The sequence below is a fragment of the Dendrobates tinctorius genome, unplaced genomic scaffold (genome assembly GCF_039654945.1).
Source record: "Dendrobates tinctorius isolate UK_male_01 unplaced genomic scaffold, ASM3965494v1 ptg000164l, whole genome shotgun sequence".
In the NCBI taxonomy this organism is placed as follows: domain Eukaryota; kingdom Metazoa; phylum Chordata; class Amphibia; order Anura; family Dendrobatidae; genus Dendrobates; species Dendrobates tinctorius.
Window position 1 is genome coordinate 2779479 of NW_027361831.1, and position 144179 is coordinate 2923657.

The 144179-nt window shown below is 45.6% G+C and overlaps 2 protein-coding genes across 2 annotated transcripts in view; one reads left to right on the top strand and one right to left on the bottom strand.

Moving 5' to 3' along the window:
* Positions 1-33182: 33182 nt before the first annotated feature.
* Positions 33183-111417, bottom strand: LOC141052988 (uncharacterized). Its single transcript, XM_073550313.1, has 7 exons — positions 110973-111417; positions 82891-82961; positions 72454-73208; positions 57709-57881; positions 57530-57627; positions 57239-57329; positions 33183-34361 (listed from the first exon to the last, which is right to left on the bottom strand). The coding sequence occupies exons 1-7, from the start codon at positions 111415-111417 to the stop codon at positions 33433-33435; spliced, it is 2562 nt and encodes an 853-aa protein (XP_073406414.1). The 3' UTR covers positions 33183-33432.
* Positions 111418-137510: 26093 nt separating this feature from the next.
* LOC141052896 (zinc finger protein 217-like) overlaps positions 137511-144179 on the top strand; it is a 6703-nt gene continuing 34 nt past the window's right edge. The window contains exons 1-5 of the mRNA XM_073550214.1: positions 137511-139080; positions 139731-139859; positions 141136-142572; positions 143207-143285; positions 143907-144179. The exon at positions 143907-144179 is cut by the window's right edge and continues 34 nt beyond it. Of these exons, the coding sequence (XP_073406315.1) occupies positions 137733-139080; positions 139731-139859; positions 141136-142572; positions 143207-143271 (2979 nt within the window). The 5' untranslated portion in view covers positions 137511-137732 and the 3' untranslated portion in view covers positions 143272-143285; positions 143907-144179. The remainder of the gene's footprint in view (positions 139081-139730; positions 139860-141135; positions 142573-143206; positions 143286-143906) is intronic.

The window sequence follows — 144179 nt, forward strand, 5'->3', positions numbered from 1 at the left end:
TTTTTCCAGAGTCACACACAGATAGCTTATATTTGTCCGTGATACTAGCCAGTACATGGTAGTGTGTGAGGAGCGTACACCGCTATGCGGTGTATGTATGGAAAACCACCATGGTTACTTACCGGTAGCTGTTTTTTCCAGAACCCATGACAGCACACCTGAGAGAGGGATCCGCCCTGCAAGGACAGGATCCTACTGAAACATAAGGGGCGGCACCTCTCCCCCGCTTCACTTGGGTTACAGAGCATTGAGAGGACTTCCCGGTTAGTCACATGTTTATCCGACACCACATCACACAAATACACCCTATTAATGTGCACACCCATACGGTGAACAAAGGGGGGGAATATAAGGGTGCTGTCATGGGTTCCGGAAAAACTGGCTACTAGTAAGTAACCATGGTGGTTTTCCCTTCACCCATGACAGCAAACCTGAGAGATTTTTGGAGGCTTCGGAACACCTTAGGGAGAGACCACCGCTTGCAGCACCCTTCTACCAAAGGTTAAGTCAGCAGAGGAGGATAGATTTAATCTATAGTGCTTAAAAAAGGTTGAGGGTGAGGCCCAGGTAGCGGCCTTACAGATTTGCTCAATCGATACCTCTGCCTTTTCAGCCCAGGAGGTCGCCACGGCTCTGGTGGAATGAGCCTTGATGCCGTCAGGAATCGGAACGCCACTAGCTGAGTAGGCTACACTAATGGCCTCCCTAATCCATCTGGCATTAGTCCCTTTTGATACTTCTTAGCCCTTCCTGGCACACTGGAAGGCTACAAATAGGGACTGGGACCTCCTCCACTGGCTAGTCACTGATATATACTCTTAGAGGGCTCTTTTAACATCTAGTTTGTGGAATTTCTCCTCTCCTTGGTTTTTTGGATTCTCACAGAAGGAGGGGAGACAATCTCCTGGCTACGGTGGAAATCTGATACAACTTTTGGTAAATAAGCAGGGTCTGTTTTTAGGGCAACTCTGTCCTGGTACACCTGAGTATAAGGTGGATTAACTGAGAGGGCCTGTAAGTCACTTACTCTACGGGCCGATGTAAGGGCCACTAAAATAATGGTCTTTAGGGTGAGATATTTTACTGGCAGTTGGTGAACCGGTTCAAATGGCTCTTTCTAACACGAGGTTTAAATCCCACGGAGATATTCTTGGTAATGGAATTGGTCTAGACCTCTGGCAGGATTTAATGAATCTGGCTACCCATCTGTTTTCTGCTATGTTGGAGTTATATAGAGCGCCTAGTGCTGAAACCTGTACTTTAAGGGTATTTACCGCTAGGCCCAGCTGTAGTCCTGCCTGTAAGAATTCTAAGATGGCCTTGATCGGGGGTTTTTGGTCTAACGGCTTCCCCAGGAACTGCAGAAACTTATTCCATGTTCTACCATATATGTTAGTTGTTACTGGCTTTCTACTTTTCATCAGCGTAGCCACCAACCCAGGGGAGAACCCTCTATTTCTTAAAAGTGACCTCTCAAATTCCACACCGTCAGATGGAACCCCTTGACTTGCGTGTGGAATACTGGACCCTGAGCTAGCAGGTCTGGAATCTCTGGTAGTACCCAAGGATCTGAGAGGGACATCATCTGCAGTAGCAAGAACCAGGGCCATTTTGGCCAGAACGGGGCTGTTAAGATCACTCTGGCCTGATCTTCTCTTATTTTCTTCACCACTGCTGGGATTAGAGCTACTGGAGGAAAGGCGTAACCCAGTTTGAATTTCCACGAAATTTGCAATGCGTCCACTGCCCATGGTTCTTCTTTTGGGTTCAATGAACAGAATCTCTTTACCTGCCTGTTGCTTTTGTTGGCAAAGAGGTCTAGTACCGGCTCTCCCCAGAGTTGTACTATCTTCTGGAACACTAAGTGATTTAGGGCCCATTCTCCTTGCCTCAATGTGTTGCGGCTTAGGAAATCGGCTTGTATGTTCTCTACCCCTCTTATGTGTAGGGCCGTTAGGGAGAGTAGATGTCGTTCTGCTCTGTGAAAAATTTTGTTGGCTTCGTTCATTAAGGAGTGTGACCTTGTCCCTCCCTGGTGGTTGATATACGCCACTGTCACTTTGTTGACCGACATGATCCGGACATTGCGGCCTTCTAGGCTGGGAATAAATATTTTTAAGGCTTTGTTTACTGCCCGTAGTTCTTTTAGGTTGGAGGATGCGTTTTGCTCTTGGTGTCCCCTCAGGTGTGCCCCCCACCCCAAGGAACTTGCGTCTGTCAGGATCACATCGGACACTGGTCTGTGCCATAATGTTCCTGCTACCAGGTTTGCCCTGTCTAACCACCATCTGAGAGAGTTTTTGACCTTTAAGGAAAGTTCCAGCCTTCCTTCCAAACGCCCTCTTAGCGATTTCTGTGCCGATAGGATCTCTGCTTGCAGTTGACGGGTATGAAATTGTGCCCATCTGACCGCTGGAATACAGGCTGTCAGGGTGCCCAGTAAGGACATCGCACGCCTCAGGGTCGTGTGAGGCTGGTCTATGGCTGCCAAGGTCATATTCCTCACCCTTTCCACCTTGGCCTCTGGCAACAGACAAGTTTGTTGTTCCGAGTCCAGGATGAACCCTAAAAATATTTGCCTCTTTAGGGGTTGTAGTCTTGACTTCTTGATATTCACCATCCAGCCAAGTCTCTGTAGGGTATCTGTTACCCTTTCCACCTGTTCTGTGCAGTGATGTTCCAAGTTGTCCACTATTAGAAAATCGTCCAAGTAGGGTATTATAATTGTGTTGTGGATTCGGAGGAAGGCTGTCATCTCCGCTACGACTTTTGTAAACACACTCGGGGCTATGGATATGCCAAATGGAAGGGCTCTGAATTGAAAATGCCAGAGGTTGCCCTGGATGTAGAGAGCTACCCTTAAGTATTTTTGGTACTCTGGATGGATCAGGATGTGGTAGTAGGCATCCTTTAGATCGACTACGGCCATAAAACAATTGTGGTGTAATAGCTTTATGGCCGAAGTTACTGACTCCATTTTGAAGGTCTGGTTTTCTATCCATTGATTGAGGCCTCTGAGGTTTATAATCATCCTGAATGATTGGTCCGATTTTTTTTATTAGGAAGAGGGGTGAGTAGAATCCCCTTCTCTCCTGTTCACTTGGGACTATGGTCAGAACGTGTTTGTCTAGCAGACTTGGGATTTCTGCCTCCAGGGCCAACTGCTCTTCTATCCCCTTCCTGACGGGGGTCACCACAAATGATGCTCTCGGCCTTTGAAAAAAAAGGGAATTCGAGGCTTTTTTTTATAATGTTTAAGATCCAGGTATTGGACGATATACTTTCTCAGGCCTGATAAAAGAGCATCAGTCTCCCCCCTACCAGGATACCGGCGTCATTGTGGGGATTTTTTTGCGGATGAAGCAGCTCCACCAAACATGAATCCAGACTCCTTCTTCCTTTTTTCCTCCCATCTTTTCCGATCTCCCGGAGGACGGCCCCTGTTGAATTTTCCTCTCCGAAAGGGCAGCCTTCTTTGATCTCCTGGAAATCTGGGGAAGCTCTTCTTTCTATCACTTGCTTTCTCTAGGATGTCGTCCAAATTTTTTCCAAATAGAAATTGTCCATCACACGGAAGAGAGCACAATTTGGCTTTTGATTGTAGATCTCCAGGACAGCCTTTAAGCCATAATGCACGCCTCGCGGAATTTGATAATCCTGCCGCCCTTGATGTCAGTCTCATGGAATCGGCAGAGGTGTCGGCCAAAAAAGCGGCTGCTCCATGTAGAAGATACATATCCACCAAAATTTTTTCCCTTGAAACTTTGAATGCGACTTTTTCTTCCAGCTGCTGATTAAGGATCATGCTGTGCAGGTGCCAGCTATTGCCGGTTTCAGTCCCCCTGCCGCTGCTTCCCATGTATGTCTTAGGTAGGAGTCTTCTTTCTAGCGGATCTCTCAGTACTCCTGAGTCTTCTAGGGGCAGGGCCGATTTTTTTGGATGATCTGGACACTGCTGCATCAACCTTTGGGACCTTGTCCCATATTTCAGTATCTTTAGGCTCAAAGGGATATCTCCTTTTTGAGGAGGAAGGAAAGTTTCCTGATCTTTCAGGCTTTTTCCATTCTCTTTCAATGAGTGCCTGTATTTTATGATTGGCTGGAAAGGTGCGCTTTTTCCATTCCTGTTACCCTCTGAACATGACGTCTTCTAGGGACTTAGTCGTTTTCTCCTCCTGTAGGCCCATGGTTGTCCTAATGGCTTTACGGAGAGCATCCGTATCCTCTACCGGAAAGCACGGCTTGCCCACCGTATCACTATCCGAGGAGGAGTAGGACATGTTTTCGGCCTGATACTCAGTCGAGGAGTCGTCTGATGAAGAACTAGGGGAGTCTCTCCTACTCTTTTTCTTTAATAACATTTTAAGTGAGCCTTCTACCTCAGACCTGATGATTGATCTGAGGTTAGTTGCCAGGCTCGGCACCTCCTCCGCCATAGTTGGCTGGATACAGCTGGCGCAAAGGTCCTTTTGCCAATCTCTCGCTAGGGGGCTTTGACATATGGCACACTCTCTATTATTTCTTTTGCTCCCTGCTTTTTTGCCTTTCCCTAAGGAAAAATAACACAAGAAGGACCCTATTAGCATTGGTCTAACATTCATGAAAATCACTCACCACTAGAGTTGAGCGAAGCGGGTCGAAAAATTTCAAAAGTCGCCGACTTTTGGCAAAGTTGGGTTTCATGAAACGAAACCCAACCCTAGGATGAGGTCGGCCACGAGGTCGGCGACTTAAGCACCAAAGTCGCGTTTCAAAAGTTTGTTTTGCCCTCTTTTTCAGCCAATCAGGATCCACGGACACTGTGGGCAACGTGATGACATAGGCAGGGGTCACCACCATCTTTCAGAAGGGCATGCAAGTGATTGGCTTGCTTTGGTGGGCATCATAGGGGGTATAAAAGGGCGTGCACGCCGACCGCCATGTTACTCATGCTGATCTCAGAATAGGGAGAGCTGCTGCTGCTGCTGATTTTGTAGGGTGAGACTTAGGCAGGGAAGAAGACACCAAAAACTGCTTCTGCTGCTAGCGATTTTGCCTGTACAACACACCAGTCACTGTGTGTGCAGTGCAAGTGGAGGCTATATTTTGCTGGATCAGCGGTGTTGGTTGTTAGGCTGCCTTCTAAGGCTTCCTGACGGCTGCATTGCTGTTTACCCACTGCTCTGCAAACTGCTTTTTTAAAAGCAATCCCAATTTTTTTTTTGTCCTGGTGAGGTACTGAGTGTGCATTTTTTCACACCATACAGCGGTGCACACTCCTCACACAGTACCGTGTAACGGCTGTTATCACAGCCACAGTGAAGCTATCTGTGTGTCACTCTGTAAGAATAAGTCGAGGACATGTTCCGTTCTTACAGACCTGCACCTTCTAGTTTTGTCTAGCTTTCAAACAGTTAAATATATTTGCTGTTTGATCACATTCAAAACTATAGAGAGACAGCGTGTGTCAGTCCGTATACTTAAAAAACACAGAGCTTGACAATTTTACGTACACCGGACAGCCATGTACGTGCACGCTCCTCTCTCAGTACCGTGTAACGGCTGTTATCACGGCCACAGTGAAGCTGTGTGTCGCTCTGTAAGGATAATCGAGGACTTGTTCCGTTCTTACAGACCTACACTCTAGGGAGATTCCTATTCTGCCCAATTCTATATACACCTTCTAGTTTGTCATACACTAGCCAATTTCTGCCTGTGACATAGTGCTGTGATATTCAGTGGGCTTTACACAATCCAAAAGTGTCCAGTGTGTGCAGAAATTCAAAATCTCTGTTATCCTCTAGTGACATTTTTCACACCTGCGACATCAAGCCTGTGACATAGCGCTGTGATATTCAGTGGGCCTCACACAATCCAAAAGTGTCCAGTGTCCACAAGTGTGTGCAGAAATTCAAAATCTCTGTTATCCTCTAGTGACATTTTTCACACCTGCGACATCGAGCCTGTAACATAGCGCTGTGATATTCAGTGGGCCTCACACAATCCAAAAGTGTCCAGTGTCCACAAGTGTGTGCAGAAATTCAAAATTTCCCCTGTCCTATAGACACCGTGTACCTTGTTTTACATTACTATATAGTTTGTTGGATTTTGTCTACATTTCTAACAAAAATAAGGAAGGCTGGTGGAAGAGGCCGTGGAATTGGGCGGGGGTTGGCAGCTGGTAATGATGGTGTTGGTGGTGGATCTGATGGTAGTGGCAAAAGCAAAATAGGACCGAATGCAGGAGGTGTTGAGCCTGCGTCATCGTCTGGCTCCACAAGGCCTCGAAGGCTTAGTTTTCTAGGAGTTGGCAAACCGCATTTAAAGCCAGAGCTTCAGGAAAAAGTTTTGTCTTACATTGCTGACTCAGCCTCCAGCTCTATCGCCTCCTCTTCTGAAGTTGTAAAAAATAAAAGCACTGAGTCGTCATTGGAGGCTCATGTTCATGAACCACACCTTTCCTTGTGTCCTTCACCCCAACCAAGATTGAAGGATAACGCAGGCCATACTACTGATTACTCCATGGAGCTGTTTTCACATACCCCTTCCCGCATACTATACCACCATACACGGTGACACAGAGGAAGGTGCACGTGACATTGAAGAGGAGGTGATGGATGACCCAGTTGTTGACCCAGATTGGCATCCATTGGGGGAAGAGGGTGCTGCTTCCAATAGCTCAGATGAGGAGGAGGAGCATCCACAGCAGACATCGACATCGCAACAGCTGTTATCTGGCAGGCCCGGAGCACTCCAAAGACAGGTTCCAAAAATCAAAAGAGTTGCTGGACAGCTTGTCCAGAGGGTCAAAATATCACAGCGTGCTAGGCCGCAAAATGTCTGCCAAAGTAGGAAGAGTGCAGTGTGGCACTTTTTTGAACAAAATCCTCATGATCAGGCCAAGGTTATCTGTAAGAAGTGCGCAAATACCTTTAGCCGAGGGAAAAATCTGAAAAATTTGAATACCAGTTGCATGCTTAGACATTTAACCAGCATGCACTGTTAAGGGAAGAATATATGGCACATGAATATATACAAGAATCAAAACTGTATCACTATATGGACGCTTTGCTGGATATTGGGATCATGTTGCTTTAAGATACTTCTGATTTTCTTATATTTTCTTATATTTTCTTAGAGTTGTTTCTGTATGGTATCACTCACCTAAGCTTCATCAAATATTGAATAAACTGGGTGGACCAGGGTGAGCCAAGCTAGAAGACAATACTTGTGTATATAAGTATTGTTTAGCAATGTGGGAGCAGTAAACGGTAGCCCAGAAGTGTACATAATGATTGTGTAGCGACCTGAGAAAAGCAAATAGTAACTGGAAATATGTCCATGATGTAACTGATGATGTAGCTCAAATTCTGTTATAAAAGCTGTACACGTTTGATTAAAGACAGAGAAGAATCATACTGACACGATACCCTCTTGTCTTGTGTATTCTTTTCTCGAGTATACGTATACCTTGTGCCAAAGCTACAATTCGGCCACAGACAATTAAGACGGGTCGCACCTTAGTGTGACAGAATCAACAGTTGGCGCCCAACGTGGGGCTCAGGACGATACCAGATGATCACAGCCGCAACAAAATCTCCCCCCAGGACGGACGTCTTTCCAGCGGGACGAGACTGCAGCTCGAGACCTGGTGAGAAAATATATCATCTTACCTAACCTTCTGTATTCACGTCCGGCTGGGAGGAGATAGTTGGCTGTCTTCTCTGAACCCTTAAACTGACCACGTTTGAAAGTCCTGAGCCTACGGACCCGGTCAGGTATATAATTCCTTAATTGTCTGTGTGTATTATCCGGTCTAACCAATTCGGAGGGTGTATCTAGAATCCATCTAGTATCTGATAAAAACTATTTCATACTGCACTAGGGCTACTAGAAGCATACAGAGCAGAGTGCAAAGGGGCTGTTTCCACTGAGTTATCACCCTGGTTCCGACCTTAGACGGTCGAAGAAGTTATATATATATATCAGATATATACATATAGGTGCTCACGTCCGGCCATACGCCCACGGTATAAACTGGGCCCGGTGACGTGAATGACACGGTATATACATTTTTAAGGAAAGAGGTGATTACTAATTTTTCCCCCTCTGCTGAAATATCAACCACCTATCTAGAAGTGATTACCACTATTTACTATACCTAAAGTGACAAAAAGCCCAGCCCTAGTTGCCTTGGTAACAAAAGAACAGTGAAAGGGATAAGGAATACATTCATAATAGTTTTTTTTTATGTTTGAAGTATTGATGCATTGTTGTGACACGCCTGTCCGCAGCTCTCATATTGAATATACTGCCATACTGGTTAGACTGCTATTTCAGCTGCATTTCCTGAATGCAAAGTGTTTAACAATCACGCTACATTATCTGTATTCGGTCCGGAGGATATAAAATATAGAGTGTAATAAGTTGTTTTATAGTATACACACAGTAACCCTTCAAGCATATTTATAATTACGGTAATCTAAAAGTTTAATTGTCTGCCTTATCTGCTTTGCCTCTCTGCTTTGCTGTTTTGGTTGTTTGCATACGTGATTGTAACCTCAGCCAGCCTGAAAAGGAAAAAAAAAAATATAGATAGGGAGACGTACTGAGCAAATTCACTGTCACTCTGGTTCCGGTCCTGCTCTCGGCTTGACCGATGATCGCAGAAGTCTGAACTGTGTCTCTCCCAGTGGGCAAGTGGGAGTAGGGGCTTGATTACTCTCAGTGATTTTCCAACCTCTAAGTGGTTGGTGACTTCTTGCGGGTTTCCCACCGGACATCATCTGGCTAAGATGATGGTGTTTTAGCTGCAGCATAGGTTCATAAGTTATATGGGTGGAAGGGTAATTTCAATTACCGTGTTGATGTGACTGAGTGATTGCTCTCTCCCTGAAAAGTATGGTTTGCCCAGGTGTAGATTTTTCACCTCTACAAATCAGGCTGGCATATGGATAGGTAAATTGCGAATTGTTTTGGTGTCAAGGATTCGCAGTATTTGATGTCAGTACCAGTTTTAAATTCATTGTCTTTTGTCTTTTGTAGTGTGTATAATTTGCAGGAGGCGTACTAGCATGTGGTTAAAATTTTTGAATGCATTCTATGTGTGTATACATATATATGTTGTGAAATTAGAGAATTGGATAAACTGGTTTTGTTCTGCATACTATAATTATAAGGTTAGTTTGTTCAGGTAGAAAGAGAATTACTTGAATGGTAATTGCTTGATTTGTACAGATATCTCTGTGACATCCGAGGTCTATTGTTACTTTTTAGTTATTGTTTTACTAATGTCACTACATTTCTCTATGAGATGGTTTTCTTTGAAATATTTTTGAGCGAAAGTTTTGAGGAAACAGAAATTTTAACAATTTATAAGGTATTTTTATACTACGCAGTTTCTGGATACACAAGATTTGTGAAATACTCTGGTGTTAGTTGTTGGTTAATTCCCTATATTACTGTGTTCAAGATAGCTAGACATCACTATGTTCACTGAAGACCCCTTTACTCGGACATAAGGAGTACATACAGCTTTTACAGTCACATATCCAACTGTTCATAACCCCGTGAGAATTTGTTTCAAGACGCCCACATACATATGTTTTTCAGATATACTCAGAATTCAGATGATAGAATGGGTGGGAGCAGTCAGTCAATATCTATAAGACAGATATGACCCATAGTGGAGTGAGAAAGAAAATGTACGTTAAGAAACCCTCTGATCACGAGGGGAGGAGCATTAGATAAGAAGGGATAGAAGAATGTGTTAATGAGTGGAGAGCAGCGTCTCAGCCTCAGGTATTATGAGGTGTTACAGGACCCTGAAGCATTTTATAAGATGGCAGAGGAAGTTAGGAAAAAAGGCATGAGGAGAGGAATATAACAAGATTGCTGAATTTTGTGCAAAACAAATATTTACACAGGAAGATGTCAGTTGCAATATCTGCATTACATTCATTTATACTTCTATATACATTCCCGATGACTGGACGTGTGCCAGCTGTCAAACGCAGAATGCAGAATATCGTGAGACTTGTTCTGACTGTCAGATGACCAACCCAAAGAGCCGTACCTTCTTTCCAACTATTTATATAGACGGCACGTCTTATGCTACATCCTGTCCAGCATCCATTATAGTTTTATTAATTAATGTCGTTTATGAAAAGAATAATGAAGAAAAAGATGAATATGACATGGAGGTATATAATTAAACAGAACCGGAGGAGACAGGAAATAAATAGCTCAGACTGATAATCTACAGTATTTATCGTTATATGGTGAGGGGACATAATTATCATCATCATCTTTTAAGCCTCAAAGCTCATACTTTTATACACAATCTACTACATGCAAGGACTCCTGGAAATGCCAGGAGACAGATACCCTAGTAAACAGCTCGCCCCCCCCCCCCGCAAAAATACAGTAGAGAAACAATATCTCTCACCCAGACAGAGGTTGAGGATACTCCTCTCAAATTCCTGGTGGGTCCCGATGCAATCAGAAGAGTAATCAGGGATATTGATCTACTTGCTGAAGAAGTATGTAGTCTTTTCTTTTTTACAAGACACATCTGTAGATCATGTGGGCGTTGAACTAATGGCACTGATCCCAGATTCAATATTGGCAGGCTGAAAATCTAGTTTGTAAAGGTGGGGCCGAAGCCAGTAGCCCTGCTGCCAAGGAAATTGCAATATTCATCCTATTTCACCCTCCATTTCATAATTTGCAATTATTTCTATGAAGTTATGGATAATACATGACTTATGTGCTGTCAATGAAGTTATAGTACTGAACACATCTATGGTATCAAACCCACACACTATGTTTTGTTTTTATCAATTCTATTTATTTTTCTATGGTTCACGGTGATTGACCTGGCCAATGCTTTCTTCAGTTTATTTCTACATGCTGCAAGCCAGCACCTGCTTGGTTTCACACGAGGGCCAGCAATATATTTGGACTATGATGCCTCAAGGGGCACAGTATAGCCTCTCTATGTTCACCCGAGCCATGACCACGGTCCTGGAGCCCTGGAAGAGGATACATCCCACAGCCACTTTTTTTTTTACAATACATATGGATGACCTCCGACCCTGACTGAAGACAGCCAAGACAATACTGCTCTTCTACACATGCAACCTTTTTTATAACTATTTTAAGGTTAACCAAAGAAGGTATCAGTGTGTTTTATATGCTAAATTTCAATCACATTTTCACAGCTCTAGGACTGCCACGCTATACTGAACTGTTTTGTCTGTTTGTCATGAAGAAGCCTGACCATGTAAATGGAGTCCTAACACAGCTTCACGGAGGAAGACAATGCCCTCCTGGCTTCTACTCTCCAAAACCTGACCAAGTGACTCGTGAAGTCCAAACCTGCATGAGAACCGTGTTTGCAACCCACCTGTGCTGGATAAAGCTTCTGATATTTCTGTCTGCAATGCCCTACTCTGCTCCCGGACAACGTCACCATCTCCAGATGTGCTGTCCATAATCCAGCTACTCTTCTACCTCTGCCAAAGGGGGGAGGAAGATGGAGGATGAAAACCACATCTCTGACACATTAGTGGAAGAGGTAGTCGACTCTGAAATGGCTGAACGCGATTGTCTTGCTGTCATGAGGCAAGAGAACACCTGGAAGATCCTGACCTGATGCTCTTTGTGGATAGACCAAGGTATGCAGACCAAGAAGGCCGTTCGCACACTGGTATAGCAGTAGCCACAGAAGTAACTTGCTGCCAGCAAAACCACTGCCTATATCCAAAGGCAGGACTGCGGGCCTTGACAGAAGCATACGAGAGGTCCACTCAACATGAAGCTGTCAAGATCAATCTGGAGGGAAAGAGACTTCATCACGGCTAACGGAACGCCAGTCTGACACCACAAAGCCATACAAGAATTAATGGAGTCCTTGTTGATGCCAGGAAGAGTTGCGGTGGTAAAAGTAAAAGCACACACACTGGAGACACTTCAAGGGAAGCAGTGGGCAACAGACTAGCTGAAGTAACAGCAAAAGAAGCAGCAGTAATACCGGTTGACACGGAAACAGAGGAAAAGGAATAACACTCCAGAAACAAGTATCCAAGGAAGAAAAGAAGAAATGGACCTAAGATGAAGTTATACAGGATGAAATACGCCTAAGGATGAACAAGGAAAATTTAAGGCCTCGAACAAAACTCTACATACTTGATGCTATACAGGAAACAGGGGTCATAGCATAAGAGTTTAGTCTTTCCCTTGGGTCACATACACGCACAAGTATAATTGCCTATATGTAGACTAAGTTTAAAAACATGTGACTAAAATGCATTTTCGAGTCTTTTCATCCATCCCAGATCCTGAGGACATAGGAGCCCACCAGATCCTGCCCGGTGACTGAGTCCTCATCACCAAGAGGTTCAACAGACGTACCCTTGAACCTAGAGATGACAGCCTGTTCCAAGTCCTGTCAACTATCACAGCAGTCCATGGGTCCTCCCTTCCCACTGCAAGGAGATGCCGGATCCAGAGTCCAGTAGCGGCTGCCACTCTTCATCCATCTGGCACTTATCCTTTTTCCTAGCTCAAGGGGTAGTCAGTCACCAAGGGGTAGTCACTCATGAGAAGGGCATACTGACTTTCTGGTATAATGTCTCCACCCCAAGAGTAACATATCAATTTGACTACTGTCTTACAATAAGAATGTCCAGGCCCCATGGCACAGTTTCATATCAGGTTTAATACACAATTCATCTGTGTCACTACTGCTGAAATAGGGGAAGGTTCAAACTGGGAGGATTAGTCTCTTGTTGGGTGGCACACTGGTGAAAGTGACTGGAGACATCAACCAGCCCAGGCCCTATAGCGAAGGGACAAATGGGGAATAAGCCTATTAAGTCGCATGACCCTGTCCAAAGCCCATTTTAAGGGTCAGAGTGGCCTTCCAGATTCAATACTCCCTGTCACTGCCACTCACTGCCCCAAGGAGGGATGCATAGTTCTGTACCTTACTATTGACAACCCTTCAGAGTATGAGCAAGGGTTATATGTACTAGGCTCAAGTACTAAACTTGGGAGGGAAAATGGTGACACAAAAAGGTAAATTTTGGCTAAGAAGCATAGATACCAGTGGGGGCACACAGGGAGCACCTGACAAATTCAAAGTCGAGAACGAGACAATAGTTGTGTTTAAACCCACCATCCCCGCAAATAAGAATGCAAAGCGGATAAACTATTTATACAATAATCAACAACGGTTTATAAAATACACTGGGGATGCCATAAAGGCAATTATTGACCCATTAAGTTTGCAAAAGTTATTTTATGTCCTTTGATCATATTTTCTTTAATTCTATGCTGCATAGTGCCATGCCTTAAGAAAATGATGATGAAAACTATGGAAACCACAGTGATGACCATGCATGCCGATTTTGAAGATCCCCTGTATGAAAGATGTCCCAATGAAAACATGCAAGCACCACCTCCGGAATATGCCTGCTTGAAGCAAGCCAATGAGGGAAAGTCCAGGATCTGACTTCCTCCTGTGCAAAGTCCGTTAGGAGGGGGTCCATCTACTAGAGATGGGTCGTCTCGTATATACGGTGAAGATTAGTTAGTTAGGTTCCAGCATTGTTGAGATAGGTAGGCCGGGAGGACAGATCGATAGGTTCGACGAGATTAGGATTTTGATTTTGCATATCTCCAAAGGAGGGACTGTTAAGGGAAGAATATATGGCACATGAATATATACAAGAATCAAAACTGTATCACTATATGGACGCTTTGCTGGATATTGGGATCATGTTGCTTTAAGATACTTCTGATTTTCTTATATTTTCTTAGAGTTGTTTCTGTATGGTATCACTCACCTAAGCTTCATCAAATATTGAATAAACTGGGTGGACCAGGGTGAGCCAAGCTAGAAGACAAGACTTGTGTATATAAGTATTGTTTAGCAATGTGGGAGCAGTAAACGGTAGCCCAGAAGTGTACATAATGATTGTGTAGCGACCTGAGAAAAGCAAATAGTAACTGGAAACATGTCCATGATGTAACTGATGATGTAGCTCAAATTCTGTTATAAAAGCTGTACACGTTTGATTAAAGACAGAGAAGAATCATACTGACACGATACCCTCTTGTCTTGTGTATTCTTTTCTCGAGTATACGTATACCTTGTGCCAAAGCTACAATTCGGCCACAGACAATTAAGACGGGTCGCACCTTAGTGTGACAGAATCAACAGCACTTGCAAGCGTGGACACAACACCAAACCTCAAGTACCACATGTGCAACTGATCACAAAGAAGGTAGTCAGCAACGCTACATTGTTTCCCCCACTGTAAGCTCACCGGTTAGCACAGCAGCAAATGTTGAGGTGTCGTTGCAAGGCCACAGCAGTCAGGGAATCCCACTGTTATATCAACGAAAGACTGAATCTAGGCCATCAGAAAGAACACCAACCCCATCACCATCATCAACCCTCTCTCAGTCCACCCTGTCCACCGCTACTTCCACCATCTGCAGCTCTCAAGTCCAGCTCACCCTCCCAGACACTACTAGTAGGTCAAGAAAGTACTCAGTCTCTCATCCGCGTACACTGAACGCCCACATTGCCAAACTAATCTCGCTAGAGATGATGCCCTATCGGTTGGTGGAAAGCGCAGCTTTCCGTGAACTCATGGCCTATGCAGTACCACGCTATGACCTACCCAGTCGCCACTTCTTCTCTCGCAAAGCCATCCCAGCCCTCCACCATCATGTGAAAGACCGCATTGTCCATGCACTCAAGCAGTCAGTGAGTGGAAAGGTGCACCTCACAACTGATGCATGGTCCAGTCGGCATGGCCAGGGCCGTTACGTGTCCATCACTGCGCATTGGGTTAATGTGGTGGATGCAGGGTCCACAGGGGACAGCGTTGGTGGGACAGTGCTGCCTAGCCCACGATATAGGAAACAGTTGGCTGTAGGCGTTCGACCCTCCTCCTCCTCCAGAAGCGAAAGCTTGTCCACAGAGCGCAGTCGTACGAGCACTCCATTTGCAGCTGCCACTGTTGCACACGAGGTGTCCCCCTATCGAGCAGCTAGTGGAAAGCGTCAGCAGGCTGTGTTGCAGATGATGTGTTTGGGCGACAGACACACCGCCGAGGTGCTGGCCGAGTACTTTCAGCGACAAACTGAGTCATGGCTGGGCAGTGTACATCTTGAGGCAGGCAAGGTAGTTAGTGATAACGGCCGGAATTTTGTGGCAGCCATAGCCCTTTCAAAACTCAGCCACATACCTTGCTTGGCTCACACCTTGAACCTGGTGGTGCAGTGCTTCCTCAATAATTATCCGGAGTTAACAGCCCTGCTCCAGAAGGTGCGAAGACTGTGCGCGCATATCCGCCGGTCGCCTGTACACTCCATTCGTATGCAGAAGCTGCAGCAATTGCTCCACCTTCCCAACCACCGCCTCATTATCGACATTGCAACAAGGTGGAACTCCACCCTGCACATGGTTGAGCGGCTGTGCGAGCAGAGGCAGGCCATAATGCATTTGTGGGAGGATACACGGCCAGGCACTTTGAGAGCAGACATGGAGTTGACAGGTGTGCAGTGGTCGAAGCTGAAAGACCTCTGTAAAGTCCTTCAGTGTTTTGAGGAATGCACACGGCTGGTAAGCGCAGATGACGCCATCCTAAGCATGAGCATCCCACTTATGCGTCTGCTCATGCAAACTTTGACGCACCTTAAGGAGCTGGCGTCTGCAGCCAATGTTGACGAGGAGGAAGAGGTGGAGGGAATCCTTGATGACATTCAGCCATTGTCTGCTCAGGGACCTCTCCTGGACGAGTTGGAGGAAGAAGAGGAGGAGGAGGATGATGATGGGGATGATTACTTAGGGGAGGAGGATGCATCTTGTGGGGCAAGTGAAAATGTTGGCGTGGCAAGGTCTGGTACAGGGTTTGTACGTGACTGGAGGGATGTAGATTTGCCAGAAAGTGCTCCTCCACCCAGCACTCGCAGTGCATCATTGACACCGGGAGCATTGGCCCACATGTCAGATTATGCCTTGCAGATCCTAAAAAGGGACCCACGCATTGCCAAAATGATGAACGATGACGACTACTGGTTGGCCAGCATCCTGGATCCACGCTATAAAGGCAAATTACAAAACATCATGCCACAGGAGAACCTTGACCCAGTATTGGCTACTAAACAAGCAACTCTGGTTAACCGGTTGGTTGAGGCATTCCCAGCACACAGCAGCGGTGATGGTTCTCACACGAGCCGTACGGGCCGAGGGCAGCTTGGCAGAGGTGTTCGTGGTGCACACAGTAGAAGTGGCGTTGGAGACAGGGGTTTCATGACAATGTTGTGGACTGATTTTTTACGGACTGCTCACACAACTGTTAATACAGCATCGATGGAAAGTGACAGGAGACAGCAGTTGTCAACTATGGTTAACAACTACTTTTCCTCCCATATCGATGTTCTCCCGCACAGGTCATTCCCCTTTGACTATTGGGCCGCTAAACTGGACACCTGGCCTGAATTGGCACAATATGCCTTACAGGAGCTCGCTTGCCCAGCTGCAAGTGTGCTATCGGAAAGAGTCTTCAGTAGAGTTGAGCATTCCGATACCGCAAGTATCGGGTATCGGCCGATACTTGCTGTATCGGAATTCCGATACCGACATCCGATATTTTTTCAATATCGGTATCGGGCATCGGAATCGGAAGTTCAAAGTTGATTGACAGCCGAAATGACGTCATCATGATGCGCGGTGTGTGCGCATCATGATGCGCCGTCATTTCGGGCCTTCCGGGGGTGTCTGCCGGCCTGCCGGGGGGGCTGTGTGGACTGCCCGGGGTCTGTACCGGCCTGCCGGGGGGCTGTGCCGGCCTGCCGGTGGGCTGTGCAGGCTCCGGTAGTCTGTGCAGGCATCGTCCGATGGGACTACAAGTCCCATCGGGCGATGCCTGCTACCATGACAGTGATTGACACATTAGCCAATGGTGGGACAGTAGTAGTCCCATCATCCGGCTAATGTGTCAAATGTTAAAAAAAAAAAAAAAAATACTGCATACATACTACATACATACTACATGCATGCTACATACATACCACATATATACTACATGCATGCTACATACATACTACATGCTAAATGCATGCTACATACATACTACATACATACTACATGCATGCTACATACATGCTACATACTACATACATGCTACATACATGCTACATACATGCTACATACAATACATTCATACAATACATTCATACAATACATACATAGACATACAGTACATATAACAGAGTAACATACTTACCAATACTTGTCACATTGTTCCCCGAAGCCATTGTCTTTTACGGAATAAATATTAACATAACAAACCACAAAAATACTCACCCATGATCCGAAGCAGTCCACGAGTGTGTCCCACGACGATCTTGGGTAGAGAACTGCAGCATCAGCTGATGCTGCCGCTCTCTACGGGCTGCAGCAATCCAATGACGGAAGGTAGGTATCCTTCCGCACTGTATTCCTCCGCCACTTAAAAAAAAAAAAGTCCCTAGTCTCACTTTATGGTAAAAGCTGTGTGGGAATTTTTTTTTTTTAAGTGGCGGAGGAATACAGTGCGGAAGGATACCTACCTTCCGTCATTGGATTGCTGCAGCCCATAGAGAGCGGCAGCATCAGCTGATGCTGCAGTTCTCTACCCAAGATCGTCGTGGGACACACTCGTGGACTGCTTCGGATCATGGGTGAGTATTTTTGTGGTTTGTTATGTTAATATTTATTCCGTAAAAGACAATGGCTTCGGGGAACAATGTGAAAAGTATTGGTAAGTATGTTACTCTATGTTATATGTACTGTATGTCTATGTATGTATTGTATGAATGTATTGTATGTAGCATGTATGTAGTATGTATGTAGCATGTAGTATGTATGTAGCATGTAGTATGTATGTAGCATGTAGTATGTATGTAGCATGTATGTAGTATGTACAGTATGTAGTATATATGTGGTATGTATGTAGCATGTAGTATGTATGTAGCATGCATGTAGTATGTATGTAGTATATATGTAGCATGTATGTAGTATGTATGTAGTATATATGTAGCATTTATGTAGTATGTATGTAGCATGTAGTATGTATGTAGCATGCATGTAGTATGTATGTAGCATGCATGTAGTATATATGTAGTATGTATGTAGTATGTATGTAGTATATATGTAGCATGTATGTATGTAGTATGTATGTAGCATGCTTGTAGTATGTATGTAGCATGTATGTAGCATGCATGTAGTATGTATGTAGTATGTATGTAGCATGCATGTAGTATATATGTAGTATGTATGTAGTATATATGTAGCATGTAGTATGTATGTAGCATGTAGTATGTATGTAGCATGCATGTAGTATGTATGTAGCATGCATGTAGTATGTATGTAGCATGCATGTAGTATATATGTAGTATGTATGTAGCATGTAGTATGTATGTAGCATGCATGTAGTATATATGTAGCATGTATGTATGTAGTATGTATGTAGCATGCATGTAGTATATATGTAGTATGTATGTAGTATGTATGTAGCATGTAGTATGTATGTAGCATGCATGCAGTATGTATGTAGCATGCATGTAGTATATATACATATATATGTAGACATATATATATAGTAGACATATATATGTAGTATGCATGATGCATATATGTAGTATGTATGTAGCATGTAGTATGTATGATGCATGTATGTAGCATGTATGTAGCATGCATGTAGTATATATGTAGTATGTATGTAGCATGTAGTATGTATGTATGTAGTATTTTTTTTTTTTTTTACATTTAACACATTAGCCGGATGATGGGACTACTACTGTCCCACCATTGGCTAATGTGTCAATCACTGTCATGGTAGCAGGCATCGCCCAATGGGACTTGTAGTCCCATCGGACGATGCCTGCACAGACCCCCGGACATAAGCGCAGCCCCCCGGCAGGCCGGTACAGACCCCCACAGGGTGCACAGCCCCTCGGCAGGCCGGCACAGCCCCCCGGCAGGCCGGTACAGACCCCGGGCAGTCCGCACAGCCCACCGGCAGGCCGGCACAGCTCCCCGGCAGGCCGGCAGAGACCCCCGGAAGGCCCGTACAGACCCCCGAGAGGATGTACAAGGGCAGGAAAGGGTTTTTCCAATTCCGATACCGGAAGTCTCATAGACTTGAATGGGACTTCCGGTATCGGCGATACCGATACTTTTTTTAAAGATCGGCCGATCCATTCCGATCCGATATTTTGAAGTATCGGACGGTATCGCTCAACTCTAGTCTTCAGTGCAGCTGGATCAATCCTGACAGAAAAAAGGACCCGTCTGTCAACCCAAAATGTGGATGATCTAACCTTCATTAAAATGGACCATGCATGGGTTTCCAAGGATTTTGTCCCACCTTCCCTTGATGACACATAGGTTGCCAGAAAAATGGCTTGCTTTGGTCCTCCTCCTATTCCGCGAACTTGACCTATTTCGCCTTTTGCAGCAGCTGAATGTCTCACATCAACATATGCCACTTTGTAAACCACCCTAACTGGGCTGCCCCCCCCCCATGGCCGGGGTCACCACCTAGCGCACGAAACCGTGCGAGTGCCATTGCCCTGGACAGGTGGGTAGGCCGACTCTTGGGCGCGGGCACTGGCACAGGGTACCTCATAGTGCAATCAAGTGTCTCTGACGGTGGTGGTGCACACCCGCCATCAGACACACCGCCGTACTATGAGGGGCCCAGTGCCAGTACCAACGCCCACGAGTGTGCCCCCCTTGCTTGGGCAGGGCCCCAGCATTTGCAATGTTTACCTCTCCCTGCTCCTCCGCTGTGTAGTCTGGCCTGTCAAATCCTTCACTGGGAGTGCCACTACAAATTGATTGAACTGAAAGATGATGGTTAAGATGTATCTATGCCCTGTCCTGCTGGCCGGGCTCTAGCTCCAGATGATCAATGGCTTCCATTTCTTATGGACGTCGACTCACAATGACATGCAGTGGTGGTTTATCATCAGCTTTCACAGTTTTCCTACTCACAAACGTGTGACATTCTGGTGCACAATTTAAAATGTGCCCTCTCATGCCAATCAAATAGAATCGCCTACGGCCTGTGGCTTCTGTCTTTTGCACTCCAAAGTTACGTGACAGATCATGATAGCCAGTGAGCACCATGTTTACATCGCTCCCAGTGACAAAAATTTGATTGAGATGAGTAACAGTGATGGAATCAGCGGAAGTGCGATACAGCAAGACTTTATTCACAAAAAAATGTTTTCACTGTCTCAACACACAAATTAATTGAGGGTCAGCATCGCCTATGAGAATTGTGACGGAAGTTTTTCTCGTGAATAATAATTCCTAGATTTCTGCAATCAATAGCCTTTATGTCACTAATTGTATGCATCTCATTTCCTATTGCGGACAGGCTGGACTGTATTACTGAGACAGAAATATATATGAAGATTTAAAAATAACACCAAAAGTATATAGTTGTGTACGCCTCAAATGCATTTCCTTTTTTCCACTTTTTAGATTGCTGTGTAATCCATACTGAGAACACGGAGATTTTACATGTTTAAACTATGCTATATATACCTGCTATCCAGTGATAAAGTACCCTTTCTCAACTTTGTACAAACTGGTCAAATCCATACTGGGCCTGAGAACATCTGAGTCTGCCTCCTGATCTATAGACACATTTTTAATGTGTAAACTAGGCTACATATATACGTGTTATCCGGTGAAACTGTATCCTTTATCAACTTTCTACAATGTTGTTGAATCCATACTGGGCCTGAGAACGGTTGCCGAGCTGTTAAGCAAGCTACAGCACCTGTGGTTTGGACACGTAATTTTTTCAGGAATGACGGTTAGGCCTAACTCCGGAATTGTGGTTCACCTGAACTTACTGGGAAATCATCGTTCACGGGGAATAATCTGAATCCCAGATCCCCATCACTAATGGAGTTCTGCAGGTTATCTGCACCTGTAAGCGACAAAAGCTGGTCCTTTCAGTGTAGCGTACATGCAGCCCCGGACATGTACTGGAATGCTAGACCTGTTATTGCTCGATCTCACGTGCCACAGCCTCGCATATCCCTCTAGGAAGCTTGACGCGTACCGCGGGGCCATGCCGGAGTCTCGGTCGTTAACGGAATAAAGCTGAGAAATCGCTAGCACAACTACAAACGGACATACCACACCACACACAGAATCAACAAAGCTTGCAATCTGTCCATCATTTCTGTAGCTTGTATGGTAGTGGTTTCCCGGGTGCAGTCCAATTAAGCCACAGGCTCCACTCCTGGTGGTGCCCTTTTGGACATTCCTTTAAGGTTCAGCTTTGCAATCATACTGCCCCCGGAAACCAAAAGCTTTGCCTTCAGGGACGCTGTTTGGAGGTTCGTGGGAATAACGCCGCCCGATCAGCAGTCGGCATATGGGTCGCCCTCCCAGGGCTGTGGGGTACTCTGTACCGGGCCGGTGTCAGTGGGATGTGTCACAGCAGCGGTGACCCAGATGGTGGCCCTGGGCGCCCATGTAAATGGCGTGGTATAATGGTAAAGAGTTTATATAGATAGTTTGACGCCACCTGTGGTGTTCGGCAACATAGATATTAGGCCGACGCTGCATGCAGATCCTCTGGGACTGATGGTGTTGTGCAGCAAAGATGGTGAAGCTCCCCACAGGTGGAGCTGGAGTCCCAGGGAAGTGTAGATGTAGTGATGGGGGAAAGGCACAGGCGGTGTAGGTGCTGGTACCCAGATGTAGCGGTGCTGGAATAACTGTAGGACACCAGAGCGTGCAGTTCCAAAGCTTTACTCACAGTCTGCAGGTTACACAGATGCCTGCCTCCGTACTGTGTCCTCCGGGTCAGGACCTCTGCCAACCTCCGGGACCAGAATGGAAAGCTCCCTTCCAACATTCCGCCAACATGTACCTTCCTGAACGTCTCCTTTCTAGCGCTTGTGGGGGAAGCACTCCCAGGACCGTGGTTCACTGAAACGCCTCCTGTCTATCAGATGTTCCTCAGACTTTACTTGTATGGCAGACAGCTGTAGCCTTTTCCTTCTGCCTCGCACACGTCGATGCTGGGGCCTCCGAGCCTTAGTTGGGTACAGAGCATTTATAGCTGCTACTTCCCCCAGTTTCTGCTGCAGGAACGTCACTGTCCCTACAAACTCGGAGACCGGAATCCGGACCATGCGCTCCAGCTAGGAGTGAGCCTTAACTCTGCTCATCCTCCAGCTCCCCTTCTCACGTCCACACACTTCCCCTTCCCTGCACAGAGTGCCCTAACTTACGTCCTCCCGACCACAGAGAGCAGCTCCTCAGCAGTCAGGTTCAGAGGTCTCCCTGTTGGCCTGGAGTGGGAAATGTGTTATGTGTTGGTTTCACTGCTAGAGAGATCCTTCGTTGCTCCCAAGCTTGACAACACACTCCCTAGGAGGAAGGCAATGCCACAGTGGCGACCGTACTCTTGGGGACGCCACAAGTGCACTGAGGCCCAGCCACTGCTGGATGATGCTGCTGGTACATTGACCCAGACCACTACATTCCCCTTGCACTCTACACAGCCAGAATCTGACCCAGAGGAAACTCAGGTTCCCCTTCCCGCATACTATACCACCTTACACGGTGACAAAGAGGAAGGCGTAGATGAAAGTGCAGGTTCCTTGAGCAGGTGGGGGGGCATACTCATGGGCGATGGCACTGGCACAGGGCACTGCATAGTACTCAAAAGTGTCTCTGCCGGTGGGAGGGCCTAAACAGCCAAGTGCAGTGAGATGGAAGATGGGGACGACAAGGAGTTCAGAGTAGTGCAGGGATTCCCTAGCAAGGAGACTTATGTAATTGTTTTCAATGTTGGGACAGCAATTTTTGGGGAGCACTATAATCTGGTGAATGATATATGGGGCCCACCATACACTGGAGCATTCCAAAGGTGGACATCAGACACTGGAGCAGCATTTACAGGGCCCATTATACACTAGAGCAGTAGAAATGGGGCCCATTATATATGGAGCATTATTTGGGCCCATAAGACAGTGGAGCTTCATCCATTGGGACCAACATATACTGTAGCATTATGTGGAGCTCATCATATACGGTTTGAAATATTATATGGGAATAATGATTCCGTATGGAGAAATATATGGGCCTCATTACTCTGTATAGCGCACTAAGCGCTGGCCATAATACTGTATGGAGTTATATAACAATGTAGAATTGATCTTCAGCTCACCTGGTTCAGCCTGCCCAGTCCTCCTTTCCATAATCTCGGTGCACGGAGTGGATCCATCCCCATCTGGGAGAAATGCTCAATGAAAAAAAGTTTTTTATGGTTCCAGCACACGATGTGAAAAAATTAAGAAAAGCCTTTATTTAATCCATAATTAAAAAATGCAATTCCAGTGATGATAAAAGCATGTGTAGGCTTACGCGTTTCGGATCATATTTGACCCTTAATCATAGCATAAAATACTGAATAAATGTTGCACTTATCAAGGAAAAGCAACCAGAGAAGGCTGCCTTGGGTAACACCCACCAAAATCAGCTGTGAAACTGACATCACTAATTCAAAGTTAACAATAGTACCTCACTGGTTTAACCCTATGATGCATTCATCTTATACAAACATATTACAATGTGAATTCTCACTTAATAATAATCTGATGATTAAACCAAAAACAAACAAACTTCAGCCTCCCTAGTAGCTGGGATTAAAGGCACATACCACCGCACCCGGCAAAAGAAAAAAAAAAAAAACAGACGCGATGGCAAGATGGCACCTGGTGCGACGCTGGTCGCAGTAAGAAGAATGGCGGCGACCGGCGTCGCACCAGGCGCCATCTTGCCGTCGCGTCTGTGACGTCAGCCGGCGCACTCCCAGGGTGCCCCGTGCCGCTGACGTCGGAAACCGCCCCGGCTCTCCCTGTCGTGTCCTGAGGGAGGATTGGGCGCGCAAGGGGAGGGAGGCATGAAGGAGCGCCCTGCTGCAGAGGCCGCCTAACCGCACCCGCACGAACCCTGGGCCTGCAAGAGGATCTCCGGGGACTGCGCTTCCAGGCCACCGACAGCTGGCACTGCAGGTAAGCTGACCTGCTCTTCCCACGCCGGGACGGCCCTGGGTCCATTTTCATCCATGACAGGCACCGCCGCTGTCAGACTGGGATCCCGTTCCAGGACAGGAACCCAACTGAAGCGGGGGAGAGGTGCCACCCCTTATGTTTCAGTAGGCTCCTGTCCTGCCGGGGCGGATCCCTCTCTCAGGTGTGCTGTCATGGGTGAAGGGAAAATTGTAAATCTCCGTCTATTTTCATACGGAGTGACACACGCTGTCTCTGTATAGTTTTGACCGTTATCAAACAGCAGATAACGAAACTGTTTGAAAAGTGGACAGCCCAATACAGTGTAGGTCTGGAAAAATGGAAAATCTCCTTGGCTTGTTTTTCCAGAGACACACACAGATAGCTTGTATTTGTCCGTGATACTGTGGCGCCCCTGAGGCTCAGTCGCCACAGAGGTACTGCACCTTCTCCTAAGATGTAGTGCCCCACCGCCTAGGTAGGTTGGGAGCTCCTTTCCACACTCCAACACTCGCATCCCACACAACAGGGTAGTTCTGCACAACCACATTGCGGCTCAGTGCTTAGAGAGTAGCAGAGCACCTCTGGTGGTTCCCTGCTTGGAACACTGGATGTGCTGGGAGGTGGGTGGAGTTGAGACCCATATAAAAGGTTGGGAAGGTTTAGAATTACAGGTTCAGTCTGGCGGGAGGTCAGGCGAGAGGAGAGAGGACAGTCAGTCAGGAGAGTCTGAGGACGGGTCCGAGAGGGAAAGAGATCCCTAGAAGAGGGAGAGAAGGAGTGCTGCAGCTGCCTCAGTGATCTGAGCCAGCTGGCACGGGAAAGGAACAGAAGGAGAAAGACATAGAACTGCAACCTAAGCTTCCATAAGAGAGAGAAAGATCAGTGCGGAACGAAGGAGTAGGAGAACAGAGAGGAGTTGTGGGTTGGAAGAGGAACCCTGCCTATAGGTTCTCAGCGCAAGGCCGGGGCCCGGTCCTCGAGGTTGTATGGGCACTAGGGTGACCGGATCTCATATGGGGGGGGAAAAAATGTCAGAATCTTGTTCGTCTGGACCCCACAAAACGATTCCCCTTTCCAGATATTGAGAGAGCCAAAATTTGAGCTCGATCAAACGACGTTAACCCGTGCCGCTCGTCGCTCAAAGTTTGAAAAAATCCAAATTGAGGTATTTTAAGATTTAGGTATTTTGCATAGTCTGTTAGACTATAAAGAATGTGACAACAACATTACAGAAATAGCCCTGACCAAATTTTCGAACCATTTGTGGTATTTGAATGCAGAGTTGGTGGGATTATCGTTTTTTGATCCCACCATTACAGACAATGAAAAGTTGTTAATGGCTAATAAATTGCTCAGTAGCACAGATGAACCATCAGAGCACGCTAACCTACATGAGTTGATAATTTTACATAGTTATCTAATCTATTCTAGAGCTTTTGTTAAAGTAGTTTTTGAAACATCAGAATATAATGCTCGGCATTTGCTTACAACTTGCAGGACATATTGCTTTTGTTCTTCATCTTTTGTCAGAAGGTCGTTAAAGTCGGTTACTTACTACCTCTTTTAATTTTTCTTTCCTAACTTTTGGATTTACAACCCTAGCGTGCTCTGATGGTTCATCTGTGCTACTGAGCAATTTATTAGCCATTAACAACTTTTCATTGTCTGTAATGGTGGGATCAAAAAACGATAATCCCACCAACTCTGCATTCAAATACCACAAATGGTTCGAAAATTTGGTCAGAGCTATTTCTGTAATGTTGTTGTCACATTCTTTATAGTCTAACAGACTATGCAAAATACCTAAATCTTAAAATACCTCAATTTGGATTTTTTCAAACTTTGAGCGACGAGCGGCACGGGTTAACGTCGTTTGATCGAGCTCAAATTTTGGCTCTCTCAATATCTGGAAAGGGGAATCGTTTTGTGGGGTCCAGACGGACAAAATTCCGACATCGATTTTTTGCGGTCACCCTAATGGACACTTATGGTTCTGCAGCAGACACCGGTGGAGTAGTTGGCTGTAAATGCACTACTCCCATCTAAGACTTGGGGCACAACAGCAACTGAATAGAGAGACAGGACTCCGGAGAAGGCAGTCCCAGATAGAGGCTACAGCTGTCTGCCATACGAGTAGAGTTGTTAGGAACATCTGACAGGAGGAACTCCAGAGTACCACGGTACTGGAGCTCTTCACACCTTAAGGCGCAATAGAGGAGTCATTCAGGAAAGGTACATGTTGGCGGAGTGTTGGAGAGGAGAGTTCTGACTTGCCCGGGAGGTTGACTGAGTCTCTACCCCGGAGGACATGGCCTGGAAGCGGGCACCAGTGGGTACCAAGAACTGTGAGTAAAACGTTGAAACTGCAAGCCCTGGTGTCCTCCATTCCTTCTTGCATCCGCCAGCACTGCTATATCTCCTGCACCGGACACTACACCATAAGTGTCCCCACAGCTACACTGCCCTGGGACAACAGCCCTGCCTGTGGAGGGCTATACCCCCATTGCTGCATCACACCATCTGGCCCAGAGGATCTGTCTGCAGCGTCGGCTTAACATCTCCATTGCCGAACACCACAGGTGGCATCACGAACTATTCCATTCCATTAACTACAAACCACCATTGATTTGGGCGCCCAGGGCCACGGACCGGGTCACCGCTCCTGTGACACATGTTCCCCGACACCGGCCCAGTACCGAGTACCCCACGGCCCTGGGACCGAGTCACCGCTCCTGTGACACATGTTCCCCGACACCGGCCCAGTACCGAGTACCCCACGGCCCTGGGAGGGGGCGACCCAATACCAGCCGGTACACGGTAGTGTGTGAGGAGCGTACACCGCTGTACGGTGTGTGAAAAAATGAATGCTCGGTAACTGAGCAGAACAAAATAAAAGTTGGAGTGCTTTGAAAAAAAGCAGTTTGAACAGCAGTGTGCACACAGCAATGCAGCTATCACGTAGCCTTAAAAGGCAGCCTAATCACCACCAGCGCTGCTGCACACAACAAAAATCCTCCCCTTTCACTGCACACTAACTACAGTGAAAAGCGCTATCAGCAGAAGCAATTTTTTTTTTCTTCTTCCTGCCTAACGCTCTCCCTATTCAGAATCAGCAGCAGCACCTCTCCCTATTCTAAGATCGGCAGAAGTAAGATGGCGGTCAGCGGTCACGGCCTTTTATAGCCACTGTGACGCAACACACAAAGCCAGCCAATCACTTCAATGCCCTTCTCTGAGATGGTGGTGGCCGCTGCCCATGTCATCACGTTGCAAACATTGTGCGTCCTCCATCATTGGCTGAGAAAAGGCGATGGAAGCATTATTTGAAACACGACTTTGGCGCGCAAGTCGGCGACCTCATGGCCGACCTCAAGTTATGGTCGGGTTTCGATCGGTGAAACCCGACTTTAGCTAAAGTCGGCGACTTTTGAATTTGACCGACCCATTTCGCTCAACTCTAGTACTGGCCAATAGATAGTGGATAATACTATATCCAATCATACATCAGTAGAAAACCAGATTTATGTCTGATAATTCCACCTCCATAAGTATTAGGCATCTCTTAAGCCATCAGATAATCACAGAGGAGGGACCATATTCTCATTGGATGCCGCACAAAGCAGCTGACAGTGTTGAGTTACCCAACCTACAATCTAATATATAAAGCTCAAAGTGTGTGTGTATGTATATATGTATGTATGTATGTATGTATGTCCGGGATAGGCATCCGCACTGTCGCAGCTACAGCCACAAAATTTGGCACAGTCACACGTCTGGACCCTGAGAGCGTCCTAAGCTATGTTGTGAGGCGAAATTTTAACGCACGTTCCAATTTACCAAACAATTTTGCCCCTATCTACATACTGGGGAAAAAGTGTTTGTGCGTCAAGCCCCGCCCCTCATTATGATGTCATAATGCCCCTATTTGCATACTGGGGAAACAGTGTGTGCGTATCAAGCCCCGCCCCTAATTGTGATGTCACAATGGTTGCCATGGCGACGCTGATGTCATCATAGGTTGCAAGCCCTGCCGCCGCTCATTATGATGTCATAATGGTTGACTATGGGATGGAGGATGTGTGATGGGTATATGGGCACTGGACTATGGGATGGAGGATATGTATGATGGGTATATGGGCACGGGCCTATGGGATGGCGGATATGTATGATGGGTATATGGGCTCGGGACTATGGGATGGAGGATGTGTATGATGGGTATATGGGCATGGGACTATGAGATGAAGGATGTGCAAGGGGTATATGGGCACTCGACTATAGGATGGCGAATATGTATGATGGGTATATGGGCATGAGACTATGGGATGGAGAATATGTATGATGGGTATATAAGCATGGGACTTTGGGATGAAGAATATGTATGATGGGTATATGGGCATGGGACTATGGGATGGTGCATATGTATGATGGGTATATGGGCACGGGACTATGGGATGGAGGATAATTATAATTTGATATAACTAGCCACAGTTAGTCACTATGCCCGGGCAGCGCTGGGCTCTGGGACTATGGGATGGAGAATGTGTATGATGGGTATATGGGCATGGCACTATGAGATGAAGGATGTGTGAGGTTTATATGGGCACGGGACTATGGGATGGAGGATGCGTGATGGGTATATGGGCACTCGACTATGGGATGGCGGATATGTATGATGGGTATATGGGCATGGGACTATGGGATGGTGGATATGTATGATGGGTATATGGGCATTGGACTATGAGAAGAAGGATGTGTGATGGGTATGTGGGCACTCGACTATGGGATGGCGAATATGTATGATGGGTATATGGGCATGGGACTATAGGATGGAGAATATGTATGATGGGTATATGGGCATGGGACAATGGGATGGAGGATGTGTGATGGGTATATGGGCACTCGACTATGGGATGGAGGATATGTATGATGGGTATATGGGCACGGGACTATAGGATGGAGGATGTGTGATGGTATATGGGCACTGGACTATGAGATGGAGGATATGTATGGTGGGTATATGGGCACGGGACTATGGGATGGAGGATGTGTGATGGGTATATGGGCACGGGACTATGGGATGGAGGATATGTATGATGGGTATATTGGCACGGGACTATGGGATGGTGGATGTGTGATGGGTATATGGGCACGGGACTATGGGATGGCGAATATGTATGATGGGTATATGGGCATGGGACTATGGGATGGAGGATGTGTGATGGGTATATGGGCACTTGACTATGGGATGAGGATATGTATGATGGGTATATGGGCACGGGCCTATCGGATCGTGGATATGTATGATGGGTATATGGGCACGGGACTATGGGATGGAGGATAATTATAATTTGTTATAACTAACCACAGTTAGTCACTATGCCCGGGCAGCGCCAGGCTCTTCAGCTAGTTGTAAATATACCTTAATCAGAAGGTTTGGTGGGAGACCCCAAGCTTTTTTGTTAGGGTATGTAAAGGAAATGACACTACACACATGGTAAAACTGCGGTAGGACATTTATTGTTTCTTACACATAAATTGATAACATTTAGATGGATTCAGATTAACCCTCTTAGAAAACGTGATTAATAAAGTCATTATTACAGGACTGTATGAGAAAGGGATTTATTCTACAAGAAATGATAGAGCCAAGAATGAGAGATTCCGGGTCCCGTTGCTGGATACTCCGGACCTGGCCTCCAGCATTTAAGACCGGGAAAGGGGTCATAGTCTCCGGAGCTACTCTGCTCGGTATAATAAGACTCAATGATCTTATTCATATAAAGAGCGATTGAGAAACTGCCTGAATATGAGGACCTTATCTGGGCCATATGTCCTTGTACAGAGAATTATGGAGATAGCGTTATACCTCTGTATGACATATGTTACTGTAACCCTAATATTTCTGTACAGGGGGTCTCTTTATAGATAACTAGCTGAATAGCCCAGCGCTGCCCGGGCATAGTAACTAACTGTGATTAGTTATAACTAATTATCCTCCATCCAATAGTCCCGTGCCCATATACCTGTCATACATATCCTCCATCCCATAGTCCCGTGCCCATATACCCATCACACATCCTCCATCCCATAGTCCCGTGCCCATATACCCATCATACATATCCTCCATCCCATAGTCCAGTGTCCATATACCCATCACACATCCTCCATCCCATAGTCCCGTACCCATATAACCATCATATATATCCTCCATCCCATAGTCCAGTGCACATACACCCATCACACATCCTCCATCCCATAGTCCCGTGCCCATATACCCATTACACATCCTCCATCCCATAGTCCCATGCCCATATACCCATCATACATATCCGCCATCCCATAGTCCCGTGCCTATATACCCATCATACATCCTTCATCTCATAGTCCCATGCCCATATACCCATCATACACATCCTCCATCCCATAGTCCCAGAGCCCGGCGCTGCCCGGGCATAGTAAATGTGGTTAGTTATAACAAATTATAATTATCCTCCATCCCATAGGCCCGTGCCCATATACCCATCATACATATCCTCCATCCCATAGTCGAGTACCCACATACCCATCACACATCCTCCATCCCATAGTCCCATGCCCATATACCCATCATACATATTTTCCATCCCATAGTCCCATGCCCATATACCCATCATACATATTCGCCATCCCATAATCGAGTGCCCACATACCTATCACACATCCTTCTTCTCATAGTCCAATGCCCATATACCCATCATACATATCCTCCATCCCATAGTCCCGTGCCCATATACCCATCATACATATCCTCCATCCCATAGTCCCGTGCCATATACCCATCATACATATCCTCCATCACATAGTCCCGTGCCCATATACCCATCACACATCCTCCATCCCAGAGTCCCGTGCCCATATACCCATCATACATATCCTCCATCCCATAGTCCAGTGCCCATATACCCATCACACATCCTCCATCCCATAGTCCCGTGCCCATATACCTATTACACATCCTCCATCCCATAGTCCCATGCCCATATACCCATCATACATATTCTCCATCCCATAGTCCCATGCCCATATACCCATCATACATATTCGCCATCCTATAGTCGAGTCCCCATATACCCATCACACATCCTTCATCTCATAGTCCCATGCCCATATACCCATCATACACATCCTCCATCCCATAGTCCCGTGCCCATATACCCATCACACATCCTCCATCCCATAGTCAGCCATTATGACATCATAATGAGCGGCGGGGCTTGCAACCTTTGATGACATCAGCGTCGCCATGGCAACCATTGTGACATCACAATGAGGGGCGGGGCTTGATACGCACACACTTTCCCCAGTATGCAAATAGGGGCATTATGACATCATAATGAGGGGCGGGGCTTGACGCGCACACACTTTTTCCCCAGTATGTAGATAGGGGCAAAATTGTTTGGTGAATTGGAACGCGCGGGGTTAAAATTTCGCCTCACAACATAGCCTATGACGCTCTTGGGGTCCAGACGTGTGACTGTGCCAAATTTTGTGGCTGTAGCTGCGACGGTGCGGATGCCTATCCCGGACATACACACATAGATACACACATACATACATACATACATACATATACACACACATACATACATACATATACACACACATACATACATACATACATACATACATACATACATACATACTTACACACTTTGAGCTTTATATATTAGATTGAATGCTAGCATTCCAGATCGGGAGAAATGGAGAAAGTTAAGTTATGGAGGGTGTTTTATTGTAATTTCTCTTTAAAATTTGAAATAAAAATATCCGATTAAAAGAAAAAAATATTCCCAGCATTTTGTTTTTTAAAATAGCCCAATAAGGATACCAAATAAGTATTTAAAATAAAAATCACAAAATGTATTCTAAAACTGTATTTGGAGAAGCATACATCGTACACTTAGGCTGCTTTATCTCTAGAAGGGGGGGGGGATTGCCAATTCCGAATTCCTTTGTGTTTTTCATAGCTATAATTGCAGTAGCGGGCTTTTTAGTTGTTGTTCCCTGGACAAAGTACATTTTAATCAAGAGAACTTGGAGTAAAAATAAAGTTCCACAATTGGATATGTTAAAAAAATATATATATTCCTGTGCTGAGATAATCGTATAAATGTGCCCCTGCTGTGTACTGTGTAATGTCTGTGTCTGACCATGGAGAAAAGGCTCTTAACAGATCACAGCTCCCGGGCAGGTGAGGAAGTAAAAGAGAGTATACAGGCAGGACAGTGTGGCATCACAGATTCTGTGAGGTAAAACATTTCAACTCCAGTTAAAATATTTTACCTCACAGGTAGAATCAGCTGTGATCCCGTCCTGTCCTGTCTATATCCTCTTGTTTTTTCCCCTGCCCAGGACATGTGGTATGTTCAGAACATGTCCCTGTACGGTCAGACACAGACATTACACAGTACACAGCACGGGGCACATTTCTAAGGTTATCTCCGCACAGGAGCAATATTTTAACACATCCAGTAGTGAAACTTCTTTTTATTCCAAGATTTATTGATTAGAATGTACTTTGTTAATGGGTAAAAACCCTTTATGGAAAGAGGGAGATTTAAAAAAAAAACCAAACATCCGATTTGTTAATGAATAATTGCAGTAGTAAGATAATATTATCCTGGATATCTAATGCCATAATGAGGGAACAGGAAAAGAAAAAGTAAATGGGAGAATGAAGTGGGATCAATTAAACAAAATCTTATACTATTTTTTGCTCAAATATAGAGTATAGAATTTTACAAATGTTCATCTAATGTTGGATGAAATTTGGCTAATAAAACAAGTCCCAAGTGTAGGATAAAGGATGGAATCTCCAGCGCTGGACTTCAGTTAAAAATACATCATTTATTGTAAATTCTTAAAATCGAACAGAAAAAATGTGGATAAGGACATACAGGCAGATGGGGTCTCTGGTGGTCTCCAACCAACGCGTTTCGACCTAGAGGGTCTTACTCATTGGAACCATGAGTAAGACCCTCTAGGTCGAAACGCGTTGGTTGGAGACCACCAGAGACCCCATCTGCCTGTATGTCCTTATCCACATTTTTTCTGTTCGATTTTAAGAATTTACAATAAATGATGTATTTTTAACTGAAGTCCAGCGCTGGAGATTCCATCCTTTATTTTGCTTCAGTCAACACCCCTGATCAAGGTGACTCCGTGCGCAGGAGGATTATGGATCGCAACCGAGACTGGTGAGCTGACCTCCCTTCATTTTCCCTATCCTTCTATAATTAAGTGTAGGATAAAGTATGCAACATCCATCATAAGTTATGATTATGCTGTATTCGGGTATACTCAGAATGGAACATTCTCACCTGTGTGAGTTCTCATATGTCTTAGAAGACTAAATTTAGAGTTAAAACATTTTGCACATTCTGAGCATGAATATGGCTTCTCCCCTGTGTGAATTCTCATGTGTCTAACAAGAATTGATTTCTGATTAAAATATTTCCCACAATCTGAGCATGAATATGGCATCTCCCCTGTGTGAATTCTCTGGTGTACAACAAGATGCGATTTCTGGCTAAAACATTTCCCACATGCTGAACATGAATATGGCTTCTCCCCTGTGTGAATTCTCTGGTGGTCAACAAGAATTGATTTCTGGCTAAAATATTGCCCACATTCTGAGCATGAATATGGCTTCTCCACTGTGTGAGTTCTCTCATGTCTAACAAGAATTGATTTCTGGCTAAAATATTTCCCACATTCTGAGCAGGAATATGGCTTCTCCCCTCTGTGAATTCTTTCATGTGCAACAAGACCTGATTTATACTTAAAATCTTTCCCACAGTCTGAGCATGAATATGGCTTCTTTTTTGTGTCAGTGGTCTCCTGTCTAACAAAAGTTGATTTCGGTTTAAAATATTTCCCGTGTTCCGAGCAGGAATATGACTCTTCCCCTGTGTGAATTTTCTTGTGTACGGTAAGATGTGACTCAGATGCAAAATGTTTCTCACATTCTGAACATGAATATGGTTTTTCCAGTGTGTGAGTTCTCATCTGTTTATCAAGATCTGTTTTGCTGTTAAAATATTTCTGTGATGAATCAGAAGAAAGGATCTGTTTTAAAGGATCAGATGATATATCTTCACTGCGAGAAGATGAAGGTCTATCTGAAAAATTATCTTTATCTTCTTTTGCATCTTGTGTGCTACAAAGGTCATCTGATTTAGATAAAGAAGATGTCAGATGTCCCTCTGATCTCCTGCTACCATCATCTGCTAAAAATTAAAAACAAAATATTTTTTGTTAATTATAATTTTACATTTGTATATGGAAAGGTTGATAGCAAACCTCAGTTCAAATTATTCAGTAAGACAATAGCAGATCACAATTAAACAGTAGACCTTAAGGGTCCTATTACACATAGCGACGCTCCAGCGATCCCAACAACGTTACAACCTGGTAAGGATTGCTGGTTCGTCGCTAAATGGTCGCTAGTAAGCTGTCAAACAAGCAGATCTATTCAACAACTCAGCAACGATACGGCGATCTGTATAACGACCTCGGCGGTCGTTGGGACCTTGTCACACAGCAACTATTCTGACGACTCACGCCTGCATCCCTGAGTTCTGTGTTGCTAATGAGGTCGCTTGGCGGCGTCAAACACAGCGATGCATGCTGGCCAACGGGACGCCAACGATCAAAAAATGGCCTAGGACATTCGAGCACGATCAGCGATATCCAGCGGGGGGGCCCGGTTGCCGCCAAGTGTCACACGTAGCAAGATCACTGGCGAGGCCGCTGTTGCGTCACTAAAACTGTAACCTTTCAGCGATCTCACTAACCATCTCATTATGTGAGATGAGGTCTTATGCCATGAAGCAGTAGACCATGATGTTCCACTGTCTTTGTACATACTGCCTCACAAATATTGGAATCAAAAGCCATAAAAAAAAAAAACACATGATGTAGCCAAAAATTATACCAATTAAATCCTCTACCCATCCAGCAAAAAGCAAGGCTCCTACTTAGGTCCATTATGGAAAAATAGGTTTCCACATTTCTAGTGACTCTTGAAAAGCAACATTTCTTCCATAAACCAATACAGCAATTCCCCCTTCTGAGCCTTGCAGTGTGCCCAAACCACAATTAGCATCCACATGTTCAGCATTGCTATAGCAGGATGAACCTCTGCAATATCCACTGTGTGCCAAATACCATAAAGTGCCTATGGGGTCAAAATAGTCACTACCATATAAATTCCAATTGATGGGATTTTCTATTGTTCTAGTCTCTGCATGTTAAGGTGTCTGAAAAACTATTCCAGCAAATCTGTGTTTCAATACCAATCCTTCTCTTCTGAGCACTGCCATGTGGCCAAATATTAGTGTACAACCGTAGATAGGGTATTGTCATATTAAGGAGAACATCCAGAAGAATATATCATTGGCCTCAGTGTTGTTCAACATTTTTATAAATGATATAGCTAAGGGAACTGAACGTAAAATAATCAAATTTGAAGACGATGCAAAGCTAGGAGGGACAGCTAACACTAGAGAAGACAGAAATAGGATTCAGAAGGATCTACAGGGTGGGCCATTTTTATGGATACACCTAAATAAAATGGGAATGGTTGGTGATATATACTTCCTGTTTATGGCACATTAGAATATGAGAGGTAGGAAACTTTTCAAGATGGGTTGTGAGCTTGAGCAATAGACAGTAACTCATATAAGGCCGGAGTCACACTAGCGATTAAATCAGACGAATGCAATGCGATAAAAAAATCGCATTGCATTCGTCCCAGTGTTATTCTATGGGGCTGCTCCCTTCATCCAATTTTTTTTCTGAACGTTTCCTCGGACCGAGACAATCGCAGCATGCTGTGATTGTCACCGATTTTCGGATCGGACTCGCCAATGCAAGTCTATGGGGGCGATAAAAAAATCGGATTACAAATGGACCAGATATGTGAGTTGTGATAAAATCGCACCCGGTGTTAGAGTTGAGCGAAACGGGTCGAAAAAATTCAAAAGTCGCCGACTTTTGGCAAAGTCGGGTTTCATGAAACGAAACCCGACCCTAGGATGAGGTCGGCCACGAGGTCGGCGACTTACGCGCCAAAGTCGCGTTTCAAAAGTTTGTTTTGCGCTCTTTTTCAGCCAATCAGGATCCACGGACACTGTGGGCAACGTGATGACATAGGCACGGGTCACCACCATCTTTCAGAAGGGCATGCAAGTGATTGGCTTGCTTTGGTGGGCGTCACAGGGGGTATAAAAGGGCGTGCACGCCGACCGCCATCTTACTTCTGCCGATCTTAGCATAGGGAGAGGTTGCTGCTGATTCTGTAGGGAGAGCGTTAGGCAGGGAAGAAGACAAAAAAACTGCTTCTGCTGCTAGCGATTTGGCCTGCACAACACACCAGTCACTGTGTGTGCAGTGCAAGGGGAGGCTATATAGTGGTGTATCAGTGGTGTTGGTTGTTGGGCTGCCTTCTAAGGCTTCCTGACAGACTGGCATTGCTGTTTACCCACTGCTCCGCAAACTGCTTTTTTAAAAGCAATCCAATCTCCCTTATCCTCTAGTCACTTTGGTCACAGCTGCGCCATCGAGCCTGTCACATAGCGCTCAGATATTCATTGGGCCTCAAACTGCTTTTTTAAAAGCAATCCCAATTTTTTTTTTTTTGTCCTGCTGAGAAGAAAAAAAAACTGCTTCTGCTGCTGATAGCAATTTGGCCTGCACAACACACCAGTCACTGTGTGTGCAGTGCAAGGGGAGGCTATATTGTGGTGTATCAGTAGTGTTGGTTGTTGGGCTGCCTTTTAAGGCTTCCTGACAGGCTGGCATTGCTGTTTACCCACTGCTCCGCAAACTGCTTTTTTAAAAGCAATCCAATCTCCCTTATCCTCTAGTCACTTTGGTCACAGCTGTGCCATCGAGCCTGTCACATAGCGCTCAGATATTCATTGGGCCTCACACAATCCAAAAGTGTCCAGTGTCCAAAAGTGTGTGCAGAGATTCAAAATCTCACTTATCCTCTAGTCACTTAGGTCACAGCTGTGCCATCGAGCCTGTCACATAGCGCTCAGATATTCATTGGGCCTCACACAATCCAAAAGTGTCCAGTGTCCAAAAGTGTGTGCAGAGATTCAAAATCTCACTTATCCTCTAGTCACTTAGGTCACAGCTGTGCCATCGAGCCTGTCACATAGCGCTCAGATATTCATTGGGCCTCACACAATCCAAAAGTGTCCAGTGTCCAAAAGTGTGTGCAGAGATTCAAAATCTCACTTATCCTCTAGTCACTTAGGTCACAGCTGTGCCATCGAGCCTGTCTCATAGTGCTCAGATATTCATTGGGCCTCACACAATCCAAAAGTGTCCAGTGTCCAAAAGTGTGTGCAGAGATTCAAAATCTCCCTTATCCTCTAGTCACTTAGGTCACAGCTGTGCCATCGAGCCTGTCACATAGCACTCAGATATTCATTGGGCCTCACACAATCCAAAAGTGTCCAGTGTCCAAAAGTGTGTGCAGAGATTCAAAATCTCCCTTATCCTCTAGTCACTTAGGTCACAGCTGTGCCATCGAGCCTGTCACATAGCGCTCAGATATTCATTGGGCCTCACACAATCCAAAAGTGTCCAGTGTCCAAAAGTGTGTGCAGAAATTCAAAATCTCCCCTGTCCTATAGACACCTTGTACCTTGTTTTACATACTATATAGTTTGTTGGATTTTGTCTACATTTCTACCAAAAATGAGGAAGGCTGGTGGAAGAGGCCGTGGAATTGGGCGGGGGTTGGCAGCTGGTAATGATGGTGTTGGTGGTGGATCTGATGGTAGTGGCAAGAGCAAAATAGGACCGAATGCAGGAGGTGTTGAGCCTGGCTACATAAGGCCTCGAACGCTTAGTTTTCTAGGAGTTGGCAAACCGCTTTTAAAGCCAGAGCATCAGGAAAAAGTTTTGTCTTACATTGCTGACTCAGCCTCCAGCTCTATCGCCTCCTCTTCTTCAGTTGTAAAAAGTAAAAGCAATGAGTCGTCATTGGAGGCTCATGTTCATGAACCACACCTTTCCTTGTGTCCTTCACCCCAACCAAGATTGAAGGATGACGCAGGCCATACTACTGATTACTCCATGGAGCTGTTTTCACATACCATGCCTGGATTATCAAGTGAAATGGTGAATTACCCAGGCCAAGATGAATCTGACATGGAGTGCACTGATGCACAGCCGCTGATGGATGATTCTGCTGGTACATTCACTCAGAGCACTACATTGTCCTCGCAGTGTACAGAGCCAGATTCTGACCCTGATGAGACTCAGGTGCCCCTTCCCGCACACTATACCACCATACACGGTGACACAGAGGAAGGTGCACATGACATAGAAGAGGAGGTGATGGATGACCCAGTTGTTGACCCAGATTGGCATCCATTGGGGGAAGAGGGTGCTGCTTCCAATAGCTCAGATGAGGAGCATCCACAGCAGACATCGACATCGCAACAGCTGTTATCTGGCAGGCCCGGAGCACTCCAAAGACAGGTTCCAAACATCAAAAGAGTTGCTGGACAGCTTGTCCAGAGGGTCAAAAGATCACAGCGTGCTAGGCAGCAAAATGTCTGCCAAACTAGGAAGAGTGCAGTGTGGCACTTTTTTGAACAAAATCCTCATGATCAGGCCAAGGTTATCTGTAAGAAGTGCGCAAAGACCTTTAGCCGAGGGAAAAATCTGAAAAATTTGAATACCAGTTGCATGCTTAGACATTTAACCAGCATGCACTTGCAAGCGTGGACACAACACCAAACCTCAAGTGCCACATGTGCAACTGATCACAACGAAGGTAGTCAGCAACGCTACATTGTTTCCCCCACTGTAAGCCCACCGGTTAGCACAGCAGCAAATGTTGAGGTGTCGTTGCAAGGCCACAGCAGTCAGGGAATCCCACTGTTATATCAACGAAAGACTGATTCTAGGCCATCAGAAAGAACACCAACTCCATCACCATCATCAACCCTCTCTCAGTCCGCCCTGTCCACCGCTACTTCCACCATATGCAGCTCTCAAGTCCAGCTCACCCTCCCAGACACTATGAGTAGGTCAAGAAAGTACTCAGTCTCTCATCCGCATACACTGGGTTTGTATGCCCACATTGCCAAACTAATCTCGTTTGAGATGATGCCCTTTCGGTTGGTGGAAAGCACAGTTTTCCGCGAACTCATGGCCTATGCAGTACCACGCTATGACCTACCCAGTCACCACTTCTTCTCTCGCAAAGCCATCCCAGCCCTCCACCATCATGTGAAAGACCGCATTGTCCATGCACTCAAGCAGTCAGTGAGCGGAAAGGTGCACCTCACAACTGATGCATGGTCCAGTCGGCATGGCCAGGGCCGTTACGTGTCCATCACTGCGCACTGGGTTAATGTGGTGGATGCAGGGTCCACAGGGGACAGCGGTGGTGGGACAGTGCTGCCTAGCCCACGGTATAGGAAACAGTTGGCTGTAGGCGTTCGACCCTCCTCCACCTCCTCCAGAAGCAAAAGCTCGTCCACAGAGCGCAGTCGTACGAGCACTCCATCTGCAGCTGCCACTGTTGCACACGATGTGTCCCCCTATCGAGCAGCTAGTGGAAAGCGTCAGCAGGCTGTGTTGCAGATGATGTGTTTGGGCGACAGACACACCGCCGAGGTGCTGGCCGAGTACTTGAAGCGACAAACTGAGTCATGGCTGGGCAGTGTACATCTTGAGGCAGGCAAGGTAGTTAGTGATAACGGCCGTAATTTTGTGGCAGCCATAGCCCTTTCAAAACTCAGCCACATACCTTGCTTGGCTCACACCTTGAACCTGGTGGTGCAGTGCTTCCTCAAAAATTATCCGGAGTTAACAGCCCTGCTCCAGAAGGTGCGAAGACTGTGCGCGCACATCCGCCGGTCGCCTGTACACTCCGTTCGTATGCAGAAGCTGCAGCGATTGCTCCACCTTCCCAAACACCGCCTCATTATCGACATTGCAACAAGGTGGAACTCCACCCTGCACATGGTGGAGCGGCTGTGCGAGCAGAGGCAGGCCATAATGCATTTGTGGGAGGATACACGGCCAGGCACTTTGAGAGCAGACATGGAGTTGACAGGTGTGCAGTGGTCGAAGCTGAAAGACCTCTGTAAAGTCCTTCAGTGTTTTGAGGAATGCACACGGCTGGTAAGCGCAGACGACACCATCCTAAGCATGAGCATCCCACTTATGCGTCTGCTCATGCAAACTTTGACGCACCTTAAGGAGCAGGCGTCTGCAGCCAATGTTGATGAGGAGGAAGAGGAGGAGGGAATCCTTGATGACATTCAGCCATTGTCTGCTCAGGGACCTCTCCTGGACGAGGTGGAGGAAGAAGAGGAGTAGGAGGATGATGATGGGGATGATTACTTAGGGGAGGAGGATGCATCTCGTGGGGCAAGTGAAAATGTTGGCGTGGCAAGGTCTGGTACAGGGTTTGTGCGTGACTGGAGGGATGTGGATTTGCCAGAAAGTGCTCCTCCAACCAGCACTCGCAGTGCATCATTGACACCGGGAACATTGGCCCACATGTCAGATTATGCCTTGCGGATCCTAAAAAGGGACCCCCGCATTGCCAAAATGATGAACGATGACGACTACTGGTTGGCCAGCATCCTGGATCCACGCTATAAAGGCAAATTACAAAACATCATGCCACAGGAGAACCTTGACCTAATATTGGCTAATAAACAAGCAACTCTGGTAAATCTGTTGCTTGAGGCATTCCCAGCACACAGCAGCGGTGATGGTTCTCACACGAGCCGTACGGGCCGGGGGCAGCTTGGCAGAGGTGTTCGTGGTGCACACAGCAGAAGTGGCGTTTGAGACAGGGGTTTCATGACAATGTTGTGGACTGATTTTTCAAATACCGCTCACACAACTGGTAATACTGCATCGATGGAAAGTGACAGGAGACAGCAGTTGTCAACCATGGTTACAAACTACTTTTCCCCCCATATCGATGTTCTCCCACACAGGTCATTCCCCTTTGACTATTGGGCTGCTAAACTGGACACCTGGCCTGAATTGGCCCAATATGCCTTACAGGAGCTCGCTTGCCCAGCTGCAAGTGTGCTATCGGAAAGAGTCTTCAGTGCAGCTGGATCAATCCTGACAGAAAAAAGGACCCGTCTGTCAACCCAAAATGTGGATGATCTAACCTTCATTAAAATGAACCATGCATGGGTTTCCAAGGATTTTGTCCCACCTTCCCCTGATGACACATAGGGTGACAGAAAAATGGCTTGCTTTGGTCCACCTCTTCCTGGGACTTGACCTATTTCGCCTTTTGCATCAGCTGAATGTCCAACATCAACATATGCCACTTTTTAAAACTCCCTAACTGTGCTGCCTCCCCCCCATGGCCGGGGTCACCACCTAGCGCACGACACCGTGCGAGTGCCGTTGCCCTGGACAGGTGGGTAGGCCGACTCTTGGGCGCGGGCACTGGCACAGGGTCCCTCATAGTGCAATCAAGTGTCTCTGACGGTGGTGGTGCACACCTGCCGTCAGACACACAGCTGTACTATGAGGGGCCCAGTGCCAGTACCGACGCCCACGAGTGGGCCCCCCTTGCTTGGGCAGGGCCCCAGCATTTGCAATCTTTACCTCTCCCTGCTCCTCCGCTGTGTAATCTGGGCCATCAAATCCATACTGTGCCTGACACCGTCTGAGCCTGCCTCCTGAGACATATATTTTGAATGTGTACGCTATCCATACATGTTATCCGGGGATACGGTACCCTTTCTAACCTTTGTGCAATCACGTGCAATCCATACTGGGCCTAACACCGTCTGAGCCTGCCTCCTGAGACATATATTTTGAATGTGTACGCTATCCATACATGTTATCCGGGGATACGGTACCCTTTCTAACCTTTGTGCAATCACGTGCAATCCATACTGGGCCTAACACCGTCTGAGCCTGCCTCCTGAGACATATATTTTGAATGTGTACGCTATCCATACATGTTATCCGGGGATACGGTACCCTTTCTAACCTTTGTGCAATCACGTGCAATCCATACTGGGCCTAACACCGTCTGAGCCTGCCTCCTGAGACATATATTTTGAATGTGTATGCTATCCATACATGTTATCCGGGGATACGGTACCCTTTCTAACCTTTGTGCAATCACGTGCAATCCATACTGGGCCTAACACCGTCTGAGCCTGCCTCCTGAGACATATATTTTGAATGTGTACGCTATCCATACATGTTATCCGGGGATACGGTACCCTTTCTAACCTTTGTGCAATCACGTGCAATCCATACTGGGCCTAACACCGTCTGAGCCTGCCTCCTGAGACATATATTTTGAATGTGTACGCTATCCATACATGTTATCCGGGGATACGGTACCCTTTCTAACCTTTGTGCAATCACGTGCAATCCATACTGGGCCTAACACCGTCTGAGCCTGCCTCCTGAGACATATATTTTGAATGTGTACGCTATCCATACATGTTATCCGGGGATACGGTACCCTTTCTAACCTTTGTGCAATCACGTGCAATCCATACTGGGCCTAACACCGTCTGAGCCTGCCTCCTGAGACATATATTTTGAATGTGTACGCTATCCATACATGTTATCCGGGGATACGGTACCCTTTCTAACCTTTGTGCAATCACGTGCAATCCATCCTGGGCCTAACACCGTCTGAGCCTGCCTCCTGAGACATATATTTTGAATGTGTACGCTATCCATACATGTTATCTGGGGATACGGTACCCTTTCTAACCTTTGTGCAATCTTTACCTCTCCCTGCTCCTCCGCTGTGTAATCTGGGCCGTCAAATCCATACTGTGCCTGACACCGTCTGAGCCTGCCTCCTGAGACATATATTTTGAATGTGTACGCTATCCATACATGTTATCTAACCTTTGTGCAATCACGTGTAATCCATACTGGGCGTGAGAACGGCTGGCGAGCTGTTAAGCAAGCTACAGCACCTGTGGTTTGCACACGTAAGTTTTTCATTTTTTCAGGAATGACGGTTAGGCCTAATTCCGGAACTGCAGTTGACCTGCACTTACTGGGAAATCATTGTTCGCGGGTAATAATTGTAATCAGTGATCCCCATCACTAACGTTGTTCAGCGGGTTATCTGCAGCTGTAAGCGACAAACGCTGGCCTTTTCAGTGTAGCGCACATGCAGCCACGGACATGTAAGGGCATGACACACCAGTTATTGGCCAATCTCATGTTCCAGAGCCTCACGTGTCCCTCTAGTAAGCCGGACTCGGACCGCGGGGCATGACGGAGTCTCGTTCGTTAACGGAATTAAGCTTGCAATGTGTGCATCTGTTCTGTAGCTGGCATGGTTGAGGTTTCCCAGGTGGAGTCGAATTTAACCGTAGGCTCCACTCCTGGTGGTGCCCTTCTGGACATTCCTTTAAGGTTCAGCTTTGCAACCATACTGCCCACGTAAAACAAACACTTTGCCTTCATGAACGCTGTTTGGAGGGTCATGACTCGTGGGAATAACGCCGCCCAATCAGTTAACCTGCTAGAGAGATCCTTCGTTGCTCCCAAGCATGACATCACACTCCCTAGGAGGAAGGTAATGCCACTGTGGCGACCGTACTCCTGGGGGCGACACAAGTGCACTGATGCCCAGCCACTGCTCGATGAATCTGCTGGTACATTGACCCAGACCACTACATTCCCCTCGCACGCTACACGGCCTGAATCTGACCCTGATGAAACTCAAGTTACCCTTCCCATATAAAGTTCCATCTTACACGGTGACAAAGAGGAAGCTGCAGATGAAAGTGCAGGTTCGGCCCACCCACCATCAGACACACCACCGTACTATCAGGGGCCCTGTGCCAGTGCCGTCGCCAACAAGTGGCCCCCCCTGCTTGCTCAGGATCACAGCACTTGCAAGGTTGAAATACTGTGCAGTGAGATGGAAGATGGGGATGACGAGGAGTCCAGACTAGTACAGGGATTCCCTAGCGAGGAGACTTATTTGATTGTTTTCAATGTTGGGACAGCAATTTTTGGGGAGCACGTTACTCTGGAGAATGATAGATGGGGCCCACCATACACTGGAACATTCCAAAGGTGGACATCAGACACTGGAGCAGCATTTACAGGGCCCATTATACACTAGAGCATTAGAAATGGGGCCCATTATGTTTGGAGCATTATTTGGGCCCATAAGACAGTGGAGCTTTATCCATGGGGACCAACATATACTGTAGCATTATGTGGAGCTCATCATATACTGTTTCAAACATTATATGGGACCAATGATTCTGTATGGAGAAATAGATGGGCCTCGTCATGAGATGTAAAAAGTGAAGTATTTTTCATTGTACTATACCGCTATTTCTCTGCCGTATCGGAGCATGATGAGTTTTGGTATGTGTTAAAGGGGCGCTCTTTCGCCCAGGGCACATGAAAACCTGGAGCCAGCCCCCCCCCCCCCACAACTTTAGCCAAATAACCCGCATTTTTCAGTGCGTAACTTGTATTATGAAGTTAATTAAGGTTGACAAGCTTAAGTAAGAAGAATTGATGCTTTTGGCATTCAAATGGGCACTGTAGGTGTGTTTCCTGTCCTCCTCTCACTGCCGACTTTTATTCCCCATTGACTTACATTGGGTTTCGTGTTTCGGGACGACCCCGACTTTTCCCTATAATCGGACGATCTTGCTCGACCCGACTTTTGGAAAAGTCGGGTTTCACGAAACGAAACGCGACCCTAAAAAACCAAAAGTCGCTCAACTCTACCCGGTGTCCTTTACAAAAAGCCGGCAATTCATTTAGCAATACAATAAAATCACACTGACAGGTTAAATAAAGAAACGAAAGAATAGATATTGACACATAGAATACAATATATAACCATTAACCATTTCATTTCATGTAATTTTTTATGTCTATCACTAGTAATTAGATGAGGGTTTTTGTGTAAAATTTTGGAGTTGTAGGTGTTAATTTAAGGGGTTAATTCGTTGTAAAAAATTGCAGGGAATTCCGCTGACGTCACCGAGGCTGCAGGGAGTCCCCGCAATTTTTTACAATGAATTAACCCCTTAAATTAACCTACAACTCCAAAATTTTACACAAAAACCCTCATCTAATTACTAGAGATAGACATAAAAAAAAACATGAAATGAAATGGTTAACTATATGTAAACCATGTGTCATTTCATGTCGGGTAGGGGAATGAATTTACAGAAGCCGGCAAATGTTACAGTGGCTATTCTGCTATGAAGAACTGCATGAAATATATATATATATATATATATATATATATATATATATATATATATATATATGTCTCTATATCTATCTATTCTTTCCTTTGTGTTTGAAAACCTGTCATAGGGCTCCACTAGATGTCCATTTTGCAAGTCTGCGAGAAAATCTCGCCAGATGGATGTCAAACGGATGCTTATATGCGAATAAAATCGGTTCTACGCTGGAAAATCAGATCACAGATGGAGCCATGGTGAAGAAACCTTTGTGCGATTTCGGACCGTTAAAATCGGACCGACTTTTTAATCGTTGTGTGTGACTCCAGCCTAATAGTATTTAACAGGGAGAAATGCAAAATTCTACATCTGGGTAAGAAAGGCAAAAATGATATGGACAGAATGGAAGGAATATAACTAAGCAACAGTACATGTGAAAAAGACTTGGGTATACTAATAGAACACAGACTGCACATGAGTCAACAGTGTGATGCTGTAGGGGGTGGACTGACCTATGGACCTGTCTGAGATGGAAAGAACATGTAAAGGGTGATGTGCACTATGCTTTATTGTATGCATATGGTTAACAGCTGGGAATTAGTGCAGGACAACGTAGTTTTGGCCACAAGATGGAGACAGAGAGCAGTGAGAAAAGGGCTTAACAGCAGCTTAAGGCTAGGAAACCGCATAGTCATGGTGGGCAGAGTTACGGGACTGGGAAGGGGATTTCCAGAAAGAGGAGATATGAGGAAGGAGAGTCCCAGGGGCAGGGCGGAGAGACACCCACGAGGAAGAGAGAAGTGAGAAGAGCACAGAAGAGGACGGAAAGAGGAGAGGCTCAGGAAGGACAGAGGAGAGCCAGAGACTGTTGCTCGGAGAGGGGGGTGACCCTGAGAAGGCAGCCACAGGAAAGGACGGCAGTGGCTGACGGAAGGTTTGGGTACAGGACGGCTGGGACACTGAAGAGTGAGTAGGTGTACAGCAGTGTGACTTAACCAGGGGGAAGCGCTAACGGCAGCCACGGTGAAAGAACCCAGAGGATCTTTGCCAATTGAAGCAGAAGGAAGGTGACAGGTACCCAGGCCAGGGAGCAGAAGCTGTTGTGTCTGCTGTGGATGTCAAGAGGACACCCAATAAAGTTTAGACCTCATAGTCTAGATCATGTGAAGTAATTATCCCTTTCTAATCCTCTTTGGTCAGACCTCATCTAGAATTCTGTGTCCAGTTTTGGGTACCACATTTTTAAGAGCTTCCAGGATGGTGAGTGGACTGCAAACTATGTCTTACAAGGAATGGTTAATAGATCTGTAAGTGTTTAGCTTGCAAAAAAGAAGGCTAAGAGAAGAATTAATAGCGGTCTATAAATAGCTTAAGTGATGTCACTTTCTAGAGAGATCATCATCATTCTCATATTCACTCCACAAAACAGTGCCACTGCTTTCTACAATGCCACTTTTGCATTAGCTATTGACTCAGTTGCCCCTCTCGTGCATGGCAGAGTGTAACGAATCAATACACAACCCTGGCACAATAACCTCATTAAAAAGCATTAGCAAGTGTCCAAGGTTGCGGAGTGGCATTGGAAGAAAACACAAGTTGACTTCACTGCTTTCAAACAAGCTACACTGTGTTTTCAAATCAGTCCTCACCTCTGCTAAACAAGCCTTCTTCATAACCCTCATATCTTCCTTATCCTACAATCCAGTTATTCAACACTTTTAACTCCCTCCTCCAACCTCCATCATCTCTGCTTAGGACTTTTCCACACACCTCAAAAATAAGATCTAACTAACAAGTCTAGTCTTTATTATTCAACCACCTTAACCCCATTGTACACCAGACCAATGCCCTTTCCCCATAACCTCCCTCTACAACATCACTGAAGAAGGGCCTACTCATCTCCTCTCCAAATCACACCTCACCACTTGTGCACTTGACCCCATCCCATCGCATTCCACTTCTTTCCCAACCTCACCTCCACACTGATCCCATCCCTACCCCATCTCTTCAACCTGTCACTAACTTCTGGCCATCCCTCGACCCGACCTCTATGTCCAGCTATCACACCATATCACTGCTCCAATTTGCTTCCAAACTCCTTAAGCAGTATGTCCACACTGAACTTTCCTTCCACCTCTCATCTAACTTGCCCTTTGACAATATACAATCTGGCTTCCTTCCCCATTATTCCACTGAAACTGGCCTGACTAAAATTAGTAATGGACTTACAGCCAAAGCTAGCAGAAAATTCTCTGTAGTCGTCCTTCTTGACCAGTCTGCTGCCTTTGCAATAGTTGACCACTGCCTCCTAATACAGGTCCTTTTTTCTTTTGGCATCAAAAACCTTGTCCTGTCTTTGATCTCCTCATACCTTTAAAACTGCATATTTAGCATCTCCCACTCCCATACTGCATCACCACCCTACCCTCTCTCTTGGAATTCCTCAAGGCTCTGTCCTAGGAACCCTACTCTTCACCATCTATACCATTGGCCAGAGACAACTCATGAAGTCCCATGGCTTCCAGTACCCTCCTATATGTTGATGACATTCAGACCCACCTTTCTGGCCCAGACGTCACTTCTCTGCTGTCCAGAATCCTGGAGTGTATCAGCCATATTCTCCTCCTTCTCCTCTCGCTTCCTCAAGCTCAATGTGGACAAAACTGAACATATCTTTCCTCCATCTCACACATTTTCCCTACCTGATCTATCACAATAAATAACACCACACTTTTCCCTGTACCGGAAATCTACTACTTTGGAGTAATCCTCGACTCTGCCATTTCTTTCATACCGCACATCCAAGCTCTCCACCTCCAACTCAAAAATATTTCCAGAATCTCTTCTTTCCTCAGCACTCACTCAAACCTCATAAAATGCTTGTGCTCATTTCTGCCTTGACTACTTCAAAATCCTTCCTTACACTCTTGCACCTCTCTAGTCCATCCTTAACTCTGCTGCCCAACTAATTCTCTCTCCTCAATATTCCTCTGCTTCTCCTCTCTGCAAATCCCTTCATAGGCTCCCATTTTCCCAGTGTATCCAGTTCAAACTTCTAACAATGAGCTTGAAAACCATCCATAACCTGTCTGCACCGTAAATTTCCAAACTAATTTCCCTGATATCTTCCCTCACATAACCTCCTTCTCTCCTCCACACTTATTTGTTCTTCACCTATTCGCCTCCAAGCCTTCTCCCAAATATCCCCCATCTTCTAGAATTGAACACGCAAACACATCCGATTATCCACCACATTCGGATCCTTCAGACGGAACTTGAAAACCCATCTCTTCAAGAAAACTTACAGCCTGCAAAAACCACTCTACAGCTTCAACATTACTGGAGTTACTGCAACCCCCAACCTACTGGCCCATTCCCCATCATCCTGTAGAAAGTAAGCCCACCAGGGCAGGGTCTTCTTGTCTATGTACCAGTATAGCATTGTTGGTAGGTTTACTGTAAGTTATATCTGTATTTTGTATGTTTCCCCTCATGTACAGCATAATGGAATCAAAGGTGTTATACAAATTAATAATAATAATTTGCACATGGAAACACGAGATGAAACTGAAAAGCAGAAGATACAGATTAGATATCAGAAAATAGTTTTGGACAGTGATGGCGGTTACTGAGTTGACCAGGCTGCCATGAGAGGTGGCGAGGTCTCCTTCAATGGAAGTCTTCAAACAAAAGCTGGACAGACATATGTCCGAGATCTTTAGTGAATTCTGCATTGAGTAGGGTTTGGACACAATGACACTGGAGGTCCTTTTCATCTAACATTCTATGATTCTATTAGCAGTCTATTTTCTACTTTACCTTTTTTACAAAAAAAAAAAAAGAAAACAAATTAACATTTTAATGAAAAAAAAGAGGAATTTTTCATTTTTACATTCCGCTTAGTTAAATTTTCTGTGAAGCAGTTAAAGGGTTAATAAACTTCCTGAATGTGGTTTTGGATAGTATGAGGAGTGCAGTTTTATAAGATATAGGCCCCTCAAACAAACTTAGAGATTTTTTTAGTTCAACCAAAAAAAGGTTTTGTAAATCTCTTTGAACACAGGAACACTTGCTGCTAAACAGTTTAAGCCTTGTAGCTTCCTAAAAATGACAATGATGTTTGAGAAGTGATGCTGATGTAATAGGGAAAACCACCATGATTACTTACCGGTAGCCGGTTTTTCCGGAACCCATGACAGCACACCTGAGAGAGGGATCCGCCCGGCCAGGACAGGAACCTACTGAGATATAAGGGGCGGCACCTCTCCCCCGCTTCAGTTGGTTACAGAGCATTGAGAGGACGTCTCGGTTAGTTACATGTTAATCCAACACCACATCACACAAATGCACCCTACTTAATCGTGCACACCAATACAGTGAAAAGGGGGAGGAATATACGGGTGCTGTCATGGTTCCGGAAAAAACGGCTACCGGTAAGTAACCATGGTGGTTTTCCCTTCACCCATGACAGCACACCTGAGAGATTTTTGAAGACTTCGAAACACCTTAGGGAGGGACCACCGCTTGCAGCACCCTTCTACCAAAGGTTAAGTCAGCAGAGGATAGATTTAATCTATAGTGCTTAAAGAAAGTTGATGGTGAGGCCCAGGTAGCAGCCTTACAAATCTATTCAATCGATACCTCTGCCTTCTCAGCCCAGGAGGTCGCCACAGCTCTGGTGGAATGAGCTTTGATGCCGTCAGGAATAGGAACACCACTAGCTGCATAGGCTACACTAATGGCCTCCCTAATCCATCTGGCAATAGTCCGTTTTGAAACCCCATAGCACTTCCTGGCACCCCGAAAGGCTACGAACAGGGACTGCGACCTATACCACTGGCTTGTGACAGATATGTTTTCTAGCAGGGCTCTCTTAACATCCAGACAATGGAATTTTTCCTCCCCTGAATTCTTTGGATTATCGCAGAAGGATAGAAGGATAATCTCCTGACCCCGATGGAAATCTGATTCTACCTTAGGCAGATAAGCGGGGTCTGTTCTTAATATCCCCCTATCCTGAAAAACTTGTGTATAGGGTGGGTTTACCGAGAGAGCCTGCAGGTCGCTTATTCTACGGGCCGAAGTGAGGACCACTAAAATTATCGTCTTTAGAGTCAGGTACTTTATGGGTAGCTAATGTAAAGGCTCGTATGGTTCTTTTGTAAGGGCCTCTAGTACCAGGTTTAAATCCCACGGGGCTATTCTGGGTATTGGGATAGGCCTAGACCTGTGGCAGAATTTGATAAACCGGGCTACCCATCTATTTGCTGCCAAGTTGCAATTATAGAGTGCTCCTAGTGCAGATACCTGTACTTTAAGAGTGTTTACCGCTAACCACAGCTGCAACCTTGATTGTAAAAACTCCAAGATGGCATCAATCGGGGGTTCTTGTCCTAATGGCTTACCTAGGAACTGCAGGAATTTATTCCATGTTCTGCTGTAGATATTGGTCGTCACCGGTTTCCTACTCTTTAGCAGTGTGGCCACCAACCCGGGAGAGAACCCTCTATCTCTTAAAAGCAACCTTTCAAATTCCACACCGTCAGATGGAATCCTTTGACCTGAGCATGGAATATTGGGACCTGAGCTAGTAGGTCCGGAATTTCTGGCAGAACCCATTGATCGGAGAGGGACATCCTTCGCAGCAGAGCAAACCAGGCCCTTTTTGGCCAAAATGGGGCTATTAGGATCACCCTGGCTTGATCGCTCCTGATCTTCTTGACTACCGTTGGGATCAGAGCCACTGGGGGGAATGCATAGGCTAGCCTGAAGTCCCACGGAATCTGCAATGAGTCCACTGCCCATGACTTTTCCCTTGGGTTTAGCGGACAAAACCTCTCTGTCTATTGTGCTTGTTGGCCAAGAGGTCTATCACCTGTTTCCCCCAAAGCTGTGTCATCCTTTGAAAAATGGACCGATTTAGAGCTCACTCCCCTTGTCTCAGAGTATTGCGGCTCAGGAAGTCGGCCTCTATGTTTTCTACCCCTTTTATATGCAAGGCTGTTAAGAAGTGTAGGTGCTGCTTTGCTCTACCCAAGATGCCGCTCGCTGCCTTCATTAGGGAGTGTGATCTTGTCCCTCCCTGGTGGTTGATGTACGCTACCGTTGCTTTGTTGTCCAACATGATGCGGACATTGCGACCCCTGAGTAGGGGAATGAAGCGGCTTAGGGCTTTGTTTACTGCCCACAGTTCTCTTAGATTGGAGGATGCCCCCATTTCTTGAGGCCTCCAGGAACTACATGACCCCTTAGATGTGCCCCCCACCCCGAGGAGCTTGCTTCAGTTAGTATTACATCTGTCGCCTGTCTGTCCCAAGGCATTCCCAAAGCCAAGTTTGTACTGTCCAGCCACCAGTTGAGAGAGTCCCTGGTTTCTAAGGAAAGCTCCAATCTTCCTTCTAAATGCCCTCTCAGCGATCTTTGTGCTGATATTATCTGCCCCTGGAGCTGACGGGCGTGAAATTGAGCCCACCTGGCCGCTGGAATACAGGCCGTCAGTGTACCTAGTAGACTCTCTCTAAGTCATAAAAGGTTTGTCTCGGGCAGCCAAAGCCATGTTCTGTACCTTCTCTATTTTGGTATCCGGAAGCAGACATGCTTGCTGTTCCGAATCCAGGATAAATCCCAGGAAGGCCTGTTTTCTTAGGGGCTGTAGTTTTGATCTTTTCAAATTTATTATCCACCCTAATTCCTGTAGGGTGTCGGTCATGCGGCTCAGCTGTGCTGTGCAGTGGTCTTCTGAGCTGCCCACTATAAAGAAATCGTCCAAGTAGGGTATTATGACTGTATCGTGAATCCGGAGGAAGGCTGTTACCTCCGCTTAGATCTCGGTAAAAACTCTCGGGGCTATAGATATGCCGAATGGAAGAGCTCTGAATTGGAAGTGCCTGAGTATGCCCTGGATATAGAGAGCTACTCAAGTATTTTTGGTAACCTGGATGAATAGAGATGTGGTAATACGCATCCATTAAATCGACTACAACCATAAAATAATCTTGATGTAGCAGCTTTATGGCTGTAGTCACTGATTCCATTTCGAAGGTTTGATTTCTTATCCACCGATTGAGACCTCTGAGATTTATGATCGTCCTGAATGATTGATCTGGTTTCTTTATCAGGAAAAGGGGGGAATAGAATCCCATTCCCTCCTGTGTGTCCGGGACCTTGCAAAGGACTTGCTTTTCTATCAGGCTCAGGATCTCTGCTTCCAAAGCCGACTGTTCTTCGATTGTGTTCCTGACAGGAGTGATGACAAACATGGCTTTTGGCTGGTGAATAAAGGGGATTCTCAGGCCTTCTCCTAAGATGCCTAGGATCCAGGTATTGGAAGAGACCTTTTCCCAGGCCTGGGAAGAGAGTGCCAACCTCCCCCCTACCGGAATGCTGGTGTCATTGTGGAGATTTCTTTGAAGTGGAGATGCCTCCACCAAACATACTGTAAATCCCGACTCCTTTTACCTTTTATCTTCCCATCTCCTTCTATCGGCTGGAGGACGACCCCTATTGAATCTTCCTCTCCGAAAGGGCTGTCTCCTCTGGTCTGTCGGGAACCTGGGGAAGCCTTTCTTTCTATCGCTTGCCTTTTCCAGGATATCATCTAGGTACTTCCCGAATAACAACCGACCATCACAGGGAAGAGAGCACAGTTTAGCTTTTGATTGCAGATCCCCTGGACAGCCTTTAAGTCATAACGCATGTCTGGCGGCATTTGACATCTCTGCCGCTCTAGCTGACAACCTCATAGAGTCCGCCGAGGTGTCTCCTAAAAAAGCTGCTGCCCCATGCAGGAGGTATATATCTGCCAATATCCTTTCCCGTGGGACTTTTGACGCTAGCCTCTCCTCTAACTGCTGCAGTCAAATCATCAGGAATCGGGCTGTACAGGTGCCTGCTATCGCCGGCTTTTGTCCTCCCGCTGTTGCTTCCCACGCATGCCTTAAATAAGAATCAGCTTTTTTGTCTAGCGGGTCCCTGAGAACCCCTGAGTCTTCCAGAGGCAGGGCCGATTTTTTTGGAGGATCTAGACACTGCTGCGTCAATTTTTGGGACTTTGTCCCATACTTCCACATCTTTCTTCTCAAAGGGGTATCGTCTCTTAGAGGCAGAGGGAAGAGCCCCTGATCTCTCGGGTTTCCTCCACTCTCTCTCAATAAGCGTTTGGATCTTTTCATTTACTGGAAAGGTCCGCTTTTTCCTCTCTTGAAGTCCCCCAAACATGATGTCCTCTAGGGATTTAGCCGCTTTCTCTTCCTTGTAGGCCCATTGTTGTCCTAATGGCCTTTAGGAGAGCATCCGTGTCTTCAACAGGAAAACATGGCTTAACCCCCGTGTCACTGTCTGAGGAGGCTGGCTGTTCGGACTGAGATGAGGCCAAAGAGGAGTTTGAGGGAGAACTAGGGGGATTCTTTTACCCTTCCTCCCTTTCTTCAGCAAAGTCTTAATTGAACCCTCCATTTCTGACCTAAGGGCCGATATAAGATTAGCCGCGAAACTAGGCGCTTCTTCTGCCTTGGTTCGCTGAATGCAACTGGCGCAGAGGTCTTTCTGCCAGTCTCTTGCTAGGGGAGTTTTACATATGGCACAGTCTCTATTATTCCTTTTACTTACTGCTTTTTTAGGCTTTTCCTACAGGGCAAACATACAACAGGGGAACCCTATTAATATAACACTAACAGTCACGAAGATCACTCACCACCCGTAATCAAGGGTACCGGACTCGGAGGCTGCATCGGAGCACATGACCTGTCCTCTTTGGACCTTGAGGAGTCCCCCAACTTGCAGCTGGGGCGACTGCTGCTTGAATGGCTTCCATGTTTTCTGCCAGAGGGCTGTGAGGGAGGCAGGGACACTAAACGCTCCTGTTCTGACTCCATCTTGCACCGCCCATTCTGCTGCTGCTTCCTCCTTTTAAATGACGTGCCTCCATCCTGGTGAGGATCTCCCCCTCCCTCCCCCCTGTGACCACCGGCCGACCACTTCAGAAAGCCGGCCGGCGTCGCACCCGGCGCCATGACACCGTCGTCCTTTGCTGACGTCAGCCGGGGCACCCATGCTCCTCTGTGCCGCTGACGTCAGTGGCTGGAAGGCACCCACGGCTCTCCCATGCTAACCGCTTCGGGGATCGAGGTCGCGGGCCTGTGCGAGGGGAGGGCGGTGCAGCGGGTTCTCCAGGAGCCACCGGGATCCCCGCCTGTGCCCACACGAACCCAGAGCCCGACTGGTCAAAGGGGACTGTGCCTCCAGCACCCGACGGCCGGTGCTACAGGTAAGACACCTGATCTTCCCGCGCCAGGGCTCTGTTTTTTTCCTTTTTTCTTTCTTCTTTTCTTTCTCTTCGCCATGACAGGCACCGCCAAAGTGGGATTCCCTCCAGGACAGGAACCCAACTGAAGCAGGGGAGAGGTGCTGCCCCTTATATCTCAGTAGGTTCCCGTCCTGGTGGGGAGGATCCCTCTCTCAGGTGTGCTGTCATGGGTGAAGGGAAAATGTTATTTATTAATTATTTGCTGTGGGATCTCTTTTAAGGTCATACAAACTGAGAGTTTCAAAACGTATCGATCTAGATCAGGGGTTTAAAAGACATAGTCCGCAGACCGTATGAGGACCCTGAGGCTGCTTCATGCGGCGAGTAGATCCTTTGATGATCATGGCCTGGTCCAGCAGACGCCAACTCTTTACTACAGTTGAATGTGCGCCATTGGACGCACAATCAATTGAAATGTATTGTTGTGCCGAGACCGGCTCCCTGCACAGCAAAGTCATTGCCTGCCCCTGGTCAATCAGAGGCCAGCAACTGACATCGGCATGCCGACATGGCAGCGTATGACATCACAGCGTATGACATCACAGCCATGTGCCAGCACACAGATGTCATCTGCTGGCCTAATTGGCCAGAGTCTGGCATTGGTATTGCCGTGCAGAGAGCCTCTGAGTGACAATACATTTCCATTCAGCTGAAATGAAGAGCTGCCGCCGGCGACTCCTCAACCAGGTTGCGATCTTCAAGGGATCTACAGTGCCTGCGGCCATATGTGCAGAAAAGACTCCAAGAGAACGGAGGTCACATGAGAAGAATCTTTTTGTTTGTCTTTTTAATATGTGTGTATGTGAAGAGTGGCACAATAGGGGATATAAAATATGGGGACATAACTACAATATGGGTTCGTAGATGGAAACATAAGGATAGATCTTAAACAAGAATAGACAGATTATATACATAAAACAGTCAAAGACAATGCTCTTTGTCTCTTAATATAGTACAATGCCTTGTAATTATATATCAACCATGAGACAAAAGTGCAGCTAATAGAAATAGCACAAGAAATGGGGTCACACAACAACAATTAAATCCCCCCACTAGGACAAAGAGACCTGACTGTAAACCAGGAAAATCAATTCAAATTGCAAGGTTCACATAATAAACATCAGGAACAGCTAGATTTGTGTATAATAGTTCCAAATACAGACATATATAGGATATATAACGGGGCACACAGCCCCTTCTTAGCGCCTGCCTCGACACGTTTCCCAGTCTTAGGTATGCCCACTCATCCGGACACCTCACATCATTGGCACTACTAGGTTCCTCATTAGGCCCTCCTGATGAACCGCAAAGAACCGCAAACTTGAAGATCTATCCTTCATCCCTTTACTATGCCCATTGTTTTCCAACCTATAGATCATTAGGGGCAAATAGGGTTAGCCTGGGATAGCCGCCGCGGAGTGGGGGCGCCAAATATCGTATCTTTTTACAGTGCCAACCTCCACTGTCAGGAAGGAACAGCAGGCTATTGTAGGGATTTTGGACAGGTTATTGTGTTTTTTTGCTTGTGTTATTTATTAAACTGGGTTGGTGAATTTTTAGCCAATATCTATTAAAATTGATGTTTTAATGGGAAGATATGTTTGCACTTAATGATTTTTCCCAGTCCTTGGGGACATTTTTTTGATTTTCATTGTATGATAAAAATCACCTGAATAATTCTCCAACAGCAAAACGGAGATAAGTTTTTATAATCTTTTACAGGAGGATACCGGAGCACGAGCGCACCAGGGAGCTTTATATTTAAATACAACTGTCAAAAACTGGAGGTCAGCTCTTGCTATTGTTATAAGGGGCAGAATCCGAAATGAGTTTCATGAAAACATATTACACATGTAAAGAGAACTTACTAACATAGTCCAATCCTAGCGTGTCTTTAATAACAGACACAATTGCCTCTGCCTTAAATCTGACATCTAAAGTTAAGACCACCAGGGAACTGCAGACTCCTAGAGAAGGCAGTGACACATCCCACAATCAGACATATTAGACATAGGAAATCTGTAGAAATAGAATTCATGGTAAAAGAAACAAATGGTCATAAAAGCGAAGAAAAACTGAAAGAAAGACTGGACTTGGTCTTGTAGGGAGCCTATGAGCAGATTCAGAAGCACAGAAGGGAGAGAAGGTAGATTTATTCAGTAAGATGCCAGGATTCTAGGAATGCAACAGTATCATTACCCTCCACTTTTTCTTAGGGGATCATCATGTAGATTATACTTTTCCTAACAAGATTTTCTAAATGGTCAGCACTTTCTACATACACCGTCCTTTGACTTTGTAGTTTAGAGATCTGAGCAGCTAAGGGACTATATTGTCTAATTCTTGAAGGTAGCGTGGATTCTGCAGCTTTTACATTCTGACTGAAATGGATTTCACTCCAAAAAAATCTCCATCAATGCCCAAAGCAACAGGGCCAGTTTAGGATGGAGCAGGAAGTAATGGATTAGTGGCAGCATGGTGACTACTTGATAGTGATATGGCCGGACTACAGCACTAATAAAGCAGCCACAACCAGTGACTGAGAAGACTGAGTTCTCTGCACTTACTGGCTACTACTCACCTGGGTGATCATATGTAGGAATCTCCTCTTTACACCGCTCATCACTCCTCACATATGTCTCTGTATTATTATTAAGGGTAAGATCTTTTTCCTGAAACAAATATTGTAAAAATATCATAGAAAGATGGAGAAGTCACATCTATGATCAGCTCTAATCCTGCCATCTCCGACGTTCTCATTACACAAGTATAAAGCATATAATACTGGTAGATAGAACAAGACTGAGCACAAGACCTTCACAACCGTTTACACATCATAGTTGAAATCTCATGACACCTTCTCTCCATCTACCTGATGATCCTGAGGAACATCGGGATTTTCTTGTTTACAGTCCTGTGGAAGAAGAGGACGGGGACATCTCTCTGGTGTTGTCCTATTATTGGAGAGCTCTGGAGGAAACACATACAGGGACTGAATTCATTCTTAACATACAGAATTATAGGCCGTGTGCATTTAGTCCTGTCTATTACCTGGAGATGTGGGGGGCTGGGGAACCTCCATCATGACGTCCTTGTACAAATCTTTGTGTCCTTCTAAATACTCCCACTCCTCCATGAAGTAATGTATGGTGACATCCTGACACGTTAAAGGAACTTGACACGTACAATGATACCGTCTTCTCCAAGATCCCCTGATAGGGCTACTGATTAACAATAAGGATTACAGGTTCGTCGGGACTCACCAGGAAATAAAAGACTGTCAGGGAACCTAACCAAATAAAACATATTTTAGGCAACAGAAACAAACAGTTTCTTCCTCGGAGTCAGCAGCTGAATACGTTTCTCATAGACTCATCTTCCATAACGCTAATTTTCGTCTCATTTACCGACACTGGAATCGGCATTAGTAATACTGCAGGAGATATTCATTACACGTGACATGAGAAATAACTACTTCATGGTGAGGACGACATCTTCATCTTTTACTATGGTTCTAGATAACATATCTGGCCAGAGTCCGTCACGGACTACAACACCACCGGTCGCCTGTATGAATGTTTCCTGTGCTTCCCGGGATATAATCTTGTTGTGTCAGATCAGACAGATGTCATCTGTGTTACATAGCCAACATCTCTTTAATTGCAGAAACTGGAGCTAGCTCCGATCACTGCAATTTAATTGTGTAAATATTGCCATTGACTGTGTGCTGGTGAATATCTTCTAACTGCCATGTTCGCCCTCCTGTGAAGCTCAGTCACGGGCTTTTCTTTATGGGAGAAGCGCAATTTTTATATCAATATATCCTGTAATTGGAGACGTAGAAGGTAAGGGAGAGGCGGGATTTTGGGAGCTGATCACACGTGTTCTGCAATACTATAGTAATGCAGTATGTATTATAAGACCATAGGATCCAGTCCCCTAGGGCAGCCACAAAATAAAGTACAAAGTTGAGGAAAAGAACAGACATTATAAACATAAAAAAAAAACACTCCCCTTTCTCCGCTTCCAAAATGAAGAAAATGAAAATAAACAGATAAACATATTTGGTATCGAAAAAGTGCGATTTATTAAAATACAAAATTAGTTAACCCATAAATGCCTGAATGAGAAAAAAAATTGAAATGCAAGTGTTACAGAACCCCCCAGCACCCCGAAAGGAGATGCATGTATGATAGGTGCAATGTGAGATGCAATGTGAGATACATACCCCTAATACAGCAACCGACCGGCTGTGACCCCTGGGCAGAGGTAAACGAGATATCCCACTTCTGACCTCCCCCCACCTTTGTAAATCCCACGGTAAATGATCGGGGGTCGCCGACCACCTGCGGCTATTGTAATGTGCGTCTGGCGTCTTAATTGGAGCCTGTTATCTACTGGCCCGATACATATTGATTGTCCTGTCCTCTGTATGTATATATATTCTGAGACCGGTGAGTAAAATGTTGTCACACTGGAAATACGTGGAGGAACAGTGACCTTTTATATGTACCCATGTTACAAAGCCTTTCGAGCCAGCGTCCTTCATCCAGAAGTGAGGAAAAGCAGAGTGGACCTCCTGAAAGACGGGGTGGTAATGTAAGAGGTATTACAGCACAGAAGACCCCGTTACAGCAAGTATTATCATTTTCGATCACTGCATTATTTAAAAAACTGGGAAAAACATTACATTCAAAATATCAAAGCCCTCACCCAATGTCCTGGATGGAAAAATACAAAAAAGTTTCTGGTCACAAGTTTTTATTCAAATATTTAGGTTATTCAAAACTCCTACAAGTTTTTCACAAAATAACATACAACGGCACAAGTGCAACATTCTAAACAAAGTAATAAGGACCGATTTTACATATTGAGGTGCTGGAATAGCTTTTTATATGGAACTACATTCAGAACTAAAACAAATATTTCCACAGAAAGCAAATTTCTGATACAGTTTTGTAGATTGAAGAATTATTTTTAAAAAAAGTTATGGTTTTTGAACAGGATAAGGAAAAAAAGGAAAACTCAAAAAATAGTGATGAGCAAGCATACTCGGTAATGCTCAGTACTCGCCCGAGCATCGCTGTACTTGCAGTACTCGGCGAGCGACGAGCATTTCGGGGATTGTTAGGCGGGAGTTCGAGTCCCCGCCCTGCAGGTTTGCCGCTCTTTAGAGCACCAATCAACATGCAAGGATTGTCTGCCACGCACTGTAATGCTGCAGCCATGTTGGTTGTGGCATTGTAGTGATTGGCTGGCCGTACAGCGTCATCAAGTCTATATCAGACCAGGCACTGCCCTGCTCATCACAGTCAGCTCTGGAATCACCTGTGTAGGGAGAGTTGCTGCAGCAATAGGGACAGAATAAGTTGGGTATCAGTTAGGGTGGGTATACCATTGCTGAATCTATAAATCCATGTAAACCAACAGTCCTTCTAAGGACTAATTTCGGGGTATATAGATTGCAGTGCTAGGTAGGCAGGGAGTGTATGTGGGTATATAGATATCACTGCTAGGCAGGCATTTATTATATTTGGCATACTTCATTGCATATGTCAAGAAGGCCCATTCCATTACTGTCTGCTGCTGCCTATTACATATATTGAAGGTATATACATAGCCCCAGGTATCAGTGGCCAGGAATATTTTTTTTTTGCATCTTAATCTTGATTATTTTATTCAAAAGCAATCCACAGCACACTTTTTTTTCTCCATTTTCTTGTTGACACTGCAGAATACGGCTAGATCCGCTTTATAGTACAGCGTGAAAATCCAGCTATTTTAAATGGGTTTGCCCATCGCAGCCATCACATCTAAGTGCGCAGAAAATTCTGCCATTTTTGTGGTACTGTAAAAAATTTTTGGAGTGTCTTATACAATTTCTTGACACCATTTTGCTGCCAAAAAATATTTAGCTACAGGGCAGATATTATCCACAGGGTTTTGTCCGCCACACAGATTGCATATCATTGCGGTCAAAATTGTGCCATTTCAGGCCTCCATAGAATTGTCATCAAAGAGGATGCATTGCAGGCAGAGATTGATGAGACGGAGCAAGGAACCATAAAGGGTGATTACACACAGCCCAGCCTCATCTCATCCCAAAGTGGATTGGGTGACAATGAGGAAGAGGAGGAGGTAGAACAGGAGCTACTTTCATGTGCTCTAGACAGTACTACAAGCACAACTGTCATACTGTCCGTTCAGTCTGGATGGCCTGAGGACAGGGAGGAGGAGGAGCACATGGTCAGTCATCCTCTTGAAGAGGACACAGAAGTCTTGCCTGTTAGCAATCTGGCACACATACAGTGCCTTGTGAAAGTATTCGGCCCTCTGGAACGTTTCAACCTTTTCCCAGTGTCAGTGTTGTTGTCCTCCTTCTGATCCAGCACCACTAGATCACCATGGTGACAGTGGTCCATGATGCAACACAAGGTTATTGTGTTAAAGGGTGTTTTTGATGTCAGTAAAAAAAAACGGATTACTTACCGGTAGTGTTGAGCGATATCGTCCGATACTTAAAAGTATCGGATCGGATGGTATCGGCCGATCTAAAAAAAATATCGGGTATCGCCGATTCCGATACCGGAAGTCCCATTCAAGTCTATGGGACTTCCGGTATCGGAATAAGAAAAACCCTATTTTTGCCTTGTACAGCCTCTCTGGGGTCTGTACGGGCCTTTCGGGGGGCTGTGCCGGCCTGCCGGGGGGTCTGTGCAGGCTCCGGTGGTCTGTGCCGGCCTGCCGGGGGGTCTGTGCAGGCTCCAGTGGTCTGTGCCGGCCTGCTGGGGGGCTGTGCCGGCCTGCCGGGGGGTCTGTGCAGGCTCTGGTGGTCTGTGCCGGCCTGCCGGGGGGCTGTGCAGGCTCCGGTGTTCTGTGCCAGCCTGCCGGGGGGCTGTGCCAGCCTGCCGGTGGTCTGTGCAGGCTTGCCGGGGGATCTATACAGGCTCCGGTAGCAGGACGATGCCTGCTACCATGACAGTGATTGACACATTAGCCAATGATGGGACAGTAGTAGTCCCATCATCCGGCTAATGTGTTGAATGTAAAAAAAATAAAAATAAATAAATAAATTTACATGCTACATACATGCTACATACATACAACATGCATACTACATATATACTACATGTAACATACATACTACATACATGCTACATACTACATGCATGCTACATACTACATGCATGCTACATACTACATACATACTACATGCATGCAACATACATACAACATATATACTACATGCATGCAACATGCATACTATATATATACACTATATATACTACATGTAACATACATACTACATATAAACTACATGCAACATGCATACTACATACATGCTACATATATGCTACATACATAATACATATATACTACATGCATGCAACATACATACAACATATATACTACGTGCATGCAACATGCATACTACATATATACTATATATACTACATGTAACATACATACTACATATATACCACATGCATGCAACATGCATACTACATATATACTGCATATATACTACATGCATGCAACATACATATATACTACATACAATACATACATATAGACATACAGTACATATAACAGAGTACATACTCACCGTCACTTGTCACTTTGATCCCCGAAGCCATTGTCGCCTGAGGAATAAATATCAAAATAAAAAAACACCAATATACTTACCCCAATCCGCAGAAGTCCACGAGGGTCCCACGTCCCACGTCCATCTTGCGTGGAGAACAGCAGCATCAGCTGATGCTACCGTTCTCTACCAGCTCCAGGAATACAATGACGGAAGGTAGGTATCCTTCCGCACTGTATTCCTCCACCACTTTGGAAATTCCCACGCAGCAATGGCATAAAGTGAGACTAGGGACTTTTTTTTTTACAGTGGTGGAGGAATACAGTGCGGAAGGATACCTACCTTCCGTCATTGTATTCCTGGAGCTGGTAGAGAATGGTAGCATCAGCTGATGCTGCTGTTCTCCACGCAAGATGGACGTGGGACCCTCGTGGACTTCTGCGGATCGGGGTAAGTATATTGGTGTTTTTTTATTTTGATATTTATTCCTCAGGCGACAATGGCTTCGGGGATCAAAGTGACAAGTGACGGTGAGTATGTACTCTATGTTATATGTACTGTATGTCTATATGTATGTATTGTATGTAGTATATATGTATGTTGCATGCATGTAGTATATATGCAGTATATATGTAGTATGCATGTTGCATGCATGTGGTATATACAGTATGTAGTATGTATGTTGCATGCATGTAGTGTATGTAGTATGCATGTAGCATGTATGTAGTATGTATGTAGCATGTATGTAGTATGTATGTAGTATGCATGTAGTATGTTGCATGTATGTAGCATGTAGTGTGTATGTTGCATGTATGTAGCATGTAGTATATATGTAGTATGTATGTTACATGTAGTATATATAGTATATATGTAGTATGCATGTTGCATGCATGTAGTATATATGTTGTATGTATGTTGCATGCATGTAGTATATATGTATTATGTATGTAGCATGTATGTAGTATGTATGTAGTATGCATGTAGTATGTATGTAGTATGCATGTAGTGTGTATGTTGCATGTATGTAGCATGTAGTATATATGTAGTATGTATGTTACATGTAGTATATATAGTATATATGTAGTATGCATGTTGCATGCATGTAGTATATATGTTGTATGTATGTTGCATGCATGTATATATGTATTATGTATGTAGTATGTATGTAGCATGTAGTATATATGTAGTATGCATGTTGTATGTATGTAGCATGTATGTAGCATGTAAATTTTTTTTTATTTTTTTTTACATTCAACACTACTACTACTACTGTCCCATCATTGGCTAATGTGTCAATCACTGTCATGGTAGCAGGCATCGCCCGATGGGACTTTTAGTCCCATCGGACGATGCCTGCACAGACCCCCGGAGCCTGCACAGACCACCGGCAGGCCGGCACAGACCACCGGCAGGCCAGCACAGCCCCCCGGCAGGCCGGCACAGACCACCGGAGCCTGCACAGACCACCGGCAGGCCGGCACAGACCACCGGCAGGCCGGCTCAGACCCCCGGCAGGCCGGCACAGACCACCGGCAGGCCGGCACAGACCACCGGCAGGCCGGCACAGACCACCGGAGCCTGCACAGACCACCGGCAGGCCGGCACAGCCCCCCGGCAGGCCGGCACAGACCACCGGAGCCTGCACAGACCACCGGCAGGCCGGTACAGACCCCCGGACAGTCGGCACAGCCCCCCCGAAGGCCCGAACTGACGGCGCATCATGATGCGCACAGACAGCGCATCATGATGACGTCTTTTCGGCAGCCAATCAGAGCCACAAAAGTGGCTCATTGCATTTTGGACTTCCGATTCCGGTATCCGATACGAAAAAAGTATCGGTACTCAGTATCGGAATTCCGATAAGGCAAATATCGGCCGATACCCGATACTTGCGGTATCGGAAAGCTCAACACTACTTACCGGTAATGCTCTTTTGTAGAGTCCACGACAGCACCCACTGATAGAGGGGATCTGCCCCAGGAACAGGAAACCTACAGAGAGATAAATGGGGCGGTGCCCCTCGCTCCCTCAGTTTGGATTACAGAGAACCAAGAGGAACCGCCATACATGTTTTAGTCAATTTGAAAGCCAAATAGTTGACACTTATAAACTATCTATTGCTCTACAACCTAAGAAATCCCTTATCTTTTCTCTTTTTCTTTTTTTCCACCACCAAGGAGAACCATTTGTGAGTTCTAAATTAAGGAAGGGAAGTGAAAGGGTGCTGTCGTGGACTCTACAAAAGAGCATTACCGGTAAGTAATCCGGTTTTTTCTCTTCGCCACGACAGCACCCACTGAGAGACTTTCAGAGATAGTCATTTGGGAGGGTACACCGTGCTAAGGACTGCTCTACCGAAGTTTAAGTCGTCAGATTATGATAAGTCTAGTCTATAATGGTTATAAAATGTAGATGGAGAAGACCAAGTTGCAGCCTTATATATTAGCTCAATTGGAACGCCTGCTCTCTCTGCCCAGGAGGATGATATGGCTCGGGTAGAATGCGCTTTTACTCCCTGTGGAAGGTCTTCTCCCCTTGCTGAATATGCCACCGCGATCGCATCTCTGATCCACCTGGACAGCGTGCTTTTCGTCACTCCAGACCCTTTCTTGTTACCCTGGAAGGAAACAAAAAGAGACCTACTCTGCCTCCAGGGGCTGGTTCTATCTAAGTAGGTTAGGACTGCTCTTCTGAAATCTAGTGTGTGAAATCTAGCTTCTTCTGGTGTCCCTGGGTTCTCATAGAACGAGGGAAGGCAGACCTCTTGGGCTCTATGAAATTTAGTAGCACACTTGGGGAGATAGGACAGGTCTGTTTTTAAGACCAGTTTGTCATGACTCACTGACAGGAATGGGGGATCTACCGATAGTGCCTGGAGATCCCCTACCCTTCTCGCCGAGACAAGGGCTACCAGTAGGGCCGTTTTAAATTAAAGGTATTTTAATGATGCCAGGTGCATAGGTTCAAAAGGGGCCTGAGTTACTGAATCTAAGATCAAGTTAAGGTTCCACGAAGGCACTTGAGGGATGTGGACTGGAGTTGCCCTCTGACAAGCTGAAATAAACCAGGCTACCCATCTATTGCCTGCCACATTATGATTATATAAGGCCCCTAGAGCAGATACGTGAACTTTCAGGGTGTTAACCGAGAGTATTAGCTCACAGCCCCTCTGCAGGAATTCTAGAATAGCCCTAATGGGCACCTCACTTGAGAGCTTTGCGGTGTGAAAGGTTAAGAATCTCTTCCATATTTTTACGTAAATTTTTGTTGTGGACTCCTTTCTACTCTCTAGTAGCGTATTAACCCTCCGTCAGGCGCAATAGATCTGACAGGCACACAGTAATTAGTTTCACTTCTCTCTCCTTGCCCACTTATCAGAAAACCCCACCCCTCCTAGTTATCTCCTGACTCTACAGGCTCTGTGAAACCTGATATCACAGTGACTCAGCAGACCTTCTAGTGAGCAGATATCAACACTTTGGCTTCTCAGGCACATTGCGCCTGATTTCAACACAAATTGAAAGGTTAGTATTTTCTTTTTTTATTCATCACGATTGTGTATTTAGCTTGTTTTATGAAGGATTAATGCTAAGTTAGTGTACATACAGTAAGTACTGTTTTCTTAGACAAAAGGAGGGTGGCTTCTAAGGCACATTGCGCCCTAACACATACTCTTTCTCTCTTGCTTCAGATTTTCTGCTGCAATGGCCAGAAAACAGTATGATTCATCTAAACCCCTTCATTTAGAAGAAATGAAGATTTTTTTGTTAGAAGATGATGAGGAAGAACCAGCAGTAACTGAGGATTTAGAGGAATCTAGTGACATTTCATCTGAAGATGAGGTAGCAGAATGTGACACTGATTCTGGAACAGAGCAGGATGGTGATGACACTGATACAGAGGAAACAGACACAGATCTAGCTTATTATTTGGGCAAAGATAAAAATACAAAGGACGTCCCAAGGACGTTCCAGAACAAACACCGACTCTACCACCTTCTAAAAGACGCAGTTGTACTACCTGCTCATTTGTATCTGGTTTCAGAAGGCTTTCTAAATATGACTGCAAAATATGTAAAGAATCAATCTGCCTTTCCCATGCAACTTTCGTCTGCCAGCCTTGCTTTTCTAAGTGTACCTGTGCTGCTTCTGCTGCAATTGAAACCACTGAAGATGAGTAGAAAATAATTAAGTAACATCTAAGTGCAATATCCTTTAAGTTTTTTTCCATAATTTTATATTTAAGTAATAGTTAAGTAAAGATAACTGGAGCCTATTTGGCGGTACTACCGAAAAGTGGTACTTTTAGTTTTAATAAGTTTATGGTTAATAAATGGTTTTTTTTGCATCTGATTTGGTGTAATCTCTTTTAATACATTCCTATGAAGGTCACTGACTACTTCTATAGTCCTGAAATTGAAATATGTAGCTACTATAGGTGGTTTTCTGACCTGTGCTTGTCAGGCACATTGCGCATGAACTGAGGAGAATCTATATTGCGCCTGACGGAGGGTTAACAAGATTATTTGAGAATCCTCTTAATTTTAATAGCCTCCTTTCAAATTCCATACCGCTAGGTGCAAGGATTTGACTTGGGGATGGTGGCAGGGTCCCTGAGAGAGAAGGTCCCGACGTAGTGGGAGGATCCAAGGGTCGGTTATCGACATCGCTCTCAACCATGAAAACCACGGCCTCTTGGGCCAAAAAGGGGCTATTAGGATTATCCTTGCCCCCTCTTCCCTTATCTTCCTGATCACTGTCGGTAGCAATATCATAAGGGGGGAAGGCGTAGGCCTGTTGAAATGTCCAGGGTATCTGTAGGGCATTGAGGACGTCTGGATTGTCCTCCCTGTACAGTGAAGCGAACTTTTCTACGCGTCTGTTGGCTCTTGTCGCGAACAGATCTATGTTTGGTTTCCCCATTTGGCAGTTATCATTTTGAAGATGTGTTGGTTGAGAACCAACTCTCCTTGGTGTAAAGTTTGGCGACTGAGATAGTCCGCTCTGGAATTGTCTATTCCTCTGATGTGGGTGGCGGATAAGGAGTGGAGATGTAATTCGGCCATCTCTAGAATATCCTCCGCGATAGACATGAGCGGTCCTGATCGCGTACCTCCTTGTCGGTTTATGTATGCCACCGATGTGATGTTGTCTGTACGGATTCTCGTGTGGGTACCTTTTAGCTGCGGAAGAAATCTAGATATAGCAAAATATATCGCTTTTAACTCTCTCATATTAGACGAGCTCTCTGTTTCGAGTTCAGACCACCGACCCTGCACCATGTTTTCTCCTAGATGGGCTCTCCATCCCGAGGGGCTAGCGTCCGTGGTAACCACTCTAGAGGGGGTAATCCACCATGGAACACCTCCTGTTAGATTATTAGGGTTTAACCACCACTTTAGAGAGCTGATTACCTCCATTGATAGAGATATTCTCCTATTCAACTGCCCGTGTAGCCTCTCTGTTTCCCGTAAAATGGCCCACTGCAATTTTCTGGAATGGAATTGGGCCCATTGTACCGCTGGAATGTATGATACTAGGGAGCCTAATAAGGACATGCCCTCTCGCAAGGTCATTGAGGTCTTATTGCACGCCCTCCGTACTTTGTTAACCCCTTCACCCCCAAGGGTGGTTTGCACGTTCATGACCGGTCCAATTTTTACAATTCTGTCCACTGTCCCTTTATGAGGTCATAACTCTGGAACGCTTCCATGAATCCCGGTGATTCTGACATTGTTTTCTCGTGACATATTGTACTTCATGTTAGTGGTAAAATCTCATTCAAATAACTTGCGTTTATTTGTGAAAAAAACGGAAATTTGGCGAAAATTTTGAAAATTTCGCAATTTTCCAACTTTGAATTTTTATGCCCTTAAATCACAGAGATACGGCACACAAAAAACTTGATAAGTAACATTTCCCACATGTTTACTTTACATCAGCACAATTTTGAAACCAAAATTTTTTTTTGTTAGGAAGTTATAAGGGTTAAAAATTGACCAGTGATTTCTCATTTTTGCAACACCATTTTATTTTTACGGACCACATCACATTTGAAGCCACTTTGAGGGGTCTATATGATAGAAAATACCCAAAAGTGACACCATTCTAAAAACTGCACCCCTTAATGTGCTCAAAACCACATTCAAGAAGTTTATTAACCCTTTAGGTGCGTCACAGGAATTTTTTGAATATTTAAAAAAAAAGATGAACATTTAACTTTTTTTTCACTAAAAAAATACTTCAGGTTCAATTTTTTTTATTTTACCAAGGGTAACAGGAGAAATTGGACTGCAAAAGTTATTGTGCAATTTGTCCTGAGTACGCTGATACCTGATATGTGGGGGGAAACCACTGTTTCGGAGCATGGCCGACCTCAGCAGGGAAGGAGCGCCGTTTGACTTTTTCAATGCAAAATTGGTTGAAATTCAGATCGGACGCCATGTCGCATTAGAAGAACTCCGGATGTACCTAAACAGTGGAAACCCCCCCAAGTGACCCCATTTTGGAAACTAGACCCCCCAAAGAACTTATCTAGATATGTGGTGAGAACTTAGAACCCCCAAGGGCTTCACAGAAGTTTATAACGTACAGCCGTACAATTAAAAAATCATATTTTTTCCACAAAAATGATCTTTTCACCCTCAATTCTTATTTTTCCAAGGGTAACAGGACCCTAAAAGATATTGTGCAATTTGTCCTGAGTGCGCTGATACCCCACATGCGGGGGTAAACCACTATTTGGGCGCATGGCAGAGCTCGGAAGGGAAGCAGCGCCATTTGACGTTTTTGGCTGGAATTGAGATCGGACACCATGTCGCGTTTGGAAAGCCCCTGATGTACCAAAACAGTAGAAACCCCCCACAAATGACCCCATTTTGGAAACTAGACTCCCTAAGGAACTTATCTAGATGTGTGGTGAGCACTTTGAACCCCCAAGGGCTTCACAGAAGTTTATAATGCCCAGGCATGAAAATAAAAAAATCGTATTTTTTCCACAAACATGATCAATTAGTCTCCAATTTTTTTATTTTCCCAAGGGTAACAGGAGAAATTGGACCACAAAAGTTGTTGTCCAATTTGTCCTGAGTACGCTGATACCTCATATGTGGGAGAAAACTACTGTATGGGCACACGTCGGGGCTCGGAAGGGAAGTAGTGACGTTTTGGAATGCAGACTTTGATGGATTGGTCTGCGGGTGTCATGTGCGTTTGGAGAACCCCTGATGTACCTAAACTATTGAAACTCCCCACAAGTGACCCCATTTTGGAAACTAGACCCCCCACGGAACTTATCTAGATGTGTGGTGAGCACTTTGAACCCCCAAGTGCTTCACAGAAGTTTATAACGCCTGGGCGTGAAAATAAAAAAATCATTTTTTTCCACAAAAATGATATTTTTGCCCCCAATTTTTTATTTTCCTAAGGGTAACAGGAGAAATTGGACCCCAAAAGTTGTTTTGCAATTTGTCCTGAGTATGCTGATACCCTATATGTGGGGGTAAAACACTGTTTGGGCGCATGGCAGAGCTTGGAAGGGAAGGAGCACCATTTGACTTTTTCAACGCAGAAATGGCTGGAATTGAGATCAGATGCCATGTTGCATTTGGAGAGCACCTGATGTGCCCAAACAGTGGAAACCCCCCAATTATAACTACAACCCTAACCCCAACACACCCCTAACCCTAGTCTGAGCCCTAACCCTAGCCCTAACCCTAATGGGAAAATGGAAATACTTTTTTTATTTTATTATTTTCCCCTAACTAAGGGGGTGATAACGGGGGGTTTGATTTACTATTTATGGCGGTTTTTATGTTTGGCGGCTGTCGCACGCTAAAAGACGCTTTTTATTGTAAAAATAGTTTATGCATCACCACATATTGAGAGCTATAATTTTTCCGTATTTTGACCCACCGAGTCATGTGAGGTCTTATTTTTTGCAGGACGAGTTGATGTTTTTATTGGTACCATTTTCGGGCACGTGACATTTTTTGATCGCTTTTTATTGCGATTTTTGGGACGCAGAATGAACAAAAAACAGCGCTTCATGAATTTCTTTTGGGGGGGTGCGTTTACACCGTTCCGCGTGCGGTAAAATTGATAAAGCGGTTTTATTCTTCGGGTCGGTACGGTTACAGCGATACCTCATTTAGGTCGTTTTTTATGTTTTGTCGGTTTTTTGCAATGAAAACAATTTTATATAAAAAATAATTATTTTTGCATCGCTTTATTCTGCGAGCTATAACTTTTTTATTTTTTTGCGGATGATGCTGTATGGTGGCTCGTTTTTTGCGGGACAAGATGACGTTTTAGCGGTACAATGGATATTTATATGCGTCTTTTTGATCGCGCGTTATTGCACTTTTTGTTCGGTGGTATGATTTTTTGCTTCGTTTTTTATTTTTATATTTTAAGGGGTTCGCTAAAGGGGTTAACTAATGGGACAGTTTTATAGGGCGGGTCTCTACGGAAGCGGCGATACCAAATATGTGTACTTGTATTTTTTTTTTTTTTTTTTCAAAAAATGAATTTATTGGGGAATATTTTTTTTTTTTTTTTTAACTAATTTATTTAGCGATTTTTTAAAAATTATTTTTACACTTTTTTTTTTTTTTTTACTTTATTACATAGTCCTAGGTGGGATATCACTGTCCTGTGACAGATCGCTGTGATGTGATCACAGGCAGTTCTCCAGACTTCCTCATGCCTGCGCTTTGCAGGCAGTGAGGAAGTCAGCTCCCTACAGGCCCCCAAAAGCCCCCGTCGCCATCTTGGATCCGGGGGCCTGTATGGAATGAGTCCCCGCAGCAGCGCTGCACATTGCGCTGCCGTGGGGGGCTCAGGGAAGCACGGAGGGAGCCCCCTCCCTGCCGATGATTCCCTTTAACCCCTGGTACACCGCGATCGTGTTTGATCGCGGTGTACAAGGGGTTAACGTGTCGGGGGCGGTCCGTGACCGCCCCTGACACATTGTGCTGGGTGTCAGCTGTGATAATCAGCTGACACCCGGCCGCGATCAGTGGCGCTCACCACGTGGGCGCTGCTGATCGCGCTAGACGTACTATCCCGTCCATGGGCATAGGGGCCCAGGTCCCATGGACGGGATAGTACGTCTGATGTCAGGAAGGGGTTAATCAAGGTTCGTATTTTTATTTCTGGTATGAAACATCTCTGACTTACAGAGTCTACTTGAAGGCCTAGGAACGTCTGACAGGTTACCGGTTGCAGTCTGGACTTTCCCCAATTGATCAGCCAGCCTAGTGTCTGCAGGGATGAGATTATGTTAGCTACTCTTGCTTCGCATTGGGATACCGAATCTCCCACTATAAGCAGGTCATCCAAGTACGGGACTATCAAGGTGTCACTTAGCCTTAAGTACGACATCACCTCTAGCATCAGCCTGGTAAAAACGCGGGGTGCCATGGATAATCCAAACGGCATCGCCGTGAACTGGAAGTGTCGTATCTGGCCCTTTATCAAGGCTGCCACCCGAAGGAACTTCTGGTGCTCTCTGTATATGGGGAGATGATAATAGGCATCTTTTAGGTCCAATACTGCCATATAGCACCTAGGAAACAGGTTCTTAATTGCTGAGCATATCGATTCCATTTTAAAGGCCCGCAGCCTTAGAAATGAATTAAGCTTATTTAAATTAATTATCGTTCTAAAGGAACCATCCGGCTTAGGTACTAAGGATAGGGGAGAATAGAATCCCGTTCCCCACTCTTCTTTTGGCACTTCTATCAGAACCTGTTTAGACAAGAGCCCAGTTATCTCTATTTCCAAGGCTTGCTGTTGCGCTGGGGACTTCAGGGAAGTCAATAGGAAGGAGTTCGGTGGGCACCAAACAAACTCTAGCCTTAGACCCGATGACACGATATTAATTGCCCAAGAGTTCGATGTTATTTTCTGCCACTGACGACCATATTTTAGTAGCCTGCCACCTACTGTCCCCTGGCCTAAAGGGACGCTTTCCGAATAAGTTGCCTCTCTGTTTGGCATCTTTATTACCCCAACGTTCCTGGGATCTGAAATCCTTTTACTTCCCAAATGGAGGCTTCCTGAAGGCTCTCCTGTTAAAGGGAATGTATGGGTTAGGGAATCCTTTCTTCCTCTCCCCCGCTTTTGTTAGGATGTCATCCAACTGTGTGCCAAACAGGTACTTACCCTGACACGGCATAGTACAGAGTTTGGTTTTAGTTTGTACGTCACCTCTCCAACCCTTCAACCATAGGGCCCTTCGGGTTGTGTTGGTTAAACCTGCCGTTCTGGCTCTTTATTTTATCCTCCAGCTCGTACAACCATACTATTATGGACCTTGCCGTGCAAGTGGCTGCTATAGCTGGTTTAAAGGTCCCTATGCATGCTTCCCACGACCGTCTGAGGAAGGTGTCTGCTTTGCGGTCTAGTGGATCATACAATGACCCTGTGTCCTCTACTGGTAGGGAAGATCGGCGGGAGGTGGAGGCCACTGCTGCATCCACCTTGGGAGGTTTAGACCAAGACGCCAGCTCATCATCGTCAAAGGGGTATTTTAGTTTAGAAGCTACGGGGATGAAAGCCCTTAGCCCCTGTCTTTCCCATTCCTTTTTTACCAGTTCTTTAATAGCTGGTACTACGGGGAAGGCTTTGATTTTCTTTTGGGCGATGCCCGCGAACATAATCTCCTGAGGGGTTTTGGGTTCTTTAACGTCACATAACCCCATGGTATTCCGTACGGATCTGACTAAATTGTTCATGCAATCAGTGGGGAAGCAAGCCTGCTCTTCCTCTTCCGAGGTCAGGCATTCCTGAGACCTATCCGAATCCAATTCCCCAGTCTCCGAGGGCGACCCCGATGCCGGTGACCTTACTCCTCTAATGGAGGTCTGACCACCATAACTACTAGGACAGCCTAAGGCCTGCAGTTCTTCTCTGATAATCATACAAATATCATCCTTTCTGCTGGACAACTCCTCCCGCAGTGTCTGATCAATACACAATTGACATAACCGTTTAGGGTGGCCATCTGGGAGGGGCTGGGAGCATAATGCACATTCCCTGTGCTTATTTTTCTCCATTCTTTTGGCCTAAGGGTATATAAACAGAATGCCATCAGCTAAGAGCGTGACCCAAAACACTCACCTGTGAATTTCGTCAGCTCAATACCGGCTGTGGGGCTCGATGTTCAGGCTGAGTTGAGGAGCGAGGTGCTTTCTTCCGCTTCTTTTCCGAAGCCTCGCTCTGTCTAGACCGTCCGCTGGTCTCTCTTCAGGAGCTGCTGCTCCTTCTGGTGTTGCTATCTCTCCGAGTACCGCTTTGAGAGGATTCTCCTAGCTGCTCTTCGAGGAGCGCCAGGTCGTTTGCTGACGACATGGCTGCGCACCGGTGTGCCTCTGGCCGGTGCTTTTATGCAGCCTCCCGGTTTCCCCTTTTGCTCCCCCTTTCCCTCCCCCCCCGAGACCATTTTTTTTCTCTCTTTTTTGCGCTACCGCGCATGCGCGGTCGCGCCCGCGATCTCGCGCTACCTCCTCCAACCCCGGAAGTGCCCCTCCACTTCTGTGTCACCTGGCCTCCTCGCAATGGCGCTGGCCATACTTCTGGCCGCGCGTTCACTCACGGTCATTTCCCGACCGCTGCCCCTGCACCGCCAGACCATCATACCGCTCCAGGAATTTCTCCTTTCTAGCGCCTCTGGCACCCTTTGCGTCCTGTAGAAGCTCAGGGGGTCATTTCCCACCCTGGCCTTGCTATCCCCGGTCTTCTTTTGGGGCGGGGGGGTGGGTCTTCGTCCAGGTTCCCCGGATCCCTGACGCTGTGCCGCGCTTTGTAATGCGCAATCCCCTCCTAGGGATTTTCCAGGTGCTCCACTGCACCTCTTGGTGAGCCAGGCACTCCTCGCCATGGCCTCACCCGCATTACCAGCAGAGGGGGGATTCCTATCTCGGATCCGCCCGTCGCTGCTTCCAGCCCAGGAATCCTCTTCTCTGTGGATTCCTTCCTAGGAACAGGAAACCAAACTGAGGGAGCGAGGGGGACCGCCCCATTTCTCTCTCTGTAGGTTTCCTGTTCCTGGGGCGGTTCCCCTCTCTCAGTGGGTGCTGTTGTGGCGAAGAGAAAAAATGTACACACATTATGTTGATGTGTACCCCCCAGGGGGAAATGCTTGTCAGCCCATACAATTAGTGTATGAGCATTACAAATATAGGAGACCTGTTTTTTTTGTAATGGGATTTTTTTTTACGAGGCCCTCCCCCACGTTTCTTCCAAGAGGGATTGGGGTACATACAAATTTGGGGCAGGCCTTGCATTCACTGCATAGCCAAACAGTATGGGAGATCCAGTTCATAATAATGGGAACTGTAGGGGTTGGTCAGCTGCTTCAACAATGCAAATTTCAACTTTTAGGTCTTCATCCTCAACACAGAGATTCTGCACTGCAGGTTCTTCAGCTTCAAGACTGAAATTCTCCACTGCAGGTTCTCCAGGCTCAACACTACAATTCTCCACTGCTAGCTCTTCATCCTCATCACTGCAATTCTCCATTGCCATGTGTTCTTTAGCCTCACCACTGCAATTCACCAATGGAGGTTCTTCAGTCTCAACACTGCAATTCACTGCATAGTCAAACAATATGGTAGTACCAACTTCCTAATAATGGGAAGTTTGGCTTCCTGTGGCCATCCACTACATCCGTTCAAAGGGTTATTGGGGTGCGTGTAGCTTTGGGGCAGGCCAGGTCTTGCAATAAATACATTGGCAAACAGTATGGAGCTATCAAATTTATAATAATGGGAACTTTGGTCTCATGTGGCCATCCAGTACGTCGGTTCAAAGAGTTAGTGGGGTGCGTGTAAGTTTGTGGTGGAAAACTGGGTAGTTAGCGTGCACTCTAGTCAAATATAGACGAGGTGCAGGTGCAACGGACCAGTAGGTCCTAATTACAAGTTAATTAAATTCACCGCACACTCAAACAGACTTTATGCAAATAGGTGTTCATTTTATTACATGTGGGAGCCAAACAGGAATATAGCACACAGTGGAAGCGATATAAATAAAAGACGTTTCGGCTCAGCCCGAGCCTTTATCATATTATCGCTTATTCCAATATTGGAGGTTTGTATAGGGTGCAGAAGGAGAGGAGAATCTCTCAAGAAGAAATACCAAGATAAATGGCTGATGTGTGCTGAGAGAAGGAAGCGCTCCGGCGCCTGTCAGGACGCCACTGTGTGCTATATTCCTGTTTGGCTCCCACATGTAATAAAATGAACACCTATTTGCATAAAGTCTGTTTGAGTGTGCGGGGAATTTAATTAACTTAAGTTTGTGGTGGGGCAGGCCTTGCATTCACTTCATGGGCAAACTGTATGGGAGACCAACTTTCTTATAATGTAAACATTTTTTCATTAAGTCGTCCTGTAAGTCTCGTCAAAGGGGTATTGGGGTGTGTCCTAATTTTTGGCAGCCCAGCCACTCACTGCATAGGCAATAACAGTATAGGATACCCACTGTTTAATAATGGGTACAACAAAGCATAGCCAGCTGATGGCCCGTTAAGAATATTAAATGCAGCCTGATGCCCCTATAAAAATAGGCTTTGTGACTTTCAGAGTTCCTCCTTCATAAATGAAACAGGATGTGTCTGATGATGTGTCACACACCACATGGCCAGATAAGGTTGTTAAATGTTACAATGACATTTACCTGTGAATGCATTTGTATTGGTCGAAAGCAATGCTAAAGTTGAAAAACGCATCAAAAACGCTTCGTGTGAACATACCCCAAGTGGTGGAGGAACATTTTTTTGGGTGGTTATTTATTTTGCCTTACATACAAATCATTACCCTGGAAAGTATGTTACTTAACATATTCCCCAGGAAATTCCATTTTGGTTTCAGCTTTTTTAGCAATATGATATTTCAGTTTTTCTTTTTTAGTAAATTTGCAAAAATTTCTACATTTGTTTTTTTTTCAGTCAAGATGGGGTGCAGAGTGTCCATTAATGAGAAAAAAATGAACTTTTTTGAATTTACCACAAAAGGGCTGAAATGAAAGAAAGAAAAATTATTGCACACACACCTCACTGTACCCTACATAAAGCAGCCAGTATGTGAGCTGAAAAGTTACCTGAAGTTGCATTGAGGGCAGGAGCTGGTGTTGTGCTTGGTCACCATGTCCTGTGAGAAGTCTGTCCCTTCACAAAGCTCCCAGTGCAGACTTTGAGGGCATGGTGCGTAAGGTAACACAACCATGGGGACTCATCACTACAGAGGAGAGCACGCCCTGTGCCGCCCCAGGGGAAGAGAAGAGGGAGCATTTATCTTCTGACGGTCAGGTATGTGATGAACACAGTCACAGTCACTTGCTTCAGAGCGGTAGATGGCCGATCACACTTTCAGGGCTGGAGCGGGTGGAGGAGGCAGAACCAACTGCAGTTTATATTAAAAGTGAAAGTAGTCAGGCAGCCTCCTCCCCTGTCCTCCCTCCTGAGTCCTGCAGCTCTTCTCTGTTATCTTCTCACACAGTGACTCATACTGACAAACAGGATTGTGGGATCCATGTTATCTGACTGCAGGGCGGCTGCGGCCCTCTGTCTCCCTGCCACCTGAGGCCAAATACTCAACTGGCCTCATTATAGGTGGGTCCCTGGTCCCCAAACCCTTTCCAATATTTACACTGTCCCCTCATACTGTCCCCACACACTATGCTCTACCGTACAGATCCCTCACACTGCTCCTCGATACACAGATTTACACAGAGAAAGATAGAACCTCCTTCATTTTCTTTTAGGCATACAGAAAGAGAGAGATAAAGTCTCCTCCGTTTTGTGTTGGAGACACTGACCACGGACTTTAGGCAGTGAAGAAACTTCGTTATGTAGCAAAGATCATTTTGGTTAAAATCATTTTTGTTAAAAAGCATTTTCATGCCGCCTGGGACAGATCAGCACTGGAGACCAATTAGACAGACGGATCCCTTGTGGCTTCTCACTGCCCTGGAGTGACAGGTCTCTTTCTGCATGCCTCTATAGGTAGAGTCCTGTCACTCAAGGGAAGCAGAATGAAGCAGCGTTTCATCACTCAAGTTTTTGCGGACTACTTTGAAAACCTTTACAATCTAAAAAATGACCCATCAACAATTAACCCTAGTCAAGAGGAGATTGACTCCTTTTTTTCCAAATTGGCCCTCTCTCAAATAGATAACTTGGACCTAAAATTATTAAATCAACCATTTACAGCGGAAGAAATTGCTAAATCCATTGATAAACTTAAATTAAACAAATCCCCTGGTCCAGATGGATTCACCAATGAGTATTTTAAATCCTTTTCTAACATCCTATCTCCTCACTTAATGTCTCTTTTCAATCATGCTTCCAGCCTTGGCTCGTTTCCCACAGAAATGACGGAAGCCTCTATCATTATGATTCCAAAGGATAATGGGAATTTAGAGGAAATTAAAAATTATCGTCCAATATCCTTAATTAATACTGATATTAAAATATATTCAAAAATCTTAGCAGATCGTTTAAAAAATCTTTTACCCCACCTCATTGGGAATGATCAAGTGGGTTTTATTAGTGGGAGACAAGTCACAGATGGTACAAGGAGGACTCTGAATCTGCTCAACATGGCTAGGACTAATAATTACCCTTCTTTGTTTATTTCACTAGATGCCCAAAAGGCTTTCGATAGGGTGAATTGGAACTACCTAAAAACCGCCTTACTAAAATTTGGCTTCAATAATAAATTTATAGCATCTGTATTTGCACTATATTCTAACACTAATGCCAAAATTTATACTAATAACCATTTCTCTAAACGCTTTAATATCACCAATGGAACAAGATAAGGGTGTCCCCTCTCTCCCCTCTTATTTGCCCTAGCGATTGAGCCCTTGGCAGAGATGATCAGGCAAAATTCTGCTATTTCCGGTTTTAAAACAAAGAAACACCATCACAAACTAACCTTATATGCAGATGATCTTCTGTTGTCAGTTACTGATCCCGCTAATTCTCTTACTGCCCTTATGACGGATTTGGAGGGCTTTTCTAGAGTTTCCTATTTTAAAATAAATGCTCAGAAATCTAAACTGCTACAATTTAACTTAAATTGCTCAGAAATCGAGAATCTTAAAAAGCAGACTAATTTCTATTGGGAGGAAAACGAGTTGGAATTTCTGGGGATTATTTTCCCTAAAGATTTAAAATCCATTTCGGCTAGGAATATGGATCATCTTATTGGAAAGCTTTCAAAAGATTTTTCTGGTTATAACAATTATGATTTGTCCCTAATGGGAAGAATTTTGGTAATAAAATCCTATATACTACCCAAAATACTCTTTATACTTAGAAATGTTCCACTAATTATCCATGCTTCATATATAAAAAGACTTCAAAAATCAATCAATTTATTTATTTGGAAAGGGAAAAAACCTAGAGTAGCCATCAAAATTTTATATAAGAAAAAAAATAATGGAGGCCTTGCACTACCTAACATTCAGGCCTACTATCAAGCCTCTCTTGTTCTCCAAAGCCAACAATGGTTTTGTGAGACGGCATCTTCCGCCTGGTTAGACTTGGAATCAGAACAATGTGGGGACAATTCCATCTCAGATCTATTCTTTAGACACTAACTGTCACCCTCTATTAAGGACCATCACCACCCTATTCTTAACTCTATATTTGCTGCATGGAGGTCTTTTACAAAACTAAAGAAGAAAGTCAACAGGCAGCAAATTATGAAAAAATTCCCTTTAAAATTATTGTCTAGGATATATAAATGCCCCATTCCAGAAGTATGGTATGAATTAAAAATTAGTAAAGTAGGGGATATATGGGATGGACAGCACCCTCTATCCTTTAGTGAGATTAAGAACAAATTCCATGTCCCCTTTGCACAATTCTCATTCTACCTTATTTTGAAAGATACTCTGCAGAAATTTTTAAGTAGTAGAGCTCTAAACTTTGATATTATTGCCTCTATGTTTACTAAGCCTAATAATAAATCGACTTGGTGCCTAAAGACTATCTATTCCCATTTTAATGAAGATATGGAGTTTACAAAAAACGCATATATCCAGAAATGGGAAAAAGATTTTAATACTACATTTGAAATAGAAGAATGGGAAAAGGCTATAAAATTTTCAAACTCTTCAACAATCTCTATGACTCTGCGGGAGTCCTTCTTTAAAACATTGACTAGGTGGCACTACACCCCGATTAAACTTTCCCATATAGATTCCAAATACTCTCCTTTATGCTGGAGAAATTGTGGCCTGCCGGGCAACTTATACCACATATTCTGGAGCTGTCCCAAACTAAAAAAAAAATTGTGGAAAGAGGTCTTGGACCATGTAGGAACCTCTTCGAACCAAAAGGTTAAGGTCACTCCGCAAATGGCCCTGCTTTCTCTGGGTACTGAGAATATCAACCCTTCTATTAGATTTGTTATGCTACATATTTTCCTGGTAACCAAAACACAATAGCGTTTTGGTGGCTAAAAACCGCTTTGCCTTCTTTTTCAGATATTTTAGATAAGGTTCGGATCTATAGTTCTATGGAGAAAAGGTTTGCTTTTATTAACAATGCCTTACCCGATTATCACTCTAAGTGGGACCTATGGAACCAAAAATTTTCCTAGTTTAAAGTTACTTACTCTTTGAGTTATGGTATTTACTGCTTCTCTGATTGTCTGTTTGCCTTAAAAGTATTGCAGAAAGGTAACAAAGTCTTCATCATTTGTCCTAACTCACTATTTGTCTTATCTAATTTTAATTTATTTTATGTGTGATGTAACACTGTAGAGTAGAGTTCTCTACTTTTTATTTTTTTCCTATGTTTACCCTTCCTTCCTTCCCTGTAACATTATTATGAAAATGTAATAAAAATTATATAAACAAGAATGAAGCAGCATTTCAGAGTTAAATATATAAGACTGATATACTCACTACAGTAGTGCCAAACATGTATGGTAACTGCAGTTTAGGTACACTGTGGGGCTCAGCAGGTAGCAGGGGCAATTGGAAACACAGATTTTGGTGGACTTGTTATTGGAATTGATGGGTGTAAAAGAAATGGTTAAAATCTTTTTTTTTTCAGAATATAGTTGTTTTTCTGTAGTTATCATCTGTGTCTCCCTAAGCATTCTTTTTTTTACTAAGACTGAGCAATGGTTGACTTTGACCAGATGAAAGTCTTTGGATGCACAAAGTCTCCTTTTTCTTAGAATTTTCTATTCCATTAGGGCAGCACAGTGGCTAAGTGGTTAGCACGGCAGCCTTGCAGCGCTGGAGTCCTTGGTTGAAATCCCACCAAGGACAACTGTGGCACCCCCAGGAGTATGGTCGCCACAGTGGCATTGCCTTCCTCCAGGGAGGGTGATGTCAGGCTTGGGAGCAATGAAGGGTCTCTCTAGCAGTTAACCATGTCATGCAACACAGTTATCACTCCGGGCCAGCAGAGGGAGCTCTGAACCAGAATTGGGGGAGGAGTGCTCTCTGAGGGCCAGGAAGGGGAGTGGGCAGATAGTGTGAGGAGGCCGAAGTGTGTAGACGTGTGGAGAGAAGCTGGAGGTTGAGCTGAGGATAGAGAGCTCCCTCCCATGATAGGCCAAGATCTGGAGCCTGGTCTCCACGGTTGCATGGATACTGAAGGTCCTGCACCAGAAACCAGAGGAGTAGGAAGCTGTAAATGCTCTATTTCCATCTAAGACTCGGAGGCACAACAGCGACGGGTGAGCCAAGAGAGATAGAGGGCTACAGCTGTCTGCCATACGATGTAGTTCTAAGAGAAGATAAGAAGGAGGAACTTCAGTGTTACACAGTACTGCATGGACCTCAACTACGCGCTAAGAAGGAGACTACACAACCTGTCTGCATAGAGAGATTCCTGAGTTGCTTCCAGGCTAGCCTGCTCTTGTGCCATCTGTAATCGGGACCCTGGACTGCATTTGCCAAGTAAAGGTAAAGAAACTGCACCCTGTTGTGTCCTTGCCTTCTTCCTACAAACTCTCCGGCACTGCTACATCCTCGTGCCAGACACTGCACCCTCGTCCCCAACACCAATCTACACTGCCCTGGAAAGACTAGTACGGAATGTAGGAGTAAAAGGGAACAGAGGACGTGGGTTAGAAGAGAACCCTGCCTAGAAGTTCTAAGCACAAGGCCGGGGCCCGGTCCCCGAGGTTGTATTGACACTAATGGTTCTGCAGCAGACACCAGTGGAGTAGTGGGCTGTAAATGCACTACTCCCATCTCAGACTTGGGGCACAACAGCAACTTGGATAGTGAGCCGGGACTTAGGAGTAAGGAGTCCCCGAAGCAGGCTACAGCTGTCTGCCGTACAAGTATAGTTCTTGGGTACATCTGTCAGGAGGAACTCCAGTGTAACTCAGTACTAGGAGATCTTCACATTTAAAGATGCTATAGAGGAGATGTTCAGAAAGGCACATGTTGGCGAAGTGTTGGAAGGGAGCGTCCTATCTTGCCTGGAGGTCGACTGAGTCCCTGACCCGGAGGACACAGCACGGAGGCAGGCACCTGTGTGTACTACAGACTATGAGTAAAGCTTTGGAACTACAAGCCCTGGTGTTCTCCAGTCATTCCTGCGCCAACACACCTGGTACCGCTACATCTGGGTACTAGCTTCTACACTGCCTGCGCCTCTCAGCTACCCCTACATCTACACTGCCCTGGGACTACAGCTCCACCTGTGGGGAGCTTCACCATCTTGGCTGCAACACACCACCAGCCCCAGAGGAACTGCATGCAGCGTCGGCTTAACATCCTCCTTGCCGAACACCACAGGTGGCGTCACAAACTATTCTATTTCATTGTTCTTTCACCCACTTTTGCCATGGAGCCCCAGGGCCACAGACCGGGTCGAGGCTTCTGTGACAACTCCCTTTGAGAGCAACGGGCCCTGTGCCAAGTACCCCGATAGCCCTGGCGGGCGCTCCATATACACATGTGTGTGTTTGTGTAAGGATGTAAAGAGGAAGAAGAGCCCAAAAGGGGTTACCTCTCATGCTCCGTGTCCGGAACCACCTAGCCAGACAGCAGGGTTGCCAGGGGAAACACTTTCTGGCTTGTACCGACTGAACCAAGTGACCGTGGGGGACAGTGACCAAAGGGAAAGAGTGGTGAACAGGAAGCTGTGCAGGGTGAGGGCGCGAAAGCAGAGCATGCGGCACAAAATTCAGGCAGCAGCACACGCTCCCAGAGAGAGAGAGAGAGAACTCCCTGTCAAAGGACAGAGACTGAAGGACAAAGAGTGCCGTATGTGAGTACGTGGACTCGGTAGCCTCTGTGACTAGAGGAGACTTCCCCTCTGACAGTGCAGAGACAGTTACATGAGCATGCAGTCCCAGGAACCGTAGTGACAAGCCGGAGTCCCAGAGTGTGTTAAAGAGACTTCATATTGTGCGCAGCATCGTTCCTGCAGAGAGACAGACAGGGCATCATACAGAGACTCAGAGCAGGGGAGCCTCAGGTTTGCATTGTCTCCCTGCTTTAACCCCTGGAGGTCCCAGCTTCATTCAGAGTAGAGACTTTAGAGACTGCATGTGCCGCTGTTTTCTGTGCCAATGTGGGAGAAGTAGACTCTTCAGTCAAGCTTTCCCAGGACTGCTAAGTTATAATTATCTTAGTTTAACCGTTTCAACGCTGCATCACTGTTTTATTGTCTTCTTCAGTTCCATTGTGCTGTTTTACACTGTCACATTTAAGCCCCTTACTGCTCCTCCCTGCACGGAGAGAAAAATCCCTGTAAATTAACCTTTAACTCTTGGTCTGTCTCGGATCCGTGGCGACACCTTCAGAATCTGCAGTTTATTACATTTGTGTTCATTCCACATTTGCCTAGTACCCCACTTTGTCTAAAACCAGCCCTGACCATACCTCCCAACTTTTATAGACCAGAAAGAGGGACAAACCATGTGGCTGCAACCTGTGGATTATTTTTTGTTCCTTCACAGGCACAGCAGTCAGAACTTTCCCATCTTCATGTATCGCCACTGTACGACGTCTAGCTTTTTGGTGTCTGTTTTAAGGCCATGTTCAAATGCTGTGTTTTTTGTTTTCCGTAGGATCCGCACCAAACTACACAATAACAATCTGCTCTGATTAATAATTTTTATGCCTTTCCTCCTATTTGATGCTTTTTTTGGTGCAAATTTAAAGCAGTGTTTTTAATGTGCTTTTTAATGTACAGAAAAGCTTTGGGTCTGCGTTTTCTTACATTTTTTTTTAAACTCCACATAGAAGTCTATAGAGCGGGGGCGGGGGGGGGCAATTAGTTTCCCCAAGGGGCCACATGAGAGACTGATTGTTGTGAAGGCCAAAGCAATAGGCTGAAATTAATTCTGTTATTTAGTAATATTAACATATTACTTATCTATGCTATTATTTCTAAACACTGTTTTTGGCTGATTACTTTGTATCTCTGTCCATACTGCACCCACACACAAATGATACACCATTTGAAAGGTAAACTTGCCCCCTTCAGCAAGAAAATAGTTAAAACAAACCACACATCCACGATTTGATCACAAAATACAGTTAAAACATTAATTTTCATAAACCTGCAGTAAGGAAAAATGACCTGCAGGTGGCACAGTACCCCAAAGCACACAACCAGACATCACAAACAAATCCAAACATTTGCCTTGGGGGCTTTCCAGCTTGCCAAACTGCTTGCCCAGCCTATTTTAGCCAAATTGGAGGATTGCACACTTCACTGCAGGTGAGGCACATAAGCAAACACATTTGTAAACAAGCACTGCCTATTGAATTGCGCACTTGCTCCGTTCAAACTCCACCCACACAAATGATACACCATTTGAAAGGTCAAATTACCTGCAGGTGGCAGTACACTACCCCAAAGCACACTGCCACAAAGCTGCTTACAGACATCACAAACAAATCCAAACATTTGCCGTGGGGTTTTTCCAGCTTGCTCAAGTGCTTGCGCAGCCTATTTCAGGCACGTTGGAGGATTGCACACTTTACTGCAGGTGAGTCACATATGCAAACACATTTGTATACATGCACTGCTTTTTCACTGATTACTTCGCCCCACACACAAATGATACACCATTTGAAAGGTAAACTTGCTCCCTTCAGCAAGAAAAGAGCGAAACAAACCACACATTCATGATTTTATCACTAAATACAGTTTAAACATTCATTTTCATAAACCTGCAGAAAAACACAATGACCTGCAGGTGGCACCTCAACTGGAAGACAATTTTTGGCCTCTACTTAAACCAATTTATTATATTACCAATCTACATATATAAATACATGTCTGTGTTCATCATCTCATGAAATACATTTACACTTGACCAGCTTCCTTTTTCTGAAATTGCCTGCACCCCCGACGACCAATGTGCGAAAATTTCGCACAGGCCAAGCTAGTAATTATATATTAATAGTATCACTTATTATTGAGCAGAATTCATATCCCCCATATACAGTATAAACCCACACACAGCTCGTTATGTTCAGTATGAGCCCCCGCACAGCCACAGCCCCCCCATATATACAGCATGAGCCCCCACAAAGCTTCAACCCACCTATAAACAGTATGAGACTGAAACAACCCCCTATATACAGTACACGGCCCCCTGTCTAGCATCTCTATACACAGTACACGGCCCCCTGTCTAGCATCTCTATACACAGTACACGGCCCCCTCTCTAGCATCTCTATACACAGTACACGGCCCCCTCTCTAGCATCTCTATACACAGTACACGGCCCCCTCTCTAGCATCTCTATACACAGTACACGGCCCCCTCTCTAGCATCTCTATACACAGTACACGGCCCCCTCTCTAGCATCTCTATACACAGTACACAGCCCCCTCTCTAGCATCTCTATACACAGTACACAGCCCCCTCTCTAGCATCTCTATACACAGTACACGGCCCCCTCTCTAGCATCTCTATACACAGTACACGGCCCCCTCTCTAGCATCTCTATACACAGTACAAGACCTCCTACAGCATCTTTACAAAAAGTACACAACCTCATATAGCATCACTATATACAGTACACGACCTCTTATAGCATCTCTATATACAGTACAAGACCTCATATAGTATCTATATACAGTACACAACCTCTTATAGCATCTCTATATACAGTACAAGACCTCATATAGCATCTCTATATACAGTACATGACCTCATATAGCATCTCTATATACAGTACATGACCTCATATAGCATCTCTATATACAGTACATGACCTCATATAGCATCTCTATATACAGTAAATGACCTCATATAGCATCTCTATATACAGTACATGACCTCATATAGCATCTCTATATACAGTACATGACCTCATATAGCATCTCTATATACAGTAAATGACCTCATATAGCATCTCTATATACAGTACATGACCTCATATAGCATCTCTATAAACAGGCACACATACTCACCTCTATCCTGTTCCCCCTATGCTCTGCTCTGGTCTCTGGTGCTCTGGGTCTCCACACAGCAGATGTGATGTAGTGACATCATCGCGTCATCTGTCTGAGTTGCACATGCTTATTGGTAGAAGTAGGAACTGGTGGCTCCATCCTCCACCAATGGATCCACTGCTGTCTGCATCCTGCAGATGTAGATATTGGTGATATTGGGACATGGGCTGCAGGGGGCGAGGACACGGGGAGACCTACATGTCAGCCCTTCAGCTGTCTCGGTTAGTGGGCTGCACTTTGCCCAGATCTGCTCTACAGAGACACAAAACACAAAAATTGCACATGACACACCCACCAGGGCCGTTGGGGTTCTTGGAACCAGGTCAGACAGTTCCTTGGGGAAGTCGACTCAGTGGCCCTGGCTGTGCAGTAAAATGGGACATATGTACGATATATGGGATTTAACGTGGCGCGACCTGTGGTGTTCGACAACAGATGGCCGACGCTGCTAAAGGAGACCGCTGGGATTGATGATGGTGATGCAGCTGGGATGGTTCAGCTCCCCACAGGTGGAGATGGGCCCCAGGGCTACCAGTTCTGTTTTTGAAAGGCTTCATGTACGTTGTGGTGCAGGACTCAGGGCGCAAGAGATCACTGGAGGACACAAGGGCTGTAGTTTTCCTTTACTTGTTGGTTGATAGTACAGACTGGGGCACTGGTAAAAGATCATAATGGAGAGCTGGGCAGTCTGGAAGCAATTTTGGATACACATGTCCAGGTAGGTACGGAGGCCTTCCTTCTGCGCTGTCCTCCCTTTTTCCTTGCTGCCTAACAGCTCACCCTCCTGCTGCTGTCTCTCTCTGTTTTTAAAAAACAAACCATTGCCTGCATGGCAGGCAGCTCGAGCCTATCACAGGTGATGCTCCTTTGTGTCGGCTCCAGGCTCTGATAAGCTGCTGTGCCGCCAGGTATTAGATAGGGCCAGGATAACTGCCGGGACACCAGTACTCGCCCAACCACGGACTCCGGTATCCGGTTCCTGGCGCTCAGTTCTGGCGCGAGTTTAATCACAGCGCCACTCGCCAGGTTCTGCTCGACTTCTCTCCTACTGACACCTGGTAAAGGAACCCCTCCTTGCTAAGGGAGTCAACGCCACTGTGGCAACTGGACTCCTGGGATGCCACACACAGTGGGAGAAGCTTTCATGAAATCACATCCACTTTCCAAGGACAGATAAATGCAGCAGAAAGTTTGTACAAAAAAGCAGCAGAAAAAAGCAACATTTACACTACATGTGAACAAGGCCTAATTGTCTAAGCAAAGTGGATGTGATTCCATGAAAGTTCCTGCATTGCTTCGTCTAGAGACGCTGCTGACCTGTGCAGTTCTGGGGCATTTTCTCTATAGATTCCTATGTGAAGACTGAAAAATAAAAACCACCGCTGTATTGTTAGTGCAGAAGCCAAGCTGTTCTGTGCTATTAAATACGCTGCTTCACATCTGCACCAACATTAGAGGAAAAGACACAAAAAGAGGAATTAACATTCCCCCAAAATTCAAGAATTAGGCTAGTTTCACACTTGCTTTTTTTTGCAGCGCGTTTTTCCCGCAAAAAAACGCATTGAAAAAACGCATACAAAAGCATACAACTGCTGCGTTTTTTTCAAGCATTTTTATGAGCATGCATGAAAAAAACGCAGCGCTTTTATGCGTTTGTATGCGTTTTTAGTGCGTGTTTACCGCGTTTGCGTTTTTTTCCAACATTAGGTGGCCCCTCACACTAACCCAAACCATGACTTTACTAACCCTAACCCTGACCCTAACCCTAACCCTAACCCTGACCCTAACCCTAACCCTGACCCTAACCCTGACCCTAACCCTTAACCAAACCATACTTAACCCTAACCCAAACCCTAAACCCTTAACCAAACCATACTTAACCCTAACCCAAACCCTAAACCCTAACTAACCCTAACCCTAACCCTAACCCTGACCCTAACCCTTAACCAAACCATACTTAACCCTAACCCAAACCCTAACCCTTAACCAAACCATACTTAACCCTAACCCAAACCCTAAACCCTACCTAACCCTAACCCTAACCCTGACCCTAACCCTTAACCAAACCATACTTAACCCTAACCCAAACCCTAACTAACCTTAACCCTAACCCTAACCCTAACCCTGACCCTAACCCTTAACCAAACCATACTTAACCCTAACCCTGACCCTAACCCTAACCCTGACCCTAACCCTTAACCAAACCATACTTAACCCTAACCCTGACCCTAACCCTAACCCTGACCCTAACCCTTAACCAAACCATACTTAACCCTAACCCAAACCCTAACTAACCTTAACCCTAACCCTAACCCTAACCCTGACCCTAACCCTTAACCAAACCATACTTAACCCTAACCCTGACCCTAACCCTAACCCTGACCCTAACCCTTAACCAAACCATACTTAACCCTAACCCTGACCCTAACCCCAACCCTAACCCTAACCCTAAACCCCCTTAACTAACCCTAACTCTAACCCAAACCCCTAAATTCCATGGTTAACAAAAAAAAACGCATGTGCAAAAAAACGCATACATGAGCATGCCAGTGCGCACGTATGCGCATCCATAGGCTATAATGGCCATTTTTAGTGCAAAACGTGCGCATACGTGCGCATGCGCTTTTTTGCAGGGCCAAAAAATGCAACATGCTGCGTCTGGAAAATACAAACGCACACCCCAAAAAAACGCAGCGCATGAAAATCGCATACGTGCGCTTACCAGCGCGCAGGTATGCGCACCCATGTTAAATATAGGGGAAAAAACGCATGCGCACGTATGCGTTTTTTTCCAGCGCAAAAAACGCAAATGTGAAACCAGCCTAAACGCAGCAACAAAGGGAAACAGCATTTACCTGCCGAGATCTCAGAACTAATGCACAAGATGCAGCAAAGCCATATAATAAAGATGGCGGCAACACAGGAGCAAAATACTGAGGAGACAACCACTCCCAGCCTGCCCATTCATGGAGGGGGATTGCTTAGGAATAACAACCTACCAGTACCTCACATATATTATATTTAGGTTTTTGCACGATAATTTTATTCCGGGTGCAGCCGAGCCCATCAATGTTGGCCTTGTAAACTCGGGTGTCTGTCCTCATGGGGTGCACTTATATAGCGCTGGGCAGTCGCCTAATCTAATAATATGGGTGTCACTAATAGGTTGTAAGCCAGACACACTGCGCTACCTATGTGTGACCAGCGCCCTATACAAGCCTTTCTGGTGTGTAAATTTTAACCCCTTCATGACATGACCTCTCTTTACTTCATATGCCAACTTTGATGTGGGATCCGGCGATGAGCCGACATTATTCCCTGCACAATAGCTGATTTTTACTCATATTAAACTGTGTGCATGGGGCAAGGCGGTACTGTAGGAATATTATACTGTGTGCGGGAGGGATGATGGTTCTGGGGGAACATTATATTGTGTGTAGGGGTGGCTGAACTGTGTGTGAGCATAAAACTGTGTGTGGGGGAGAGTGGTACTATGGAAACATTATACTGTGTGTGGGGGATGACAGTACTGAGGGAACATTATACTGTGTGTGGGGGGATGGCGGTACTGGGGGAACATTATACTGTGTGTGGGGGGGATGACAGTACTGAGGGAACATTATACTGTGTGTGGGGGGATGACAGTACTGAGGGAATATTATACTGTGTGTGGGGGGATGGCAGTACTATGGAAAGATTAGACTGTGTGCGGGAGGGATGGTGGTACTGTAGGAATATTATACTGTGTGCGGGAGGGATGGTGGTACTGTAGGAATATTATACTGTGTGCGGGAAGGAGGACGGTACTGGGGGAACATTATACTGTGTGTGGGGGATGGTGGTACTGGGGGAATAGCAGTACTGTGGCAAAATTATACTATGTGCGGGCATGGCTTTACTGTGGAAATATACTGTGTGTGGGGGCCAAGAAAGCGGCGCTGTACTATCTGAGTAATACATGTTTCCTTTTTCCTGTCATTCTTAATTGGCTCAAATGAATAGGAACAAAATAAAAGATATGATTCTTAAATAATGGCAACACAAAAATACGCTCCATTGTCTCAGTACAGAAGGGGTTGATGCCCCTGCGCCCAGTAATGGGGAATCTCCAGCACCTACCTCCACCTGCAGAGCCGCACTCCACATATATGGCTGCTCTGTGTGCACAGGACCTGGGATTGTATCATGTGATCGATACAAGAAAGCTCAGAGCCGGCTCCCCGTACTATGAGACCACATTCACATGTTGAATATTATGCAAGTTTTTTACCTCAGTATTTGTAGGCCACAACCAGGAGTGGGTAACATAGTTATTAAGGTTGAAGTAAGATTTTAAGTCCATCTAGCTCAACCCATATCCTATCCTAACTTGCCCTAATATGTTGATCCAGAGGAAGGCAAAAAAAACCCATGTGGCAACAGTAAGCTTCACATTGGGGAAAAAAATTCCTTCCCGACTCCACATACGGCAATCAGACTAGCTCCCTGGATCAACGCAATATTAAGGAAACTAGTGTATATACCCTGTAATATTATACTTTTCAAGAAAGGCATCCAGTCCCTTCTTAAATTTTAGTAGGGAATCACTGATTACAACATCATATGGCAGAGAGTTCCATAGTCTCACTGCTCTTACAGTAAAGAATCTGCATCTGTGAGTATGCTTAATCCTTCTTTCCTCCAGACGTAGAGGATGCCCCCTTGTCCCCGTCACAGGTCTAAGAGTAAAAAGATCATTAGAAAAGTCTTTGTACTGTCCCCGCATATATTTATACATTGTAATAAATACAGAAGTGGTGATGTGTTTCTATTACACTTTTCCTCTGACTGTCCCACTCCTGGTTTTGGCTTACAAATACTGAGGTAGAAAACTCCCCAAATACTCACTGTGTGCATGTGGCCTTATCTGTACAGGTACAAATACGCTGCGGCCAATATACAGCCATGTACACACGGTGCGTCAGCACACTGCGAATAATGAACACATGGCCGCCACTATTACTATACCCGTATAACACATGAGGGACTTGGGTAACATTTTTGGGGTGATAAAGTCGTCCGACCACCACAAGCTGTGCCCAATGTGGAAGGTGCCGGACCCCAGTGACTCACCTCTCTGTGCTTACCAAGACCTCATAGTGGCAGGAGAAGAGATAGGAGCCATGTCTGACTGTGATTAACACCAGTCTGGGATAAGCTGGGTGGGTAAAGGTGCACAGCCCCGGGGGGCCACACCCGCAGTGTATTAACACAAGAGCTCCAAACAAGGACCCACAAACCTCTAGAGGTAAAGTGATATGTAGGTGCCCATACACACTGTGCTCAGTAACAGATATAAACACAGAAAAATACTAAAAAAAAAAATGAAGAAAAGCCATGTGTGTGAGGTGAATGGAAAGGAGCAATTTGTTTGTGAAGTGGATGGGGCAGAACAGTGTGTGTGCAAGGAGACCATGGAGGAGCCATTCATGAACTGGGTGGAGCCGTGTGTGTACAAGATGGATGGGCGGAGCCATGCGTGGACAGGGTGGAGCATTGTTAGTGTGATGTGATGGAGCCATATGTGGACAGGGTGGAGCATTGTTAGTGTGATGTAGCTGGGGCTGAGCCATGTGTGGACAGGGTGGAGCATTGTAAGTGTAAGGCCGGTGTCTCACTGGCGAGGAATACGGCTGAGTGAGAGGCGCTAAAAGCACGCATTAGACACTGACAAATGATTCTCTATGGGGTCCCTCGCACCAGCCGTATATTTCTCATCCGTATTCTACGGTCCATGCCAATCGCAGCATGCTGCGATTGTCAGCGTACTATGGCCGTAGTACGCCAATGCAAGTCTATGGGTGCGCAAAAAATACGGGCTACACACGGACCACACGTGTGACCTGCGAGCAATACACAGGTCTTTTGGCTGGTGACAGGAAATGGGCCAATCCATCATCAGGAAGCCTAGACATGCAAATGAGCTCAAAAAGCACTCCAGACATCCAGGAAGTATGCCTCCACGGAGTACAGCAGCATCATGGCGTCCACTTACATTAATGTGGAAATGTTAATAGTCAATGTGCAGGAGCGTCCCGAACTATGGGACCAATGTGATGCCCATTATTCCAACCGGGCAAGAAAGGAGGCGTCATGGAGGCGCATCTGTCGCCAGATGTACCATGACTTTGGTGATCGGCCACGTGAGGAGCAGCAGAAAATTCGTAAGTATAAGCCAAACATGAGTAAACCTTAGCACACAACAAAAAAGGAATATAGAATCAGCACCCCCCTTCCTGTGCTTGTACTTTTTTCCTCATGAGGCCGTTAGATTTGGATGTGACACGTGGATTCACGCAGCCATAATTTGGGTTTAGGCCACAAGCTCCTCATCCTCCTAGGCAAACAAATTATTAAGTGTAGCTATTTGATACATCAACTAAAGAGACCCTGTGTATCTGCCCAATTAGATATGCCACCATGGGTAGAAAGCACACCCCATAAGGCCCCATGCCTAGACTACTGGTAGCAAATGTGACCTATCAAGTATGTGAATTTGACAATATTTCCTGTCACATTGCAGTGGAAGATGTGATGAGACGCTGGCGAAGCATCCGGGACCAATACCGCCGGGAACGCCAGCAGCGGTCCAGGAGTGGGGATGCTGGCTACGTTAAACGAAAATATATATATTACGACCGCCTCTTCTTCCTCGCCCCAATTCTGGGTCTGAGACCGTAAGTAGATACCTCACACCACATTACACAGATACTTTACAGGGCCAAAAATAGGTATTTATTTTTGGCTCTGTTCTATTTCTTCACAGAACTCAGTCCAACCTTACGGACAGAGGCACTGGCTCGGAAACCGACCCCATCATTGATCCTGGGTCTGCAGGGGAAGAGGTGGCTGGCCCATCTTCTCCCCCTACTAGGAGCAGGGGTGAGGAATCAAGTCAGGATGTTCCATTGTCTGCGCCCCAAAGCCCACCACCAGGACCATCTGGTGCTGCTGCTGCATCAGCACCAGCAGAGGATCATGGCAATATCAGCAGCAGCCCAACTGGCCACATCTGGGGCTCCCCTCAGCCTGCTGCAACATCCCGGTGAGGAAGAAGCCGAAGATGGCAAATACCTACCCCTGATACCCGCACTAATGTGGACACTGGGGTCCTGAATTATTTAGCCAGAGTTAACACTGATGATGGGGAGGAGGCATACTCTCGCAACCTGGCCAATTATCTCCGTGCCCTTTCCCGTGAGGTCAGGCTCCGTATTAGAAGATGCTTTCAGATCCTGCTTGATACCTGCACATACCCCAATACGCCCTACGAACTATTTGAATACATTGAGAGGTGGCAGCTTTCACCACGAAATCTCATGTGCCTTAGGCACCCCCCACAAATGCAAGCTCAAGCAGGATCTGAGGATCCTCAAATACGTGGGCCTACACCTCACCCCCTTCCTCCCACTACCCAACCTTCTATTCAGCAGCCACAAATGTCAGCCTCTAGCCAACCCCCCAATATGGCCACTTGTACCCAGCCAGTGTTGGAGGCTGGTCCCAACCTGGTTGGGGACGATATGGCTATCTTGGTGGGTATGAGCCACGTGCCTACCACAGCCAACAAGATGCCCCTCCCCATCATTACTCTGGCCAGTACCCACAACATTCCCAGGAGGCAGGACAATTCCCACATCATGGGCAGCAGTATGGCCCCACACAGGGCGATGTTGGCCACAGTGTCCAGCAGCACCCACAGGCTGCTCTTCCACGTTCCCCTTCCCCAACCTATGAGGATTTATAAGTCTGATGGCCGTAGATGTCCAGTGCGGTTTCACTGGTGCTCCAAATGCAAAGGAAAAAACATGTGGTCTCCATCACCAAACTTTGTTTAAAAATTTAACATTCAAATTTTTTAACAATGTTTTCCAATCATATTAAGAATCTATCATGACAGGCAAAGCTACCTCACGCCTTTCAGACAGATATTACATGTCTGTACAAAAGAGAATATTTCACCGCGCTATACTGTAAAGTCAAAGGATGAAAATACACTACTCACTTGCTAATGCCTAGGAAAGGCGTGCTGGCCTTAGAGAAGTAGTCACCTTTTTTGCTAGCAATCTATAGTAACAAATCAAGGCGACCAGCCTTCAGAATATCACGCTCTCTCTATGTCTTAACAAGTGAGTATTGTTTTTTCATCTTTTCACTTGACCAGTATAGCATGGTTAAATATTGTCTGTTCTACAGACATCTAATATCTGTCTGAAAGGCGTGAGGTAGCCTTGCCTGTCATGGTGGAATATTTCTATGATTGGAAAACATTCTGAAGAAATGTGAGTGTTATCTTTTAGCAATAATTTAGGTTATGGAGATCACCTCTTTTTTCCATTGTATTTAAATATTCTCAAGCAGCAATGTTGTTATTGCCTAATGTTTTTTTGGGTTATGTTATATAATGTTACTTTTCAAAAAAGTTTTATAATGCAAAAAGGGCAATTTGGACCATTGCCAAAGTTTTCATATGGCAATATTATGTTTGCCTTTAAGAAAAAAAGCAAAAAGGCAAAACTAAAAATTTGTCTGCTACAGTTAACGTGTGTGATTTCTCAAAAACCCTGTCAATATACTAACATATGCTAACCAATGCAATGAAACAGTCATAGAATCATAAGCGGTTGAGTAATATATATTTAGACACAATTAAAGAAACAAATTATAACATAGACACAGCATGGTCTTGCCAAGAAGTTGCCCCCTCAGGTGATATAAAGTAATTAGCGAAAATATCACGCACTTTGAGGCCAGAGAGCGGTCTACGTTGAGGGTTCATAGGTGGTCTCACCCTGCGCACATTGTCTGGCCTACGCACAACACCAGCAGAGGAGGAACAATCATGTATCCTGGTGAAGTTATGAAGAACCACACAGGCTTTCACAACTTCATTAACATTCTGTTCACTCAACTGAATGGCAGACTGGAGTACCCGCCATTTGGCACAAAGAATGCCCAAGGAACACTCCACCAGTCGCCTAGCACGTGATAGGCGCAAGTTAAAAATTCTGCGCCTGTGGTCAAGGTTGCGCCGGGGATATGGCCTCATGACATTGCGAGATAACTGAAACGCCTCATCTGCCACAAGGGCATAAGGGACTGATTCTTCAGTGGAGCCTGGTAGCTGGTGTGGTGGTGGTAGATCCAACTGGTTGGTGCGTAGCCGCCGAGCCATTATGGAAGTATTGAAGACTCTAGAGTCTCCCATCCTTCCATAGGCCCCAATGTCAACAATTACAAACTTGTATTGAGGGTCTACCAGAGCCAACAATACAACAGAAAAGTATTGTTTATAATTGAAGAATTGGGAGCCAGAGTTCGGCAGCTTACGCACCCGTATATGTTTGCCTTCCAGGGCCCCAATACAATTAGGAAACTGGCATTCCTCCTCAAAGTCCCTTGATATCCTCAATCAGTCTTCCATCCTGGGCTCGGGCATGACCACTTGATGGAGTCTTGTCCAGATTTCTGTACATGTTAACCTCACTATGCCAGAAATGGTAGATCTTCCAATGAGAAACTCATGGTGGAGGGCGGCATAAGACAGGCCAGTGGACAGGAAGCTGTAGAACAACAGAAATGGATAATTTTAGAATGCAGAAAGTCCAAAAACATCAGTTACATGCCGACCAAACTTGGTAGGAATTTAGATAGAATAACACACACATATTTGGTTGTACAATGACTAAGTGATATTCAGTACATATTAGACCTAACATTCTGGTGTGTAAGTTGAACCATATTTGGAGTAAGATGAGGGCATTAAACTTACTCAAAAAAGGCAACAATTCAAACTTTGCCCAATACATCATGAACATAGAGAATATGGTGGTGTAGTACATACCGTATTGTGAGTAGAAGTCGCTCCTCTGCAGATATAGCTTTGCGCATCCTTGAATCCTGAAAGGTTATCCCAGGGCGCACTGTCTCCAAGAGTCGATCAAATGTGGAAATGCTCATGCGACAGTATTGGTAAAATTTCACTGGATGCTCCCGCAGAGAAGAATAGAGGCGGTGAAAATGACCTATTGTGAGTCGTTGCCTCAAAAGTGGATGGACCCACATGCGTCTCCTCCTCCGCGGATCCACTATCACTGGGTGTGGTTGCCCAAAGCGCCGTGACAAAAGCCAGTTGAAGAGAACCTGCTCAGTTGTATTGAATCTCAGACCCTCTGCCATGTTGCACAAAGAACACCAACACACCTCGTGAATGCAAGGTCACAAATGGACAGAATGGAGGCAGCCACCTGTTTCTGAGTGTATAAATAGGGTGCAGGCTAATGATTTAAATTGTTAGCAGGCCTCAAAACCGTTAAATGTCCATTTTGCAAGGCTGCGAGAAAATCTCGCCATACGGATTGCATACGGATGCCATACGGATTACATACGGATGCAGACATGGGCAAAATACGCGACCGCACCTTGCTTACGGATGACCTACGGAGCACTATTTAGGGGTCATTCATCCGTATTACGCCTGTAATCTACGGACCGTATTTTGTGCAGGTTAGTGTGACCCCGACCTAATGTGGATGTGGTGGAGCCATGTGTAGACAGGGTGGAGCATTGTTAGTGTGATGTGGATGGGGCAGAGCCATGTGTGGACAGGGTGGAGCAATATTAGTGTGATGTGGATGTGATGGAGTCATGTGTGTGTGTGGTAGGGGCCGGGATTGGGGGGTGGTCCACTGCTTACCACGTCCGGACGACAAAGACACCAGGCGAAGCAAGGACCAGAGAAAGGCAGAGTTCAGTTGTAACAGTTCCAGATTTTATTCGTCGTCCTCCTGACCGCAACCACGCACCGCAGCCTCTTTACAGTTCTCCATCTCCAGGCCTGGGTACCTGCACCTTTCTTCCAGTCGAAGTAACGTCCCTCGCGGATCTTTCGCTGGGGCTGTCCTAGACCAATCTTCCGCCAGCGCTTCACCTGCCCGAGGTCGTCGTCCAATCGGTACCCCCGGGGCCTCGTCTGTCCTGCAGTCCGTCGGGTCAGGGCCACCCCCCTGACTGTCTCTTTGCTGTCAGTTCCCTGGTCAAGCTCTTCTCTGTTCATGTCTTCTACTGAGCTCCTCTCGGGGCTAGCCTGCCTGGAACCCCAACCAGTCCTATTTATCCCCTCTCTCACCGGGAATTCCCCTCCTGGGTTCCTATCTCCCTGTAGGGATCTAGCAGGTTCGCAGGATGCAGTGATGAGACACGAGACTGGGTGTGGTTTGTGAAAATAACTTTTATAAACTGTAGCCGCTGGAGCTATATTGAGCAAACAAAAAGTATGAACAAAACACCAGTCCACGCAGGGACTCAACAAACCTAACAACACTTCCTTGTGGTAAATGCGACTAACCCGGTTGGCCCGGGTGCTATAGGCCACGTATGACCAAACTGGGGGTCTTATCTCCTATAGTACACTTATCCTTCCAGGGGTCTGTCAGGATCACAGGTGTGGCCGCGTAGAGGTCGCTGATGCGGCTGCCTTGACGCCTCGATACTCCGGGATGAAACTAGGCACGACAGGCCCTTGAAAAAACGATGATGGTGGGGCGCAACAGGCCCTGAAGAAGCAATGCAGGTGGGGCGCAACAGGCCTTGAAGAAACTATGTCAGTGGGGCACAACAGGCCCTGAAGAAGCGATGCCGGTGGGGCGCAACAGGCCCTGAAGAAGCGATGCCGGTGGGGCACAACAGGCCCTGAAGAAACGGTGTCGGTGGGGCGCAACAGGCCCTGAAGAAGCGATGCCGGTGGGGCACAACAGGCCCTGAAGAAACGGTGCTGATGGGGCGCGGTGATGAAGCAGTCTCTAAATATAACCATTCACCAACCTCTGCTCAGTGTCCCTTAGCAAACCAGACGGGGGCCTCTACTACCGCCTGTAGCGAGGCGGCGCCCCCTGGGGCCAGTGATGACAGGGCCGCAGCTGTGGGAGAAGGCAGGGGGGCAGTGTCCTGACCGCTGTAATGGAATGGTCTGTATGCGCAGCGGTCGCCCAAGGTAGCCGCCTTGTCACAACAGGGTGGGAAACAGCGGGAGTCGCTGTATGGGACCGTATGCGGGGAGCGGCCGCCGGTGCAAGTCTCTCACGTGTCACTAGTCGGTGAGTCCACAGCTTTCCTTTCACAGGCCCCTGTCGGTCTCTCCACAACACACCGTCTGCTCCCTCGGTCCTCTCTGTCTCTCACGGCTTCCTGTCTGTTGTCCTGCCCTCTGTCAACTGCCACTTCAGCGCGCCCCCTGCTCCTTTTAAGCTTGCCCCGCCCCCTGTTTCCCTGACAACTTCCGTCAAGTCTCTCCCTTTATTGTCCTCCCAGTATCGTTCCCTCAGGAACCCTGATGGCGGTCCCCTGGGTACCTGTCCTTTCACTGTCTGGGAGTCCTCCCCAAACTCCCCCACCCTGTAAGTTCGCCAGTCCTCTGGCAAGGGCCTTAGTCTATTGAGGTCGGTCTGTAGAGGTTTCAATGTTCATTGCCATATGAATTGATCTTGCTCATATCGTTCAGGGGGTTTACCGGCTGTGCTTGGAGCGTCTAAGTTCGACTAAGGTAGAGTCGTCTGGGGTGGTGGACATCGGTGGGCTGGTTGGTGCGGGCGGGCTAATTGTGTCAGATGATTCATTACTGAGTGGAGGGCCTCCGGGTCCTGGGAGACAATCTTCGTCATCGTCCGGGTCCCAACATACGGAAGGTGGTTCAGATGTCGACGGGATAGGCTCCGGTTGCTTCAGGTTGGAGGAAGTACATGGGCGTAACATATTACGATGCACAGCACAAGTGGGCAGTGTTTCATCCTCGGGTCGTATTTCGCACACCAGTCCATCCGGATGGATACGGCGTAAGACCCGATAAGGACTTTCTTCCCAACGCGGCTCCAGTTTGCTCTGGGGGCGTTTATCTAGTACAAGCACCCGGTCCCCGCTTTGGAGGTGAGGAGGTGGGATTGCATTCTTCCCTGGGTGCTCCCAGTCTCAGTGCTTGGTGTGTACAATTCGGTGAAGAGTTTGCAGCCGATGGTGATGATTTCGGACCCAAGACGACACTCCAGTCCAGGGCTGAGGCTCTTCGGGGTCTAACTCCACCTCCGTGATTCCTTTTCCTTCTCGCCCAAACAACAGGGAATAGGGGGTACAGCCAGTCACTCGATGTACCCTATTGTTATAGACCCAAACTAATTTGAAAACATATTCGGGCCAACGGGCCTTCTTGTCACTCTCCAGAGTGTGCAACATCTGAATCAATGTCCGATTAAATTGTTCACAAGCCCCATTCCCTTGCGGGTGATACGGTGTGGTCCGGGATTTGTCAATTCCATAGAGGTGATGTAGTTCTTCCATGACTTTTCCCAAAAAACATGCTCCCTGATCAGAATGTATTCATTGAGGACAGCCGTATACTTGTATAAAGTTTCTACAAATGGCGGAGGCAGCTGACTCTGCGGTCTGATCCCGAGTGGGGGTGACCACAGCAAACTTGGTGAAATGATCTACCATAACGAGACAGTGTTCGTATCCCTGAAATGCGGGCCCAATGGTCAGATAATCCACCATCAGGAGCTCAAGGGGCGCTGAGGTCACAATAGTCTGTGTTGCGGCTCGCTTAGTGGGTGGTTTGGCTAGTTCACACAAGCGGCAGGTCTGGCAAATTTTGTCCACAACAGCCGGCAAGTGCAGGTGGTAAGCTTTCTGTTGCAGCCATTGCAAAGTTTTTTTTGTTCCGAAATGGGCCCCTTTTTCGTGAGCCTCCCTAGCCAGTACGTGAAGTTGGGCTCCTGGCGTAACCACCTGCCAAACCATCATTGAGGTTGTTTGTGATGTTATTTTACGATACAATAATCCCGTTCGGATAACCAACCTCTCCCATTGTCGCAGCATAAGCAACAGGTCTTGAGTCAAATTTTGCCGTTGAGAGTCAGTGGGTAATTGCCCAGCGGCGACCCATGTCCTGAGAAGGCCAACCTCTTCGTCTTATTGTTGCTGTTGTATCCACTTATCCTGGGATTGTTCTAATATGCCCCTTGGGGTCTCAGAGGAAGATTTTTTTTATTGTCAGTCGTGAGCACAGCAGCAGTGAGAGCGAACGGTATTTCCTCTCCTAATTCTTCGTCTCGATCCTGTCCTGGAGTTGTATGTCGTATCCTGGAGAGGGCGTCTGCATGAACATTCTCGGCCCCTCTTTTGTAGATAATCTTATAATTGTACTTCGCCATCCGGGACACCCATCGCTGTTCCAGAGCCCCCAATTTGGCGTTTTCCAAATGAGACAGCGGGTTGTTGTCAGTTCGCACTACCACCTTGGAGCCCGCTAGGTACTCTGCGAATCTCTCCGTCATAGCCCACACCACTGCGAGGAGCTCGAGCTTAAAAGAACTCTAATTGTCAGGGTTACGTTCGGAGTCATGGAGTGAGCAACTTCCATATGCGATCACTCTCTCCCGGCCATCCTGAACCTGTGACAACACAGCTCCCAGCCCGTGAAGACTCCCGTCAGTGTGCAGGATGAACAGTTGGGAGAAATCCGCATAAGCCAACACTGGGGCATCCGAGAGCGCAGCCTTGAGGTCTTGGAAGGCCTCTTCCTGAGGGTGTTGCCACTGGATTTTTTGCCCATTGGCCCCAGCGGGAGCCCCTTTCAGCAGGTCGTGCAGGGCTCGAGCTTGACATGCAAAATTCTTTACGAAGCGACGGTAATATCCGGCTAACCCCAGAAAAGCCCGCACATCTTTCACCGTCTCAGGGGTAGGCCATTCCTGGATAGCAGCAACCTTCTCTCGGGATGGCCTCACACTCTCTGCCGAAATGACATGACCCAGATACTCAATCTGAGAGCGAAATAGGTGGCATTTCTGAGGCTTCACCTTCAACCCGTACTTTTGCAACCGGCTGAGTACCTGTCCCAACCGCTTCAGGTGGTCCTCAAAGGTTGGCGGCATAGACAATGATGTCGTCCAGATGTTCAACGTAGCCTCAAAATTGAGATCTCCCAGACACCGCTCCATCAATTGCTGAAAGTCCCATGGGCAATATGAACGCCGTCTTGGCTCTATCTTCTTCTGACATGGGCACCTGCCAGTACCAACTGGCCAAGTCCAAGGTTGAAAAATATGTTGCTTTTCCCAAGGCGGACAGGGATTCTTCTATGCGGGGCAGTGGATATGAGTCTTTAATAGTGCAAGCATTCAGTTTACGATAATCCACACAGAATCGTAGTGTACCATCTTTCTTCCGGACCAATACGATTGGGGCTGCCCAGGGATTTTCCCGTATCACCCCTTTTTGCAGCATTTGGGCCAGCAAAGTTTTCTCCTCTTGATAGAGTTGTGGCGGAATCTGTGATATCGTTCCCGGATAGGGGCCGCTCCTGCTGTGGGGATTTCATGAGTGATGGCGGTGGTACACCCAAAATCGTCCTCATGACTAGCAAATACTTCATGGTACTGTCCCAGCAATGCTTTTATCTGTGAGAGTTGGGCTGCAGTTAATCCAGAAAGCTCAGCCCGCATCTGCTCCAAAATTTTTCAGCCCTTCTCTTGTGCCGAGACTTCGTGGGCCTGTAAGGTTCGTATTGTTACTTCCCAAGGATCCTCGGGGTGTACTTGTAATTGAACCGCAGGAGCTGGCAGCACTTCTTCTAAAGGCCTTACTAATTTGGCCAGCACAGTCCGTGCTTTCAGAATGGTGTCTTGGTCTTCAAGGCTAACGCAGCGCACCAGGATGGCTCCTTTTTGCATGGTAGCCAGGGAACGGGCCACCAGTATGCTAGGAGGTAAGTGCTCCGAGTGACACGGCTCCACCTGCACCTCCACGCCCTCCAAGGGTATCGGGGCTCGAATGGGCAGGGCCACCACAGTCTGTACAGGAGGTAATATGAGCAGGGGAGTCGCTGGCGTGATGACCTTACCCAGAGCCTCGCCTTCTTGGCGGTCCTGATTTACCCGTGCTCCCCGCACCAGCTGCTGGAATACCTGTCCCTGGGCTGTGCAAGAACCCCACTGCTTCAGAATCCTCTGTGTAGGGTCATTGAGCAGTAGGTTGCCGAACTCTCGTAGAACATTCATGCCTAGGGTGACGGGGTGTTGCTTGTCAGCTTCTCTTTGAGTCAGTACCACCCCTCTGCGACCAAGGGATTTACCGCACAGCGTCACTTGCACCCACACCACCCCGGCAACTGGGACCGGCAGTTGGTTGGCAGCTACTAGTCTGATCACGAGCCCCCACTGAGGCCTTGCTTCTTCCGGGAAGTTCTGTTGAAAATACGTGGCGGGCATAGTGGTTACTTGTGACCCCGTGTCCACCAGGCACCGGACGGCCCGGCCCTCCACTTCTGCCCAAACCACCAGGCATTTTGCTGCCAAATCTTCGGGACTTTCACCACCTCTAGTTGTGGTTTTCGGCTCCGAGCGGCGTCCCCCCAGCCCGGGGACCTTTAGTTTAATGGCGGCCGGGGTGGGTATCTCCCACGCCGTGGACACTCTCGGGCAAAGTGGCCTAGTTCTCCACACTCAAAACACCAGGCCTGTGTAGGTTGACCATCCCGCGGGGAGCGTGATCCCCAGAAGCCGGGGTTAAAGCCAGGTCGTCCAGTCCCGGTCTCGGTTCTTCTCTTTACTTCGGCCAAATCGCCCTTAATACTTTTCAGCTCTTGCTTCATCTCTTCCACCCACTGAGGCTCCTTGACCACATTCGCGGAGGCCTCCACATCTCGGACTTTCCCCACGGGGACCGCCATCCCCTGCTCCTGCTCTTGAGCACGGGCCTGACTTCCCACCTCTGAAAAATCTCTTCGGGGATTCATCCTGATCTGTCCCCACAGTGCCTGTTTGACTAATGGATCTCGCAAATCAGTCACCAGTAGGTCACGTAGGGTAATGTCAACAGGTCCTGCCCCTACCCTGTCCTTTCTTTCTATAGCCGTATGCAATTCTTGGAGGACATTCATATACTCTGTGATCGTCTCCCCCTCTGCTTGCATCCGACTAAACAAATGGGTTCTTAACTCTCCCACATCAGTAGGGTCCCCATGGGTCTGTTCTACTATCTGTAACACTTTTTCAAAAGTGTTGCGGTGACCCCGAGGTTTCAACAGCACTGACCTCCGCGCCTCCCCATCCAGTGCCATGAGTGCCACATCAGCCTCCAGATCAGGGGTCATTGGGTGCATCCGAAAGAGCCCCCGCATCCGCTCTGTCCAGCTCCATAACATAGTATTGGAGCCGGAAAATCTAGGCAGGTTGTTCAGCATGGCCCCCAATGATATGCTGGTACGAGGACCCTCATCATTTGTAGAGTTTACAGCTCTACCCTGATCTGGGGCACCACTGTCTGTGCTCGGAGACTGCATCCTGCTGACTACGCCAAGTGTAGGGTTCTAGCAGGTTCGCAGGATGCAGTGACGAGACACGAGACTGGGTGTGGTTTGTGAAAATAACTTTTATAAACTGTAGCCGCTGGGGCTATATTGAGCAAACAAAAAGTATGAACAAAACACCAGTCCACGCAGGGATTCAACAAACCTAACAACACTTCCTTGTGGTAAATGCGACTAACCCGGTTGGCCCGGGTGCTATAGGCCACGTATGACCAAACTGGGGGTCCTTATCTCCTATAGTACACTTATCCTTCCAGGGGTCTGTCAGGATCACAGGCGTGGCCACGTAGAGGTCGCTGATGTGGCTGCCTTGACGCCTCAATACTCTGGGATGAAATTGGGCTCGACAGGCCCTGAAGAAACGATGCCGGTGGGGCGCAACAGGCCCTGAAGAAACGATGACGGTGGGGCGCAACAGGCCCTGAAGAAACGATGACGGTGGGGCGCAACAGGCCCTGAAGAAACGGTGTCGGTGGGGCACAACAGGCCCTGAAGAAGCGATGCCGGTGGGGTGCAACAGGCCCTGAAGAAACGGTGTTGGTGGGGCGCAACAGGCCCTGAAGAAGCGATGCCGGTTGGGCACAACAGGCCCTGAAGAAACGGTGCTGATGGGGCGCGGTGATGACGCAGTCTCTAAATATAACCATTCACCAACCTCTGCTCAGGGTCCCTTAGCAAACCGGACGGGGGCCTCTACTACCGCCTGTAGCGAGGTGACGCCCCCTGGGGCCGATGATGACAGGGCCGCAGCTGTGGGAGAAGGCAGGGGGGCAGTGTCCTGACCGCTGTAATGGAATGGTCTGTCATCGCAGCGGTCGCCCGAGGTAGCCGCCTTGTCACAACAGGGTGGGAAACAGCGGGAGTCGCTGTATGGGACCGTATGCGGGGAGCGGCTGCCGGTGCAAGTCTCTCACGTGTCACTAGTCAGTGAGTCCGCAGCTTTCCTTTCACAGGCCCCTGTCGGTCTCTCCACAACACACCGTCTGCTCCCTCGGTCCTCTCTGTCTCACACGGCTTCCTGTCTGTTGTCCTGCTCTCTGTCAACTGCCACTTCAGCACGCCCCCTGCTCCTTCTAAGCTTGCCCCACCCCCTGTTTCCCTGACAACTTCAGTCAAGTCTCTCCCTTTATTGTCCTCCCAGTATCGTTCCCTCAGGAACCCTGATGGCGGTCCCGTGGGTACCTGTCATTTCACTGTCTGTGAGTCCTCCTCCCCACATCCCCACCCCCCATGACTAAGCGTTTCTCAAGCCCTAAGTTGCTGTTGAGTCCTGAACTGCTTCCCCCTGCCATCTTGTGGTCATTTCTAGGTACTGCACTCTCTTGTCTACCTTTCCCAGCTGTCACCCTTCTATCCTGTCAATCTCCATCTCTAGTGCACAAACCGTCCCCTCCTACTACCAGTCATGTCTGTCCGTCAAGTCACCTTCCCCACATGTGGACAGGGTGGAGCATTATTACTGTGATGTGGATAAGGCAGAGTCATGTGTGTATGCGGTGATAAGATAGAGCCATGTATGAATGATTTGGATGGGGCAAAGCCAATTGGGTATGAGCTTGCGGGGCAGTGTGTGCGGGGTGGCACCATGTGAATACTGGGCAAGGTTTTATGTTTTTTCTTCCTCTCTCTGACAAGAGACTTTCTTTGACTGGGACAAATTCCCTTTATTGATTTGAGTAAGTATAACCTGGAAAGGGAGGAGAAGAAGCAGCACTATCTATGTGTAGTAAATGTGATGACAATTTATCAAAGGGTCACATCCTGTAAGATTTGTATGTATATTGTATGTATATTGGAGAAATTACTGTTCTTAGTTGGATATTTTAATTTTTCTAGACAAACAGTAAAATGTTATGATGTTCATCAATTGAGTTATATATACATGTATTTTTGTACACTCTGAATGTTAATTACCCACCACATGAATACATAAGAGGATAGCAATGATCGGATCCTCTTCTTGGGGAACTCCACTTATGTGAAATAGGAGCAGGTATAAGTAGGTTATATGGGGCATTATTTTGTAGACGCCTGATGAAGGCTTATCTAGCCGAAACGCGCTGTTAAATCTTGTGTAGCTATTGTACTTTTTAAATAAAATACTTTCACACGGCCCAAGTTGGTATATAAGACCCCATGATGATTATATTTTGCTGTTCCTTTTATCTGGAGACCTCAAGCAACCACCGGAAGCCCCTCTCTGGATCACCACTTACTGTCTTTATTGATGTGACGCAGAGATTTCTGGTCTCATAATAAAACCTTTTCTCTGCTAGCTCCATAGATTGTAAGCTTGCGAGCAGGGCCCTCGCTCCTCTTGGTTACTATTGATTTATGTGATTATTGTTATTCTGTAATGTCTTTCATTATCTGTACAAGTCCCCACTAAAATGTAATTCTCTGTGAAATATGTTTCTTTAGGAATAAATTCTTGGACTTTAGGTGCGCTGCCAGACAAATTCCATAACCACACAAGGTTAAAAAGTTAACCTTTTAATCCCTACGCGTTTCGAAGCATAACACCTTCTTCAGGGGTTGACCCCTGAAGAAGAAGTGTTATGCTTCGAAACGCGTAGGGATTAAAGGGTTAACTTTTTAACCTTGTGTGGTTATGGAATTTGTCTGGCAGCGCACCTAAAGTCCAAGAATTTATTCCTAAAGAAACTTTGTTGCGGTCACCGCCGTGGACCGTTGAACGTGCAGCAGGCTGACATACTATACAGGCTTTACTTTTTCTTTGAAAAGGTGAGTATAAATATCTTTATATTTATACATTTTACCCGGATAAGACCCTATTGCGCTCTTGTCTCAACCTTTTAGTGCATACAATCTGTGAAATATGTTGGCGCTATAGAAATAAAATTATTATTATTATTAGTGTGGGACCTCAAACTCAATCTGGAGGCACCAAGTACTTATATGGAGAGCAACGTTTGTTTTCCAGCCCAACTGGCTGCATTCTGGGCCAAGATTATTTATTGTGGCAGCCTTCCATCAGGTGAAGAAGAGTCTGCCTTCTTATTTGGCATCATATCACAATAAGAGATCTAAGCATAATTGACCGTTGGGTGTGTAGCTGTAAGGAGGACATATTGCCTGCGTTTACGCCTTGAAGAACAAGTGGTATTGTAATGTGAACTGTGACTTGCGTAAGTAATGCATCAATGTGTGTTCTTTGACTATAGGGACAGCAAGAGTTATTGATTGCTATTAGCCCACAGTGGGAAGGAGCTAAGCTCAAGGAACAAATGACAGTTCCTGTCAGGAAGGCCGAAAGATCTAAGGTCAAATATGAGCAGTGCTGCATGACGTGGGTGTCCCTTATGAGAGAGGAGACATGGGATAGTGAGATCCTGAGCAGTGAAGCAAAACAGAGTGATCGATCAGACATGGGTCCTGGATAAGGACACCTATCAGTGTGGTCTAGGGTTTATAACTCAAAAAGGAAACGGGCCTAAATGGGACACAGCAGGTGAGATGAGAAGAGATAAGCACCGGCCATATTGACGAAGTAGCTTTCCTAATGGGAAAAGGATGCGGAACCATGGCTTGAGCATAGACTCTTACAATCTGATCTGTAATACTAAGGCCTGTTTCACACATCCGTTTTTTGTGTCCGCCAAACAGATCTGTTTCCGTTTTTTGCCGCAAACGGATCCGTTTTTTAAAAAAAACGGATCCGTTTTTTGACGGATCCGCGGTAACCGCTAATGGAAATCTATGGGACAAAAAAACGGATCCTCCAAAAAAATGGCGGATTCGTTTTTTGACGGAAACCGACGGATTTTGACGGATTTGAAAAAACGGAAGTGTGATCCAGGCCTAAGCTTTGCTGTGGTGAAGTGAAGGGGAATGGTAGAAATAGAGAATAAATGAGTAAAGATGAAGGAATTGAAACTGTGGAAAATGCTCTGTATTGTGAAGAAAACGTTAAACATGTTGCGAACCTGATGTCTATGCTATATATTGCCTACCAAGGTCCTGTTCAGTAAAATGTTTATTTTTGAATTATGGTCTCCTTCATTGAACTGTCAAACATCTGGTCCTGGCAAATCATCATCATTAGTTACATGTGGCCTGCACGGGCGTACACAGCACAAGTCCACACACCGAGCCAGGACCCCCCACCTTCATGTAATGATCTGGGATGCAAGAGACTAGTATCTTCCCAATGGCTACCGCCCTGCACCACATGCACGGTGAAAGATGCTTGTTGATGGGTTTAGGAAGCGACTGCAGTTATTTATACCAAAGGGTGTGACACGAAATATTAAGTAGAGGGTGCCAACAATTTTGTCCAGCTAATCTCCCAGGTTATGTCCAAATTGCCTTTTTTTGCTCTGATGATTTTGTTGTTTGTTCCAATACACACAATAGGAAATTAACACGTGTATAACAAAATATGTCATTGCAAAAATTTTTGGGGAGAAACAACATTTTCTAGAACAATTTTAAGGGCATCAATACTTTCGGCCATGGCTTCTTGTTGAAATGTCTGATTTTCTGTGTACTGAATCTTTTTTAGTAGAATTGTTACTAGGTCCTACTCAGTAGATTAAAGTTAGGTGATTTATTACATGTAGGCGATTTTGCCTTTGCGTTATGTTCTAACAACAGATGCTAAAGTAATCATGGAACTACAGATTAATGTCCTGATATGTCGTAAAATAATAACTTACAAGGAAACTGGATCATTGAAAATTTCCATATCCATACATAGTATTGGCCTTCTTTCTGGAACATTGTCAGATCACTCTTCTAATCGTAGTCCTCAGTTTCCGAGATATATGTCGTTATGATACCTAAACTTTGGCAACTAAACCTTTTTTTGGTTACCAGTGATTGATAGTGGGGAGCAATAGGGAGTCCACCTTCTGAATGCTTTTGGATGCATGAGGGGAAGGCTCGATGCATAGAGCATGTGACACAATGACTGAAGATTTTAGGGGATCCCTTAAAGAATAAAAATAAGACAAATGTGAGCCTTTAGATAATGGATTGCACCAGACACTGAGGGAGGCTTAAGACAGATTTGTACAAGACCCTTTAAGGGGGTTTTACACTAAGCAATATCGCTAGCAATATCGCTAAAACGTCACTGGTTTTGTGACGTTATAGCGATATTGCTAGCGATATCGCTATGTGTGATACTTACCAGCGACCGGCTCCCCCGCTGTCCATCGCTGATCGCGCGAGAATGTCCGGCTCCATCTCTCGTCGGGCGCTTCCTGCTGAGACTTCCTGCTGTGTGAGACGAGCGACGCTGGACGCGGGCGGGAGGACGTTAGGATCGCTGTGTGTGAAAGGTGAGTATCGTGTGCTGCGTTGCTGCTGCATCGCTGTGAGATCTTTCTGTATGAAAGCTCACTAGCGATCATTTAGCGATGCACCAGCGATCCTGGCTGGGTCGGATCGCTGGTCGGATCGCTGGTGCATCGCTAAATGTAAAAGGGCCTTTAGTGAGAACCTAGGACAGATTACACAGAGCACAGACTAAACAAACACTAGATGGTCATGGCCGATAAGTAGTAATTCTTCTTTAAACATTTTGAAGAATGGGAAAATGTAACTCATCTCCAACAAGGAGTTGTACATATTAGCTCAACTACTACATGATTCACCTTCCATACTGGAAATATACTTCTACAGTATCGCAAACAATGAACGAGATCACGTAATTTCTCCATCAGGTCAAACTGGCAACACCATCTACGGAATCAAGAGACTTTCCTAATGTGGCTCTAAGCTTGGAAACATTGAAACTATAGGATCTATGACCACTGAAAAGCCTCCTTGGGTGGATGGCCTTTCAAGGAAAATATACAAAAGAAATAAAGATATTTTGCACCCAAGCTAGTGGAACTGTTTAATAAATCTCTGGTTCGGGAATCTTTGCCACCATCAGTGCAGTACACCATTGTTGTTGTCTTGCCAAAGTCTGGGAAAGATGCCTTCTTACCAGGTTCATACTGGCCTGTCTCTCTTTAAACAGCTTATGTCTAGATATTGGGCAAAGTTCTGGCCAATAGATAGTGGATAATACTATATCCAATCATACATCAGTAGAAAACCATATTTATGTCTGATAATTCCACCTCCATAAATATTAGGCATCTCTTAAGCCTTAAGATCACATCAGATAATTACAGAGGAGGAACCATATTCTCATTGGATGCCGCACAAAGCAGCTGACAGTGTTGAGTGGCCCAACCTACAATTGTAAATATACCATAATCAGCAGGTTTGGTCGGAGACCCCAAGCTTTGTTTGTTAGGGTATGTAAAAGAAATGACACTACACACACACGGTAAAACTGCAGAAGGACGTTTATTGTTTCTTGCACATAAATTGATAACAGTTGGATTCAGATTAACCCTCTTACAAAAACGTGATTAACAAAGTCATTACTACAGGACTGTATGAGAAAGGGATTTATTCTACAAGAAATGCTAGAGCCAAAAACGAGAGAATCCGGGTCCCGTGGCTGGATACTCCGGGCCTGGCCTCCAGTGTATAAGACCGGGATGAGGTCATTGTCTCTGGAGCTTCTCTGCTCGGTATAATAAGACTCACCGATCTTATTCATATAAAGAGTGATTGAGAATAATAGAAACTGCCTGAATATGAGGACCTTGTCTGATCTATATGTCCTTGTATAAAGAACCATGGAGATAGCGCTATAGCTCTGTATAACATATGATGTTGCTGCAGCCCCAATACTTCTATGCAGGTGGTCTCTTTATAGACATTTGTATCCTAGCATTCCAGGTAGGGAGAAAGGAAAGGTATGGAAGGCGTCTTATTGTAATTTCTCATTAAAATTTCTAATAAAAATATCCAATTAAAAAAAAAAAACTTCCCAGCATTTTGTTCGTGCTTTCAGATAGCCCAATAGGGATACCAAATAAGTATTTAAAAAAAATAAAATTACAAAATTTATTCCAAAACCGTATTGGAGAAGCCTACAGCGTGCGAAGATGCAGATTTATTTGCAAAAGAGGGGAAATTGCCAATTCCGAATTCCTTTGTGTTTTTCATAGCTACAATTGCAGTTGCAGGCTTTTCTGTTGTTGTCCCCTGTACAAAGTATATTTTAATCAAGAGAATTTGGAGTAATAAAGTTCCACAGTTGAACATGTTAAAATATATATATATATATATAGCTGAGCTGAGATAATCGTATAAATGTGCCTCTGCTGTGCACTGTGTAATGTCTGTGTCTGACCGTGGGGGAGAATTATCTCAACAGATCACAGCTCCTGGGCAGGTGAGGAAGTAAAAGCGTACACAGACAGGACAGTATGGGATCACCGCTGATTTTGTTAGGTCAAACATTTCCATTCCTGTTAAATACATATTTTACCTCACAGAAAGAATCCGCTGTGATCCCACCCTGTCCTGTCTGTATCCTCTCGCCATTGCACAATACACAGCAGGGGCACATTTCTAAGATTATCTCAGCAGGGGGGTATTTTTTTAAACCTTCAATTGTGGACATTATTTTTATTCCAAGGTCTATTGATTCAAATGTACTTTGTTCACGAGACAGACAACCCCTTTATGGAAAAGGAATATATTAAAAAAAACTGTTACTGAGTAATTGTAGAAGATAATATTTTCCTGGCTATTTAATGTCATAAAGAGGGAACAGGAAAAGGTAAATGGTAGAATGTAGTTGGATCAATGAATGAATCACAATCATCTAGTATACTTTGGCAAAGTAAAGAATTTTGCAAATATTCATTATACATAAGATTTGACAGCAAAAATAATTGTCAAATTTGGCCAACAAAAGGGACCCTTGTTGTATTATTAGGTTAGCAACACCCATCATGATATGACTATGCGGTATTGCGGTATAGTCAGCATGGAACATTCTCATCTGTCATCTCATGTCTTACAAGACTTAATTTAGAGCTAAAATATTTCCCACATTCTGAGCATGAATAGGACTTCTCCCCTCTGTGAATTCTCAGGTGTCTAATAAGATTTGATTTATTGTTAAAATATTTCCCACATTCTGAGCATGAATAGGACTTCTCCCCTCTGTGAATTCTCAGGTGTCTAATAAGATTTGATTTATTGTTAAAATATTTCCCACATTCTGAGCATGAATATGGATTCTCTCCTCTGTGAATTCTCTGGTGTATAACAAGATAAGATTTCTGCTTAAAATCTTTCCCACAGTCTGAGCAGGAATATGGCTTCTCCCCTGTGTGAATTTTCTCGTGTACAGTAAGATGTGACTCAGATGCAAAACGTTTCCCACATTCGGAGCAGGAATGTAGCTTTTCCAGTGTGTGAATTCTCATCTATTTAACAAGGTTTTGTTGTTAAAATATTTCTGTGATGAATCAGAAGATAGGACCTGTTTAAAAGCATCAGATGATATATCTTCACTGCGAGAAGATGGTCTATCTGGAAAATTCTCTCTCTCTTCAATTGCATCTTGTGTGCGATCAAGGTCCTCTGATTTAAAAAATGAATGTGTCAGATGTCCCTCTGATCTCCTGCTACCGTCATCTGCAAAAAATAAAAACAAAATATTTTTGAATAAAATATTGTTATAATGTTACATTTGTACATAAAATGTTGATAGCAAATCTCAATTCAAATTATTCAGTAAGACAATAATAGTTTACAATTAAACAGTAAACCGTAAGCCATGAGCCAGTAGACCATGCTGTTCCACTGCCTTTGCTAATTCTGTCTCCCAAATATTGGAATAAAAAGACATAAAAACAAACACATGATGTGGCCAAAAAAATATGCCAATTAAAACTTCTACTCATCCAGCAAAAAGCAAGGCTCCTACTTAGGACCATGATGGAAAAATAGGTTTTCACATTACTAGTGACTCTCGAAAAGCAATATTATTATTATTTATTTATATAGCACCATTAATTCCATGGTGCTGTACATGGGAAGGGGGGTTACATACAAAGTTATAGATATCGTTATCAGTAAGCAAATTTACAATGATGGACTGGTACAGAGGGGAGAGGACCCTGTCCTTGCGGACTTACATTCTACGGGATAGTGGGGAAGAGACAGAAGGTCGGGGGTGCAGCAGCTCTGGTGGTGATGAGGTGGCAGCTAATGCGGTGGTGAGGCGGCAGAATGGTAATTGCAGGCTGTAAGCGTTCCTGAAAAGATGGGTTTTTCAGGTTCCGTTTGAAGGAACCGAGGGTGGTGGATAATCGGACATGTTGAGGCATGGTATTCCAGATGATAGGGGATATTTGTGAGGAATCTTGGAGGCGGTTGTGTGAGGAGCGAATAAGTGTGGAGGAGAGTAGGAGGTCTTGGGAGGATCGAAGATTACGTGAGGGAAGATATTGGGAGATTAGTTCAGAGATATAGGGAGGGGAAAGGTTGTGGATGGCTTTGTAGGTCAGTGTTAGTACTTTGAATTGGATTCGTTGGGGAATTGGGAACCAATGGAGGGATTTGCAGAGGGGAGAGACAGGGGAGGAGCGAGGAGAGAGGTGGATTAGTCTGGCAGCAGAATTGAAGACAGACTGGAGTGGTGCAAGAGAGTTAGCAGGGAGGCCACAGAGGAGAGTGTTGCAGTAGTCAAGGTGGGAGATGATGAGGGGATGTACAAGAGTTTTAGTAGATTGAGGACTGAGGAAGGAACGGATTCTGGAAATATTTTTGAGTTGGAGGCGACAGGAGGTGGCAAGAGTTTGGACGTGTGGTTTGAAGGACAGGGCAGAGTCGAGAGTTACTCCAAGGCAGCAGATTTCAGGTGCGGGAGAGAGCATGATGCCGTTTACCATAATAGATAGATCGGGTAGGGAAGATACGGGAGATGGAGGAAAGATAATGAGTTCAGCTTTGTCTACGTTGAGTTTTAGGAAGCGAGAGGTGAAAAAGGAGGATATGGCTGATAGACACTCCAGGATTCTGGACAACAGAGTGGTGACATCTGGGCCAGAGAGGTAGATCTGAGTGTCATCTGCATACAGGTGGTACTGGAAGCCATGGGACATTATGAGTTGTCCTAGGCCAAGAGTATAGATGGAAAAAAGTAGGGGCCCCAAGACAGAGCCTTGGGGGACTCCAACAGAGAGGGGGTGGGATGAGGAGGTAGTGTGGGAGTGGGAAACGCTGAATGTGCGGTCAGAAAGGTATGAGGAAATCCAGGACAGGGCAAGGTCTTTTATGCCAAGGGAAGAAAGAATCTGGCCTCCATAAAGAATATGACCTCCATAAACCAATACAGCAATTCCCCTTCTGAGCCTTGCAGTGTGCCCAAACCAAACTTAGCATCCACATGTTTAGCATTGCTGTAGCAGGATGAACTTTACTTTGCAACATTCACTGTATGCCAAATACCAAAAAGTGCCTATGGGGTCAAAATAGGCACTACCACATCTATATATTAACCCCTTTACTCACGATGGTGGTTTGCACATTTAGTGACCTGGCCAATTTTTACAATTCTGACCACTGTCCCTTTATGAAGTAACTCTGGAATGCTTCAGTGCATCCAGGTGATTCTGAAATTTTTTTTTATGACATACTGTACTTGTCGATTGTAGTAAAACTTTTTTGATATGACTTGTGTTTTTGAAAAAATGGAAATTTGGTGAAAATTTTGAATTTTTCAACTTTGAATTTTCATGCCCTTAAATCACAGGGATATGTCAAACAAAATAGTTAATAATTGGAACCTAACTTTTTTTTGTTAAGAAGTTATAAGGGTTAAAAGTTCATCAGCGATCTCATTTTTACTCCACCATTTTATTTAGTGACCTCATCACATGTAAAGTCACTTTGAGGAGTCTATATTATAGAAGATATTCCAAATTGACACCATTCTAAAAACTGCACCACTCAAGGTGCTCAAAACCACATTCAAAAGTTTATTAACGCTTCCGGTGCTTCACAGGAATTTTTGAAATGTGGGAAAAAAAAATCAATATGTAACTTTTTCACAAAAATTTGCTTCAGGTCTAATTTTTTTTTATTTTGACAAGGGAACAGGAAAAAAAAGGTAAGAGAAGGAGCGCCATTTGACTTTTTGAATGCAAGATTTGCTGGAACAATTGTTTTTTTTTATTTTGTATGCCGTTCCTCATGCGGTATAAGTGATGAGGCGACTTTACTCTTCGGGTCTGTGCGATTACAGCGATACCAGATTTATATCGGGTTTTTGTGTTTGGCAACTGTCACACACTGAAAGACGCTTTTTATTGCAAAAAATGTTTTTTGCATCACCACATTTTGAGAGCTATAAAGTCATGTTATGGCTTATTTTTTGCAGGACGAGTTGACATTTTTATTGAAAAACAAGCGTAGTCAGCTTACCGCAAATGTCTGATGTCAACTAGAACAAAAGCCATCTTCCCGCAAGGATCCAGGCAGAGCAACCAGAAAAAGTGCACAAAATAGAGATATGGAGCATTACCGCATGGAGCAGAACTGCATGCTATAGAAGCGATCAGCCTGCACAAGGTGAGTGTCCCATAGTGGGACAAAGTGTAAAACTTAGAAAGAAATAAAAATTGTAAAAATATTAAAAATTTAAAAAAAAAAAATCAATATTTATCTGATCACTAAATAAATATTTGAATGAAAAAAAAATCTAAACACTAAAAGTACACATATTTAGTATCGCCATGTCCGTAACGACCCGACCTAAAAAACTGTCCCACTAGTTAACCCCTTTAGTGAACCCCATTTAAAAAAAATCATCATACCACCGAACAAAAAGTGGAGTAACACGAGATCAAAAATACGGATATAAATAAACATGGTACCGCTGAAAACGTTATCTTGTCCCACAGAAAATGAGCCACCATACAGCATCAGTGAAAAACTAAAAAAGTTATGGTATGAATCCACACAGCGTATGTTTTCAGGATTTTCTACGTCAGCGGTAGTCAATGAGACTGCGCGGAGTCCCCTGGCTGACCGGAGGTGAACTGATGAGCGTGAGAAAAAGGTCAGGAACTTTCCCACACTCATTACTTCATCTCCGGTCAGCCAGGGAGGCTGTGCAGAGATGAACTAATTCATTCAGAAATGGTTTACTGCAGGGCCGGTCGCATTAGCACCATTCCCCATTGTAAACCAGTTTACCCCTTCTGATGGATTGCAGCAGGAGACCTGATTGAACAGCAGAGAGGTATGTATATTGTTGTTTTTTTTTTTTATTTTACAGATCCATGGTTTTTTTTGGATTAGCAGATGAATAAATTTGGTCAAAAGCTTGGTGTCTTTATTTAATTAAAAGAATTTTTAATTAATGTCTGTGGTTTTTTAACCCTTTACTATTCTAGGGTTAATAATGGAGAGGTGTCTTATTGACACCGCTCCATTATTAACCTGACTTAATGTAACCTTCCAATAGCAAGGTGACATTAACCCATTATTATTAACCCATTAGCCAGCGCTACAGGGCAATGGGAATAGAGAGGCTAAGTGCCAGAAAAGGTGCATCTTGTAGATGCACCTTTTCTGGGGTGTCTGGGGGCAGATTTTTGTAGCCAGGGGGGCCAAAAACAATGGTCCCTCTCTAGGCTATTAATAACTGCCCTCACTCACTGGCTTTCCCTCTCTGGTTTAGAAATTACCGCAGGAGCCCACGCAATTTTTTCCAACAAATTAACCCCTTAATTTCACACGTACATCTCCCAAATTTTTCACACATACCCTAATCTAATTATTAGTGAAAGTCGTATAAAAAAATAAATGAAATGAATTGGTTTACTGTATGTAAACCCTGTGTCATTTCAGGTCGGGTTTTGTAATGATTTTTCAGAAGTCTACAATTGATTTAGTGGCTATTCTGCTATGTGTGTATATATACTGTATATTGCTGCGGACGTTTTTCCTTCTCTTTCAAATGCAGTCATTACTTTGGAGACAGTACCTCTTGACACGCCAAGCATTCAGGCACTTTCTATTACACTAGCGCCTGCCATACGAGCACCAACAATTTGGCCTCTTTCAAAATCCAAGAGGTTTGCTATTGGTATCAGGTTCTCATCATTGTTCTTACAATTATGCAAAACAAACAGTTAATTTACATACACATATCACATAACACAAATAATCAACTACAAAACATTACCATATGCCACGGTTTGCATGTTTATAACATGATCGAAGATTATGATTCCAAAACGTTAGGTGTTTCCATTATTTTGTGTATATATATATACACTCACTGGCCACTTTATTAGGTACACCTGTCCAACTGTGTGTTAAGACTTAATTTCTAATCTGCCAATCACATGGCGGCAACTCAGTGCATTTAGGCATGTAGACATGGTCAAGACAATCTCCTGCAGTTCAAACCGAGCATCAGTATGGGGAAGAAAGGTGATTTGAGTGCCTTTGAACGTGGCATGATTGTTGGTGCCAGAAGGGCTGGTCTGAGTATTTCAGAAACTGCTGATCTACTGGGATTTTCACGCACAACCATCTCTAGGGTTTACAGAGAATGGTCCGAAAAAGAAAAAAAATCCAATGAGCGGCAGTTCTGTGGCCGGAAATGCCTTGTTGATGCCAGAGGTCAGAGGAGAATGGGCAGACTGGTTCGAGCTGATAGAAAGGCAACAGTGACTCAAATTGCCACCCGTTACAACCAAGGTAGGCAGAAGAGCATCTCTGAACGCACAGTGCGTCGAACTTTGAGGCAGATGGGCTACAGCAGCAGAAGACCACACCGGGTACCACTCCTCTCAGCTAAGAACAGGAAACTGAGGCTACAATTTGCACAAGCTCATCGAAATTGGACAGCAGAAGATTGGAAAAACGTTGGCTGGTCTGATGAGTCTCGATTTCTGCTGCGACATTCGGATGGTAGGGTCAGAATTTGGCGTAAACAACATGAAAGCATGGATCCATCCTGCCTTGTATCTACGGTTCAGGCTGGTGGTGGTGGTGTCATGGTGTGGGGAATTTTTTCTTGGCACTCTTTGGGCCCCTTGGTACCAATTGAGCATCGTTGCAACGCCACAGCCTACCTGAGTATTGTTGCTGACCATGTCCATCCCTTTATGACCACAATGTACCCAACATCTGATGGCTACTTTCAGCAGGATAATGCGCCATGTCATAAAGCTCGAATCATCTCAGATTGGTTTCTTGAACATGACAATGAGTTCACTGTACTCAAATGGCCTCCTCAGTCACCAGATCTCAATCCAATAGAGCATCTTTGGGATGTGGTGGAACGGGAGACTCGCATCAGGGATGTGCAGCCGACAAATCTGCGCCAACTGTGTGATGCCATCATGTCAATATGGTCCAAAATCTCTGAGGAATGCTTCCAGCACCTTGTTGAATCTCTGCCACGAAGAATTGAGGCAGTTCTGAAGGCAAAAGGGGGTCCAACCCGTTACTAGCATGGTGTACCTAATAAAGTGGCCAGTGAGTGTATATATATACACACATACATACACACACTGTGTGTGTGTATATTTATATGTCTATTCTTTATTAATCATGTCAGTGTGATTTAACTGTATCGCAAAATGAATAGCAGGCTTTTGTTAAAGGACACTGGTGTATATTTCTCTCAAGTCACACGTCTGGTCCGTGTGTAATACGTATTTTTCTCGCCCCCATAGACTTGCATTGGCGTATTTTTGGAGTAATACGCTGACAATAGCAGCATGCTGCGATTTTCTCAGCCTGTAAAATATGGCCGAGAAATAAATGGCTGATGGAAGCTGCACCATAGAGAGACATTGGTCCGAGTGCAATGCGTTGTTTTTGCACCTCTCACTTGTCCGTATTTCTCTATAGTGTAACGCCGGCCTTAAAGAGAACCTAGGACAGTTTACACAGAGCACAACTAAAACACCGGATGGTCATGGTCGATAGAAAGTAATTCTTCTTTAAACATTTTGAAGAAGAGGAAAATGTGCCTAGTCTCCAACAAGGAGTTGTACATACTGTATTAGCTCCACTAATACATGATTCACCTTCCATACTGAAAATACACTGCTTAAAAAAAGTAAAGGGAACACTAAAATACCACATCCTGGATATCTCTGAATGAAATATTACAGTTGCAAATTTTTATTCATTGCATAGTGGAATGTGTTCAGAACAATAAAACATAATTATCAATGTAAATCAAAATGAATATCCCATGGAGATCTGGCATTGTCCTGCATTAGGAGGAACCAAGGGCCATCCGCATCAGCATATGGTCTCAAGGGTTCTGAGGATCTCATCTCAGTACCTAATGGCAGTCAGGCTACTTCTGGTGAGCACATGGAGGGCTGTACGACCCTCGAAAGAAATGCCACCCCACACCATTACTGACCCACTGCCAAACCGGTCATGCTTAAGGATGTTGCAGGCAGCAGACCACTCTCCACGGCATCTCCAGACTCTGTCACGTCTGTCACATGTGCTCAGTGTGAATTTGCTTTCATCAGTGAAGAGCACAGTGTGCCAGTGGCGAATTTGCCAATCCTGGTGTTCTGTGGCAAATGCCAAGCGTCCTGCACGGTGTTGGGCTGTGAGAACAACCCCCATCTGAGGACATCTGCCTCGCAGACCATCCTCATGGAGTCAGTTTCTAACCATTTGTGCAGACACATGCACATTTGTGGCCTGCTGGAGGTCATTTTGCAGGGCTATGGCAGTGCTCCTTCTGTTCCTTCTTGCATAAAGGCTGAGGTAGCGGTCCTGCTGCTGGGTTGTTGCCCTCCTACGGCCTCCTCCACATCTCTTTGTGGACTGGCCTGTCTCCTGGTAGCACCTACAGCCTCTGGACACTATGCTGACAGACACAGCAAACCCTCTTGCCACAGCTCACATTGATGTGCCATCCTGGATGAGCTGCACTGCCTGAGCCACTTGTGTGGGTTGTAGAGTCCGTCTCATGTTACCACGAGTGTGAAAGTGTGGGGAGGAGGACCCCCACATAGTGATTGGGCCGGAACCAAGGGGACCGCCATCAGAGTTATTGAAGGAATCACATCAGGAGGATTACAAAGGGAGACATGCGACTGAAGTTGTCAGGGCGACAGGGGCGGGGCTAGGGTAAAAGGAGCAGGGGACGCGCTGAAGTGGCAGTTGAGGAAGAGAGGGAGTGAAGGCAGGACGCAGGGTGACTGGCAGGGGCACCGAGAGGAGCCTGCGAGGAGAAAGCTGTACATTTACCGACAAGAGAGACGTGAGAGACTGTTTCCAGAGACTGCTCCCCGCTCTCGTTCTGAGAGAATCATCCCCGCTACCCCCGCCTTGGTGAGAGAGGAACTTTACCTCAGGTTGTGGCCGTGAGTACCGGTAACCAGGCCACAGAGACCTGGGCCCTTCCCCCCAGCCTTCCCCCATCACGCCGACCCGGCCATCACCGGCCTGTAGATACGCCACCTTGTCACAGGCAAGATAAAAGACTCGCTACCCTGGCTTTGGGAGAGACTCCTTGATAAAGGACGGCTACAGGTCATCTGGGGAACTGCGTCATCACCGCGCGCCACCTCCATCATTTTCTTCAGGGCCTGTTGCGCCCCAACGGCATCGCTTTCTTCAGGGCCTGTTGCGCCCCAGCGGGAGCGCTACCTTCAGGGCCTGTTGCGCCCCAGCGGCAGCATATTCTTCAGGGCCTGATGCGCCCCAGCGGCAGCGCTATCTTCAGGGCCTGTTGCGCCCCAGCGGCAGCGTATTCTTCAGGGCCTGTTGCGCCCCAGCGGCAACTCTATCTTCAGGGCCGGTTGCACCCCAGCGGCAGCGTTTTCTTCAGGGCCTGTTGCGCCCCAACGGCCTCGCTTTCTTCAGGGCTTGTTGCGCCCCAACGGCATCGCTTTCTTCAGGGCCTGTTGCGCCCCAACGGTATTGCTTTCTTCAGGGCCTGTTGCGCCCCACCGTCATCACTTTCTTCAGGGCCTGTTGAGCCCCATTCCTTCCCGGGGAAGCGAGACTTACAGCCGCCTCAGCGACCTCAACGCGGCCACACTCACGAAAGCAGCAGTCCCTGAAAGGCTAAGTGGCATTAGAAGTTGAATAAGATTGTTGAGTCCCTGCGTGGACTGTTTGTTTTGGTTCTTACTTGTATGTCTGTTCAAACAAGCCCAGTGGCTAACGCTAGATAAAAGTTATTTTGCAAACCATCAGTCGTCTAGTGTCTCGTCACTGCATCCTGTGAACCTGCCCGACCCTACACTTGGCGTAGTCGGCAGGATGCAGTCTCCGAGCGTAGACGGTGGTGGCGCAGGTCAGGGGGAAGCTGTAGACTCTGTAAATAATGAGGGCCCCCGTACTAGCATTTCATTGGGGGCCATGCTGAACAACCTGCCTAGATTCTCCGGCTCCAATACTATGCTATGGAGCTGGACAGAGCGAATGCGGGGGCTCTTTCGGATGCACCCAATGATCCCTGACCTGGAAGCTAAAGTGGCACTTATGGCCCTAGACGGGGAGGTGCGGAGGTCAGTGATGTTGAAACCTCCGGGGCACCGCAACACTTTTGAAAAGGTGTTGCAGATAGTGGAACAGACCCACAGGGATCCCACTAATGTGGGAGAGTTAAGGACCCGTCTGTTTAGCCGGATGCAGGCCGAGGGGGAGACGATTACTCAGTATATGAATGTACTCCAAGAATTGCATACGGCTATTGAAAGAAAGGACGGGGTAGGGGTAGGACCTGTTGACATTACCCTACGTGACCTACTGGTGACTGGACTGCGAGATCCACTGATAAAGCAGGCATTACGGGAACAGATCAGAATGAATCCCCAAATAGACTTTTCAGAAGTGGGAAGTCAGGCACGGGTTCGGGAGCAAGAGCAGGGGATGGCAGTCCCCGTGGGGAAGGTCCGAGGTGTGGAGGCCTCCTCGAACACAGTTGAGGAACCTCAGTGGGTGGAGGAGATGAAGCGAGAATTGAAAAATATTAAGAGCGAGTTGACTGAAGTAAAGAGAAGAACCGAACCGGAGACTGGACGACCCAGTGTTAATCCCGGTCCCTGGGGGTCACGCTCTCCGCGGGGTGGTCAATCTATACAGGCCCGGTGTTATGAGTGTGGAGAACCAGGCCACTTCGCCCGAGAGTGTCCGCGGCGTGGGAGATACCCACCCCGGCGGCCATTAAACTAAAGGGCTCCGGGCTGGGGGGACGCCGCTCGGAGCCGAAAACCACAACTAGGGGTGGTGGAAGTCCTGAAGATTTGGTAGCAAAGTGTCCGGTAGTTTGGGCAGAAGTAGAGGGCTGGGCCGTCCGGTGACTGGTGGACACGGGGTCACAAGTAACCACTATGCCCGCAGCGTACTTTCAATGAAACTTTCCGGAGGCAGCAAGGCCTCAGTGGGGGCCCATGATTAGACTAGTAGTCGCCAACCAACTGCCGGTCCCGGTTGCCGGGGTGGTGTGGATGCAGGTGACGTTGTGCGGTAAACACCTCGGCCGCAGAGGGGTGGTGCTGACTCAAGGAGAAGCTGATCAACGACACCCCGTCACCCTAGGCAAGAATATTTTAAAAGAGTTTGGTAACCTGTTGCTTAATGATCCCACACAAAGGACACTGAAGCAGTGGGGTTCTCGCACAGCTCAGGGACAGGTGTTCCAGCAGCTGGTGCGAGGTGCGCGGGTGCATCGGGACTGCCAGGAGGGTGAGGCTCTGGGCAAGGTCATCGCGTCAGCGGCACCCCTGCTTGTGCTGCCTCCTGGACAGACAGTGGTGGCCCTGCCAATTCGGGCCCCAATACCTTTGGAGGGCGTAGAGGTGCAGGTGGAGCTGTGTCACTCAGAGCACTTACCTCCTGGCATACTGGTGGCCCGTTCCCTCGCTACGGTGCGAAAAGAAACCGTCCTGGTCCGCTGCGTTAACCTTGAAGACCGAGATACCATTCTGAAAGCACGGACTGTACTGGCCAAACTAGTAAAGCCTTTAGAAGAAGTGCTGCCCGCTCCTGCGGTTCAATTACGAGTACACCCCGAGGATCCTTGGGAGGTAACAATACGAACCTTACAGGCCCACGAAGTCTCGACACAAGAGAAGGGCCGAAATATTTTGGAACAGATGCGGGCCGAGCTTTCTGGACTAACTGCGGCCCAACTCTCACAAGTAAAGGCATTGCTGGGACAGTACCATGAAGTATTTGCTAGCCATGAGGACGACTTTGGGTGTACCACAGCCATCACTCATGAGATCCCCACAGCAGGAGCGGCCCCTATCCGAGAACGATATCGACAGATCCCGCCACAACTCTATCAAGAGGTGAAAACTTTGCTGCAAAAAGGGGTGATACGGGAAAGTCAAAGCCCTTGGGCGGCCCCCATCGTGTTGGTCCGGAAGAAAGATGGTACACTACGATTCTGTGTGGATTATCGTAAATTGAATGCTTGCACTATTAAAGACTAGTGTTGAGCATTCCGATACCGCAAGTATCGGGTATCGGCCGATACTTGCTGTATCGGAATTCCGATACCGACTTCCGATATTTTTTCAATATCGGAAGTCGGCATCGGAATCGGAAGTTCAAAGTTGATTGACAGCCTGACGTCATCATGATGCGCGGTGTGTGCGCATCATGATGCGCCGTCATTTCGGGCCTTCCGGGGGTCTCTGCCGGCCTGCCGGGGGGCTGTGCCGGCCTGCCGGGGGGCTGTGTGGACTGCCCGGGGTCTGTACCGGCCTGCCGGGGGGCTGTGCCGGCCTGCCGGTGGTCTGTGCACCCTGTGGGGGTCTGTACCGGCCTGCCGGGGGGCTGTGCCGGCCTGCCGGTGGTCTGTGCACCCTGTGGGGGTCTGTACCGGCCTGCCGGGGGGCTGTGCCGGCCTGCCGGGGGGCTGTGCTGATGTCCGGGGGTCTGTGCAAGCATCGTCCGATGGGACTACAAGTCCCATCTGGCGATGCCTGCTACCGTGACAGTGATTGACACATTAGCCAATGATGGGACAGTAGTAGTCCCATCATCCGGCTAATGTGTTAAATGTTAAAAAAAAAAAATACTACATACATACCACATACATACTACATGCATGCTACATACATACTACATGCTACATACATACTACATGCATGCTACATGCATGCTACATACATACTACATGCTACATACATACTACATACATACTACATACATACTACATACATACTACATACTACATACATACTACATGCTACATACATACTACATATATACTACATACATACTACATACATGCTACATACATACTGCATGCTACATACATACTACATATATACTACATACATACTACATACATGCTACATACATGCTACATACATACTGCATGCTACATACATACTACATACATACTACATACATACTACATGCATGCTACATACATACCACATACATACTACATACATACTACATGCATGCTACATACATAACACATATATACTACATGCATGCTACATACATACTACATGCTACATACATACTACATACATACTACATACATACTACATGCTACATACATACCACATACATACTACATACATACTACATGCTACATACATACTACATATATACTACATGCATGCTACATACATACTGCATGCTACATGCATGCTACATACATACTACATACATACTACATGCTACATACATACCACATATATACTACATACATACTACATACAATACATTCATACAATACATACATAGACATACAGTACATATAACATAGAGTAACATACTTACCAATACTTGTCACATTGTTCCCCGAAGCCATTGTCTTTTACGGAATAAATATTAACATAACAAACCACAAAAATACTCACCCACGATCCGAAGCAGTCCACGAGTGTGTCCCACGACGATCTTGGGTAGAGAACTGCAGCATCAGCTGTTGCTGCCGTTCTCTACGGGCTGCAGGAATCCAATGACGGAAGGTAGGTATCCTTCCGCACTGTATTCCTCCGCCACTTAAAAAAAAAAAAGTCCCTAGTCTCACTTTATGCCATTGCTGCGTGGGAATTTCCCACACAGCAATGGCATAAAGTGAGACTAGGGACTTTTTTTTTTTTAAGTGGCGGAGGAATACAGTGCGGAAGGATACCTACCTTCCGTCATTGGATTCCTGCAGCCCGTAGAGAACGGCAGCAACAGCTGATGCTGCAGTTCTCTACCCAAGATTGTCGTGGGACACACTCGTGGACTGCTTCGGATCGTGGGTGAGTATTTTTGTGGTTTGTTATGTTAATATTTATTCCGTAAAAGACAATGGCTTCGGGGAACAATGTGACAAGTATTGGTAAGTATGTTACTCTATGTTATATGTACTGTATGTCTATGTATGTATTGTATGAATGTATTGTATGTAGTATGTATGTAGTATATATGTGGTATGTATGTAGCATGTAGTATGTATGTAGTATGTATGTAGCATGCATGTAGCATGCAGTATGTATGTAGCATGCATGTAGTATATATGTAGTATGTATGTAGCATGTAGTATGTATGTAGTATGTATGTGGTATGTATGTAGCATGTAGCATGCATGTAGTATGTATGTAGTATATATGTGGTATGTATGTAGCATGTAGTATGTATGTAGCATGCAGTATGTATGTAGCATGCATGTAGTATATATGTAGTATGTATGTAGCATATATGTAGTATGTATGTAGCATGTAGTATGTATGTAGCATGCAGTATGTATGTAGCATGCATGTAGTATATATTTAGTATGTATGTAGCATATATGTAGTATGTATGTAGCATATAGTATATATGTAGTATGCATGTTGCATGCATGTAGTATATATGTAGTATGTATGTTGCATGTAGTATTTATGTAGTATGTATGTTGCATGTAGTATATATGTAGTATGAATGTAGCATGTATGTAGTATGTAGTATGAATGTAGCATGTATGTAGTATGCATGTTGTATGTATGTAGCATGTAATTTTTTTTTTTTTTTTTTTTTTTTTTTTACATTCAACACATTAGCCGGATGATGGGACTACTACTGTCCCATCATTGGCTAATGTGTCAATCACTGTCATGGTAGCAGGCATCGCCCGATGGGACTTGTAGTCCCATCGGACGATGCCTGCACAGACCCCCGAAGCCTGCACAGCCCCCCGGCAGGCCGGCACAGCCCCCCGGCAGGCCGGCACAGCCCCCCGGAGCCTGCACAGCCCCCCGGCAGGCCGGCACAGACCACTGGAGCCTGCACAGCCCCCCGGCAGGCCTGCACAGACCACCGGAGCCTGCACAGACCCCCTGGCAGGCCGGCACAGCCCCCCGAAAGGCCCGTACAGACCCCAGAGAGGCTGTACAAGGGAAAAACAGGATTTTTCTTATTCCGATACCGGAAGTCCCATAGACTTGAATGGGACTTCCGGTATCAGAATCGGCGATACCGATACTTTTTTTTAAGATCGGCCGATCCATTCCGATCCGATACTTTGAAGTATCGGACGGTATCGCTCAACTCTATTAAAGACTCATACCCACTGCCCCGCATAGAAGAATCTCTGTCTGCATTGGGCAAAGCAACATATTTTTCGACCCTGGACTTGGCCAGTGGGTACTGGCAGGTGCCCATGTCAGAAGAGGACAGAGCTAAGATGGCGTTCATAATGCCCATGGGACCATAATGCCCATGGGTTTGAGTTTAATCGAATGCCATTTGGGCTGGCCAACGCCCCCGGGACCTTTCAGCGATTGATGGAGCGATGTCTATGGGATCTCAATTTTGAGGCCACGTTGATCTACCTGGACGACATCATTGTCTATGCCGCCTCCTTCGAGGACCACCTGAAGCGGTTGGGACAGGTACTCAGCCGGCTGCAAAAGTACGGGTTGAAGGTAAAGCCTCAGAAATGCCACCTATTTTGCTCCCAGATTGAGAATCTGGGTCATGTCGTTTCGGCAGATGGTGTGAGGCCATCCCGGGAGAAGATTGCTGCTATCCAGGAATGGCCTATCCGAGACGGTGAAAGACGTGCGGGCTTTTCTGGGGTTAGCTGGATATTACCGTCGTTTCGTAAAGAATTTTGCATGTCGAGCTCGAGCCCTGCACGACCTGCTGAAGGGGGCTCCCGCTGGGGCCAATGGGCGAAAAATCCAGTGGCAACACCCTCAGGAAGAGGCCTTCCGAGATCTCATGGCTGCACTCTCGGATGCCCCAGTGTTGGCTTATGCGGATTTCTCTCAACCGTTCATCCTGCACACTGACGGGAGTCTTCACGGGCTAGGGGCTGTGTTGTCACAGGTTCAGGATGGCCGGGAGAGGGTGATCGCATATGGAAGCCATTCACTCCATGACTCCGAGCGTAACCCTGACAATTACAGCTCTTTTAAGCTCGAGCTCCTCGCAGTGGTGTGGGCTATGACGGAGAGATTCGCAGAGTACCTAGCGGGCTCCGAGGTGGTAGTGCGAACTGACACAACCCACTGGCTCATTTGGAAAATGCCAAGTTGGGGGCTTTGGAGCAGCGGGTGGCCCGAATGGCGAAGTACAATTACAAGATTATTTACAAAAGAGGGGCCGAGAATGTTCATGCAGATGCTCTCTCCAGGATTCGACATACAACTCCCGGACAGTATCGAGACGAAGAATTAGAAGGAGAGGAAATACCGTTCGCTCTTACCGCTGCCGTGCTCACCAATGTTGATGCAAAAGTATCTTCCCCAGAGGCCCACAGGGGCATCCTGGAACAATCTCGGGATAAGTGGGTACAACAGCAACAAGAAGATGAAGAAGTTGGACTTCTCCGGACATGGGTCGCCGCTGATCAATTACCCACTGATACTCAACGACAAACGTTGACCCAAGACCTGTCGCTGATGCTGCGACAATGGGAGAGACTGATTATCCGAAAGGGACTACTTTACCGTAAAATCACTTCGCAAACAACCTCAACGACTGTTTGGCAGGTGGTTACGCCCGGAGCTCAACTACACGAACTGGCTCGAGAGGCTCAAGAAAAAGGGGCCCACTTTGGGGTCAAAAAGACTTTGCAATGGTTACAACAGAAAGTTTATCATCCACGCTTGTCGGCTGTTGTGGACGAAGTTTGCCGTACCTGCCGCTTATGTGAATTGGCCAAACCGCCAGCTCAGAGGGCCGCAACACAGACGATTGTGACTTCAGCACCCTTTGAGCTCCTGACGGTGGATTATCTGCACATTGGTCCCGCATTCCAGGGATACGAACACTGCCTCGTCATGGTGGATCATTTCACCAAGTTCGCTGTGGTCACCCCTACTCGAGATCAGACCGCGGAGTCAGCCGCCTCCACAATTTGCAGAAACTTTATACAAGTGTACGGCTGTCCACAACGTATACATTTCGACCAGGGAGCATGTTTTTTGGGGAAAGTTATGGAGGAACTACATCATCTTTATGGGATTGATAAATCCCGGACCACACCATATCACCCGCAAGGGAATGGGGCTTGTGAGCGATTTAATCGGACATTGATTCAAATGCTACGCACTCTGGAGAGTGACAAGAAAGCTCATTGGCCTGAATATGTTTCTGAATTAGTATGGGTTTATAATAATCGGGTACATCGAGTTACGGGCTATACTCCTTATTTCCTGCTGTTCGGACGAGAGGGTAAAGGTATCACGGAGGTAGAGTTGGACCCCGAAGAGCCTCGGCCCTGGACCGGAGTGTCGTCTTGGGTCCGAAATCATCGCCACAGGCTGCAAACTCTCCACCGAATTGTACATACCAAACTTCAAGACTGGGAACACCCAGGGAAGAATACAACCTCCCCTCCCCATCTCCAAAGCGGGGACCGTGTGCATGTACTAGATCAACGCCCCCAGAATAAACTGGAGTCACGTTGGGAAAGAGTCCTTATCGGGTACTACGCCGTATCCATCCAGAAGGACCTGTGTACGAAATAAGGCCCGAGCAGGATGAAACACTGCCCACCCGCATTATGCATCGTAATATGTTACGCCCATGTATTTCCACTGACCCGAAGCAACTGGAACCCGTCCCGAAGACATCCGAACCGGAGTCCATATGCTGGGACTCGGACGACGAGGATTTCCCTCCAGTTCCCAAGGGCCCTCCACCCAATAATGATCCAGTTGACACAATTAACCCACCGACATCATGCAGCCCACCGACGTCCACCACCCCAGAAGATTCCACCCCAGTCGAACTTAGACGCTCCAAGCGGTCAACAGCCGGCAAATCCCCCCGAACGGTATGAACAAGACCAGTTCGTATGGCAACGAATATTGACACCTTTACAGGCCAATCTCAATAGACTAACTCCCTCGCCCGAGGACTGGCGAGCTTACAGGGTGGGGGAATGTGGGGAGGAGGACCCCCACATAGTGATTGGGCCGGAACCAAGGGGACCGCCATCAGAGTTATTGAAGGAATCACATCAGGAGGATTACAACGGGAGACATGCGACTGAAGTTGTCAGGGCGACAGGGGCGGGGCTAGGGTAAAAGGAGCAGGGGACGCGCTGAAGTGGCAGTTGGGGAAGAGAGGGAGTGAAGGCAGGACGCAGGGTGACTGGCAGGGGCACCGAGAGGAGCCTGCGAGGAGAAAGCTGGACATTTACCGACAAGAGAGACGTGAGAGACTGTTCCCAGAGACTGCTCCACGCTCCCGTTCTGAGAGAATCATCCCCGCTACCCCCCGCCTTGGTGAGAGAGGAACTTTACCTCAGGTTGTGGCCGTGAGTACCGGTAACCAGGCCACAGAGGCCTGGACCCTTCCCCCCAGCCTTCCCCCATCACGCCGACCCGGCCGTCACCGGCCTGTAGATACGCCACCTTGTCACAGGCAAGATAAAAGACTCGCTACCCTGGCTTTGGGAGAGACTCCTTGATAAAGGACGGCTACAGGTCATCTGGGGAACTGCGTCATCACCGCGCGCCACCTCCATCATTTTCTTCAGGGCCTGTTGCGCCCCAATGGCAGCGCTACCTTCAGGGCCTGTTGCGCCCCAGCAGCAGCGTATTCTTCAGGGCCTGTTGCGCCCCAGCGGCGGCGCTATCTTCAGGGCCTGATGCGCCCCAGCGGCAGCGTATTCTTCAGGGCCTGTTGCGCCCCAGCGGCAGCGCTATCTTCAGGGCCGGTTGCACCCCAGCGGCAGCGTTTTCTTCAGGGCCTGTTGCGCCCCAACGGCCTCGCTTTCTTCAGGGCTTGTTGCGCCCCAACGGCGTCGCTTTATTCAGGGCCTGTTGCGCCCCAACGGTATTGCTTTCTTCAGGGCCTGTTGCGCCCCACCGTCATCACTTTCTTCAGGGCCTGTTGAGCCCCATTCCTTCCCGGGGAAGCGAGACTTACAGCCGCCTCAGCGACCTCAACGCGGCCACGCTCACGAAAGCAGCAGTCCCTGAAAGGCTAAGTGGCATTAGAAGTTGAATAAGATTGTTGAGTCCCTGCGTGGACTGTTTGTTTTGGTTCTTACTTGTATGTCTGTTCAAACAAGCCCAGTGGCTAACGCTAGATAAAAGTTATTTTGCAAACCATCAGTCATCTAGTGTCTCATCACTGCATCCTGTGAACCTGCCCGACCCTACAAAAGCACAACCAACATTCAAAAGTGACCAAAACATCAGCCAGAAAGCATTGGTACTGAGATGTGGTCTGTGGTCCCCACCTGCAGAACCACTCCTTTATTGAGGGTGTCTTATTGCCAATAATTTCCATCTGTTGTCTATTCCATTTGCACAACAGCATGGGAAATTGATTGTCAATCAGTGTTGCTTCCTAAGTGGACAGTTTGATTTCACAGAAGTTTGATTTACTTGGAGTTATATTCCGTTGTTTAAGTGTTCCCTTTATTTTTTTTGAGCAGTGTATACTTCTACAGTATCGCAAACAATGAACGAGATTGTGTCATTTCCCCATCAGGCCAATCTGGCAACACCATCTACGGAATCAAGAGACTTTCTTAATGCGGCTCTACTCTTGGAAACATTTTATCTATATTATCTATGACCACTGAAAAGCCTCCTTAGGCCTCTTTCACACTTCAGTTTTTTGCATCAGTCAAAATCCGCCAAAAGGACGGATGCTGGATCCGTTTTAGAACTGATGACAACGGATGCCACCCATCCGTTTTTTTGACGGATCCGCAAAATGAAGAATTTTAAAGGAATCGCAGCCTGGAAAAGGAGAGAGAGAGAGAGAGAGAGAGATAAATAATTGTACAAGATACAGACAAGTGACAAAAGTGCTCGTACAAGGCTCACATGTGGTAACCGCTAGCAACACCCTATATAGCAGATTGGGTAATATACATATAAAGCAATGAATCTCAATGCTGCCAGTACATTCATATCATAAAGATAATGTATATGCATAGTGCATAGGCCACCATGTAGAGAAAACAGAGCTATCACAGTCAAAAAGATTGATTTGATAAAACACAGTGAAAAAAGTAAATAATACCCATAAAGTAACTGCAGGTGAGCGCGGCACTAGAAGGAGCAGCCCTGGGGCTACATGGTGGCCTATGCACTATGCATATACATTATCTTTATGATATGAATGTATTGGCAGCATTGAGATTCATTGCTTCTTATGTATATTACCCAATCTGCTATATAGGGTGTTGCTAGCGGTTACCACATGTGAACCTTGTATGAGCACTTTTGTCACTTGTCTGTATCTTGTACAATTATTTATGAATTTGTAACAATAAAGTGTATATTTTATTATACTTTTTGGAACATATCTCCATGGTTTTTGTAGGATTTATAGCTTATCTCTAAATATTGGGAAAAGTACTGGCCAATAGATAGTGGATAATATATACAGTGGGGAAAAAAGTATTTAGTCAGTCAGCAATAGTGCAAGTTCCACCACTTAAAAAGATGAGAGGCGTCTGTAATTTACATCATAGGTAGACCTCAACTATGGGAGACAAACTGAGAACTGGGACTGAGGTTTCTCACTTCTGGTTTTGCAAAATACCATTTCTAGTGTTGGTTTATCCAATGCTGAATGAAAGGAATGTCACTACAATTGGGATTAGGATTATTAGTTGTGGGTCAGAGAGGGGTTAGTCACACTTGGGGATAGATTAGCATTTTAGATATCAGATAATTGATCAACAATGAGGTACAGGATGTAAAACATTGTGTAACCGATCAGTATGAAGATTTCCTCTCCAACAGTCATCTGAATAATAAGAATCATTGCATTTTTTCAATGTAGCATTCCTCCCTTATTAATATCCCTCCAGCCCCCTGCATTGCTCCCATTATCAGTTAACGGAGGGAAAAAAAACGCCAAAAATGCAGTTCTGCAACGCCTTTAAAAGCTTTGGTGGGAACGAGTGTTCATGAAGAAATCACATCAGCCATTAAAAAAAAAAAAAAAAAAAAAATTACAATTCTGCAATGTGTGAACTTGGCCTGAACCTTCTTCTTTCATCATTTTTTTTTTTTTTTTTGCACTTGAGAAAAAAAAAACACATGAATTTTGCGAATATTTTCCTCGCGTTCTTGGGAGCTGTTCTGCTTCCATTACACGTGCAACATTCATGTTTTCCTGTATTTAAAAGAAAAAAAAAATGCTACAACCGGAATATACTGCGTTGTGAAAAAAAAATAGAAAAATGTACGATTGAGCATAAAAAAAAAAAGAAAATAATAATAAAAAACCCTCTATAATAAAGCATTGCTTGTGATGTGCTTTATTTTTTATGGACTGTGTGTAATATATTGGGAGAGAGAAATCTTTATAAAATAAAAGTTGTTTTTTTTTTTAAAGAGAACAGCTACACATATTGGGCTATTTTTGCTTTACCCACCAATAGAAGATGATAGATAGAAAGATATAGAGATATTAGATAGATCGATCTGTACATATACAGTATGCATATGTAGATAGTGGTAATTCTCTAATCCTGCCAATTTAAACAATTCCATCTGGTTTCAGCAGGTAGCCCCCCATTGTGCACATACAGTATACACAACACACCTGGTTCTTCATGATTGGCAGGGGTACAGAATAGAAAGATGATGAGGGGAGGTGGAGACTCTCGCACAGACATATAAGTACAAGTAGAGCTCCACAGCCAAGAAGCATAAGACACCGAACAGCCTCCCAAATGTGAGAAGAAGAACAGAAGCTGCGGGAGCAGGAGGAGCAGCAGCAGGAGTAGGAGGAGGAGGACGCAGCTGCTGCAGGTAGCGCTGCCAGCACCGAGCAGGTAATCCCCAGCATCCATACTGGCTGCGACTTCTGCAAGTCCCCCATATACTGCCTTTCTCCCACCACTTGTATGCAGCGGCCATATACTGCCTGCTCTCTATACCGCTTCTCCCCATCAGGGCGCAGTGGGGGTGGTGGTGAGGCGGTAATTAGGTGACCAACAGATAAAGTTTTTTTCGTGCCGTTCGCTGCCTCCCCAGTGGAGGTGCGGGTATGTATAGAGCACAATGGGGGAGGTGGTGGTGGCATTGGGAAGTGAAGGCTTCTTCTAGTGTCCTCTGGAAGAAAGAGATTAACAGGATCAACAGTGGCGTCTGTAATTAGCACTTGAGTTGGGCAGGTTTGGTTTGGGGAGCTCTGCGTTCACTGAGGCCGGAGCTGCTGGGAGTTGCAGTTCTTAGATGCGTTGGTGCTGACCCAGGAGACCAGTAATAAGTGAGTGCCTGGTAATTGGTGGTGGGGGGATTTGGCTGTTCCAGATCTTCTTTCCTGGTGACTAATCACACATGCAGAATAGTGATCTGCCCCCACTGGGGTCAGTGTGACTGATTAGCCCGGTCCCTTCACATACTATTCTGCAATATGTCTGCCAGCCCTGGGGGGTCTGACAATCCTGGAGCCACTTCTGCCCTCAGCAGTGTGTAGAGTGTAGAGAGAGGAGACATTTTGGTAATTTCTGGTCTCTCATTACTACGTGGCTTGCACTAGTTTGTTTCTTCCCGTTTTTTGCTGTTCTTCTACTTCCATCTAGTGACTCACAAAGGGAAACCACCTCACACCTCCTTCATTGACATCTGACTCCATTATCTCCTGAGCTGGAAGAAAAGTTTGCTGGAGTTGCCCCAACAATAGAGCCTTGGCTAGTGGAAGCCATTTTCCTGTGAGCTGTGTGTGGGGTGGTTTCTCTTTGGTGTTTCCCAATTGTATCTTCTTAACAATAGTAGCCTTGGTGTTTATTAGGAAATTGGGGGAAAGTGCGCACTTCTGGCTTTTACATGTGATATAACGCAATAATTTGACATTATGGTATAGTCTGAAAATATATTTAGCTAGCTAATGTATTGTACATATATTATTTATGTTCATACATACTTTCAGCCTGCTACTACTGATAGTATCTATAGAGATGGTGGAAATTCTCATTCAACAACTATGAGGGGTGTGGAGAGTCCTCCAAGCATATGTTAATTATGGCAGGGGGGGAGAGGGGATCTATGGAAGCTTTGGCAACAAACATGACATTTCAAAGAAAATTCTCTTCACAGTACCTTCAGAAAAAAGGACATTGTTGTTATGATGGCTACTTCTTGTGCAGCCAGCCCTTGCCTTGTGCTTTAAAGCTGCTTCCTTTTATTGAGTATTTGCATATCTGTGGGGACAAGTATACAGATTTTGTTAATGTATCTAAAAAACTATATAGTAACTAACTGTGGTTAGTTATAACAAATTATAATTATCCTCCATCCCATAGTCCCGTGCCCATATACCCATCATACATATCCACCATCCCATAGGCCCATGCCCATATACCCATCACATATATTCACCATCCCATAGTCGAGTGCCCATATACCCATCACACATCCTTCATCTCATAGTTCCATGCCCATATACCCATCATACATATGCTCCATCCCATAGTCCTGTGCCCATATAACCATCATACATATTCACCATCCCATAGGCCCATCATACATATTCACCATCCCATAGGCCCGTGCCCATATACCCATCATACATATCCTCCATCCCATAGTCCCATGCCCATATACCCATCATACATATCCTCCGTCCCATGCCCATATACCCGTCATACATATTCTCCATCCCATAGTCCTGTGCCCATATACCCATCATACATATCCACCATCCCATAGGCCATGCCCATATACCCATCATACATATCCATCATCCCATAGGCCCATGCCCATATACCCATCACACATATTCACCATCCCATAGTCGAGTGCCCATATACCCATCACACATCCTTCATCTCATAGTTCCATGCCCATATACCCATCATACATATGCTCCATCCTATAGTCCTGTGCCCATATAACCATCATACATATTCACCATCCCATAGGCCCATCATACATATTCACCATCCCATAGGCCCGTGCCCATATACCCATCATACATATCCTCCATCCCATAGTCCCATGCCCATATACCCATCATACATATCCTCCGTCCCATGCCCATATACCCGTCATACATATTCTCCATCCCATAGTCCAGTGCCCATATACCCATCATACATATTCTCCATCCCATAGTCCCATGCCCATATACCCGTCATACATATTCTCCATCCCATAGTCCAGTGCCCATATACCCATCATACATATTCTCCATCCCATAGTCCCATGCCCATATACCCGTCATACATATTCTTCATCCCATAGTCCACTGCCCATATACCCATCATACATATCCACCATCCCATAGTCCCAAGCCCATATACCTATCATACATATCCTCCATCCCATAGTCCAGTGCCCATATACCCATCATATATATTCTCCATCCCATAGTCCCATGCCCATATACCCATCATACATATCCTCCGTCCCATGCCCATATACCCGTCATACATATTCTCCATCCCATAGTCCAGTGCCCATATACCCATCATACATATTCTCCATCCCATAGTCCAATGGCCATATACCCGTCATACATATTCTCCATCCCATAGTCCAGTGCCCATATACCCATCATACATATTCTCCATCCCATAGTCCCATGCCCATATACCCGTCATACATTCTTCATCCCATAGTCCAGTGCCCATATACCCATCATACATATCCACCATCCCATAGTCCCGAGCCCATATACCTATCATACATATCCTCCATCCCATAGTCCAGTGCCCATATACCCATCATATATATTCTCCATCCCATAGTCCCATGCCCATATACTCATCATACATATCCTCCATCCCATAGTCCCATGCCCATATACCCATCATACATATTCTCCATCCCATAGGCCCTTGCCCATATGCCCATCATACATATCCTCCATCCCATAGTCCAGTGCCCATATACCCATCATACATATTCTCCATCCCATAGTCCCATGCCCATATGCCCATCATACATATCCTCCATCCCATAGTCCAGTGCCCATATACCCATCACACATCCTCCATCCCATAGGCCCGTGCCCATATACCCATCATACATATCCTCCATCCCATAGTCCCATGCCCATATACCCATGCTGCCCGGGCATAGTAACTAACTGTGGTTAGTTATAGCAAATTATAATTATCCTCCATCCCATAGTCCCGTGCCCATATACCCATCATACATATTCTCCATCTCATAGTCCCATGCCCATATACCCATCATACATATTCGCCATCCCATAGTCGAGTGCCCATATACCCATCACACATCCTCCATCCCATAGTCCCGTGGACTGCCCATATACCCATCATACACATCCTCCATCCCATAGTCCAGTGCCCATATACCCATCATACATATTCTCCATCCCATAGTCCAGTGCCCATATACCCATCATACATATTCTCCATCCCATAGGCCTGTGCCCATATACCCATCATACATATTCTCCATCCCATAGTCCCATGCCCATATACCCATCATACATATTCGCCATCTTATAGTCGAGTGCCCATATACCCATCATACATATTCGCCATCCCATAGTCGAGTGCCCATATACCCATCACACATCCTCCATCCCATATTCCCGTGGACTGCCCATATACCCATCATACACATCCTCCATCCCATAGTCCAGTGCCCATATACCCATCATACATATTCTCCATCCCATAGTCCCGTGCCCATATACCCATCATACATATCCTCCATCCCACAGTCCAGTGCCCATATACCCATCACACATCCTCCATCCCATAGTCCCATGCCCATATACCCGTCATACATATCCTCCATCCCATAGTCCCATGCCCATATACCCATCATACATATCCTCCATCCCATAGTCCCGTGCCCATATACCCATCACACATCCTCCATCCCATAGTCAACCATTATGACATCATAATGAGGGGCGGGGCTTGATACGCACACACTGCTTCTCAATTATGCAAATAGGGGCATTATGACATCATAATGAGGGGCGGGGCTTGACGCGCACACACTGTTTCCCCATTATGTAGATAGGGGCAAAATTGTTTGGTAAATTGGAATGCGTGGGGTTGAAATTTCGCCTCACAACATAGCTTAGGACGCTCTCGGTGTCCAGACGTGTGACTGTACCAAATTTTGTGGCTGTAGCTGCGACGGTGTGGATGCCTATCCCGGACATACACGCACGCATACATACACACTTTGAGCTTTATATATTAGAGATATAGATATATATATATATATATATACACACACACACACTTCTGTATTAGGAATTATCTGTCTATAAAATTTCTGGTACAAAGTGTGTATGTCTAAAATATATATATATATGCCCACCCGGGTCCAACATTATAAATGGCCCACCCTGTGTGTGATCAAGCTTGAGAAAGGTCCACATCTTGGACTGAAATGTTACACATGGGCCAATAAATCACACTTATTTTTGCTATTGGAGTGCTGACTTCAATTTTTTTGGACTATAGCATGAGGTTCGGTACATACCTGGAAGGATTTTTTGCACCCATTGTTTTGGCACTGCTTTTTGAGATATATATATATATATATATATATATATATATATCTCAAGATGTGGACCTTTCTCAAGCTTGATCACACACAGGGTGGGCCATTTATAAAGTTAGACCTGGGTGGGCCATTATAATATGTATGTATCAGAAAATTTATCGAAAATATATATTTTTTTTAATTAAATGTTTATTTTATATATAATTTTTTTTTCTGTAAAACACGCACACTTGTGTTTTATAAATTATTTATCTATATACAATTTCTGATATGTATGTGTGTGTATATAATATATATATATATATTTTTTTTTTTTTTACACGAAATAGAAATTTTGTATAGACAGATAATTTCTGAAATGGAAGTTTGTATATATCTATAGTGTGTTCATGTATGTATCTATACATATATGAACACTTCTGTTTCAGAAGTTGTACACCTACCTGTATATGTGTGTAGATTTTACATAAACAAATCTGTATATGTGTCCCAACAAATATACAAATACCAATAAAAGGTAGCAGCGTTAAAACACACAAAAAAATATTTAATATTTGTTTTTGTTTATTGGACAAACTGAGGTTCCTGTACTAACCTCTTTGATTTCTATCTTTACAGGTCTGGCTGTTAATGGATTATTTTTTCATTGATTTTTCACCTGGCCTTTGCTGGAAATGTCTGTATTGACTATGGACCATTCTCTCTTATCCATTTGTGGCCCAGGAATGACCTATCTCTGACTTGTGCCTTAGTAGTGACACTTGTGCCCCTCTCGATCCATGTGTTGCACATATTTTTTGTATTGATCTAAAAGGGCAAAATTGCCATATTTCATTTAAAAGCTGGCACCAACAATGCCCAATCAGTCTCTGACTGAATTTACGGACAGTCCTGAAGTCATCACCAGTGCTGTCTGCTCCAATATGGAAAGTGCCCGCACAATCCGATTTAAGAAGCGGCACCTCTCCCAGGAGGGCTTTCTGATACGAGTCGAAGGAGAAGAGGCTTTTGATTGTATGTTTTGCAATGAGACCTATAAGACTCACAACGAACTTGGAACACATATTCTGACCTGTCATAGAATAACATTGATTGAACCCACTGTCCTTTGTGTTGACGAGGAGTATCTTGGCCCCAAAGATAAGCGCAGAAAGATCGTGAAGGGTTCTACAATGCAGGATAAAAAGGATGACAGTGAAGTGTTTAACTGCAAGGTGTGTGATGAGACATTTACTGACTTAGCCGACTTGAAAGCCCACATGAAGAAGCACAAAGAATCCTACTTATTCTCATGCAATATTTGCAGTAGGAGATTCAAAGAGCCATGGTTTCTAAAAAATCATAAGCGCACTCATTCCACCCGAACAGGAGGGAAAAATAAACTAGCGGTTCTGGAGACTCCCACTGCAATAAACGAGGTTGTCCAAGATCAGGTGGTCAAAAATATCACCTCATCCTATAAGATCTGCATGGTGTGTGGTTTCCACTTCCATGATAAAAAATCCCTGTTGGAGCATAATAAGATGCACTGTAAAGGAGTGAACATGGAGAGTCGTACAAAGTCTGCCACCAAGAAAGAACAAGAAAATGTCCAGAAGGCAGAATTTGCGGCTTTCCTAAATCTAAAGCCAAATGCCAAAAAGCCCGAGTCATCCAACAAATCGATCAAAGAACTGGACCCCGTCATCACCTACCAAGCTTGGCAGCTGGCAACAAAAGGCAAAGTGGCTATAAGCTTTGGTCGTGTGAAGGAGACATCTGCTGAAGCCAACAAGGAAACTGATTCTAAGAAGGATGAGATCACTGATAACTGCAATAAAGGAAAGATGAGTCAGCCTGTTCCCCCCAGTAATCTGGACACTGCCAAAAGTGAGGACTGTGCTAAAGCATCTTCTTCACAAGATCTGGTAGAGCCTGAAACCTCAAAAAGACAAGAGGAAGTGAAGGTCAAAAGCGAGAAGGATAAAAGGCTGGTCTGCGCTGACTGCGGGAAGGTGTTTAGGACCTACCAACAGACGGTGGTGCATTCTCGTATCCACAGAAAGGATAGGAGCGATTCTGAATCCTCATCCATTGGTCACATTGAAGGATTGCTGCCTACAAGCTCTCCAGATATTCCAGCCAGTGTGGAGGACCGGGAGATTGCCAAGATGGAGGAAGTGTCTGAATCAAATGGTGTGGGAGGAGATGACCTAATGAGTGGTAAGAAACTATGCAATGCTAGTACTGTGGCATCTGTCTCTCACATGACTCCTCACTCAAAATACTTAATGCACTCTGGACGTGAGCTGTGTAGGTCTTATTTAGATTTTCTAAACTAAAGAAGGAAATCCCAAATATTTCCGTAACAATGAAGCATCCACGTTCTGCTTTGTCACCTTTTCCATGTTAATCATTTAGATGCTTAGATCGTCCCCTAGTGGTGCATGTGGGTAAACGTAATACCTGTTGAAGCACTTTACAAAAATGCATTATCAGGCCTCATTCAGTCACCTGTGATTCTTGTACAAGTTCTATCTGTGGCCATTATAGTTCATGGGATTCTTCATATACTATAGTAGTGGTGTGTTTTTTTTTCTTAATATGTGGCCCACTAAATAAAAAGAGTGTGTGAGTGGGTATACTTCATCCATAAGCTATATATATATATTACCAGAATCACCAAATAATAGCATTGCACCCTTGTTAGTATCAACTTTATATCTTTCTGTTGGATCCTGTACTTCTGTTCTAGGCTTGGCTGGCAATCATTTTTATTTTATTATTTTATTATTCTTTTATTATTTTGAGGCATGTGTAAATTAGGAATCCTTTTTAATACGCTTATGTTTGTTTGTTTTTTTCTAAATTAGAAGAGAAAATGGACGATGGACAAACCCTACTGAAAACTAAAGGCCTTCAGACTTCTAGGGAATGCAGTTTCTGTGGAAAGAGCTTTCGCTCAAACTATTACCTCAACATTCATCTCAGGACCCATACAGGTAAATGGCTTTGTAAAGTGGCTTCCCCATATTCAAAACTTATCGCCTATCCACAGGAAAGATGAGTGTCTGATAACTTGGAGCCGCACTGATCATGAAAATAGGTGTTCCAGAATCCACTGCATGAGTGGAGTGGTAGTGAACATATGAGTCCACCACACTTCAGAGAATGTGCACACCATCCGGAATTGCTGTGGGTTGGACGCTGCATACTTGTGCAGCGTCAAACCTGCAGCGGCCAGCTGTTACAGCGTAGTGGATTGATTTCAAGAAATCCTTTGTTCACTATGCGTCCACACACACCTGTGGATCACCTGCAGAATCTATCATGCGGCGTGTCTTTCCAGACCACAGCGTGTTAATTTCACCCATAGAATCAATTGACGGCAGCGTTGAAAATGCGCGGCGTTCAAAGCGCTCTTCCGGATCGTGTGCACCCGGCCTCACTGTTTTGTCAATAATAGCTGTGTGCTATTCAGCTCTTTGGCACTCCCATAAATTGTGAAAGGATTGGTGGACAACCGTGAGCTCTACCACTCCTCTTTGCTCTTGTGATCAGACCATTATGTTTACTGTTGACGTGTGCTTAGGGTCTGATTATTGGAGTGCAACAATGGAGACAACCACTGATCACAAGAAATTAGGTCAATGAGTGCATGAATAATAATTTTATTTCTATATTGCCGACATATTCCGCAGCACTTTACATTTCAGAGGGGACTTGTACAGATGATAGACATTACAGCATAACAATAATCACATAGATCATAACAGATACCAAGAGGAATGAGGGCCCTGCTTGCAAGCTTACAGTCTATGAGGAAAAGGGGAGACACGAAAGGTGGATGGTAACAATTGCTTTTGTTGTTCGGACCAGCCAAAGTGTAAGAATGGATGGCTCTGAGGAGTAGCACATCATCACTACATTAGGGGATCCCCTTTTTGTGATCAATGGTGTCCCAGTCATCAGACTGCTATCAATCAGCACTTATTATTTCTACAAAGCGGCTTCAGTTGCTGACTTTTAGTAGTAGAACTTTCTTCTATTAAAAACCATGTATAATGTGGTTTTCTCCAGTTTGATGGTAGCATAGTTTACAGTATGCAATCCAATAATTCAGAACCAATTTCTGCCACAAAAGTACCAGTTAATTTAGGATTGCCCTAAGTAAGATGCTAGCACTTCATAAATGCTTGTCTTTTGCTGGCTGAAAATTTATGTTTGTCATTTGTACTTGCCAAGTGTTTGCCTTCTAACAATTTTATTCTTTGACAGGTGAAAAGCCGTACAAATGTGACTTGTGTGATTATGCTGCTGCACAGAAAACTTCCCTGAGGTATCACTTGGAGAGACATCACAAATTTAAGCCTGGAGAATCTAATGCCCGTGTGAGAAGCATCAGTAAGAGTTTACAATTAAATAAGAAGTCCCCAGATCCTCCTCAGACCAATGTCCAAGTAAGCAAGATGTCCAAGAAACTCATCACTTGTACCAAAGAGGACATTCTGTCTGCCAAACCTCCCAGAAGGATGTCGGCCTTGCGCAGTAAACTGGAGAATGCAAACCAACTCTGGGAGCAAACCAAATGGGAGCAGTTTGACACCGTCATGAAAGAGCCAGAGGAAGTGCAGCCAAGGTCACCCAGTAATATGGGGGAGATTTCACTAGCTTGTGAGGAAACCTTAGACCCGGAAATGTGTTCAAATGAAAAGAAGATCTCTGAGGAAAGTCAAGTCTCTGCACCTCACACACGAGAGGATCTTGAACCTGTTCCTTTTGATTTGTCTGTGAAAATACAGAACACACATGCCACTTTTTATAACCGTGCCTTATTCCCGGTGCACACCTGCCTGGACTGTACTTACAAGACCTTACACCCTGAGGTGTTGATCTTACACCAGAAACTGTCCCACAAACAAAACCATGATCTCCTTCACATAAATGGTAGCAGGAGTAAAAACCCAGGACATGTCCTAAAAATGAGGCGCACCGGTTGTCCCTCAGCTTTAAAAGGGAAGGATGTGTCTCCTATGCCGCTGGACGGTGCTAGGATAAAAAAGTCTGCATCGGCCAGTACAAAGACCCCCAACCACGAGAAACCCAAACGGGCGCCTGCACAGTCGAACAAGGTAACTAAATCAGAAACTGACTGTAAAAGCGTTGGGCAAGAGAATAAATTTCAAAGTGACCAGCAGGTTGGCAGCTATAGGTACCTGCAGGCCAATCTTCAGAGCATCTCCAACTTATTAGAAAGGATGCCGCAACCTGAACAAAAGATTTTTCCCTGGCCACAAAACCCCCAGACCAGCAGTGGAAATGTGAATGGCTCCCAGCACCCTTCTCAAATGATGCCATCATTGTTTGGTCGAAACCCATTTACCAGATCTCCGGGGGAAATCAGCCTCGTCGCAAAGAGAATTGCACAAGGTTTGTCACTGCCTGCCTCTAGCAGCAATTACACCAATGCTGACATACTCAGGAGACTTCACCCTAGTCATGTCAACATGCAAAACCTGGAGAGGCCTTCTATCAAGTCAGGTCCATCAGAACTGACCAATAATGTGCTGTATCCATGTGGGATGAATCCTCTTTGGAACCTCTTTAAGCCTTATGAGCAGCCACCAACACCAGCTGGAGCACCACTCGCTGTCAGCAATCCTCCAGTCAACCAGGGTCCTCCAGTCAATCAGGGATCTGATTCGTCTTCTGAAGGTATTATACCCCATATTAATCCTACATTTGGACTAATGGGCACAGCCGTAGATTCTTCTGCTGCCCTGTAGTGTCTTAGTATGTTCTAGTATTATGTAGGTATTCACTGTGGTATATCTCCATTATTTCACTTAATGAAGACATAATAATGAAATTAATTAGTGTATATTATTAAATTGAATGTTGTATTCCCATCTTTGTGGATAGGTGATAACTTGCTGATCATTGGGGGTCCTATTATTGGGACCGCCACTAAAACCAGAAACAGATTGTTCCATTTAGTATTTGTAAACCAAAATCAGGAGAGGAACAAGCAAAAGAAAAGTATAATAGAAACACCACCACTTCTGCATATTTCACCTAATCCTGATTTTTGGCTTACAAATACTGATGTAAAATACTGAACATGTGAATGTGGCCTAAAGGAATCTCATTGCCGCTCCTTTCTTTGTCTGTAGCGCTGCCAGATATTACAGAGTACATTTCTGTGCTACTTTTTTAGGTTTAGTCAGGGTCCAAAGGGTTCTGCAATCAGAAAGTTATCACCTATCCTATAGACAGTTTCTATTATTGATAATGATTTATACTTGAAACTAAATGGATTTTTGTGTAATATCTATGTCCTTTCCTGCAGGAAAACCGAATGCAAATCGGCGGATAGCCAAGCGAGGTGTTGGACCAAATGAGCAAAGACCTTAACAGAGTTTCAACTCGTAAGTGCAAACTTCTCTTTAATAGGAACAAGGTCCCTGAGTTGTAAAGGGAGATATAGAAGTAGATTGGGGCTTTGCGTAAGGCCGGGATCAGACTTGTGAGAATCTCGGACGAGTCTTGCAAGTCAATACCCAGAACTTCTGCCGGCACTTGGATCAGAGTGTTCAGCTACATAAAAATACATGCAGCTGAACGTTCCAATCCGAGTGCTGGCGACAGTGCCGGGTATTGACGTGTGAGACTCGTCCGAGTTTCTCGCAAGTCTGACCCCGGCCTAATAACCCTTCTGTAATTAAAAAATTACAATTTTATAATGGGGTAAATATTTGACCGCAAAATACATTAATCTGACTTGTTTGTGACTTTTTGGCACATGAATGTCTTAGAGCTGCCATTGGCTGTAAAGAAACAGCCAGGTTAGTCTTTTACTACTTGTATTGTTGTGTGCCACCTTTGACCAAAAAAGCCTACAGATTTAGTGGACTTTTTTTTTTTAACTGTAGCAGTGCAGTCACAACATGTGAAATTGCCATTTGTATGTCATGGTGTAGCCCTTGTCTAACTTTGATGAAATATCCACCCCATGTTTTTGTCTAAGTGTTAAATTGTTCTTGTTTCAGCCCTGGAGGTTCCTGAAGCATCCACCAAATGTTCACAAGCTGCTACATATCGTCTGAAAAGTGTCCGTGAACTCTACAGAAACTGTGAATGTATTTTCGAGTGACGCTATAACTTTTTTTTTTTTTCTCTACTTTTAATATACTGTAGCCGAAACTTCAGGAATGTTCTTTTGTATACAGATTTATATTTTTGGCATTGACTGATTTATCCTCAAGGACCAAATACAGCGAGAGTCTGATATTTACTTAAGAAGCCCTTGGAATTAATTTTTT

What these genes read in the sequence shown, in the direction of transcription:
- LOC141052988 (XM_073550313.1), bottom strand. Translation starts at nt 111,417, where the DNA reads ATGAGAATTCACACACTGGAAAAGCTACATTCCTGCTCCGAATGTGGG. An exon ending in ATGTTCCTCAGGATCATCAG is followed by an intron (nt 57,330 to 57,529) that starts GTAGATGGAGAG and finishes TATTTGTTTCAG; the next exon opens with GAAAAAGATCTTACCCTTAA. An exon ending in TCCTACATATGATCACCCAG is followed by an intron (nt 34,362 to 57,238) that starts GTGAGTAGTAGC and finishes TTTAATTTTTAG; the next exon opens with CAGATGATGGTAGCAGGAGA.